Source organism: Triturus cristatus, chromosome 1_2 (assembly GCF_964204655.1).
Source record: "Triturus cristatus chromosome 1_2, aTriCri1.1, whole genome shotgun sequence".
Lineage (NCBI taxonomy): Eukaryota > Metazoa > Chordata > Amphibia > Caudata > Salamandridae > Triturus > Triturus cristatus.
The window spans coordinates 124,069,294-124,213,472 of record NC_140580.1 but is presented as its reverse complement, the minus strand read 5'-3'; positions in this window follow the sequence as shown (position 1 = coordinate 124,213,472).

Here is a 144,179-nt window from a genome sequence, read left to right as displayed (position 1 = left end):
TTAGTGTGTTTAGAGTCATTTTAATGCCTGAAATTGGTCGAAATAGAAGCTTCTGAGTAGATGAAAAAGTCTGTAAAAATTGCAATTTTGGTCACATTGAGGCTTTAAAATGTATTTATTCAACATGAGGCACAATCCAAATGACATTTTGAATCAATTTTTCGACAGTCCCAAAAATCAAATTTCTGATGAAAAACGATGATCCATGACCTGTCGAATTTTCTCTAGATGGTCAGAAATGGTAATTTTTTAATGTTTAATTTATTGACTGTAAATGACTATCGCATGTGAATTAGAACTCTTAGAACTAAAATTAGTGTGTTTAGAGTCATTTTAATGCCTGAAATTGGTTGAAATAGAATCTTCTGAGTAGGAGAAAAAGTCTGTAAAAATGGCAATTTTGGTCACATTGAGGCTTTAAAAAGTAGTTATTCAACATGAGGCACAATCCAAATGACATTTTGAATCAATTTTTCGACAGTCCAAAAAAGCAAATTTCTGATGAAAAACGATGACGTGACCTGTCGAATTTTCTCCAGATGGTCAGAAATGGTAATTTTTTAATGTTTAATTTTTTGTCTGCAAATGAATATTGCATGTGAATTAGAACTCTTAGAACTAAAATTAGTGTGTTTAGAGTCATTTTAATGCCTGAAATTGGTCGAAATAGAATCTTCTGAGTAGGAGAAAAAGTCTGTAAAAATGGCAATTTTGGTCACATTGAGGCTTTAAAAAGTAGTTATTCAACATGAGGCACAATCTAAATGACATTTTGAATCAATTTTTCGACAGTCCAAAAAATCAATTTTCTGATGAAAAACGATGACCCGTGACCTGACGAGCTTTCTCCAGATGGTCAGAAATGGTAATTTTTTAATGTTTAATTTTTTGTCTGCAAATGACTATTGCATGTGAATTCGAACTCTTAGAACTAAAATTAGTGGGTTTAGAGTCATTTTAATGCCTGAAATTGGTTGAAATAGAAGCTTCTGAGTAGGAGAAAAAGTCTGTAAAAATGGCAATTTTGGTCACATTGAGGCTTTAAAATGTATTTATTCAACATGAGGCACAATCCAAATGAAATTTTGAATCAATTTTTCGACAGTCCAAAAAAATGAATTTTCTGATAAAATACGATGACCCGTGACCTGTCGAATTTTCTCCAGATGGTCAGAAATGGTAATTTTTTAATGTTTAACCTATTGACTGTAAATGACTATCGCATGTGAATTAGAACTCTTAGAACTAAAATTAGTGTGTTTAGAGTCATTTTAATGCCTGAAATTGGTCGAAATAGAAGCTTCTGAGTAGGAGAAAAAGTCTGTAAAATGGCAATTTTGGTCACATTGAGGCTTTAAAATGTATTTATTCAACATGAGGCACAATCCAAATGAAATTTTGAATCAATTTTTCGACAGTCCAAAAAATCAATTTTCTGATGAAAAACGATGACGTGACCTGTCGAATTTTCTCCAGATGGTCAGAAATGGTAATTTTTTAATGTTTAATTTTTTGTCTGCAAATGAATATTGCATGTGAATTCGAACTCTTAGAACTAAAATTAGTGGGTTTAGAGTCATTTTAATGCCTGAAATTGGTCGAAATAGAAGCTTCTGAGTAGGAGAAAAAGTCTGTAAAAATGGCAATTTTGGTCACATTGAGGCTTTAAAAAGTAGTTATTCAACAGGAGGGACAATCCAAATGACACGTTGGATCAATTTTTCGACAGTCCAAAAAAATCAATTTTCTGATGAAAAACGATGACCCGTGACCTGTCGAATTTTCTCCAGATGGTCAGAAATGGTAATTTTTTAATGTTTAATTTATTGACTGTAAATGACTATCGCATGTGAATTAGAACTCTTAGAACTAAAATTAGTGTGTTTAGAGTCATTTTAATGCCTGAAATTGGTCGAAATAGAAGCTTCTGAGTAGCAGAAAAAGTCTGTAAAAATGGCAATTTTGGTCACATTGTGGCTTTAACAAGTATTTATTCAACATGAGGCACAATCCAAATGAAATTTTGAATCAATTTTTCGACAGTCCAAAAAATCAATTTTCTGATGAAAAACAATGACCCGTGACCTGTCGAATTTTCCCCAGATGGTCAGAAATGGTAATTTTTTAATGTTTAACCTATTGACTGTAAATGACTATTGCATGTGAATTAGAACTCTTAGAACTAAAATTAGTGTGTTTAGTGTCATTTTAATGCCTGAAATTGGTCGAAATAGAAGCTTCTGAGTAGGAGAAAAAGTCTGTAAAAATGGCAAATTTGGTCACATTGAGGCTTTAAAAAGTAGTTATTCAACATGAGGCACAATCTAAATGACATTTTGAATCAATTTTTCGACAGTCCAAAAAATCAATTTTCTGATGAAAAACGATGACCCGTGACCTGACGAGCTTTCTCCAGATGGTCAGAAATGGTCATTTTTTAATGTTTAATTTTTTGTCTGCAAATGACTCTTGCATGTGAATTCGAACTCTTAGATCTAAAATTAGTGGGTTTAGAGTCATTTTAATGCCTGAAATTGGTCGAAATAGAAGCTTCTGAGTAGGAGAAAAAGTCTGTAAAAATTGCAATTTTGGTCACATTGAGGCTTTAAAAAGTAGTTATTCAACAGGAGGGACAATCCAAATGACACGTTGGATCAATTTTTCGACAGTCCAAAAAAATCAATTTTCTGATGAAAAACGATGACCCGTGACCTGTCGAATTTTCTCCAGATGGTCAGAAATGGTAATTTTTTAATGTTTAATTTATTGACTGTAAATGACTATCGCATGTGAATTAGAACTCTTAGAACTAAAATTAGTGTGTTTAGAGTCATTTTAATGCCTGAAATTGGTCGAAATAGAAGCTTCTGAGTAGCAGAAAAAGTCTGTAAAAATGGCAATTTTGGTCACATTGAGGCTTTAAAAAGTATTTATTCAACATGAGGCACAATCCAAATGAAATTTTGAATCAATTTTTCGACAGTCCAAAAAATCAATTTTCTGATGAAAAACAATGACCCGTGACCTGTCGAATTTTCTCCAGATGGTCAGAAATGGTAATTTTTTAATGTTTAACCTATTGACTGTAAATGACTATTGCATGTGAATTAGAACTCTTAGAACTAAAATTAGTGTGTTTAGTGTCATTTTAATGCCTGAAATTGGTCGAAATAGAAGCTTCTGAGTAGGAGAAAAAGTCTGTAAAAATGGCAAATTTGGTCACATTGAGGCTTTAAAAAGTAGTTATTCAACATGAGGCACAATCTAAATGACATTTTGAATCAATTTTTCGACAGTCCAAAAAATCAATTTTCTGATGAAAAACGATGACCCTTGACCTGACGAGCTTTCTCCAGATGGTCAGAAATGGTCATTTTTTAATGTTTAATTTTTTGTCTGCAAATGACTATTGCATGTGAATTCGAACTCTTAGAACTAAAATTAGTGGGTTTAGAGTCATTTTAATGCCTGAAATTGGTCGAAATAGAAGCTTCTGAGTAGGAGAAAAAGTCTGTAAAAATGGCAATTTTGGTCACATTGAGGCTTTAAAAAGTAGTTATTCAACAGGAGGGACAATCCAAATGACACGTTGGATCAATTTTTCGACAGTCCAAAAAAATCAATTTTCTGTAGAAAAACGATGACCCGTGACCTGTCGAATTTTCTCCAGATGGTCAGAAATGGTAATTTTTTAATGTTTAATTTTTTGTCTGCAAATGGCTATCGCATGTGAATTAGAACTCTTAGAACTAAAATTAGTGTGTTTAGAGTCATTTTAATGCCTGAAATTGGTCGAAATAGAAGCTTCTGAGTAGATGAAAAAGTCTGTAAAAATTGCAATTTTGGTCACATTGAGGCTTTAAAATGTATTTATTCAACATGAGGCACAATCCAAATGACATTTTGAATCAATTTTTCGACAGTCCCAAAAATCAAATTTCTGATGAAAAACGATGATCCATGACCTGTCGAATTTTCTCTAGATGGTCAGAAATGGTAATTTTTTAATGTTTAATTTATTGACTGTAAATGACTATCGCATGTGAATTAGAACTCTTAGAACTAAAATTAGTGTGTTTAGAGTCATTTTAATGCCTGAAATTGGTTGAAATAGAATCTTCTGAGTAGGAGAAAAAGTCTGTAAAAATGGCAATTTTGGTCACATTGAGGCTTTAAAAAGTAGTTATTCAACATGAGGCACAATCCAAATGACATTTTGAATCAATTTTTCGACAGTCCAAAAAAGCAAATTTCTGATGAAAAACGATGACGTGACCTGTCGAATTTTCTCCAGATGGTCAGAAATGGTAATTTTTTAATGTTTAATTTTTTGTCTGCAAATGAATATTGCATGTGAATTAGAACTCTTAGAACTAAAATTAGTGTGTTTAGAGTCATTTTAATGCCTGAAATTGGTCGAAATAGAATCTTCTGAGTAGGAGAAAAAGTCTGTAAAAATGGCAATTTTGGTCACATTGAGGCTTTAAAAAGTAGTTATTCAACATGAGGCACAATCTAAATGACATTTTGAATCAATTTTTCGACAGTCCAAAAAATCAATTTTCTGATGAAAAACGATGACCCGTGACCTGACGAGCTTTCTCCAGATGGTCAGAAATGGTAATTTTTTAATGTTAAATTTTTTGTCTGCAAATGACTATTGCATGTGAATTCGAACTCTTAGAACTAAAATTAGTGGGTTTAGAGTCATTTAATGCCTGAAATTGGTTGAAATAGAAGCTTCTGAGTAGGAGAAAAAGTCTGTAAAAATGGCAATTTTGGTCACATTGAGGCTTTAAAATGTATTTATTCAACATGAGGCACAATCCAAATGAAATTTTGAATCAATTTTTCGACAGTCCAAAAAAATGAATTTTCTGATAAAATACGATGACCCGTGACCTGTCGAATTTTCTCCAGATGGTCAGAAATGGTAATTTTTTAATGTTTAACCTATTGACTGTAAATGACTATCGCATGTGAATTAGAACTCTTAGAACTAAAATTAGTGTGTTTAGAGTCATTTTAATGCCTGAAATTGGTCGAAATAGAAGCTTCTGAGTAGGAGAAAAAGTCTGTAAAATGGCAATTTTGGTCACATTGAGGCTTTAAAATGTATTTATTCAACATGAGGCACAATCCAAATGAAATTTTGAATCAATTTTTCGACAGTCCAAAAAATCAATTTTCTGATGAAAAACGATGACGTGACCTGTCGAATTTTCTCCAGATGGTCAGAAATGGTAATTTTTTAATGTTTAATTTTTTGTCTGCAAATGAATATTGCATGTGAATTCGAACTCTTAGAACTAAAATTAGTGGGTTTAGAGTCATTTTAATGCCTGAAATTGGTCGAAATAGAAGCTTCTGAGTAGGAGAAAAAGTCTGTAAAAATGGCAATTTTGGTCACATTGAGGCTTTAAAAAGTAGTTATTCAACAGGAGGGACAATCCAAATGACACGTTGGATCAATTTTTCGACAGTCCAAAAAAATCAATTTTCTGATGAAAAACGATGACCCGTGACCTGTCGAATTTTCTCCAGATGGTCAGAAATGGTAATTTTTTAATGTTTAATTTATTGACTGTAAATGACTATCGCATGTGAATTAGAACTCTTAGAACTAAAATTAGTGTGTTTAGAGTCATTTTAATGCCTGAAATTGGTCGAAATAGAAGCTTCTGAGTAGCAGAAAAAGTCTGTAAAAATGGCAATTTTGGTCACATTGAGGCTTTAAAAAGTATTTATTCAACATGAGGCACAATCCAAATGAAATTTTGAATCAATTTTTCGACAGTCCAAAAAATCAATTTTCTGATGAAAAACAATGACCCGTGACCTGTCGAATTTTCTCCAGATGGTCAGAAATGGTAATTTTTTAATGTTTAACCTATTGACTGTAAATGACTATTGCATGTGAATTAGAACTCTTAGAACTAAAATTAGTGTGTTTAGTGTCATTTTAATGCCTGAAATTGGTCGAAATAGAAGCTTCTGAGTAGGAGAAAAAGTCTGTAAAAATGGCAAATTTGGTCACATTGAGGCTTTAAAAAGTAGTTATTCAACATGAGGCACAATCTAAATGACATTTTGAATCAATTTTTCGACAGTCCAAAAAATCAATTTTCTGATGAAAAACGATGACCCTTGACCTGACGAGCTTTCTCCAGATGGTCAGAAATGGTCATTTTTTAATGTTTAATTTTTTGTCTGCAAATGACTATTGCATGTGAATTCGAACTCTTAGAACTAAAATTAGTGGGTTTAGAGTCATTTTAATGCCTGAAATTGGTCGAAATAGAAGCTTCTGAGTAGGAGAAAAAGTCTGTAAAAATGGCAATTTTGGTCACATTGAGGCTTTAAAAAGTAGTTATTCAACAGGAGGGACAATCCAAATGACACGTTGGATCAATTTTTCGACAGTCCAAAAAAATCAATTTTCTGATGAAAAACGATGACCCGTGACCTGTCGAATTTTCTCCAGATGGTCAGAAATGGTAATTTTTTAATGTTTAATTTTTTGTCTGCAAATGGCTATCGCATGTGAATTAGAACTCTTAGAACTAAAATTAGTGTGTTTAGAGTCATTTTAATGCCTGAAATTGGTCGAAATAGAAGCTTCTGAGTAGATGAAAAAGTCTGTAAAAATTGCAATTTTGGTCACATTGAGGCTTTAAAATGTATTTATTCAACATGAGGCACAATCCAAATGACATTTTGAATCAATTTTTCGACAGTCCCAAAATCAAATTTCTGATGAAAAACGATGATCCATGACCTGTCGAATTTTCTCTAGATGGTCAGAAATGGTAATTTTTTAATGTTTAATTTATTGACTGTAAATGACTATCGCATGTGAATTAGAACTCTTAGAACTAAAATTAGTGTGTTTAGAGTCATTTTAATGCCTGAAATTGGTTGAAATAGAATCTTCTGAGTAGGAGAAAAAGTCTGTAAAAATGGCAATTTTGGTCACATTGAGGCTTTAAAAAGTAGTTATTCAACATGAGGCACAATCCAAATGACATTTTGAATCAATTTTTCGACAGTCCAAAAAAGCAAATTTCTGATGAAAAACGATGACGTGACCTGTCGAATTTTCTCCAGATGGTCAGAAATGGTAATTTTTTAATGTTTAATTTTTTGTCTGCAAATGAATATTGCATGTGAATTAGAACTCTTAGAACTAAAATTAGTGTGTTTAGAGTCATTTTAATGCCTGAAATTGGTCGAAATAGAATCTTCTGAGTAGGAGAAAAAGTCTGTAAAAATGGCAATTTTGGTCACATTGAGGCTTTAAAAAGTAGTTATTCAACATGAGGCACAATCTAAATGACATTTTGAATCAATTTTTCGACAGTCCAAAAAATCAATTTTCTGATGAAAAACGATGACCCGTGACCTGACGAGCTTTCTCCAGATGGTCAGAAATGGTAATTTTTTAATGTTTAATTTTTTGTCTGCAAATGACTATTGCATGTGAATTCGAACTCTTAGAACTAAAATTAGTGGGTTTAGAGTCATTTTAATGCCTGAAATTGGTTGAAATAGAAGCTTCTGAGTAGGAGAAAAAGTCTGTAAAAATGGCAATTTTGGTCACATTGAGGCTTTAAAATGTATTTATTCAACATGAGGCACAATCCAAATGAAATTTTGAATCAATTTTTCGACAGTCCAAAAAAATGAATTTTCTGATAAAATACGATGACCCGTGACCTGTCGAATTTTCTCCAGATGGTCAGAAATGGTAATTTTTTAATGTTTAACCTATTGACTGTAAATGACTATCGCATGTGAATTAGAACTCTTAGAACTAAAATTAGTGTGTTTAGAGTCATTTTAATGCCTGAAATTGGTCGAAATAGAAGCTTCTGAGTAGGAGAAAAAGTCTGTAAAATGGCAATTTTGGTCACATTGAGGCTTTAAAATGTATTTATTCAACATGAGGCACAATCCAAATGAAATTTTGAATCAATTTTTCGACAGTCCAAAAAATCAATTTTCTGATGAAAAACGATGACGTGACCTGTCGAATTTTCTCCAGATGGTCAGAAATGGTAATTTTTTAATGTTTAATTTTTTGTCTGCAAATGAATATTGCATGTGAATTCGAACTCTTAGAACTAAAATTAGTGGGTTTAGAGTCATTTTAATGCCTGAAATTGGTCGAAATAGAAGCTTCTGAGTAGGAGAAAAAGTCTGTAAAAATGGCAATTTTGGTCACATTGAGGCTTTAAAAAGTAGTTATTCAACAGGAGGGACAATCCAAATGACACGTTGGATCAATTTTTCGACAGTCCAAAAAAATCAATTTTCTGATGAAAAACGATGACCCGTGACCTGTCGAATTTTCTCCAGATGGTCAGAAATGGTAATTTTTTAATGTTTAATTTATTGACTGTAAATGACTATCGCATGTGAATTAGAACTCTTAGAACTAAAATTAGTGTGTTTAGAGTCATTTTAATGCCTGAAATTGGTCGAAATAGAAGCTTCTGAGTAGCAGAAAAAGTCTGTAAAAATGGCAATTTTGGTCACATTGTGGCTTTAACAAGTATTTATTCAACATGAGGCACAATCCAAATGAAATTTTGAATCAATTTTTCGACAGTCCAAAAAATCAATTTTCTGATGAAAAACAATGACCCGTGACCTGTCGAATTTTCCCCAGATGGTCAGAAATGGTAATTTTTTAATGTTTAACCTATTGACTGTAAATGACTATTGCATGTGAATTAGAACTCTTAGAACTAAAATTAGTGTGTTTAGTGTCATTTTAATGCCTGAAATTGGTCGAAATAGAAGCTTCTGAGTAGGAGAAAAAGTCTGCAAAAATGGCAAATTTGGTCACATTGAGGCTTTAAAAAGTAGTTATTCAACATGAGGCACAATCTAAATGACATTTTGAATCAATTTTTCGACAGTCCAAAAAATCAATTTTCTGATGAAAAACGATGACCCGTGACCTGACGAGCTTTCTCCAGATGGTCAGAAATGGTCATTTTTTAATGTTTAATTTTTTGTCTGCAAATGACTCTTGCATGTGAATTCGAACTCTTAGATCTAAAATTAGTGGGTTTAGAGTCATTTTAATGCCTGAAATTGGTCGAAATAGAAGCTTCTGAGTAGGAGAAAAAGTCTGTAAAAATGGCAATTTTGGTCACATTGAGGCTTTAAAAAGTAGTTATTCAACAGGAGGGACAATCCAAATGACACGTTGGATCAATTTTTCGACAGTCCAAAAAAATCAATTTTCTGATGAAAAACGATGACCCGTGACCTGTCGAATTTTCTCCAGATGGTCAGAAATGGTAATTTTTTAATGTTTAATTTATTGACTGTAAATGACTATCGCATGTGAATTAGAACTCTTAGAACTAAAATTAGTGTGTTTAGAGTCATTTTAATGCCTGAAATTGGTCGAAATAGAAGCTTCTGAGTAGCAGAAAAAGTCTGTAAAAATGGCAATTTTGGTCACATTGAGGCTTTAAAAAGTATTTATTCAACATGAGGCACAATCCAAATGAAATTTTGAATCAATTTTTCGACAGTCCAAAAAATCAATTTTCTGATGAAAAACAATGACCCGTGACCTGTCGAATTTTCTCCAGATGGTCAGAAATGGTAATTTTTTAATGTTTAACCTATTGACTGTAAATGACTATTGCATGTGAATTAGAACTCTTAGAACTAAAATTAGTGTGTTTAGTGTCATTTTAATGCCTGAAATTGGTCGAAATAGAAGCTTCTGAGTAGGAGAAAAAGTCTGTAAAAATGGCAAATTTGGTCACATTGAGGCTTTAAAAAGTAGTTATTCAACATGAGGCACAATCTAAATGACATTTTGAATCAATTTTTCGACAGTCCAAAAAATCAATTTTCTGATGAAAAACGATGACCCGTGACCTGACGAGCTTTCTCCAGATGGTCAGAAATGGTCATTTTTTAATGTTTAATTTTTTGTCTGCAAATGACTATTGCATGTGAATTCGAACTCTTAGAACTAAAATTAGTGGGTTTAGAGTCATTTTAATGCCTGAAATTGGTCGAAATAGAAGCTTCTGAGTAGGAGAAAAAGTCTGTAAAAATGGCAATTTTGGTCACATTGAGGCTTTAAAAAGTAGTTATTCAACATGAGGCACAATCTAAATGACATTTTGAATCAATTTTTCGACAGTCCAAAAAATCAATTTTCTGATGAAAAACGATGACCCGTGACCTGACGAGCTTTCTCCAGATGGTCAGAAATGGTAATTTTTTAATGTTTAATTTTTTGTCTGCAAATGACTATTGCATGTGAATTCGAACTCTTAGAACTAAAATTAGTGGGTTTAGAGTCATTTTAATGCCTGAAATTGGTTGAAATAGAAGCTTCTGAGTAGGAGAAAAAGTCTGTAAAAATGGCAATTTTGGTCACATTGAGGCTTTAAAATGTATTTATTCAACATGAGGCACAATCCAAATGAAATTTTGAATCAATTTTTTCGACAGTCCAAAAAAATGAATTTTCTGATGAAATACGATGACCCGTGACCTGTCGAATTTTCTCCAGATGGTCAGAAATGGTAATTTTTTAATGTTTAATTTATTGACTGTAAATGACTATCGCATGTGAATTAGAACTTTAGAACTAAAATTAGTGTGTTTAGAGTCATTTTAATGCCTGAAATTGGTCGAAATAGAAGCTTCTGAGTAGCAGAAAAAGTCTGTAAAAATGGCAATTTTGGTCACATTGAGGCTTTAAAATGTATTTATTCAACATGAGGCACAATCCAAATGAAATTTTGAATCAATTTTTCGACAGTCCAAAAAATCAATTTTCTGATGAAAAACAATGACCCGTGACCTGTCGAATTTTCTCCAGATGGTCAGAATTGGTAATTTTTTAATGTTTAAGTTTTTTGTCTGCAAATGGCTATCGCATGTGAATTAGAACTCTTAGAACTAAAATTAGTGTGTTTAGAGTCATTTTAATGCCTGAAATTGGTCGAAATAGAAGCTTCTGAGTAGATGAAAAAGTCTGTAAAAATGGCAATTTTGGTCACATTGAGGCTTTAAAATGTATTTATTCAACATGAGGCACAATCCAAATGACATTTTGAATCAATTTTTCGACAGTCCAAAAAATCAAATTTCTGATGAAAAACGATGATCCGTGACCTGTCGAATTTTCTCTAGATGGTCAGAAATGGTAATTTTTTAATGTTTAATTTATTGACTGTAAATGACTATCGCATGTGAATTAGAACTCTTAGAACTAAAATTAGTGTGTTTAGAGTCATTTTAATGCCTGAAATTGTTCTAAATAGAAGCTTCTGAGTAGGAGAAAAAGTCTGTAAAAATGGCAATTTTGGTCACATTGAGGCTTTAAAATGTATTTATTCAACATGAGGCACAATCCAAATGAAATTTTGAATCAATTTTTCGACAGTCCAAAAAATCAAATTTTCTGATGAAAAACGATGACCCGTGACCTGTCGAATTTTCTCCAGATGGTCAGAAATCGTAATTTTTTAATGTTAATTTTTTGACTGCAAATGACTATTGCATGTGAATTAGAACTCTTAGAATTAAAATTAGTGTGTTTAGAGTCATTTTAATGCCTGAAATTGGTTGAAATAGAATCTTCTGAGTAGGAGAAAAAGTCTGTAAAAATGGCAATTTTGGTCACATTGAGGCTTTAAAAAGTAGTTATTCAACATGAGGCACAATCCAAATGACATTTTGAATCAATTTTTCGACAGTCCAATAAAAATCAAATTTCTGATGAAAAACGATGACGTGACCTGTCGAATTTTCTCCAGATGGTCAGAAATGGTAATTTTTTAATGTTTAATTTTTTGTCTGCAAATGAATATTGCATGTGAATTAGAACTCTTAGAACTAAAATTAGTGTGTTTAGAGTCATTTTAATGCCTGAAATTGGTCGAAATAGAATCTTCTGAGTAGGAGAAAAAGTCTGTAAAAATGGCAATTTTGGTCACATTGAGGCTTTAAAAAGTAGTTATTCAACATGAGGCACAATCTAAATGACATTTTGAATCAATTTTTCGACAGTCCAAAAAATCAATTTTCTGATGAAAAACGATGACCCGTGACCTGACGAGCTTTCTCCAGATGGTCAGAAATGGTAATTTTTTAATGTTTAATTTTTTGTCTGCAAATGACTATTGCATGTGAATTCGAACTCTTAGAACTAAAATTAGTGGGTTTAGAGTCATTTTAATGCCTGAAATTGGTCGAAATAGAAGCTTCTGAGTAGGAGAAAAAGTCTGTAAAAATGGCAATTTTGGTCACATTGAGGCTTTAAAAAGTATTTATTCAACATGAGGCACAATCCAAATGAAATTTTGAATCAATTTTTCGACAGTCCAAAAAATCAATTTTCTGATGAAAAACAATGACCCGTGACCTGTCGAATTTTCTCCAGATGGTCAGAAATGGTAATTTTTTAATGTTTAACCTATTGACTGTAAATGACTATTGCATGTGAATTAGAACTCTTAGAACTAAAATTAGTGTGTTTAGTGTCATTTTAATGCCTGAAATTGGTCGAAATAGAAGCTTCTGAGTAGGAGAAAAAGTCTGTAAAAATGGCAAATTTGGTCACATTGAGGCTTTAAAAAGTAGTTATTCAACATGAGGCACAATCTAAATGACATTTTGAATCAATTTTTCGACAGTCCAAAAAATCAATTTTCTGATGAAAAACGATGACCCTTGACCTGACGAGCTTTCTCCAGATGGTCAGAAATGGTCATTTTTTAATGTTTAATTTTTTGTCTGCAAATGACTATTGCATGTGAATTCGAACTCTTAGAACTAAAATTAGTGGGTTTAGAGTCATTTTAATGCCTGAAATTGGTCGAAATAGAAGCTTCTGAGTAGGAGAAAAAGTCTGTAAAAATGGCAATTTTGGTCACATTGAGGCTTTAAAAAGTAGTTATTCAACAGGAGGGACAATCCAAATGACACGTTGGATCAATTTTTCGACAGTCCAAAAAAATCAATTTTCTGTAGAAAAACGATGACCCGTGACCTGTCGAATTTTCTCCAGATGGTCAGAAATGGTAATTTTTTAATGTTTAATTTTTTGTCTGCAAATGGCTATCGCATGTGAATTAGAACTCTTAGAACTAAAATTAGTGTGTTTAGAGTCATTTTAATGCCTGAAATTGGTCGAAATAGAAGCTTCTGAGTAGATGAAAAAGTCTGTAAAAATTGCAATTTTGGTCACATTGAGGCTTTAAAATGTATTTATTCAACATGAGGCACAATCCAAATGACATTTTGAATCAATTTTTCGACAGTCCCAAAAATCAAATTTCTGATGAAAAACGATGATCCATGACCTGTCGAATTTTCTCTAGATGGTCAGAAATGGTAATTTTTTAATGTTTAATTTATTGACTGTAAATGACTATCGCATGTGAATTAGAACTCTTAGAACTAAAATTAGTGTGTTTAGAGTCATTTTAATGCCTGAAATTGGTTGAAATAGAATCTTCTGAGTAGGAGAAAAAGTCTGTAAAAATGGCAATTTTGGTCACATTGAGGCTTTAAAAAGTAGTTATTCAACATGAGGCACAATCCAAATGACATTTTGAATCAATTTTTCGACAGTCCAAAAAAGCAAATTTCTGATGAAAAACGATGACGTGACCTGTCGAATTTTCTCCAGATGGTCAGAAATGGTAATTTTTTAATGTTTAATTTTTTGTCTGCAAATGAATATTGCATGTGAATTAGAACTCTTAGAACTAAAATTAGTGTGTTTAGAGTCATTTTAATGCCTGAAATTGGTCGAAATAGAATCTTCTGAGTAGGAGAAAAAGTCTGTAAAAATGGCAATTTTGGTCACATTGAGGCTTTAAAAAGTAGTTATTCAACATGAGGCACAATCTAAATGACATTTTGAATCAATTTTTCGACAGTCCAAAAAATCAATTTTCTGATGAAAAACGATGACCCGTGACCTGACGAGCTTTCTCCAGATGGTCAGAAATGGTAATTTTTTAATGTTAAATTTTTTGTCTGCAAATGACTATTGCATGTGAATTCGAACTCTTAGAACTAAAATTAGTGGGTTTAGAGTCATTTAATGCCTGAAATTGGTTGAAATAGAAGCTTCTGAGTAGGAGAAAAAGTCTGTAAAAATGGCAATTTTGGTCACATTGAGGCTTTAAAATGTATTTATTCAACATGAGGCACAATCCAAATGAAATTTTGAATCAATTTTTCGACAGTCCAAAAAAATGAATTTTCTGATAAAATACGATGACCCGTGACCTGTCGAATTTTCTCCAGATGGTCAGAAATGGTAATTTTTTAATGTTTAACCTATTGACTGTAAATGACTATCGCATGTGAATTAGAACTCTTAGAACTAAAATTAGTGTGTTTAGAGTCATTTTAATGCCTGAAATTGGTCGAAATAGAAGCTTCTGAGTAGGAGAAAAAGTCTGTAAAATGGCAATTTTGGTCACATTGAGGCTTTAAAATGTATTTATTCAACATGAGGCACAATCCAAATGAAATTTTGAATCAATTTTTCGACAGTCCAAAAAATCAATTTTCTGATGAAAAACGATGACGTGACCTGTCGAATTTTCTCCAGATGGTCAGAAATGGTAATTTTTTAATGTTTAATTTTTTGTCTGCAAATGAATATTGCATGTGAATTCGAACTCTTAGAACTAAAATTAGTGGGTTTAGAGTCATTTTAATGCCTGAAATTGGTCGAAATAGAAGCTTCTGAGTAGGAGAAAAAGTCTGTAAAAATGGCAATTTTGGTCACATTGAGGCTTTAAAAAGTAGTTATTCAACAGGAGGGACAATCCAAATGACACGTTGGATCAATTTTTCGACAGTCCAAAAAAATCAATTTTCTGATGAAAAACGATGACCCGTGACCTGTCGAATTTTCTCCAGATGGTCAGAAATGGTAATTTTTTAATGTTTAATTTATTGACTGTAAATGACTATCGCATGTGAATTAGAACTCTTAGAACTAAAATTAGTGTGTTTAGAGTCATTTTAATGCCTGAAATTGGTCGAAATAGAAGCTTCTGAGTAGCAGAAAAAGTCTGTAAAAATGGCAATTTTGGTCACATTGAGGCTTTAAAAAGTATTTATTCAACATGAGGCACAATCCAAATGAAATTTTGAATCAATTTTTCGACAGTCCAAAAAATCAATTTTCTGATGAAAAACAATGACCCGTGACCTGTCGAATTTTCTCCAGATGGTCAGAAATGGTAATTTTTTAATGTTTAACCTATTGACTGTAAATGACTATTGCATGTGAATTAGAACTCTTAGAACTAAAATTAGTGTGTTTAGTGTCATTTTAATGCCTGAAATTGGTCGAAATAGAAGCTTCTGAGTAGGAGAAAAAGTCTGTAAAAATGGCAAATTTGGTCACATTGAGGCTTTAAAAAGTAGTTATTCAACATGAGGCACAATCTAAATGACATTTTGAATCAATTTTTCGACAGTCCAAAAAATCAATTTTCTGATGAAAAACGATGACCCTTGACCTGACGAGCTTTCTCCAGATGGTCAGAAATGGTCATTTTTTAATGTTTAATTTTTTGTCTGCAAATGACTATTGCATGTGAATTCGAACTCTTAGAACTAAAATTAGTGGGTTTAGAGTCATTTTAATGCCTGAAATTGGTCGAAATAGAAGCTTCTGAGTAGGAGAAAAAGTCTGTAAAAATGGCAATTTTGGTCACATTGAGGCTTTAAAAAGTAGTTATTCAACAGGAGGGACAATCCAAATGACACGTTGGATCAATTTTTCGACAGTCCAAAAAAATCAATTTTCTGATGAAAAACGATGACCCGTGACCTGTCGAATTTTCTCCAGATGGTCAGAAATGGTAATTTTTTAATGTTTAATTTTTTGTCTGCAAATGGCTATCGCATGTGAATTAGAACTCTTAGAACTAAAATTAGTGTGTTTAGAGTCATTTTAATGCCTGAAATTGGTCGAAATAGAAGCTTCTGAGTAGATGAAAAAGTCTGTAAAAATTGCAATTTTGGTCACATTGAGGCTTTAAAATGTATTTATTCAACATGAGGCACAATCCAAATGACATTTTGAATCAATTTTTCGACAGTCCCAAAATCAAATTTCTGATGAAAAACGATGATCCATGACCTGTCGAATTTTCTCTAGATGGTCAGAAATGGTAATTTTTTAATGTTTAATTTATTGACTGTAAATGACTATCGCATGTGAATTAGAACTCTTAGAACTAAAATTAGTGTGTTTAGAGTCATTTTAATGCCTGAAATTGGTTGAAATAGAATCTTCTGAGTAGGAGAAAAAGTCTGTAAAAATGGCAATTTTGGTCACATTGAGGCTTTAAAAAGTAGTTATTCAACATGAGGCACAATCCAAATGACATTTTGAATCAATTTTTCGACAGTCCAAAAAAGCAAATTTCTGATGAAAAACGATGACGTGACCTGTCGAATTTTCTCCAGATGGTCAGAAATGGTAATTTTTTAATGTTTAATTTTTTGTCTGCAAATGAATATTGCATGTGAATTAGAACTCTTAGAACTAAAATTAGTGTGTTTAGAGTCATTTTAATGCCTGAAATTGGTCGAAATAGAATCTTCTGAGTAGGAGAAAAAGTCTGTAAAAATGGCAATTTTGGTCACATTGAGGCTTTAAAAAGTAGTTATTCAACATGAGGCACAATCTAAATGACATTTTGAATCAATTTTTCGACAGTCCAAAAAATCAATTTTCTGATGAAAAACGATGACCCGTGACCTGACGAGCTTTCTCCAGATGGTCAGAAATGGTAATTTTTTAATGTTTAATTTTTTGTCTGCAAATGACTATTGCATGTGAATTCGAACTCTTAGAACTAAAATTAGTGGGTTTAGAGTCATTTTAATGCCTGAAATTGGTTGAAATAGAAGCTTCTGAGTAGGAGAAAAAGTCTGTAAAAATGGCAATTTTGGTCACATTGAGGCTTTAAAATGTATTTATTCAACATGAGGCACAATCCAAATGAAATTTTGAATCAATTTTTCGACAGTCCAAAAAAATGAATTTTCTGATAAAATACGATGACCCGTGACCTGTCGAATTTTCTCCAGATGGTCAGAAATGGTAATTTTTTAATGTTTAACCTATTGACTGTAAATGACTATCGCATGTGAATTAGAACTCTTAGAACTAAAATTAGTGTGTTTAGAGTCATTTTAATGCCTGAAATTGGTCGAAATAGAAGCTTCTGAGTAGGAGAAAAAGTCTGTAAAATGGCAATTTTGGTCACATTGAGGCTTTAAAATGTATTTATTCAACATGAGGCACAATCCAAATGAAATTTTGAATCAATTTTTCGACAGTCCAAAAAATCAATTTTCTGATGAAAAACGATGACGTGACCTGTCGAATTTTCTCCAGATGGTCAGAAATGGTAATTTTTTAATGTTTAATTTTTTGTCTGCAAATGAATATTGCATGTGAATTCGAACTCTTAGAACTAAAATTAGTGGGTTTAGAGTCATTTTAATGCCTGAAATTGGTCGAAATAGAAGCTTCTGAGTAGGAGAAAAAGTCTGTAAAAATGGCAATTTTGGTCACATTGAGGCTTTAAAAAGTAGTTATTCAACAGGAGGGACAATCCAAATGACACGTTGGATCAATTTTTCGACAGTCCAAAAAAATCAATTTTCTGATGAAAAACGATGACCCGTGACCTGTCGAATTTTCTCCAGATGGTCAGAAATGGTAATTTTTTAATGTTTAATTTATTGACTGTAAATGACTATCGCATGTGAATTAGAACTCTTAGAACTAAAATTAGTGTGTTTAGAGTCATTTTAATGCCTGAAATTGGTCGAAATAGAAGCTTCTGAGTAGCAGAAAAAGTCTGTAAAAATGGCAATTTTGGTCACATTGTGGCTTTAACAAGTATTTATTCAACATGAGGCACAATCCAAATGAAATTTTGAATCAATTTTTCGACAGTCCAAAAAATCAATTTTCTGATGAAAAACAATGACCCGTGACCTGTCGAATTTTCCCCAGATGGTCAGAAATGGTAATTTTTTAATGTTTAACCTATTGACTGTAAATGACTATTGCATGTGAATTAGAACTCTTAGAACTAAAATTAGTGTGTTTAGTGTCATTTTAATGCCTGAAATTGGTCGAAATAGAAGCTTCTGAGTAGGAGAAAAAGTCTGCAAAAATGGCAAATTTGGTCACATTGAGGCTTTAAAAAGTAGTTATTCAACATGAGGCACAATCTAAATGACATTTTGAATCAATTTTTCGACAGTCCAAAAAATCAATTTTCTGATGAAAAACGATGACCCGTGACCTGACGAGCTTTCTCCAGATGGTCAGAAATGGTCATTTTTTAATGTTTAATTTTTTGTCTGCAAATGACTCTTGCATGTGAATTCGAACTCTTAGATCTAAAATTAGTGGGTTTAGAGTCATTTTAATGCCTGAAATTGGTCGAAATAGAAGCTTCTGAGTAGGAGAAAAAGTCTGTAAAAATGGCAATTTTGGTCACATTGAGGCTTTAAAAAGTAGTTATTCAACAGGAGGGACAATCCAAATGACACGTTGGATCAATTTTTCGACAGTCCAAAAAAATCAATTTTCTGATGAAAAACGATGACCCGTGACCTGTCGAATTTTCTCCAGATGGTCAGAAATGGTAATTTTTTAATGTTTAATTTATTGACTGTAAATGACTATCGCATGTGAATTAGAACTCTTAGAACTAAAATTAGTGTGTTTAGAGTCATTTTAATGCCTGAAATTGGTCGAAATAGAAGCTTCTGAGTAGCAGAAAAAGTCTGTAAAAATGGCAATTTTGGTCACATTGAGGCTTTAAAAAGTATTTATTCAACATGAGGCACAATCCAAATGAAATTTTGAATCAATTTTTCGACAGTCCAAAAAATCAATTTTCTGATGAAAAACAATGACCCGTGACCTGTCGAATTTTCTCCAGATGGTCAGAAATGGTAATTTTTTAATGTTTAACCTATTGACTGTAAATGACTATTGCATGTGAATTAGAACTCTTAGAACTAAAATTAGTGTGTTTAGTGTCATTTTAATGCCTGAAATTGGTCGAAATAGAAGCTTCTGAGTAGGAGAAAAAGTCTGTAAAAATGGCAAATTTGGTCACATTGAGGCTTTAAAAAGTAGTTATTCAACATGAGGCACAATCTAAATGACATTTTGAATCAATTTTTCGACAGTCCAAAAAATCAATTTTCTGATGAAAAACGATGACCCGTGACCTGACGAGCTTTCTCCAGATGGTCAGAAATGGTCATTTTTTAATGTTTAATTTTTTGTCTGCAAATGACTATTGCATGTGAATTCGAACTCTTAGAACTAAAATTAGTGGGTTTAGAGTCATTTTAATGCCTGAAATTGGTCGAAATAGAAGCTTCTGAGTAGGAGAAAAAGTCTGTAAAAATGGCAATTTTGGTCACATTGAGGCTTTAAAAAGTAGTTATTCAACATGAGGCACAATCTAAATGACATTTTGAATCAATTTTTCGACAGTCCAAAAAATCAATTTTCTGATGAAAAACGATGACCCGTGACCTGACGAGCTTTCTCCAGATGGTCAGAAATGGTAATTTTTTAATGTTTAATTTTTTGTCTGCAAATGACTATTGCATGTGAATTCGAACTCTTAGAACTAAAATTAGTGGGTTTAGAGTCATTTTAATGCCTGAAATTGGTTGAAATAGAAGCTTCTGAGTAGGAGAAAAAGTCTGTAAAAATGGCAATTTTGGTCACATTGAGGCTTTAAAATGTATTTATTCAACATGAGGCACAATCCAAATGAAATTTTGAATCAATTTTTTCGACAGTCCAAAAAAATGAATTTTCTGATGAAATACGATGACCCGTGACCTGTCGAATTTTCTCCAGATGGTCAGAAATGGTAATTTTTTAATGTTTAATTTATTGACTGTAAATGACTATCGCATGTGAATTAGAACTTTAGAACTAAAATTAGTGTGTTTAGAGTCATTTTAATGCCTGAAATTGGTCGAAATAGAAGCTTCTGAGTAGCAGAAAAAGTCTGTAAAAATGGCAATTTTGGTCACATTGAGGCTTTAAAATGTATTTATTCAACATGAGGCACAATCCAAATGAAATTTTGAATCAATTTTTCGACAGTCCAAAAAATCAATTTTCTGATGAAAAACAATGACCCGTGACCTGTCGAATTTTCTCCAGATGGTCAGAATTGGTAATTTTTTAATGTTTAAGTTTTTTGTCTGCAAATGGCTATCGCATGTGAATTAGAACTCTTAGAACTAAAATTAGTGTGTTTAGAGTCATTTTAATGCCTGAAATTGGTCGAAATAGAAGCTTCTGAGTAGATGAAAAAGTCTGTAAAAATGGCAATTTTGGTCACATTGAGGCTTTAAAATGTATTTATTCAACATGAGGCACAATCCAAATGACATTTTGAATCAATTTTTCGACAGTCCAAAAAATCAAATTTCTGATGAAAAACGATGATCCGTGACCTGTCGAATTTTCTCTAGATGGTCAGAAATGGTAATTTTTTAATGTTTAATTTATTGACTGTAAATGACTATCGCATGTGAATTAGAACTCTTAGAACTAAAATTAGTGTGTTTAGAGTCATTTTAATGCCTGAAATTGTTCTAAATAGAAGCTTCTGAGTAGGAGAAAAAGTCTGTAAAAATGGCAATTTTGGTCACATTGAGGCTTTAAAATGTATTTATTCAACATGAGGCACAATCCAAATGAAATTTTGAATCAATTTTTCGACAGTCCAAAAAATCAAATTTTCTGATGAAAAACGATGACCCGTGACCTGTCGAATTTTCTCCAGATGGTCAGAAATCGTAATTTTTTAATGTTAATTTTTTGACTGCAAATGACTATTGCATGTGAATTAGAACTCTTAGAATTAAAATTAGTGTGTTTAGAGTCATTTTAATGCCTGAAATTGGTTGAAATAGAATCTTCTGAGTAGGAGAAAAAGTCTGTAAAAATGGCAATTTTGGTCACATTGAGGCTTTAAAAAGTAGTTATTCAACATGAGGCACAATCCAAATGACATTTTGAATCAATTTTTCGACAGTCCAATAAAAATCAAATTTCTGATGAAAAACGATGACGTGACCTGTCGAATTTTCTCCAGATGGTCAGAAATGGTAATTTTTTAATGTTTAATTTTTTGTCTGCAAATGAATATTGCATGTGAATTAGAACTCTTAGAACTAAAATTAGTGTGTTTAGAGTCATTTTAATGCCTGAAATTGGTCGAAATAGAATCTTCTGAGTAGGAGAAAAAGTCTGTAAAAATGGCAATTTTGGTCACATTGAGGCTTTAAAAAGTAGTTATTCAACATGAGGCACAATCTAAATGACATTTTGAATCAATTTTTCGACAGTCCAAAAAATCAATTTTCTGATGAAAAACGATGACCCGTGACCTGACGAGCTTTCTCCAGATGGTCAGAAATGGTAATTTTTTAATGTTTAATTTTTTGTCTGCAAATGACTATTGCATGTGAATTCGAACTCTTAGAACTAAAATTAGTGGGTTTAGAGTCATTTTAATGCCTGAAATTGGTCGAAATAGAAGCTTCTGAGTAGGAGAAAAAGTCTGTAAAAATGGCAATTTTGGTCACATTGAGGCTTTAAAATGTATTTATTCAACATGAGGCACAATCCAAATGAAATTTTGAATCAATTTTTCGACAGTCCAAAAAAATGAATTTTCTGATGAAATACGATGACCCGTGACCTGTCGAATTTTCTCCAGATGGTCAGAAATGGTAATTTTTTAATGTTTAACCTATTGACTGTAAATGACTATCGCATGTGAATTAGAACTCTTAGAACTGAAATTAGTGTGTTTAGAGTCATTTTAATGCCTGAAATTGGTCGAAATAGAAGCTTCTGAGTAGGAGAAAAAGTCTGTAAAATGGCAATTTTGGTCACATTGAGGCTTTAAAAAGTAGTTATTCAACATGAGGCACAATCTAAATGACATTTTGAATCAATTTTTCGACAGTCCAAAAAATCAATTTTCTGATGAAAAACGATGACCCGTGACCTGACGAGCTTTCTCCAGATGGTCAGAAATGGTAATTTTTTAATGTTTAATTTTTTGTCTGCAAATGACTATTGCATGTGAATTCGAACTCTTAGAACTAAAATTAGTGGGTTTAGAGTCATTTTAATGCCTGAAATTGGTCGAAATAGAAGCTTCTGAGTAGGAGAAAAAGTCTGTAAAAATGGCAATTTTGGTCACATTGAGGCTTCAAAATGTATTTATTCAACATGAGGCACAATCCAAATGAAATTTTGAATCAATTTTTCGACAGTCCAAAAAAATGAATTTTCTGATGAAATACGATGACCCGTGACCTGTCGAATTTTCTCCAGATGGTCAGAAATGGTAATTTTTTAATGTTTAACCTATTGACTGTAAATGACTATCGCATGTGAATTAGAACTCTTAGAACTGAAATTAGTGTGTTTAGAGTCATTTTAATGCCTGAAATTGGTCGAAATAGAAGCTTCTGAGTAGGAGAAAAAGTCTGTAAAATGGCAATTTTGGTCACATTGAGGCTTTAAAATGTATTTATTCAACATGAGGCACAATCCAAATGAAATTTTGAATCAATTTTTCGACAGTCCAAAAAATCAATTTTCTGATGAAAAACGATGACGTGACCTGTCGAATTTTCTCCAGATGGTCAGAAATGGTAATTTTTTAATGTTTAATTTTTTGTCTGCAAATGAATATTGCATGTGAATTAGAACTCTTAGAACTAAAATTAGTGTGTTTAGAGTCATTTTAATGCCTGAAATTGGTCGAAGTAGAAGCTTCTGAGTAGGAGAAAAAGTTTGTAAAAATGGCAATTTTGGTCACATTGAGGCTTTAAAAAGTAGTTATTCAACAGGAGGGACAATCCAAATGACATTTTGGATCAATTTCTCGACAGTCCAAAAAAATCAATTTTCTGATGAAAAACGATGACCCGTGACCTGTCGAATTTTCTCCAGATGGTCAGAAATGGTAATTTTTTAATGTTTAATTTATTGACTGTAAATGACTATCGCATGTGAATTAGAACTCTTAGAACTAAAATTAGTGTGTTTAGAGTCATTTTAATGCCTGAAATTGTTCGAAATAGAAGCTTCTGAGTAGGAGAAAAAGTCTATCAAAATGGCAATTTTGGTCACATTGAGGCTTTAAAATGTATTTATTCAACATGAGGCACAATCCAAATGAAATTTTGAATCAATTTTTCGACAGTCCAAAAAATCAATTTTCTGATGAAAAACGATGACGTGACCTGTCGAATTTTCTCCAGATGGTTAGAAATTGTAATTTTTTAATGTTTAATTTTTTGTCTGCAAATGAATATTGCATGTGAATTAGAACTCTTAGAACTAAAATTAGTGTGTTTAGAGTCATTTTAATGCCTGAAATTGGTCGAAATAGAAGCTTCTGAGTAGGAGAAAAAGTCTGTAAAAATGGCAATTTTGGTCACATTGAGGCTTTAAAAAGTAGTTATTCAACAGGAGGGACAATCCAAATGACATTTTGGATCAATTTTTTGACAGTCCAAAAAAATCAATTTTCTGATGAAAAACGATGACCCGTGACCTGTCGAATTTTCTCCAGATGGTCAGAAATGGTAATTTTTTAATGTTTAATTTTTTGTCTGCAAATGACTATTGCATGTGAATTCGAACTCTTAGAACTAAAATTAGTGGGTTTAGAGTCATTTTAATGCCTGAAATTGGTCGAAATAGAAGCTTCTGAGTAGGAGAAAAAGTCTGTAAAAATGGCAATTTTGGTCACATTGAGGCTTTAAAATGTATTTATTCAACATGAGGCACAATCCAAATGAAATTTTGAATCAATTTTTCGACAGTCCAAAAAAATGAATTTTCTGATGAAATACGATGACCCGTGACCTGTCGAATTTTCTCCAGATGGTCAGAAATGGTAATTTTTTAATGTTTAACCTATTGACTGTAAATGACTATCGCATGTGAATTAGAACTCTTAGAACTGAAATTAGTGTGTTTAGAGTCATTTTAATGCCTGAAATTGGTCGAAATAGAAGCTTCTGAGTAGGAGAAAAAGTCTGTAAAATGGCAATTTTGGTCACATTGAGGCTTTAAAAAGTAGTTATTCAACATGAGGCACAATCTAAATGACATTTTGAATCAATTTTTCGACAGTCCAAAAAATCAATTTTCTGATGAAAAACGATGACCCGTGACCTGACGAGCTTTCTCCAGATGGTCAGAAATGGTAATTTTTTAATGTTTAATTTTTTGTCTGCAAATGACTATTGCATGTGAATTCGAACTCTTAGAACTAAAATTAGTGGGTTTAGAGTCATTTTAATGCCTGAAATTGGTCGAAATAGAAGCTTCTGAGTAGGAGAAAAAGTCTGTAAAAATGGCAATTTTGGTCACATTGAGGCTTCAAAATGTATTTATTCAACATGAGGCACAATCCAAATGAAATTTTGAATCAATTTTTCGACAGTCCAAAAAAATGAATTTTCTGATGAAATACGATGACCCGTGACCTGTCGAATTTTCTCCAGATGGTCAGAAATGGTAATTTTTTAATGTTTAACCTATTGACTGTAAATGACTATCGCATGTGAATTAGAACTCTTAGAACTGAAATTAGTGTGTTTAGAGTCATTTTAATGCCTGAAATTGGTCGAAATAGAAGCTTCTGAGTAGGAGAAAAAGTCTGTAAAATGGCAATTTTGGTCACATTGAGGCTTTAAAATGTATTTATTCAACATGAGGCACAATCCAAATGAAATTTTGAATCAATTTTTCGACAGTCCAAAAAATCAATTTTCTGATGAAAAACGATGACGTGACCTGTCGAATTTTCTCCAGATGGTCAGAAATGGTAATTTTTTAATGTTTAATTTTTTGTCTGCAAATGAATATTGCATGTGAATTAGAACTCTTAGAACTAAAATTAGTGTGTTTAGAGTCATTTTAATGCCTGAAATTGGTCGAAGTAGAAGCTTCTGAGTAGTTGAAAAAGTTTGTAAAAATGGCAATTTTGGTCACATTGAGGCTTTAAAAAGTAGTTATTCAACAGGAGGGACAATCCAAATGACATTTTGGATCAATTTCTCGACAGTCCAAAAAAATCAATTTTCTGATGAAAAACGATGACCCGTGACCTGTCGAATTTTCTCCAGATGGTCAGAAATGGTAATTTTTTAATGTTTAATTTATTGACTGTAAATGACTATCGCATGTGAATTAGAACTCTTAGAACTAAAATTAGTGTGTTTAGAGTCATTTTAATGCCTGAAATTGTTCGAAATAGAAGCTTCTGAGTAGGAGAAAAAGTCTATCAAAATGGCAATTTTGGTCACATTGAGGCTTTAAAATGTATTTATTCAACATGAGGCACAATCCAAATGAAATTTTGAATCAATTTTTCGACAGTCCAAAAAATCAATTTTCTGATGAAAAACGATGACGTGACCTGTCGAATTTTCTCCAGATGGTTAGAAATTGTAATTTTTTAATGTTTAATTTTTTGTCTGCAAATGAATATTGCATGTGAATTAGAACTCTTAGAACTAAAATTAGTGTGTTTAGAGTCATTTTAATGCCTGAAATTGGTCGAAATAGAAGCTTCTGAGTAGGAGAAAAAGTCTGTAAAAATGGCAATTTTGGTCACATTGAGGCTTTAAAAAGTAGTTATTCAACAGGAGGGACAATCCAAATGACATTTTGGATCAATTTTTTGACAGTCCAAAAAAATCAATTTTCTGATGAAAAACGATGACCCGTGACCTGTCGAATTTTCTCCAGATGGTCAGAAATGGTAATTTTTTAATGTTTAATTTATTGACTGTAAATGACTATCGCATGTGAATTAGAACTCTTAGAACTAAAATTAGTGTGTTTAGAGTCATTTTAATGCCTGAAATTGGTCGAAATAGAAGCTTCTGAGTAGGAGAAAAAGTCTGTAAAACTGGCAATTTTGGTCACATTGAGGCTTTAAAATGTATTTATTCAACATGAGGCACAATCCAAATGAAATTTTGAATCAATTTTTCGACAGTCCAAAAAATACATTTTCTGATGAAAAACGATGACCCGTGACCTGTCGAATTTTCTCCAGATGGTCAGAAATGGTAATTTTTTAATGTTTAACCTATTGACTGTAAATGATTATCGCATGTGAATTAGAACTCTTAGAACTGAAATTAGTGTGTTTAGAGTCATTTTAATGCCTGAAATTGGTCGAAATAGAAGCTTCTGAGTAGGAGAAAAAGTTTGTAAAAATGGCAATTTTGGTCACATTGAGGCTTTAAAAAGTAGTTATTCAACAGGAGGGACAATCCAAATGACATTTTGGATCAATTTCTCGACAGTCCAAAAAAATCAATTTTCTGATGAAAAACGATGACCCGTGACCTGTCGAATTTTCTCCAGATGGTCAGAAATGGTAATTTTTTAATGTTTAATTTATTGACTGTAAATGACTATCGCATGTGAATTAGAACTCTTAGAACTAAAATTAGTGTGTTTAGAGTCATTTTAATGCCTGAAATTGTTCGAAATAGAAGCTTCTGAGTAGGAGAAAAAGTCTATAAAAATGGCAATTTTGGTCACATTGAGGCTTTAAAATGTATTTATTCAACATGAGGCACAATCCAAATGAAATTTTGAATCAATTTTTCGACAGTCCAAAAAATCAATTTTCTGATGAAAAACGATGACGTGACCTGTCGAATTTTCTCCAGATGGTTAGAAATGGTAATTTTTTAATGTTTAATTTTTTGTCTGCAAATGAATATTGCATGTGAATTAGAACTCTTAGAACTAAAATTAGTGTGTTTAGAGTCATTTTAATGCCTGAAATTGGTCGAAATAGAAGCTTCTGAGTAGGAGAAAAAGTCTGTAAAAATGGCAATTTTGGTCACATTGAGGCTTTAAAAAGTAGTTACTCAACAGGAGGGACAATCCAAATGACATTTTGGATCAATTTTTTGACAGTCCAAAAAAATCAATTTTCTGATGAAAAACGATGACCCGTGACCTGTCGAATTTTCTCCAGATGGTCAGAAATGGTAATTTTTTAATGTTTAATTTATTGACTGTAAATGACTATCGCATGTGAATTAGAACTCTTAGAACTAAAATTAGTGTGTTTAGAGTCATTTTAATGCCTGAAATTGGTCGAAATAGAAGCTTCTGAGTAGGAGAAAAAGTCTGTAAAACTGGCAATTTTGGTCACATTGAGGCTTTAAAATGTATTTATTCAACATGAGGCACAATCCAAATGAAATTTTGAATCAATTTTTCGACAGTCCAAAAAATACATTTTCTGATGAAAAACGATGACCCGTGACCTGTCGAATTTTCTCCAGATGGTCAGAAATGGTAATTTTTTAATGTTTAACCTATTGACTGTAAATGATTATCGCATGTGAATTAGAACTCTTAGAACTAAAATTAGTGTGTTTAGAGTCATTTTAATGCCTGAAATTGGTCGAAATAGAAGCTTCTGAGTAGGAGAAAAAGTCTGTAAAAATGGCAATTTTGGTCACATTGAGGCTTCAAAAAGTAGTTATTCAACATGAGGCACAATCCAAATGACATTTTGAATCAATTTTTCGACAGTCCAAAAAATCAAATTTCTGATGAAAAACGATGACCCGTGACCTGTCGAATTTTCTCCAGATGGTCAGAAATGGTAATTTTTTAATGTTTAATTTTTTGTCTGCAAATGAATATTGCATGTGAATTAGAACTCTTAGAACTAAAATTAGTGTGTTTAGTGTCATTTTAATGCCTGAAATTGGTCGAAATAGAAGCTTCTGAGTAGGAGAAAAAGTCTGTAAAAATGGCAAATTTGGTCACATTGAGGCTTTAAAAAGTAGTTATTCAACATGAGGCACAATCTAAATGACATTTTGAATCAATTTTTCGACAGTCCAAAAAATCAATTTTCTGATGAAAAACGATGACCCGTGACCTGACGAGCTTTCTCCAGATGGTCTGAAATGGTCATTTTTTAATGTTTAATTTTTTGTCTGCAAATGACTATTGCATGTGAATTCGAACTCTTAGAACTAAAATTAGTGGGTTTAGAGTCATTTTAATGCCTGAAATTGGTCGAAATAGAAGCTTCTGAGTAGGAGAAAAAGTCTGTAAAAATGGCAATTTTGGTCACATTGAGGCTTTAAAAAGTAGTTATTCAACAGGAGGGACAATCCAAATGACACGTTGGATCAATTTTTCGACAGTCCAAAAAAAATCAATTTTCTGATGAAAAACGATGACCCGTGACCTGTCGAATTTTCTCCAGATGGTCAGAAATGGTAATTTTTTAATGTTTAATTTATTGACTGTAAATGACTATCGCATGTGAATTAGAACTCTTAGAACTAAAATTAGTGTGTTTAGAGTCATTTTAATGCCTGAAATTGGTCGAAATAGAAGCTTCTGAGTAGCAGAAAAAGTCTGTAAAAATGGCAATTTTGGTCACATTGAGGCTTTAAAAAGTATTTATTCAACATGAGGCACAATCCAAATGAAATTTTGAATCAATTTTTCGACAGTCCAAAAAATCAATTTTCTGATGAAAAACAATGACCCGTGACCTGTCGAATTTTCTCCAGATGGTCAGAAATGGTAATTTTTTAATGTTTAACCTATTGACTGTAAATGACTATTGCATGTGAATTAGAACTCTTAGAACTAAAATTAGTGTGTTTAGTGTCATTTTAATGCCTGAAATTGGTCGAAATAGAAGCTTCTGAGTAGGAGAAAAAGTCTGTAAAAATGGCAAATTTGGTCACATTGAGGCTTTAAAAAGTAGTTATTCAACATGAGGCACAATCTAAATGACATTTTGAATCAATTTTTCGACAGTCCAAAAAATCAATTTTCTGATGAAAAACGATGACCCGTGACCTGACGAGCTTTCTCCAGATGGTCAGAAATGGTCATTTTTTAATGTTTAATTTTTTGTCTGCAAATGACTATTGCATGTGAATTCGAACTCTTAGAACTAAAATTAGTGGGTTTAGAGTAATTTTAATGCCTGAAATTGGTCGAAATAGAAGCTTCTGAGTAGGAGAAAAAGTCTGTAAAAATGGCAATTTTGGTCACATTGAGGCTTTAAAAAGTAGTTATTCAACAGGAGGGACAATCCAAATGACACGTTGGATCAATTTTTCGACAGTCCAAAAAAATCAATTTTCTGATGAAAAACGATGACCCGTGACCTGTCGAATTTTCTCCAGATGGTCAGAAATGGTAATTTTTTAATGTTTAATTTATTGACTGTAAATGACTATCGCATGTGAATTAGAACTCTTAGAACTAAAATTAGTGTGTTTAGAGTCATTTTAATGCCTGAAATTGGTCGAAATAGAAGCTTCTGAGTAGCAGAAAAAGTCTGTAAAAATGGCAATTTTGGTCACATTGAGGCTTTAAAAAGTATTTATTCAACATGAGGCACAATCCAAATGAAATTTTGAATCAATTTTTCGACAGTCCAAAAAATCAATTTTCTGATGAAAAACAATGACCCGTGACCTGTCGAATTTTCTCCAGATGGTCAGAAATGGTAATTTTTTAATGTTTAACCTATTGACTGTAAATGACTATTGCATGTGAATTAGAACTCTTAGAACTAAAATTAGTGTGTTTAGTGTCATTTTAATGCCTGAAATTGGTCGAAATAGAAGCTTCTGAGTAGGAGAAAAAGTCTGTAAAAATGGCAAATTTGGTCACATTGAGGCTTTAAAAAGTAGTTATTCAACATGAGGCACAATCTAAATGACATTTTGAATCAATTTTTCGACAGTCCAAAAAATCAATTTTCTGATGAAAAACGATGACCCGTGACCTGACGAGCTTTCTCCAGATGGTCAGAAATGGTCATTTTTTAATGTTTAATTTTTTGTCTGCAAATGACTATTGCATGTGAATTCGAACTCTTAGAACTAAAATTAGTGGGTTTAGAGTCATTTTAATGCCTGAAATTGGTCGAAATAGAAGCTTCTGAGTAGGAGAAAAAGTCTGTAAAAATGGCAATTTTGGTCACATTGAGGCTTTAAAAAGTAGTTATTCAACAGGAGGGACAATCCAAATGACACGTTGGATCAATTTTTCGACAGTCCAAAAAAATCAATTTTCTGATGAAAAACGATGACCCGTGACCTGTCGAATTTTCTCCAGATGGTCAGAAATAGTAATTTTTTAATGTTTATTTTTTTGTCTGCAAATGGCTATCGCATGTGAATTAGAACTCTTAGAACTAAAATTAGTGTGTTTAGAGTCATTTTAATGCCTGAAATTGGTCGAAATAGAAGCTTCTGAGTAGATGAAAAAGTCTGTAAAAATGGCAATTTTGGTCACATTGAGGCTTTAAAATGTATTTATTCAACATGAGGCACAATCCAAATGACATTTTGAATCAATTTTTCGACAGTCCCAAAAATCAAATTTCTGATGAAAAACGATGATCCGTGACCTGTCGAATTTTCTGTAGATGGTCAGAAATGGTAATTTTTTAATGTTTAATTTATTGACTGTAAATGACTATCGCATGTGAATTAGAACTCTTAGAACTAAAATTAGTGTGTTTAGAGTCATTTTAATGCCTGAAATTGGTTGAAATAGAATCTTCTGAGTAGATGAAAAAGTCTGTAAAAATGGCAATTTTGGTCACATTAAGGCTTTAAAAAGTAGTTATTCAACATGAGGCACAATCCAAATGACATTTTGAATCAATTTTTCGACAGTCCAAAAAAGCAAATTTCTAATGAAAAACGATGACGTGACCTGTCGAATTTTCTCCAGATGGTCACAAATGGTAATTTTTTAATGTTTAATTTTTTGTCTGCAAATGAATATTGCATGTGAATTAGAACTCTTAGAACTAAAATTAGTGTGTTTAGAGTCATTTTAATGCCTGAAATTGGTCGAAATAGAAGCTTCTGAGTAGGAGAAAAAGTCTGTAAAATGGCAATTTTGGTCACATTGAGGCTTTAAAAAGTAGTTATTCAACATGAGGCACAATCTAAATGACATTTTGAATCAATTTTTCGACTGTCCAAAAAATCAATTTTCTGATGAAAAACGATGACCCGTGACCTGACGAGCTTTCTCCAGATGGTCAGAAATGGTAATTTTTTAATGTTTAATTTTTTGTCTGCAAATGACTATTGCATGTGAATTCGAACTCTTAGAACTAAAATTAGTGGGTTTAGAGTCATTTTAATGCCTGAAATTGGTTGAAATAGAAGCTTCTGAGTAGGAGAAAAAGTCTGTAAAAATGGCAATTTTGGTCACATTGAGGCTTTAAAATGTATTTATTCAACATGAGGCACAATCCAAATGAAATTTTGAATCAATTTTTTCGACAGTCCAAAAAAATGAATTTTCTGATGAAATACGATGACCCGTGACCTGTCGAATTTTCTCCAGATGGTCAGAAATGGTAATTTTTTAATGTTTAACCTATTGACTGTAAATGACTATCGCATGTGAATTAGAACTCTTAGAACTAAAATTAGTGTGTTTAGAGTCATTTTAATGCCTGAAATTGGTCGAAATAGAAGCTTCTGAGTAGGAGAAAAAGTCTGTAAAATGGCAATTTTGGTCACATTGAAGCTTTAAAATGTATTTATTCAACATGAGGCACAATCCAAATGAAATTTTGAATCAATTTTTCGACAGTCCAAAAAATCAATTTTCTGATGAAAAACGATGACGTGACCTGTCGAATTTTCTCCAGATGGTCAGAAATGGTAATTTTTTAATGTTTAATTTTTTGTCTGCAAATGAATATTGCATGTGAATTAGAACTCTTAGAACTAAAATTAGTGTGTTTAGAGTCATTTTAATGCCTGAAATTGGTCGAAATAGAAGCTTCTGAGTAGGAGAAAAAGTCTGTAAAAATGGCAATTTTGGTCACATTGAGGCTTTAAAATGTATTTATTCAACATGAGGCACAATCCAAATGAAATTTTGAATCAATTTTTCGACAGTCCAAAAAATACATTTTCTGATGAAAAACGATGACCCGTGACCTGTCGAATTTTCTCCAGATGGTCAGAAATGGTAATTTTTAATGTTTAACCTATTGACTGTAAATGATTATCGCATGTGAATTAGAACTCTTAGAACTAAAATGAGTGTGTTTAGAGTCATTTTAATGCCTGAAATTGGTCGAAATAGAAGCTTCTGAGTAGGAGAAAAAGTCTGTAAAAATGGCAATTTTGGTCACATTGAGGCTTCAAAAAGTAGTTATTCAACATGAGGCACAATCCAAATGACATTTTGAATCAATTTTTCGACAGTCCAAAAAATCAAATTTCTGATGAAAAACGATGACCCGTGACCTGTCGAATTTTCTCCAGATGGTCAGAAATGGTAATTTTTTAATGTTTAATTTTTTGTCTGCAAATGAATATTGCATGTGAATTAGAACTCTTAGAACTAAAATTAGTGTGTTTAGTGTCATTTTAATGCCTGAAATTGGTCGAAATAGAAGCTTCTGAGTAGGAGAAAAAGTCTGTAAAAATGGCAAATTTGGTCACATTGAGGCTTTAAAAAGTAGTTATTCAACATGAGGCACAATCTAAATGACATTTTGAATCAATTTTTCGACAGTCCAAAAAATCAATTTTCTGATGAAAAACGATGACGTGACCTGTCGAATTTTCTCCAGATGGTCAGAAATGGTAATTTTTTAATGTTTAATTTTTTGTCTGCAAATGAATATTGCATGTGAATTAGAACTCTTAGAACTAAAATTAGTGTGTTTAGAGTCATTTTAATGCCTGAAATTGGTCGAAGTAGAAGCTTCTGAGTAGGAGAAAAAGTTTGTAAAAATGGCAATTTTGGTCACATTGAGGCTTTAAAAAGTAGTTATTCAACAGGAGGGACAATCCAAATGACATTTTCGATCAATTTCTCGACAGTCCAAAAAAATCAATTTTCTGATGAAAAACGATGACCCGTGACCTGTCGAATTTTCTCCAGATGGTCAGAAATGGTAATTTTTTAATGTTTAATTTATTGACTGTAAATGACTATCGCATGTGAATTAGAACTCTTAGAACTAAAATTAGTGTGTTTAGAGTCATTTTAATGCCTGAAATTGTTCGAAATAGAAGCTTCTGAGTAGGAGAAAAAGTCTATAAAAATGGCAATTTTGGTCACATTGAGGCTTTAAAATGTATTTATTCAACATGAGGCACAATCCAAATGAAATTTTGAATCAATTTTTCGACAGTCCAAAAAATCAATTTTCTGATGAAAAACGATGACGTGACCTGTCGAATTTTCTCCAGATGGTTAGAAATTGTAATTTTTTAATGTTTAATTTTTTGTCTGCAAATGAATATTGCATGTGAATTAGAACTCTTAGAACTAAAATTAGTGTGTTTAGAGTCATTTTAATGCCTGAAATTGGTCGAAATAGAAGCTTCTGAGTAGGAGAAAAAGTCTGTAAAAATGGCAATTTTGGTCACATTGAGGCTTTAAAAAGTAGTTATTCAACAGGAGGGACAATCCAAATGACATTTTGGATCAATTTTTTGACAGTCCAAAAAAATCAATTTTCTGATGAAAAACGATGACCCGTGACCTGTCGAATTTTCTCCAGATGGTCAGAAATGGTAATTTTTTAATGTTTAATTTATTGACTGTAAATGACTATCGCATGTGAATTAGAACTCTTAGAACTAAAATTAGTGTGTTTAGAGTCATTTTAATGCCTGAAATTGGTCGAAATAGAAGCTTCTGAGTAGCAGAAAAAGTCTGTAAAAATGGCAATTTTGGTCACATTGAGGCTTTAAAAAGTATTTATTCAACATGAGGCACAATCCAAATGAAATTTTGAATCAATTTTTCGACAGTCCAAAAAATCAATTTTCTGATGAAAAACAATGACCCGTGACCTGTCGAATTTTCTCCAGATGGTCAGAAATGGTAATTTTTTTATGTTTAACCTATTGACTGTAAATGACTATTGCATGTGAATTAGAACTCTTAGAACTAAAATTAGTGTGTTTAGTGTCATTTTAATGCCTGAAATTGGTCGAAATAGAAGCTTCTGAGTAGGAGAAAAAGTCTGTAAAAATGGCAAATTTGGTCACATTGAGGCTTTAAAAAGTAGTTATTCAACATGAGGCACAATCTAAATGACATTTTGAATCAATTTTTTGACAGTCCAAAAAATCAATTTTCTGATGAAAAACGATGACCCGTGACCTGACGAGCTTTCTCCAGATGGTCAGAAATGGTCATTTTTTAATGTTTAATTTTTTGTCTGCAAATGACTATTGCATGTGAATTCGAACTCTTAGAACTAAAATTAGTGGGTTTAGAGTCATTTTAATGCCTGAAATTGGTCGAAATAGAAGCTTCTGAGTAGGAGAAAAAGTCTGTAAAAATGGCAATTTTGGTCACATTGAGGCTTTAAAAAGTAGTTATTCAACAGGAGGGACAATCCAAATGACACGTTGGATCAATTTTTCGACAGTCCAAAAAAATCAATTTTCTGATGAAAAACGATGACCCGTGACCTGTCGAATTTTCTCCAGATGGTCAGAAATGGTAATTTTTTAATGTTTAATTTTTTGTCTGCAAATGGCTATCGCATGTGAATTAGAACTCTTAGAACTAAAATTAGTGTGTTTAGAGTCATTTTAATGCCTGAAATTGGTCGAAATAGAAGCTTCTGAGTAGGAGAAAAAGTCTGTAAAAATGGCAATTTTGGTCACATTGAGGCTTTAAAAAGTAGTTATTCAACATGAGGCACAATCCAAATGACATTTTGAATCAATTTTTCGACAGTCCAAAAAAGCAAATTTCTGATGAAAAACGATGACGTGACCTGTCGAATTTTCTCCAGATGGTCAGAAATGGTAATTTTTTAATGTTTAATTTTTTGTCTGCAAATGAATATTGCATGTGAATTAGAACTCTTAGAACTAAAATTAGTGTGTTTAGAGTCATTTTAATGCCTGAAATTGGTCGAAATAGAATCTTCTGAGTAGGAGAAAAAGTCTGTAAAAATGGCAATTTTGGTCACATTGAGGCTTTAAAAAGTAGTTATTCAACATGAGGCACAATCTAAATGACATTTTGAATCAATTTTTCGACAGTCCAAAAAATCAATTTTCTGATGAAAAACGATGACCCGTGACCTGACGAGCTTTCTCCAGATGGTCAGAAATGGTAATTTTTTAATGTTTAATTTTTTGTCTGCAAATGACTATTGCATGTGAATTCGAACTCTTTAAACTAAAATTAGTGGGTTTAGAGTCATTTTAATGCCTGAAATTGGTTGAAATAGAAGCTTCTGAGTAGGAGAAAAAGTCTGTAAAAATGGCAATTTTGGTCACATTGAGGCTTTAAAATGTATTTATTCAACATGAGGCACAATCCAAATGAAATTTTGAATCAATTTTTCGACAGTCCAAAAAAATGAATTTTCTGATGAAATACGATGACCCGTGACCTGTCGAATTTTCTCCAGATGGTCAGAAATGGTAATTTTTTTAATGTTTAACCTATTGACTGTAAATGACTATCGCATGTGAATTAGAACTCTTAGAACTAAAATTAGTGTGTTTAGAGTCATTTTAATGCCTGAAATTGGTCGAAATAGAAGCTTCTGAGTAAGAGAAAAAGTCTGTAAAATGGCAATTTTGGTCACATTGAGGCTTTAAAATGTATTTATTCAACATGAGGCACAATCCAAATGAAATTTTGAATCAATTTTTCGACAGTCCAAAAAATCAATTTTCTGATGAAAAACGATGACGTGACCTGTCGAATTTTCTCCAGATGGTCAGAAATGGTAATTTTTTAATGTTTAATTTTTTGTCTGCAAATGAATATTGCATGTGAATTCGAACTCTTAGAACTAAAATTAGTGGGTTTAGTGTCATTTTAATGCCTGAAATTGGTCGAAATAGAAGCTTCTGAGTAGGAGAAAAAGTCTGTAAAAATGGCAATTTTGGTCACATTGAGGCTTTAAAAAGTAGTTATTCAACAGGAGGGACAATCCAAATGACACGTTGGATCAATTTTTCGACAGTCCAAAAAAATCAATTTTCTGATGAAAAACGATGACCCGTGACCTGTCGAATTTTCTCCAGATGGTCAGAAATGGTAATTTTTTAATGTTTAATTTATTGACTGTAAATGACTATCGCATGTGAATTAGAACTCTTAGAACTAAAATTAGTGTGTTTAGAGTCATTTTAATGCCTGAAATTGGTCGAAATAGAAGCTTCTGAGTAGCAGAAAAAGTCTGTAAAAATGGCAATTTTGGTCACATTGAGGCTTTAAAAAGTATTTATTCAACATGAGGCACAATCCAAATGAAATTTTGAATCAATTTTTCGACAGTCCAAAAAATCAATTTTCTGATGAAAAACAATGACCCGTGACCTGTCGAATTTTCTCCAGATGGTCAGAAATGGTAATTTTTTAATGTTTAACCTATTGACTGTAAATGACTATTTCATGTGAATTAGAACTCTTAGAACTAAAATTAGTGTGTTTAGTGTCATTTTAATGCCTGAAATTGCTCGAAATAGAAGCTTCTGAGTAGGAGAAAAAGTCTGTAAAAATGGCAAATTTGGTCACATTGAGGCTTTAAAAAGTAGTTATTCAACATGAGGCACAATCTAAATGACATTTTGAATCAATTTTTCGACAGTCCAAAAAATCAATTTTCTGATGAAAAACGATGACCCGTGACCTGACGAGCTTTCTCCAGATGGTCAGAAATGGTAATTTTTAATGTTTAATTTTTTGTCTGCAAATGACTATTGCATGTGAATTCGAACTCTTAGAACTAAAATTAGTGGGTTTAGAGTCATTTTAATGCCTGAAATTGGTCGAAATAGAAGCTTCTGAGTAGGAGAAAAAGTCTGTAAAAATGGCAATTTTGGTCACATTGAGGCTTTAAAAAGTAGTTATTCAACAGGAGGGACAATCCAAATGACACGTTGGATCAATTTTTCGACAGTCCAAAAAAATCTATTTTCTGATGAAAAACGATGACCCGTGACCTGTCGAATTTTCTCCAGATGGTCAGAAATGGTAATTTTTTAATGTTTAATTTATTGACTGTAAATGACTATCGCATGTGAATTAGAACTCTTAGAACTAAAATTAGTGTGTTTAGAGTCATTTTAATGCCTGAAATTGGTCGAAATAGAAGCTTCTGAGTAGTAGAAAAAGTCTGTAAAAATGGCAATTTTGGTCACATTGAGGCTTTAAAAAGTATTTATTCAACATGAGGCACAATCCAAATGAAATTTTGAATCAATTTTTCGACAGTCCAAAAAATCAATTTTCTGATGAAAAACAATGACCCGTGACCTGTCGAATTTTCTCCAGATGGTCAGAAATGGTAATTTTTTAATGTTTAACCTATTGACTGTAAATGACTATTGCATGTGAATTAGAACTCTTAGAACTAAAATTAGTGTGTTTAGTGTCATTTTAATGCCTGAAATTGGTCGAAATAGAAGCTTCTGAGTAGGAGAAAAAGTCTGTAAAAATGGCAAATTTGGTCACATTGAGGCTTTAAAAAGTAGTTATTCAACATGAGGCACAATCTAAATGACATTTTGAATCAATTTTTCGACAGTCCAAAAAATCAATTTTCTGATGAAAAACGATGACCCGTGACCTGACGAGCTTTCTCCAGATGGTCAGAAATGGTCATTTTTTAATGTTTAATTTTTTGTCTGCAAATGACTATTGCATGTGAATTCGAACTCTTAGAACTAAAATTAGTGGGTTTAGAGTCATTTTAATGCCTGAAATTGGTCGAAATAGAAGCTTCTGAGTAGGAGAAAAAGTCTGTAAAAATGGCAATTTTGGTCACATTGAGGCTTTAAAAAGTAGTTATTCAACAGGAGGGACAATCCAAATGACACGTTGGATCAATTTTTCGACAGTCCAAAAAAATCAATTTTCTGATGAAAAACGATGACCCGTGACCTGTCGAATTTTCTCCAGATGGTCAGAAATGGTAATTTTTTAATGTTTATTTTTTTGTCTGCAAATGGCTATCGCATGTGAATTAGAACTCTTAGAACTAAAATTAGTGTGTTTAGAGTCATTTTAATGCCTGAAATTGGTCGAAATAGAAGCTTCTGAGTAGATGAAAAAGTCTGTAAAAATGGCAATTTTGGTCACATTGAGGCTTTAAAATGTTTTTATTCAACATGAGGCACAATCCAAATGACATTTTGAATCAATTTTTCGACAGTCCCAAAAATCAAATTTCTGATGAAAAACGATGATCCGTGACCTGTCGAATTTTCTCTAGATGGTCAGAAATGGTAATTTTTTAATGTTTAATTTATTGACTGTAAATGACTATCGCATGTGAATTAGAACTCTTAGAACTAAAATTAGTGTGTTTAGAGTCATTTTAATGCCTGAAATTGGTTGAAATAGAATCTTCTGAGTAGATGAAAAAGTCTGTAAAAATGGCAATTTTGGTCACATTAAGGCTTTAAAAAGTAGTTATTCAACATGAGGCACAATCCAAATGACATTTTGAATCAATTTTTCGACAGTCCAAAAAAGCAAATTTCTGATGAAAAACGATGACGTGACCTGTCGAATTTTCTCCAGATGGTCACAAATGGTAATTTTTTAATGTTAAATTTTTTGTCTGCAAATGAATATTGCATGTGAATTAGAACTCTTAGAACTAAAATTAGTGTGTTTAGAGTCATTTTAATGCCTGAAATTGGTCGAAATAGAATCTTCTGAGTAGGAGAAAATGTCTGTAAAAATGGCAATTTTGGTCACATTGAGGCTTTAAAAAGTAGTTATTCAACATGAGGCACAATCTAAATGACATTTTGAATCAATTTTTCGACAGTCCAAAAAATCAATTTTCTGATGAAAAACGATGACCCGTGACCTGACGAGCTTTCTCCAGATGGTCAGAAATGGTAATTTTTTTAATGTTTAATTTTTTGTCTGCAAATGACTATTGCATGTGAATTCGAACTCTTAGAACTAAAATTAGTGGGTTTAGAGTCATTTTAATGCCTGAAATTGGTTGAAATAGAAGCTTCTGAGTAGGAGAAAAAGTCTGTAAAAATGGCAATTTTGGTCACATTGAGGCTTTAAAATGTATTTATTCAACATGAGGCACAATCCAAATGAAATTTTGAATCAATTTTTTCGACAGTCCAAAAAAATTAATTTTCTGATGAAATACGATGACCCGTGACCTGTCGAATTTTCTCCAGATGGTCAGAAATGGTAATTTTTTAATGTTTAACCTATTGACTGTAAATGACTATCGCATGTGAATTAGAACTCTTAGAACTAAAATTAGTGTGTTTAGAGTCATTTTAATGCCTGAAATTGGTCGAAATAGAAGCTTCTGAGTAGGAGAAAAAGTCTGTAAAATGGCAATTTTGGTCACATTGAGGCTTTAAAATGTATTTATTCAACATGAGGCACAATCCAAATGAACTTTTGAATCAATTTTTCGACAGTCCAAAAAATCAATTTTCTGATGAAAAACGATGACGTGACCTGTCGAATTTTCTCCAGATGGTCAGAAATGGTAATTTTTTAATGTTTAATTTTTTGTCTGCAAATGAATATTGCATGTGAATTAGAACTCTTAGAACTAAAATTAGTGTGTTTAGAGTCATTTTAATGCCTGAATTTGGTCGAAATAGAAGCTTCTGAGTAGGAGAAAAAGTCTGTAAAAATGGCAATTTTGGTCACATTGAGGCTTTAAAATGTATTTATTCAACATGAGGCACAATCCAAATGAAATTCTGAATCAATTTTTCGACAGTCCAAAAAATACATTTTCTGATGAAAAACGATGACCCGTGACCTGTCGAATTTTCTCCAGATGGTCAGAAATGGTAATTTTTTAATGTTTAACCTATTGACTGTAAATGATTATCGCATGTGAATTAGAACTCTTAGAACTAAAATTAGTGTGTTTAGAGTCATTTTAATGCCTGAAATTGGTCGAAATAGAAGCTTCTGAGTAGGAGAAAAAGTCTGTAAAAATGGCAATTTTGGTCACATTGAGGCTTCAAAAAGTAGTTATTCAACATGAGGCACAATCCAAATGACATTTTGAATCAATTTTTCGACAGTCCAAAAAATCAAATTTCTGATGAAAAACGATGACCCGTGACCTGTCGAATTTTCTCCAGATGGTCAGAAATGGTAATTTTTTAATGTTTAATTTTTTGTCTGCAAATGAATATTGCATGTGAATTAGAACTCTTAGAACTAAAATTAGTGGGTTTAGAGTCATTTTAATGCCTGAAATTGGTCGAAATAGAAGCTTCTGAGTAGGAGAAAAAGTCTGTAAAAATGGCAATTTTGGTCACATTGAGGCTTTAAAAAGTAGTTATTCAACAGGAGGGACAATCCAAATGACACGTTGGATCAATTTTTCGACAGTCCAAAAAAATCAATTTTCTGATGAAAAACGATGACCCGTGACCTGTCGAATTTTCTCCAGATGGTCAGAAATGGTAATTTTTTTATGTTTAATTTTATGTCTGCAAATGGCTATCGCATGTGAATTAGAACTCTTAGAACTAAAATTAGTGTGTTTAGAGTCATTTTAATGCCTGAAATTGGTCGAAATAGAAGCTTCTGAGTAGATGAAAAAGTCTGTAAAAATGGCAATTTTGGTCACATTGAGGCTTTAAAATGTATTTATTCAACATGAGGCACAATCCAAATGACATTTTGAATCAATTTTTCGACAGTCCCAAAAATCAAATTTCTGATGAAAAACGATGATCCGTGACCTCTCGAATTTTCTCTAGATGGTCAGAAATGGTAATTTTTTAATGTTTAATTTATTGACTGTAAATGACTATCGCATGTGAATTAGAACTCTTAGAACTAAAATTAGTGTGTTTAGAGTCATTTTAATGCCTGAAATTGGTTGAAATAGAATCTTCTGAGTAGGAGAAAAAGTCTGTAAAAATGGCAATTTTGGTCACATTGAGGCTTTAAAAAGTAGTTATTCAACATGAGGCACAATCCAAATGACATTTTGAATCAATTTTTCGACAGTCCAAAAAAGCAAATTTCTGATGAAAAACGATGACGTGACCTGTCGAATTTTCTCCAGATGGTCAGAAATGGTAATTTTTTAATGTTTAATTTTTTGTCTGCAAATGAATATTGCATGTGAATTAGAACTCTTAGAACTAAAATTAGTGTGTTTAGAGTCATTTTATTGCCTGAAATTGGTCGAAATAGAAGCTTCTGAGTAGGAGAAAAAGTCTGTAAAAATGGCAATTTTGGTCACATTGAGGCTTTAAAAAGTAGTTATTCAACAGGAGGGACAATCCAAATGACATTTTGGATCAATTTTTTGACAGTCCAAAAAAATCAATTTTCTGATGAAAAACGATGACCCGTCAATTTTTCGACATCCCAAAAAAATCAATTTTCTGATGAAAAACGATGACCCGTGACCTGTCGAATTTTCTCCAGATGGTCAGAAATGGTAATTTTTTAATGTTTAATTTATTGACTGTAAATGACTATCGCATGTGAATTAGAACTTTAGAACTAAAATTAGTGTGTTTGGAGTCATTTTAATGCCTGAAATTGGTCGAAATAGAAGCTTCTGAGTAGCAGAAAAAGTCTGTAAAAATGGCAATTTTGGTCACATTGAGGCTTTAAAATGTATTTATTCAACATGAGGCACAATCCAAATGAAATTTTGAATCAATTTTTCGACAGTCCAAAAAATACATTTTCTGATGAAAAACGATGTTCCGTGACCTGTCGAATTTTCTCCAGATGGTCAGAAATGGGTTTTAATGTTTAACCTATTGACTGTAAATGATTATCGCATGTGAATTAGAACTCTTAGAACTAAAATTAGTGTGTTTAGAGTCATTTTAATGCCTGAAATTGGTCGAAATAGAAGCTTCTGAGTAGGAGAAAAAGTCTGTAAAAATGGCAATTTTGGTCACATTGAGGCTTCAAAAAGTAGTTATTCAACATGAGGCACAATCCAAATGACATTTTGAATCAATTTTTCGACAGTCCAAAAAATCAAATTTCTGATGAAAAACGATGACCCGTGACCTGTCGAATTTTCTCCAGATGGTCAGAAATGGTAATTTTTTAATGTTTAATTTTTTGTCTGCAAATGAATATTGCATGTGAATTAGAACTCTTAGAACTAAAATTAGTGTGTTTAGTGTCATTTTAATGCCTGAAATTGGTCGAAATAGAAGCTTCTGAGTAGGAGAAAAAGTCTGTAAAAATGGCAAATTTGGTCACATTGAGGCTTTAAAAAGTAGTTATTCAACATGAGGCACAATCTAAATGACATTTTGAATCAATTTTTCGACAGTCCAAAAAATCAATTTTCTGATGAAAAACGATGACCCGTGACCTGACGAGCTTTCTCCAGATGGTCAGAAATGGTCATTTTTTAATGTTTAATTTTTTGTCTGCAAATGACTATTGCATGTGAATTCGAACTCTTAGAACTAAAATTAGTGGGTTTAGAGTCATTTTAATGCCTGAAATTGGTCGAAATAGAAGCTTCTGAGTAGGAGAAAAAGTCTGTAAAAATGGCAATTTTGGTCACATTGAGGCTTTAAAAAGTAGTTATTTAACAGGAGGGACAATCCAAATGACACGTTGGATCAATTTTTCGACAGTCCAAAAAAATCAATTTTCTGATGAAAAACGATGACCCGTGACCTGTCGAATTTTCTCCACATGGTCAGAAATGGTAATTTTTTAATGTTTAATTTATTGACTGTAAATGACTATCGCATGTGAATTAGAACTCTTAGAACTAAAATTAGTGTGTTTAGAGTCATTTTAATGCCTGAAATTGGTCGAAATAGAAGCTTCTGAGTAGCAGAAAAAGTCTGTAAAAATGGCAATTTTGGTCACATTGAGGCTTTAAAAAGTATTTATTCAACATGAGGCACAATCCAAATGAAATTTTGAATCAATTTTTCGACAGTCCAAAAAATCAATTTTCTGATGAAAAACAATGACCCGTGACCTGTCGAATTTTCTCCAGATGGTCAGAAATGGTAATTTTTTAATGTTTAACCTATTGACTGTAAATGACTATTGCATGTGAATTAGAACTCTTAGAACTAAAATTAGTGTGTTTAGTGTCATTTTAATGCCTGAAATTGGTCGAAATAGAAGCTTCTGAGTAGGAGAAAAAGTCTGTAAAAATGGCAAATTTGGTCACATTGAGGCTTTAAAAAGTAGTTATTCAACATGAGGCACAATCTAAATGACATTTTGAATCAATTTTTCGACAGTCCAAAAAATCAATTTTCTGATGAAAAACGATGACCCGTGACCTGACGAGCTTTCTCCAGATGGTCAGAAATGGTCATTTTTTAATGTTTAATTTTTTGTCTGCAAATGACTATTGCATGTGAATTCGAACTCTTAGAACTAAAATTAGTGGGTTTAGAGTCATTTTAATGCCTGAAATTGGTCGAAATAGAAGCTTCTGAGTAGGAGGAAAAGTCTGTAAAAATGGCAATTTTGGTCACATTGAGGCTTTAAAAAGTACTTATTCAACAGGAGGGACAATCCAAATGACACGTTGGATCAATTTTTCGACAGTCCAAAAAAATCAATTTTCTGATGAAAAACGATGACCCGTGACCTGTCGAATTTTCTCCAGATGGTCAGAAATGGTAATTTTTTAATGTTTAATTTTTTGTCTGCAAATGGCTATCGCATGTGAATTAGAACTCTTAGAACTAAAATTAGTGTGTTTAGAGTCATTTTAATGCCTGAAATTGGTCGAAATAGAAGCTTCTGAGTAGATGAAAAAGTCTGTAAAAATGGCAATTTTGGTCACATTGAGGCTTTAAAATGTATTTATTCAACATGAGGCACAATCCAAATGACATTTTGAATCAATTTTTCGACAGTCCCAAAAATCAAATTTCTGATGAAAAACGATGATCCGTGACCTGTCGAATTTTCTCTAGATGGTCAGAAATGGTAATTTTTTAATGTTTATTTATTGACTGTAAATGACTATCGCATGTGAATTAGAACTCTTAGAACTAAAATTAGTGTGTTTAGAGTCATTTTAATGCCTGAAATTGGTTGAAATAGAATCTTCTGAGTAGGAGAAAAAGTCTGTAAAAATGGCAATTTTGGTCACATTGAGGCTTTAAAAAGTAGTTATTCAACATGAGGCACAATCCAAATGACATTTTGAATCAATTTTTCGACAGTCCAAAAAAGCAAATTTTTGATGAAAAACGATGACGTGACCTGTCGAATTTTCTCCAGATGGTCAGAAATGGTAATTTTTTAATGTTTAATTTTTTGTCTGCAAATGAATATTGCATGTGAATTAGAACTCTTAGAACTAAAATTAGTGTGTTTAGAGTCATTTTAATGCCTGAAATTGGTCGAAATAGAATCTTCTGAGTAGGAGAAAAAGTCTGTAAAAATGGCAATTTTGGTCACATTGAGGCTTTAAAAAGTAGTTATTCAACATGAGGCACAATCTAAATGACATTTTGAATCAATTTTTCGACAGTCCAAAAAATCAATTTTCTGATGAAAAACGATGACCCGTGACCTGACGAGCTTTCTCCAGATGGTCAGAAATGGTAATTTTTTAATGTTTAATTTTTTGTCTGCAAATGACTATTGCATGTGAATTCGAACTCTTAGAACTAAAATTAGTGGGTTTAGAGTCATTTTAATGCCTGAAATTGGTTGAAATAGAAGCTTCTGAGTAGGAGAAAAAGTCTGTAAAAATGGCAATTTTGGTCACATTGAGGCTTTAAAATGTATTTATTCCACAAGGTGCACAATCCAAATGAAATTTTGAATCAATTTTTTCGACAGTCCAAAAAAATGAATTTTCTGATGAAATACGATGACCCGTGACCTGTCGAATTTTCTCCAGATTGTCAGAAATGGTAATTTTTTAATGTTTAATTTATTGACTGTAAAAGACTATCGCATGTGAATTAGAACTCTTAGAACTAAAATTAGTGTGTTTAGAGTCATTTTAATGCCTGAAATTGTTCGAAATAGAAGCTTCTGAGTAGGAGAAAAAGTCTATAAAAATGGCAATTTTGGTCACATTGAGGCTTTAAAATGTATTTATTCAACATGAGGCACAATCCAAATGAAATTTTGAATCAATTTTTCGACAGTCCAAAAAATCAATTTTCTGATGAAAAACGATGACGTGACCTGTCGAATTTTCTCCAGATGGTTAGAAATGGCAATTTTTTAATGTTTAATTTTTTGTCTGCAAATGAATATTGCATGTGAATTAGAACTCTTAGAACTAAAATTAGTGTGTTTAGAGTCATTTTAATGCCTGAAATTGGTCGAAATAGAAGCTTCTGAGTAGGAGAATAAGTCTGTAAAAATGGCAATTTTGGTCACATTGAGGCTTTAAAAAGTAGTTATTCAACAGGAGGGACAATCCAAATGACATTTTGGATACATTTTTCGACAGTCCAAAAAAATCAATTTTCTGATGAAAAACGATGACCCGTGACCTGTCGAATTTTCTCCAGATGGTCAGAAATGGTAATTTTTTAATGTTTAATTTATTGACTGTAAATGACTATCGCATGTGAATTAGAACTTTTAGAACTAAAATTAGTGTGTTTAGAGTCATTTTAATGCCTGAAATTGGTCGAAATAGAAGCTTCTGAGTGGGAGAAAAAGTCTGTAAAAATGGCAATTTTGGTCACATTGAGGCTTTAAAATGTATTTATTCAACATGAGGCGCAATCCAAATGAAATTTTGAATCAATTTTTCGACAGTCCAAAAAATACATTTTCGGATGAAAAACGATGACCCGTGACCTGTCGAATTTTCTCCAGATGGTCAGAAATGGTAATTTTTTAATGTTTAACCTATTGACTGTAAATGACTATCGCATGTGAATTAGAACTCTTAGAACTAAAATTAGTGTGTTTAGAGTCATTTTAATGCCTGAAATTGGTCGAAATAGAAGCTTCTGAGTAGGAGAAAAAGTCTGTAAAAATGGCAATTTTGGTCACATTGAGGCTTCAAAAAGTAGTTATTCAACATGAGGCACAATCCAAATGACATTTTGAATCAATTTTTCGACAGTCCAAAAAATCAAATTTCTGATGAAAAACGATGACCCGTGACCTGTCGAATTTTCTCCAGATGGTCAGAAATGGTAATTTTTTAATGTTTAATTTTTTGTCTGCAAATGAATATTGCATGTGAATTAGAACTCTTAGAACTAAAATTAGTGTGTTTAGTGTCATTTTAATGCCTGAAATTGGTCGAAATAGAAGCTTCTGAGTAGGAGAAAAAGTCTGTAAAAATGGCAAATTTGGTCACATTGAGGCTTTAAAAAGTAGTTATTCAACATGAGGCACAATCTAAATGACATTTTGAATCAATTTTTCGACAGTCCAAAAAATCAATTTTCTGATGAAAAACGATGACCCGTGACCTGACGAGCTTTCTCCAGATGGTCAGAAATGGTCATTTTTTAATGTTTAATTTTTTGTCTGCAAATGACTATTGCATGTGAATTCGAAATCTTAGAACTAAAATTAGTGGGTTTAGAGTCATTTTAATGCCTGAAATTGGTCGAAATAGAAGCTTCTGAGTAGGAGAAAAAGTCTGTAAAAATGGCAATTTTGGTCACATTGAGGCTTTAAAAAGTAGTTATTCAACAGGAGGGACAATCCAAATGACACGTTGGATCAATTTTTCGACAGTCCAAAAAAATCAATTTTCTGATGAAAAACGATGACCCGTGACCTGTCGAATTTTCTCCAGATGGTCAGAAATGGTAATTTTTTAATGTTTAATTTTTTGTCTGCAAATGACTATTGCATGTGAATTCGAACTCTTAGAACTAAAATTAGTGGGTTTAGAGTCATTTTAATGCCTGAAATTGGTCGAAATAGAAGCTTCTGAGTAGGAGAAAAAGTCTGTAAAAATGGCAATTTTGGTCACATTGAGGCTTTAAAAAGTAGTTATTCAACATGAGGCACAATCCAAATGACATTTTGGATCAATTTTTCGACAGTCCAAAAAAATCAATTTTCTGATGAAAAACGATGACCCGTCAATTTTTCGACAGTCCAAAAAAATCAATTTTCTGATGAAAAACGATGACCCGTGACCTGTCGAATTTTCTCCAGATGGTCAGAAATGGTAATTTTTTAATGTTTAATTTATTGACTGTAAATGACTATCGCATGTGAATTAGAACTTTAGAACTAAAATTAGTGTGTTTAGAGTCATTTTAATGCCTGAAATTGGTCGAAATAGAAGCTTCTGAGTAGCAGAAAAAGTCTGTAAAAATGGCAATTTTGGTCACATTGAGGCTTTAAAATGTATTTATTCAACATGAGGCACAATCCAAATGAAATTTTGAATCAATTTTTCGACAGTCCAAAAAATCAATTTTCTGATGAAAAACGATGACCCGTGACCAGACGAGCTTTCTCCAGATGGTCAGAAATGGTCATTTTTTAATGTTTAATTTTTTGTCTGCAAATGACTATTGCATGTGAATTCGAACTCTTAGAACTAAAATTAGTGGGTTTAGAGTCATTTTAATGCCTGAAATTGGTCGAAATAGAAGCTTCTGAGTAGGAGAAAAAGTCTGTAAAAATGGCAATTTTGGTCACATTGAGGCTTTAAAAAGTAGTTATTCAACAGGAGGGACAATCCAAATGACACGTTGGATCAATTTTTCGACAGTCCAAAAAAATCAATTTTCTGATGAAAAACGATGACCCGTGACCTGTCGAATTTTCTCTAGATGGTCAGAAATGGTAATTTTTTAATGTTTAATTTATTGACTGTAAATGACTATCGCATGTGAATTAGAACTCTTAGAACTAAAATTAGTGTGTTTAGAGTCATTTTAATGCCTGAAATTGGTCGAAATAGAAGCTTCTGAGTAGCAGAAAAAGTCTGTAAAAATGGCAATTTTGGTCACATTGAGGCTTTAAAATGTAGTTATTCAACATGAGGCACAATCTAAATGACATTTTGAATCAATTTTTCGACAGTCCAAAAAATCAATTTTCTGATGAAAAACGATGACCCGTGACCTGACGAGCTTTCTCCAGATCGTCAGAAATGGTAATTTTTTAATGTTTAATTTTTTGTCTGCAAATGACTATTGCATGTGAATTCGAACTCTTAGAACTAAAATTAGTGGGTTTAGAGTCATTTTAATGCCTGAAATTGGTCGAAATAGAAGCTTCTGAGTAGGAGAAAAAGTCTGTAAAAATGGCAATTTTGGTCACATTGAGGCTTTAAAAAGTAGTTATTCAACATGAGGCACAATCCAAATGACATTTTGGATCAATTTTTCGACAGTCCAAAAAAATCAATTTTCTGATGAAAAACGATGACCCGTCAATTTTTCGACAGTCCAAAAAAATCAATTTTCTGATGAAAAACGATGACCCGTGACCTGTCGAATTTTCTCCAGATGGTCAGAAATGGTAATTTTTTAATGTTTAATTTATTGACTGTAAATGACTATCGCATGTGAATTAGAACTTTAGAACTAAAATTAGTGTGTTTAGAGTCATTTTAATGCCTGAAATTGGTCGAAATAGAAGCTTCTGAGTAGCAGAAAAAGTCTGTAAAAATGGCAATTTTGGTCACATTGAGGCTTTAAAATGTATTTATTCAACATGAGGCACAATCCAAATGAAATTTTGAATCAATTTTTCGACAGTCCAAAAAATCAATTTTCTGATGAAAAACAATGACCCGTGACCTGTCGAATTTTCTCCAGATGGTCAGAAATGGTAATTTTTTAATGTTTAACCTATTGACTGTAAATGACTATTGCATGTGAATTAGAACTCTTAGAACTAAAATTAGTGGGTTTAGAGTCATTTTAATGCCTGAAATTGGTCGAAATAGAAGCTTCTGAGTAGGAGAAAAAGTCTGTAAAAATGGCAATTTTGGTCACATTGAGGCTTTAAAAAGTAGTTATTCAACAGGAGGGACAATCCAAATGACACGTTGGATCAATTTTTCGACAGTCCAAAAAAATCAATTTTCTGATGAAAAACGATGTTTTCTCCAGATGGTCAGAAATGGTAATTTTTTAATGTTTAATTTTTTGTCTGCAAATGGCTATCGCATGTGAATTAGAACTCTTAGAACTAAAATTAGTGTGTTTAGAGTCATTTTAATGCCTGAAATTGGTCGAAATAGAAGCTTCTGAGTAGATGAAAAAGTCTGTAAAAATGGCAATTTTGGTCACATTGAGGCTTTAAAATGTATTTATTCAACATGAGGAACAATCCAAATGACATTTTGAATCAATTTTTCGACAGTCCAAAAAATCAAATTTCTGATGAAAAACGATGATCCGTGACCTGTCGAATTTTCTCTAGATGGTCAGAAATGGTAATTTTTTAATGTTTAATTTATTGACTGTAAATGACTATCGCATGTGAATTAGAACTCTTAGAACTAAAATTAGTGTGTTTAGAGTCATTTTAATGCCTGAAATTGTTCTAAATAGAAGCTTCTGAGTAGGAGAAAAAGTCTGTAAAAATGGCAATTTTGGTCACATTGAGGCTTTAAAATGTATTTATTCAACATGAGGCACAATCCAAATGAAATTTTGAATCAATTTTTCGACAGTCCAAAAAATCAAATTTTCTGATGAAAAACGATGACCCGTGACCTGTCGAATTTTCTCCAGATGGTCAGAAATGGTAATTTTTTAATGTTTAACCTATTGACTGTAAATGATTATCACATGTGAATTAGAACTCTTAGAACTAAAATTAGTGTGTTTAGAGTCATTTTAATGCCTGAAATTGGTCGAAATAGAAGCTTCTGAGTAGGAGAAAAAGTCTGTAAAAATGGCAATTTTGGTCACATTGAGGCTTCAAAAAGTAGTTATTCAACATGAGGCACAATCCAAATGACATTTTGAATCAATTTTTCGACAGTCCAAAAAATCAAATTTCTGATGAAAAACGATGACCCGTGACCTGTCGAATTTTCTCCAGATGGTCAGAAATGGTAATTTTTTTAATGTTTAATTTTTTGTCTGCAAATGAATATTGCATGTGAATTAGAACTCTTAGAACTAAAATTAGTGTGTTTAGTGTCATTTTAATGCCTGAAATTGGTCGAAATAGAAGCTTCTGAGTAGGAGAAAAAGTCTGTAAAAATGGCAAATTTGGTCACATTGAGGCTTTAAAAAGTAGTTATTCAACATGAGGCACAATCTAAATGACATTTTGAATCAATTTTTCGACAGTCCAAAAAATCAATTTTCTGATGAAAAACGATGACCCGTGACCTGACGAGCTTTCTCCAGATGGTCAGAAATGGTCATTTTTTAATGTTTAATTTTTTGTCTGCAAATGACTATTGCATGTGAATTCGAACTCTTAGAACTAAAATTAGTGGGTTTAGAGTCATTTTAATGCCTGAAATTGGTTGAAATAGAAGCTTCTGAGTAGGAGAAAAAGTCTGTAAAAATGGCAATTTTGGTCACATTGAGGCTTTAAAATGTATTTATTCAACATGAGGCACAATCCAAATGAAATTTTGAATCAATTTTTTCGACAGTCCAAAAAAATGAATTTTCTGATGAAATACGATGACCCGTGACCTGTCGAATTTTCTCCAGATGGTCAGAAATGGTAATTTTTTAATGTTTAATTTATTGACTGTAAATGACTATCGCATGTGAATTAGAACTCTTAGAACTAAAATTAGTGTGTTTAGAGTCATTTTAATGCCTGAAATTGTTCGAAATAGAAGCTTCTGAGTAGGAGAAAAAGTCTATAAAAATGGCAATTTTGGTCACATTGAGGCTTTAAAATGTATTTATTCAACATGAGGCACAATCCAAATGAAATTTTGAATCAATTTTTTGACAGTCCAAAAAATCAATTTTCTGATGAAAAACGATGACGTGACCTGTCGAATTTTCTCCAGATGGTTAGAAATGGTAATTTTTTAATGTTTAATTTTTTGTCTGCAAATGAATATTGCATGTGAATTAGAACTCTTAGAACTAAAATTAGTGTGTTTAGAGTCATTTTAATGCCTGAAATTGGTCGAAATAGAAGCTTCTGAGTAGGAGAATAAGTCTGTAAAAATGGCAATTTTGGTCACATTGAGGCTTTAAAAAGTAGTTATTCAACAGGAGGGACAATCCAAATGACATTTTGGATCAATTTTTTGACAGTCCAAAAAAATCAATTTTCTGATGAAAAACGATGACCCGTGACCTGTCGAATTTTCTCCAGATGGTCAGAAATGGTAATTTTTTAATGTTTAATTTATTGACTGTAAATGACTATCGCATGTGAATTAGAACGCTTAGAACTAAAATTAGTGTGTTTAGAGTCATTTTAATGCCTGAAATTGTTCGAAATAGAAGCTTCTGAGTAGGAGAAAAAGTCTGTAAAAATGGCAATTTTGGTCACATTGAGGCTTTAAAAAGTAGTTATTCAACAGGAGGGACAATCCAAATGACATTTTGGATACATTTTTCGACAGTCCAAAAAAATCAATTTTCTGATGAAAAACGATGACCCGTGACCTGTCGAATTTTCTCCAGATGGTCAGAAATGGTAATTTTTTAATGTTTAATTTATTGACTGTAAATGACTATCGCATGTGAATTAGAACTTTTAGAACTAAAATTAGTGTGTTTAGAGTCATTTTAATGCCTGAAATTGGTCGAAATAGAAGCTTCTGAGTGGGAGAAAAAGTCTGTAAAAATGGCAATTTTGGTCACATTGAGGCTTTAAAATGTATTTATTCAACATGAGGCGCAATCCAAATGAAATTTTGAATCAATTTTTCGACAGTCCAAAAAATACATTTTCTGATGAAAAACGATGACCCGTGACCTGTCGAATTTTCTCCAGATGGTCAGAAATGGTAATTTTTTAATGTTTAACCTATTGACTGTATATGACTATCGCATGTGAATTAGAACTCTTAGAACTAAAATTAGTGTGTTTAGAGTCATTTTAATGCCTGAAATTGGTCGAAATAGAAGCTTCTGAGTAGGAGAAAAAGTCTGTAAAAATGGCAATTTTGGTCACATTGAGGCTTCAAAAAGTAGTTATTCAACATGAGGCACAATCCAAATGACATTTTGAATCAATTTTTCGACAGTCCAAAAAATCAAATTTCTGATGAAAAACGATGACCCGTGACCTGTCGAATTTTCTCCAGATGGTCAGAAATGGTAATTTTTTAATGTTTAATTTTTTGTCTGCAAATGAATATTGCATGTGAATTAGAACTCTTAGAACTAAAATTAGTGTGTTTAGTGTCATTTTAATGCCTGAAATTGGTCGAAATAGAAGCTTCTGAGTAGGAGAAAAAGTCTGTAAAAATGGCAAATTTGGTCACATTGAGGCTTTAAAAAGTAGTTATTCAACATGAGGCACAATCTAAATGACATTTTGAATCAATTTTTCGACAGTCCAAAAAATCAATTTTCTGATGAAAAACGATGACCCGTGACCTGACGAGCTTTCTCCAGATGGTCAGAAATGGTCATTTTTTAATGTTTAATTTTTTGTCTGCAAATGACTATTGCATGTGAATTCGAAATCTTAGAACTAAAATTAGTGGGTTTAGAGTCATTTTAATGCCTGAAATTGGTCGAAATAGAAGCTTCTGAGTAGGAGAAAAAGTCTGTAAAAATGGCAATTTTGGTCACATTGAGGCTTTAAAAAGTAGTTATTCAACAGGAGGGACAATCCAAATGACACGTTGGATCAATTTTTCGACAGTCCAAAAAAATCAATTTTCTGATGAAAAACGATGACCCGTGACCTGTCGAATTTTCTCCAGATGGTCAGAAATGGTAATTTTTTAATGTTTAATTTATTGACTGTAAATGACTTTCGCATGTGAATTAGAACTCTTAGAACTAAAATTAGTGTGTTTAGAATCATTTTAATGCCTGAAATTGGTCGAAATAGAAGCTTCTGAGTAGCAGAAAAAGTCTGTAAAAATGGCAATTTTGGTCACATTGAGGCTTTAAAATGTAGTTATTCAACATGAGGCACAATCTAAATGACATTTTGAATCAATTTTTCGACAGTCCAAAAAATCAATTTTCTGATGAAAAACGATGACCCGTGACCTGACGAGCTTTCTCCAGATCGTCAGAAATGGTAATTTTTTAATGTTTAATTTTTTGTCTGCAAATGACTATTGCATGTGAATTCGAACTCTTAGAACTAAAATTAGTGGGTTTAGAGTCATTTTAATGCCTGAAATTGGTCGAAATAGAAGCTTCTGAGTAGGAGAAAAAGTCTGTAAAAATGGCAATTTTGGTCACATTGAGGCTTTAAAAAGTAGTTATTCAACATGAGGCACAATCCAAATGACATTTTGGATCAATTTTTCGACAGTCCAAAAAAATAAATTTTCTGATGAAAAACGATGACCCGTCAATTTTTCGACAGTCCAAAAAAATCAATTTTCTGATGAAAAACGATGACCCGTGACCTGTCGAATTTTCTCCAGATGGTCAGAAATGGTAATTTTTTAATGTTTAATTTATTGACTGTAAATGACTATCGCATGTGAATTAGAACTTTAGAACTAAAATTAGTGTGTTTGGAGTCATTTTAATGCCTGAAATTGGTCGAAATAGAAGCTTCTGAGTAGCAGAAAAAGTCTGTAAAAATGGCAATTTTGGTCACATTGAGGCTTTAAAATGTATTTATTCAACATGAGGCACAATCCAAATGAAATTTTGAATCAATTTTTCGACAGTCCAAAAAATCAATTTTCTGATGAAAAACAATGACCCGTGACCTGTCGAATTTTCTCCAGATGGTCAGAAATGGTAATTTTTTAATGTTTAACCTATTGACTGTAAATGACTATTGCATGTGAATTAGAACTCTTAGAACTAAAATTAGTGGGTTTAGAGTCATTTTAATGCCTGAAATTGGTCGAAATAGAAGCTTCTGAGTAGGAGAAAAAGTCTGTAAAAATGGCAATTTTGGTCACATTGAGGCTTTAAAAAGTAGTTATTCAACAGGAGGGACAATCCAAATGACACGTTGGATCAATTTTTCGACAGTCCAAAAAAATCAATTTTCTGATGAAAAACGATGTTTTCTCCAGATGGTCAGAAATGGTAATTTTTTAATGTTTAATTTTTTGTCTGCAAATGGCTATCGCATGTGAATTAGAACTCTTAGAACTAAAATTAGTGTGTTTAGAGTCATTTTAATGCCTGAAATTGGTCGAAATAGAAGCTTCTGAGTAGATGAAAAAGTCTGTAAAAATGGCAATTTTGGTCACATTGAGGCTTTAAAATGTATTTATTCAACATGAGGAACAATCCAAATGACATTTTGAATCAATTTTTCGACAGTCCAAAAAATCAAATTTCTGATGAAAAACGATGATCCGTGACCTGTCGAATTTTCTCTAGATGGTCAGAAATGGTAATTTTTTAATGTTTAATTTATTGACTGTAAATGACTATCGCATGTGAATTAGAACTCTTAGAACTAAAATTAGTGTGTTTAGAGTCATTTTAATGCCTGAAATTGTTCTAAATAGAAGCTTCTGAGTAGGAGAAAAAGTCTGTAAAAATGGCAATTTTGGTCACATTGAGGCTTTAAAATGTATTTATTCAACATGAGGCACAATCCAAATGAAATTTTGAATCAATTTTTCGACAGTCCAAAAAATCAAATTTTCTGATGAAAAACGATGACCCGTGACCTGTCGAATTTTCTCCAGATGGTCAGAAATGGTAATTTTTTAATGTTTAACCTATTGACTGTAAATGATTATCGCATGTGAATTAGAACTCTTAGAACTAAAATTAGTGTGTTTAGAGTCATTTTAATGCCTGAAATTGGTCGAAATAGAAGCTTCTGAGTAGGAGAAAAAGTCTGTAAAAATGGCAATTTTGGTCACATTGAGGCTTCAAAAAGTAGTTATTCAACATGAGGCACAATCCAAATGACATTTTGAATCAATTTTTCGACAGTCCAAAAAATCAAATTTCTGATGAAAAACGATGACCCGTGACCTGTCGAATTTTCTCCAGATGGTCAGAAATGGTAATTTTTTTAATGTTTAATTTTTTGTCTGCAAATGAATATTGCATGTGAATTAGAACTCTTAGAACTAAAATTAGTGTGTTTAGTGTCATTTTAATGCCTGAAATTGGTCGAAATAGAAGCTTCTGAGTAGGAGAAAAAGTCTGTAAAAATGGCAAATTTGGTCACATTGAGGCTTTAAAAAGTAGTTATTCAACATGAGGCACAATCTAAATGACATTTTGAATCAATTTTTCGACAGTCCAAAAAATCAATTTTCTGATGAAAAACGATGACCCGTGACCTGACGAGCTTTCTCCAGATGGTCAGAAATGGTCATTTTTTAATGTTTAATTTTTTGTCTGCAAATGACTATTGCATGTGAATTCGAACTCTTAGAACTAAAATTAGTGGGTTTAGAGTCATTTTAATGCCTGAAATTGGTCGAAATAGAAGCTTCTGAGTAGGAGAAAAAGTCTGTAAAAATGGCAATTTTGGTCACATTGAGGCTTTAAAAAGTAGTTATTCAACAGGAGGGACAATCCAAATGACACGTTGGATCAATTTTTCGACAGTCCAAAAAAATCAATTTTCTGATGAAAAACGATGACCCGTGACCTGTCGAATTTTCTCCAGATGGTCAGAAATGGTAATTTTTTAATGTTTATTTTTTTGTCTGCAAATGGCTATCGCATGTGAATTAGAACTCTTAGAACTAAAATTAGTGTGTTTAGAGTCATTTTAAAGCCTGAAATTGGTTGAAATAGAATCTTCTGAGTAGATGAAAAAGTCTGTAAAAATGGCAATTTTGGTCACATTGAGGCTTTAAAAAGTAGTTATTCAACATGAGGCACAATCCAAATGACATTTTGAATCAATTTTTCGACAGTCCAAAAAAGCAAATTTCTGATGAAAAACGATGACGTGACCTGTCGAATTTTCTCCAGATGGTCAGAAATGGTAATTTTTTTAATGTTTAATTTTTTGTCTGCAAATGAATATTGCATGTGAATTAGAACTCTTAGAACTAAAATTAGTGTGTTTAGAGTCATTTTAATGCCTGAAATTGGTCGAAATAGAATCTTCTGAGTAGGAGAAAAAGTCTGTAAAAATGGCAATTTTGGTCACATTGAGGCTTTAAAAAGTAGTTATTCAACATGAGGCACAATCTAAATGACATTTTGAATCAATTTTTCGACAGTCCAAAAAATCAATTTTCTGATGAAAAACGATGACCCGTGACCTGACGAGCTTTCTCCAGATGGTCAGAAATGGTAATTTTTTAATGTTTAATTTTTTGTCTGCAAATGACTATTGCATGTGAATTCGAACTCTTAGAACTAAAATTAGTGGGTTTAGAGTCATTTTAATGCCTGAAATTGGTCGAAATAGAAGCTTCTGAGTAGGAGAAAAAGTCTGTAAAAATGGCAATTTTGGTCACATTGAGGCTTTAAAAAGCAGTTATTCAACAGGAGGGACAATCCAAATGACACGTTGGATCAATTTTTCGACAGTCCAAAAAAATCAATTTTCTGATGAAAAACGATGACCCGTGACCTGTCGAATTTTCTCCAGATGGTCAGAAATGGTAATTTTTTAATGTTTAATTTATTGACTGTAAATGACTATCGCATGTGAATTAGAACTCTTAGAACTAAAATTAGTGTGTTTAGAGTCATTTTAATGCCTGAAATTGGTCGAAATAGAAGCTTCTGAGTAGCAGAAAAAGTCTGTAAAAATGGCAATTTTGGTCACATTGAGGCTTTAAAATGTAGTTATTCAACATGAGGCACAATCTAAATGACATTTTGAATCAATTTTTCGACAGTCCAAAAAATCAATTTTCTGATGAAAAACGATGACCCGTGACCTGACGAGCTTTCTCCAGATCGTCAGAAATGGTAATTTTTTAATGTTTAATTTTTTGTCTGCAAATGACTATTGCATGTGAATTCGAACTCTTAGAACTAAAATTAGTGGGTTTAGAGTCATTTTAATGCCTGAAATTGGTCGAAATAGAAGCTTCTGAGTAGGAGAAAAAGTCTGTAAAAATGGCAATTTTGGTCACATTGAGGCTTTAAAAAGTAGTTATTCAACATGAGGCACAATCCAAATGACATTTTGGATCAATTTTTCGACAGTCCAAAAAAATCAATTTTCTGATGAAAAACGATGACCCGTCAATTTTTCGACATCCCAAAAAAATCAATTTTCTGATGAAAAACGATGACCCGTGACCTGTCGAATTTTCTCCAGATGGTCAGAAATGGTAATTTTTTAATGTTTAATTTATTGACTGTAAATGACTATCGCATGTGAATTAGAACTTTAGAACTAAAATTAGTGTGTTTGGAGTCATTTTAATGCCTGAAATTGGTCGAAATAGAAGCTTCTGAGTAGCAGAAAAAGTCTGTAAAAATGGCAATTTTGGTCACATTGAGGCTTTAAAATGTATTTATTCAACATGAGGCACAATCCAAATGAAATTTTGAATCAATTTTTCGACAGTCCAAAAAATCAATTTTCTGATGAAAAACAATGACCCGTGACCTGTCGAATTTTCTCCAGATGGTCAGAAATGGTAATTTTTTAATGTTTAACCTATTGACTGTAAATGACTATTGCATGTGAATTAGAACTCTTAGAACTAAAATTAGTGGGTTTAGAGTCATTTTAATGCCTGAAATTGGTCGAAATAGAAGCTTCTGAGTAGGAGAAAAAGTCTGTAAAAATGGCAATTTTGGTCACATTGAGGCTTTAAAAAGTAGTTATTCAACAGGAGGGACAATCCAAATGACACGTTGGATCAATTTTTCGACAGTCCAAAAAAATCAATTTTCTGATGAAAAACGATGTTTTCTCCAGATGGTCAGAAATGGTAATTTTTTAATGTTTAATTTTTTGTCTGCAAATGGCTATCGCATGTGAATTAGAACTCTTAGAACTAAAATTAGTGTGTTTAGAGTCATTTTAATGCCTGAAATTGGTCGAAATAGAAGCTTCTGAGTAGATGAAAAAGTCTGTAAAAATGGCAATTTTGGTCACATTGAGGCTTTAAAATGTATTTATTCAACATGAGGAACAATCCAAATGACATTTTGAATCAATTTTTCGACAGTCCAAAAAACCAAATTTCTGATGAAAAACGATGATCCGTGACCTGTCGAATTTTCTCTAGATGGTCAGAAATGGTAATTTTTTAATGTTTAATTTTTTGTCTGCAAATGGCTATCGCATGTGAATTAGAACTCTTAGAACTAAAATTAGTGTGTTTAGAGTCATTTTAATGCCTGAAATTGGTCGAAATAGAAGCTTCTGAGTAGATGAAAAAGTCTGTAAAAATGGCAATTTTGGTCACATTGAGGCTTTAAAATGTATTTATTCAACATGAGGAACAATCCAAATGACATTTTGAATCAATTTTTCGACAGTCCAAAAAATCAAATTTCTGATGAAAAACGATGATCCGTGACCTGTCGAATTTTCTCTAGATGGTCAGAAATGGTAATTTTTTAATGTTTAATTTATTGACTGTAAATGACTATCGCATGTGAATTAGAACTCTTAGAACTAAAATTAGTGTGTTTAGAGTCATTTTAATGCCTGAAATTGTTCTAAATAGAAGCTTCTGAGTAGGAGAAAAAGTCTGTAAAAATGGCAATTTTGGTCACATTGAGGCTTTAAAATGTATTTATTCAACATGAGGCACAATCCAAATGAAATTTTGAATCAATTTTTCGACAGTCCAAAAAATCAAATTTTCTGATGAAAAACGATGACCCGTGACCTGTCGAATTTTCTCCAGATGGTCAGAAATGGTAATTTTTTAATGTTTAACCTATTGACTGTAAATGATTATCGCATGTGAATTAGAACTCTTAGAACTAAAATTAGTGTGTTTAGAGTCATTTTAATGCCTGAAATTGGTCGAAATAGAAGCTTCTGAGTAGGAGAAAAAGTCTGTAAAAATGGCAATTTTGGTCACATTGAGGCTTCAAAAAGTAGTTATTCAACATGAGGCACAATCCAAATGACATTTTGAATCAATTTTTCGACAGTCCAAAAAATCAAATTTCTGATGAAAAACGATGACCCGTGACCTGTCGAATTTTCTCCAGATGGTCAGAAATGGTAATTTTTTTAATGTTTAATTTTTTGTCTGCAAATGAATATTGCATGTGAATTAGAACTCTTAGAACTAAAATTAGTGTGTTTAGTGTCATTTTAATGCCTGAAATTGGTCGAAATAGAAGCTTCTGAGTAGGAGAAAAAGTCTGTAAAAATGGCAAATTTGGTCACATTGAGGCTTTAAAAAGTAGTTATTCAACATGAGGCACAATCTAAATGACATTTTGAATCAATTTTTCGACAGTCCAAAAAATCAATTTTCTGATGAAAAACGATGACCCGTGACCTGACGAGCTTTCTCCAGATGGTCAGAAATGGTCATTTTTTAATGTTTAATTTTTTGTCTGCAAATGACTATTGCATGTGAATTCGAACTCTTAGAACTAAAATTAGTGGGTTTAGAGTCATTTTAATGCCTGAAATTGGTCGAAATAGAAGCTTCTGAGTAGGAGAAAAAGTCTGTAAAAATGGCAATTTTGGTCACATTGAGGCTTTAAAAAGTAGTTATTCAACAGGAGGGACAATCCAAATGACACGTTGGATCAATTTTTCGACAGTCCAAAAAAATCAATTTTCTGATGAAAAACGATGACCCGTGACCTGTCGAATTTTCTCCAGATGGTCAGAAATGGTAATTTTTTAATGTTTATTTTTTTGTCTGCAAATGGCTATCGCATGTGAATTAGAACTCTTAGAACTAAAATTAGTGTGTTTAGAGTCATTTTAAAGCCTGAAATTGGTTGAAATAGAATCTTCTGAGTAGATGAAAAAGTCTGTAAAAATGGCAATTTTGGTCACATTGAGGCTTTAAAAAGTAGTTATTCAACATGAGGCACAATCCAAATGACATTTTGAATCAATTTTTCGACAGTCCAAAAAAGCAAATTTCTGATGAAAAACGATGACGTGACCTGTCGAATTTTCTCCAGATGGTCAGAAATGGTAATTTTTTAATGTTTAATTTTTTGTCTGCAAATGAATATTGCATGTGAATTAGAACTCTTAGAACTAAAATTAGTGTGTTTAGAGTCATTTTAATGCCTGAAATTGGTCGAAATAGAATCTTCTGAGTAGGAGAAAAAGTCTGTAAAAATGGCAATTTTGGTCACATTGAGGCTTTAAAAAGTAGTTATTCAACATGAGGCACAATCTAAATGACATTTTGAATCAATTTTTCGACAGTCCAAAAAATCAATTTTCTGATGAAAAACGATGACCCGTGACCTGACGAGCTTTCTCCAGATGGTCAGAAATGGTAATTTTTTAATGTTTAATTTTTTGTCTGCAAATGACTATTGCATGTGAATTCGAACTCTTAGAACTAAAATTAGTGGGTTTAGAGTCATTTTAATGCCTGAAATTGGTCGAAATAGAAGCTTCTGAGTAGGAGAAAAAGTCTGTAAAAATGGCAATTTTGGTCACATTGAGGCTTTAAAAAGCAGTTATTCAACAGGAGGGACAATCCAAATGACACGTTGGATCAATTTTTCGACAGTCCAAAAAAATCAATTTTCTGATGAAAAACGATGACCCGTGACCTGTCGAATTTTCTCCAGATGGTCAGAAATGGTAATTTTTTAATGTTTAATTTATTGACTGTAAATGACTATCGCATGTGAATTAGAACTCTTAGAACTAAAATTAGTGTGTTTAGAGTCATTTTAATGCCTGAAATTGGTCGAAATAGAAGCTTCTGAGTAGCAGAAAAAGTCTGTAAAAATGGCAATTTTGGTCACATTGAGGCTTTAAAATGTAGTTATTCAACATGAGGCACAATCTAAATGACATTTTGAATCAATTTTTCGACAGTCCAAAAAATCAATTTTCTGATGAAAAACGATGACCCGTGACCTGACGAGCTTTCTCCAGATCGTCAGAAATGGTAATTTTTTAATGTTTAATTTTTTGTCTGCAAATGACTATTGCATGTGAATTCGAACTCTTAGAACTAAAATTAGTGGGTTTAGAGTCATTTTAATGCCTGAAATTGGTCGAAATAGAAGCTTCTGAGTAGGAGAAAAAGTCTGTAAAAATGGCAATTTTGGTCACATTGAGGCTTTAAAAAGTAGTTATTCAACATGAGGCACAATCCAAATGACATTTTGGATCAATTTTTCGACAGTCCAAAAAAATCAATTTTCTGATGAAAAACGATGACCCGTCAATTTTTCGACATCCCAAAAAAATCAATTTTCTGATGAAAAACGATGACCCGTGACCTGTCGAATTTTCTCCAGATGGTCAGAAATGGTAATTTTTTAATGTTTAATTTATTGACTGTAAATGACTATCGCATGTGAATTAGAACTTTAGAACTAAAATTAGTGTGTTTGGAGTCATTTTAATGCCTGAAATTGGTCGAAATAGAAGCTTCTGAGTAGCAGAAAAAGTCTGTAAAAATGGCAATTTTGGTCACATTGAGGCTTTAAAATGTATTTATTCAACATGAGGCACAATCCAAATGAAATTTTGAATCAATTTTTCGACAGTCCAAAAAATCAATTTTCTGATGAAAAACAATGACCCGTGACCTGTCGAATTTTCTCCAGATGGTCAGAAATGGTAATTTTTTAATGTTTAACCTATTGACTGTAAATGACTATTGCATGTGAATTAGAACTCTTAGAACTAAAATTAGTGGGTTTAGAGTCATTTTAATGCCTGAAATTGGTCGAAATAGAAGCTTCTGAGTAGGAGAAAAAGTCTGTAAAAATGGCAATTTTGGTCACATTGAGGCTTTAAAAAGTAGTTATTCAACAGGAGGGACAATCCAAATGACACGTTGGATCAATTTTTCGACAGTCCAAAAAAATCAATTTTCTGATGAAAAACGATGTTTTCTCCAGATGGTCAGAAATGGTAATTTTTTAATGTTTAATTTTTTGTCTGCAAATGGCTATCGCATGTGAATTAGAACTCTTAGAACTAAAATTAGTGTGTTTAGAGTCATTTTAATGCCTGAAATTGGTCGAAATAGAAGCTTCTGAGTAGATGAAAAAGTCTGTAAAAATGGCAATTTTGGTCACATTGAGGCTTTAAAATGTATTTATTCAACATGAGGAACAATCCAAATGACATTTTGAATCAATTTTTCGACAGTCCAAAAAATCAAATTTCTGATGAAAAACGATGATCCGTGACCTGTCGAATTTTCTCTAGATGGTCAGAAATGGTAATTTTTTAATGTTTAATTTATTGACTGTAAATGACTATCGCATGTGAATTAGAACTCTTAGAACTAAAATTAGTGTGTTTAGAGTCATTTTAATGCCTGAAATTGTTCTAAATAGAAGCTTCTGAGTAGGAGAAAAAGTCTGTAAAAATGGCAATTTTGGTCACATTGAGGCTTTAAAATGTATTTATTCAACATGAGGCACAATCCAAATGAAATTTTGAATCAATTTTTCGACAGTCCAAAAAATCAAATTTTCTGATGAAAAACGATGACCCGTGACCTGTCGAATTTTCTCCAGATGGTCAGAAATGGTAATTTTTTAATGTTTAACCTATTGACTGTAAATGATTATCGCATGTGAATTAGAACTCTTAGAACTAAAATTAGTGTGTTTAGAGTCATTTTAATGCCTGAAATTGGTCGAAATAGAAGCTTCTGAGTAGGAGAAAAAGTCTGTAAAAATGGCAATTTTGGTCACATTGAGGCTTCAAAAAGTAGTTATTCAACATGAGGCACAATCCAAATGACATTTTGAATCAATTTTTCGACAGTCCAAAAAATCAAATTTCTGATGAAAAACGATGACCCGTGACCTGTCGAATTTTCTCCAGATGGTCAGAAATGGTAATTTTTTTAATGTTTAATTTTTTGTCTGCAAATGAATATTGCATGTGAATTAGAACTCTTAGAACTAAAATTAGTGTGTTTAGTGTCATTTTAATGCCTGAAATTGGTCGAAATAGAAGCTTCTGAGTAGGAGAAAAAGTCTGTAAAAATGGCAAATTTGGTCACATTGAGGCTTTAAAAAGTAGTTATTCAACATGAGGCACAATCTAAATGACATTTTGAATCAATTTTTCGACAGTCCAAAAAATCAATTTTCTGATGAAAAACGATGACCCGTGACCTGACGAGCTTTCTCCAGATGGTCAGAAATGGTCATTTTTTAATGTTTAATTTTTTGTCTGCAAATGACTATTGCATGTGAATTCGAACTCTTAGAACTAAAATTAGTGGGTTTAGAGTCATTTTAATGCCTGAAATTGGTCGAAATAGAAGCTTCTGAGTAGGAGAAAAAGTCTGTAAAAATGGCAATTTTGGTCACATTGAGGCTTTAAAAAGTAGTTATTCAACAGGAGGGACAATCCAAATGACACGTTGGATCAATTTTTCGACAGTCCAAAAAAATCAATTTTCTGATGAAAAACGATGACCCGTGACCTGTCGAATTTTCTCCAGATGGTCAGAAATGGTAATTTTTTAATGTTTATTTTTTTGTCTGCAAATGGCTATCGCATGTGAATTAGAACTCTTAGAACTAAAATTAGTGTGTTTAGAGTCATTTTAAAGCCTGAAATTGGTTGAAATAGAATCTTCTGAGTAGATGAAAAAGTCTGTAAAAATGGCAATTTTGGTCACATTGAGGCTTTAAAAAGTAGTTATTCAACATGAGGCACAATCCAAATGACATTTTGAATCAATTTTTCGACAGTCCAAAAAAGCAAATTTCTGATGAAAAACGATGACGTGACCTGTCGAATTTTCTCCAGATGGTCAGAAATGGTAATTTTTTAATGTTTAATTTTTTGTCTGCAAATGAATATTGCATGTGAATTAGAACTCTTAGAACTAAAATTAGTGTGTTTAGAGTCATTTTAATGCCTGAAATTGGTCGAAATAGAATCTTCTGAGTAGGAGAAAAAGTCTGTAAAAATGGCAATTTTGGTCACATTGAGGCTTTAAAAAGTAGTTATTCAACATGAGGCACAATCTAAATGACATTTTGAATCAATTTTTCGACAGTCCAAAAAATCAATTTTCTGATGAAAAACGATGACCCGTGACCTGACGAGCTTTCTCCAGATGGTCAGAAATGGTAATTTTTTAATGTTTAATTTTTTGTCTGCAAATGACTATTGCATGTGAATTCGAACTCTTAGAACTAAAATTAGTGGGTTTAGAGTCATTTTAATGCCTGAAATTGGTTGAAATAGAAGCTTCTGAGTAGGAGAAAAAGTCTGTAAAAATGGCAATTTTGGTCACATTGAGGCTTTAAAATGTATTTATTCAACATGAGGCACAATCCAAATGAAATTTTGAATCAATTTTTTCGACAGTCCAAAAAAATGAATTTTCTGATGAAATACGATGACCCGTGACCTGTCGAATTTTCTCCAGATGGTCAGAAATGGTAATTTTTTAATGTTTAACCTATTGACTGTAAATGACTATCGCATGTGAATTAGAACTCTTAGAACTAAAATTAGTGTGTTTAGAGTCATTTTAATGCCTGAAATTGGTCGAAATAGAAGCTTCTGAGTAGGAGAAAAAGTCTGTAAAAATGGCAATTTTGGTCACATTGAGGCTTTAAAATGTATTTATTCAACATGAGGCACAATCCAAATGAAATTTTGAATCAATTTTTCGACAGTCCAAAAAATACATTTTCTGATGAAAAACGATGACCCGTGACCTGTCGAATTTTCTCCAGATGGTAAGAAATGGTAATTTTTTAATGTTTAACCTATTGACTGTAAATGATTATCGCATGTGAATTAGAACTCTTAGAACTAAAATTAGTGTGTTTAGAGTCATTTTAATGCCTGAAATTTGTCGAAATAGAAGCTTCTGAGTAGGAGAAAAAGTCTGTAAAAATGGCAATTTTGGTCACATTGAGGCTTCAAAAAGTAGTTATTCAACATGAGGCACAATCCAAATGACATTTTGAATCAATTTTTCGACAGTCCAAAAAATCAAATTTCTGATGAAAAACGATGACCCGTGACCTGTCGAATTTTCTCCAGATGGTCAGAAATGGTAATTTTTTAATGTTTAATTTTTTGTCTGCAAATGAATATTGCATGTGAATTAGAACTCTTAGAACTAAAATTAGTGTGTTTAGTGTCATTTTAATGCCTGAAATTGGTCGAAATAGAAGCTTCTGAGTAGGAGAAAAAGTCTGTAAAAATGGCAAATTTGGTCACATTGAGGCTTTAAAAAGTAGTTATTCAACATGAGGCACAATCTAAAGACATTTTGAATCAATTTTTCGACAGTCCAAAAAATCAATTTTCTGATGAAAAACGATGACCCGTGACCTGACGAGCTTTCTCCAGATGGTCAGAAATGGTCATTTTTTAATGTTTAATTTTTTGTCTGCAAATGACTATTGCATGTGAATTCGAACTCTTAGAACTAAAATTAGTGTGTTTAGAGTCATTTTAATGCCTGAAATTGTTCGAAATAGAAGCTTCTGAGTAGGAGAAAAAGTCTATAAAAATGGCAATTTTGGTCACATTGAGGCTTTAAAATGTATTTATTCAACATGAGGCACAATCCAAATGAAATTTTGAATCAATTTTTCGACAGTCCAAAAAATCAATTTTCTGATGAAAAACGATGACGTGACCTGTCGAATTTTCTCCAGATGGTTAGAAATGGTAATTTTTTAATGTTTAATTTTTTGTCTGCAAATGAATATTGCATGTGAATTAGAACTCTTAGAACTAAAATTAGTGTGTTTAGAGTCATTTTAATGCCTGAAATTGGTCGAAATAGAAGCTTCTGAGTAGGAGAATAAGTCTGTAAAAATGGCAATTTTGGTCACATTGAGGCTTTAAAAAGTAGTTATTCAACAGGAGGGACAATCCAAATGACATTTTGGATCAATTTTTTGACAGTCCAAAAAAATCAATTTTCTGATGAAAAACGATGACCCGTGACCTGTCGAATTTTCTCCAGATGGTCAGAAATGGTAATTTTTTAATGTTAAATTTATTGACTGTAAATGACTATCGCATGTGAATTAGAACTTTTAGAACTAAAATTAGTGTGTTTAGAGTCATTTTAATGCCTGAAATTGGTCGAAATAGAAGCTTCTGAGTGGGAGAAAAAGTCTGTAAAAATGGCAATTTTGGTCACATTGAGGCTTTAAAATGTATTTATTCAACATGAGGCACAATCCAAATGACATTTTGAATCAATTTTTCGACAGTCCAAAAAATCAATTTTCTGATGAAACACGATGACCCGTGACCTGACGAGCTTTCTCCAGATGGTCAGAAATGGTCATTTTTTAATGTTTAATTTTTTGTCTGCAAATGACTATTGCATGTGAATTCGAACTCTTAGAACTAAAATTAGTGGGTTTAGAGTCATGTTAATGCCTGAAATTGGTCGAAATAGAAGCTTCTGAGTAGGAGAAAAAGTCTGTAAAAATGGCAATTTTGGTCACATTGAGGCTTTAAAAAGTAGTTATTCAACATGAGGCACAATCTAAATGACATTTTGAATCAATTTTTCGACAGTCCAAAAAATCAATTTTCTGATGAAAAACGATGACCCGTGACCTGACGAGCTTTCTCCAGATGGTCAGAAATGGTAATTTTTTAATGTTTAATTTTTTGTCTGCAAATGACTATTGCATGTGAATTCGAACTCTTAGAACTAAAATTAGTGGGTTTAGAGTCATTTTAATGCCTGAAATTGGTTGAAATAGAAGCTTCTGAGTAGGAGAAAAAGTCTGTAAAAATGGCAATTTTGGTCACATTGAGGCTTTAAAATGTATTTATTCAACATGAGGCACAATCCAAATGAAATTTTGAATCAATTTTTTCGACAGTCCAAAAAAATGAATTTTCTGATGAAATACGATGACCCGTGACCTGTCGAATTTTCTCCAGATGGTCAGAAATGGTAATTTTTTAATGTTTAATTTATTGACTGTAAATGACTATCGCATGTGAATTAGAACTCTTAGAACTAAAATTAGTGTGTTTAGAGTCATTTTAATGCCTGAAATTGTTCGAAATAGAAGCTTCTGAGTAGGAGAAAAAGTCTATAAAAATGGAAATTTGGTCACATTGAGGCTTTAAAATGTATTTATTCAACATGAGGCACAATCCAAATGAAATTTTGAATCAATTTTTCGACAGTCCAAAAAATCAATTTTCTGATGAAAAACGATGACGTGACCTGTCGAATTTTCTCCAGATGGTTAGAAATGGTAATTTTTTAATGTTTAATTTTTTGTCTGCAAATGAATATTGCATGTGAATTAGAACTCTTAGAACTAAAATTAGTGTGTTTAGAGTCATTTTAATGCCTGAAATTGGTCGAAATAGAAGCTTCTGAGTGGGAGAAAAAGTCTGTAAAAATGGCAATTTTGGTCACATTGAGGCTTTAAAATGTATTTATTCAACATGAGGCACAATCCAAATGAAATTTTGAATCAATTTTTCGACAGTCCAAAAAATACATTTTCTGATGAAAAACGATGACCCGTGACCTGTCGAATTTTCTCCAGATGGTCAGAAATGGTAATTTTTTAATGTTTAACCTATTGACTGTAAATGACTATCGCATGTGAATTAGAACTCTTAGAACTAAAATTAGTGTGTTTAGAGTCATTTTAATGCCTGAAATTGGTCGAAATAGAAGCTTCTGAGTAGGAGAAAAAGTCTGTAAAAATGGCAATTTTGGTCACATTGAGGCTTCAAAAAGTAGTTATTCAACATGAGGCACAATCCAAATGACATTTTGAATCAATTTTTCGACAGTCCAAAAAATCAAATTTCTGATGAAAAACGATGACCCGTGACCTGTCGAATTTTCTCCAGATGGTCAGAAATGGTAATTTTTTAATGTTTAATTTTTTATCTGCAAATGAATATTGCATGTGAATTAGAACTCTTAGAACTAAAATTAGTGTGTTTAGTGTCATTTTAATGCCTGAAATTGGTTGAAATAGAAGCTTCTGAGTAGGAGAAAAAGTCTGTAAAAATGGCAAATTTGGTCACATTGAGGCTTTAAAAAGTAGTTATTCAACATGAGGCACAATCTAAATGACATTTTGAATCAATTTTTCGACAGTCCAAAAAATCAATTTTCTGATGAAAAACGATGACCCGTGACCTGACGAGCTTTCTCCAGATGGTCAGAAATGGTCATTTTTTAATGTTTAATTTTTTGTCTGCAAATGACTATTGCATGTGAATTCGAAATCTTAGAACTAAAATTAGTGGGTTTAGAGTCATTTTAATGCCTGAAATTGGTCGAAATAGAAGCTTCTGAGTAGGAGAAAAAGTCTGTAAAAATGGCAATTTTGGTCACATTGAGGCTTTAAAAAGTAGTTATTCAACAGGAGGGACAATCCAAATGACACGTTGGATCAATTTTTCGACAGTCCAAAAAAATCAATTTTCTGATGAAAAACGATGACCCGTGACCTGTCGAATTTTCTCCAGATGGTCAGAAATGGTAATTTTTTAATGTTTAATTTATTGACTGTAAATGACTATCGCATGTGAATTAGAACTCTTAGAACTAAAATTAGTGTGTTTAGAGTCATTTTAATGCCTGAAATTGGTCGAAATAGAAGCTTCTGAGTAGCAGAAAAAGTCTGTAAAAATGGCAATTTTGGTCACATTGAGGCTTTAAAATGTAGTTATTCAACATGAGGCACAATCTAAATGACATTTTGAATCAATTTTTCGACAGTCCAAAAAATCAATTTTCTGATGAAAAACGATGACCCGTGACCTGACGAGCTTTCTCCAGATCGTCAGAAATGGTAATTTTTTAATGTTTAATTTTTTGTCTGCAAATGACTATTGCATGTGAATTCGAACTCTTAGAACTAAAATTAGTGGGTTTAGAGTCATTTTAATGCCTGAAATTGGTCGAAATAGAAGCTTCTGAGTAGGAGAAAAAGTCTGTAAAAATGGCAATTTTGGTCACATTGAGGCTTTAAAAAGTAGTTATTCAACATGAGGCACAATCCAAATGACATTTTGGATCAATTTTTCGACAGTCCAAAAAAATCAATTTTCTGATGAAAAACGATGACCCGTCAATTTTTCGACAGTCCAAAAAAATCAATTTTCTGATGAAAAACGATGACCCGTGACCTGTCGAATTTTCTCCAGATGGTCAGAAATGGTAATTTTTTAATGTTTAATTTATTGACTGTAAATGACTATCGCATGTGAATTAGAACTTTAGAACTAAAATTAGTGTGTTTAGAGTCATTTTAATGCCTGAAATTGGTCGAAATAGAAGCTTCTGAGTAGCAGAAAAAGTCTGTAAAAATGGCAATTTTGGTCACATTGAGGCTTTAAAATGTATTTATTCAACATGAGGCACAATCCAAATGAAATTTTGAATCAATTTTTCGACAGTCCAAAAAATCAATTTTCTGATGAAAAACGATGACCCGTGACCAGACGAGCTTTCTCCAGATGGTCAGAAATGGTCATTTTTTAATGTTTAATTTTTTGTCTGCAAATGACTATTGCATGTGAATTCGAACTCTTAGAACTAAAATTAGTGGGTTTAGAGTCATTTTAATGCCTGAAATTGGTCGAAATAGAAGCTTCTGAGTAGGAGAAAAAGTCTGTAAAAATGGCAATTTTGGTCACATTGAGGCTTTAAAAAGTAGTTATTCAACAGGAGGGACAATCCAAATGACACGTTGGATCAATTTTTCGACAGTCCAAAAAAATCAATTTTCTGATGAAAAACGATGACCCGTGACCTGTCGAATTTTCTCCAGATGGTCAGAAATGGTAATTTTTTAATGTTTAATTTATTGACTGTAAATGACTATCGCATGTGAATTAGAACTCTTAGAACTAAAATTAGTGTTTAGAGTCATTTTAATGCCTGAAATTGGTCGAAATAGAAGCTTCTGAGTAGCAGAAAAAGTCTGTAAAAATTGCAATTTTGGTCACATTGAGGCTTTAAAATGTAGTTATTCAACATGAGGCACAATCTAAATGACATTTTGAATCAATTTTTCGACAGTCCAAAAAATCAATTTTCTGATGAAAAACGATGACCCGTGACCTGACGAGCTTTCTCCAGATCGTCAGAAATGGTAATTTTTTAATGTTTAATTTTTTGTCTGCAAATGACTATTGCATGTGAATTCGAACTCTTAGAACTAAAATTAGTGTGTTTAGAGTCATTTTAATGCCTGAAATTGGTCGAAATAGAAGCTTCTGAGTAGGAGAAAAAGTCTGTAAAAATGGCAATTTTGGTCACATTGAGGCTTTAAAATGTATTTATTCAACATGAGGCACAATCCAAATGAAATTTTGAATCAATTTTTCGACAGTCCAAAAAATCAAATTTTCTGATGAAAAACGATGACCCGTGACCTGTCGAATTTTCTCCAGATGGTCAGAAATGGTAATTTTTTAATGTTTAATTTATTGACTGTAAATGACTATCGCATGTGAATTAGAACTTTAGAACTAAAATTAGTGTGTTTAGAGTCATTTTAATGCCTGAAATTGGTCGAAATAGAAGCTTCTGAGTAGCAGAAAAAGTCTGTAAAAATGGCAATTTTGGTCACATTGAGGCTTTAAAATGTATTTATTCAACATGAGGCACAATCCAAATGAAATTTTGAATCAATTTTTCGACAGTCCAAAAAATCAATTTTCTGATGAAAAACAATGACCCGTGACCTGTCGAATTTTCTCCAGATGGTCAGAAATGGTAATTTTTTAATGTTTAAACTATTGACTGTAAATGACTATTGCATGTGAATTAGAACTCTTAGAACTAAAATTAGTGGGTTTAGAGTCATTTTAATGCCTGAAATTGGTCGAAATAGAAGCTTCTGAGTAGGAGAAAAAGTCTGTAAAAATGGCAATTTTGGTCACATTGAGGCTTTAAAAAGTAGTTATTCAACAGGAGGGACAATCCAAATGACACGTTGGATCAATTTTTCGACAGTCCAAAAAAATCAATTTTCTGATGAAAAACGATGTTTTCTCCAGATGGTCAGAAATGGTAATTTTTTAATGTTTAATTTTTTGTCTGCAAATGAATATTGCATGTGAATTAGAACTCTTAGAACTAAAATTAGTGTGTTTAGTGTCATTTTAATGCCTGAAATTGGTCGAAATAGAAGCTTCTGAGTAGGAGAAAAAGTCTGTAAAAATGGCAAATTTGGTCACATTGAGGCTTTAAAAAGTAGTTATTCAACATGAGGCACAATCTAAATGACATTTTGAATCAATTTTTCGACAGTCCAAAAAATCAATTTTCTGATGAAAAACGATGACCCGTGACCTGACGAGCTTTCTCCAGATGGTCAGAAATGGTCATTTTTTAATGTTTAATTTTTTGTCTGCAAATGACTATTGCATGTGAATTCGAACTCTTAGAACTAAAATTAGTGGGTTTAGAGTCATTTTAATGCCTGAAATTGGTTGAAATAGAAGCTTCTGAGTAGGAGAAAAAGTCTGTAAAAATGGCAATTTTGGTCACATTGAGGCTTTAAAATGTATTTATTCAACATGAGGCACAATCCAAATGAAATTTTGAATCAATTTTTTCGACAGTCCAAAAAAATGAATTTTCTGATGAAATACGATGACCCGTGACCTGTCGAATTTTCTCCAGATGGTCAGAAATGGTAATTTTTTAATGTTTAATTTATTGACTGTAAATGACTATCGCATGTGAATTAGAACTCTTAGAACTAAAATTAGTGTGTTTAGAGTCATTTTAATGCCTGAAATTGTTCGAAATAGAAGCTTCTGAGTAGGAGAAAAAGTCTATAAAAATGGCAATTTTGGTCACATTGAGGCTTTAAAATGTATTTATTCAACATGAGGCACAATCCAAATGAAATTTTGAATCAATTTTTCGACAGTCCAAAAAATCAATTTTCTGATGAAAAACGATGACGTGACCTGTCGAATTTTCTCCAGATGGTTAGAAATGGTAATTTTTTAATGTTTAATTTTTTGTCTGCAAATGAATATTGCATGTGAATTAGAACTCTTAGAACTAAAATTAGTGTGTTTAGAGTCATTTTAATGCCTGAAATTGGTCGAAATAGAAGCTTCTGAGTGGGAGAAAAAGTCTGTAAAAATGGCAATTTTGGTCACATTGAGGCTTTAAAATGTATTTATTCAACATGAGGCACAATCCAAATGAAATTTTGAATCAATTTTTCGACAGTCCAAAAAATACATTTTCTGATGAAAAACGATGACCCGTGACCTGTCGAATTTTCTCCAGATGGTCAGAAATGGTAATTTTTTAATGTTTAACCTATTGACTGTAAATGACTATCGCATGTGAATTAGAACTCTTAGAACTAAAATTAGTGTGTTTAGAGTCATTTTAATGCCTGAAATTGGTCGAAATAGAAGCTTCTGAGTGGGAGAAAAAGTCTGTAAAAATGGCAATTTTGGTCACATTGAGGCATCAAAAAGTAGTTATTCAACATGAGGCACAATCCAAATGACATTTTGAATCAATTTTTCGACAGTCCAAAAAATCAAATTTCTGATGAAAAACGATGACCCGTGACCTGTCGAATTTTCTCCAGATGGTCAGAAATGGTAATTTTTTAATGTTTAATTTTTTGTCTGCAAATGAATATTGCATGTGAATTAGAACTCTTAGAACTAAAATTAGTGTGTTTAGTGTCATTTTAATGCCTGAAATTGGTTGAAATAGAAGCTTCTGAGTAGGAGAAAAAGTCTGTAAAAATGGCAAATTTGGTCACATTGAGGCTTTAAAAAGTAGTTATTCAACATGAGGCACAATCTAAATGACATTTTGAATCAATTTTTCGACAGTCCAAAAAATCAATTTTCTGATGAAAAACGATGACCCGTGACCTGACGAGCTTTCTCCAGATGGTCAGAAATGGTCATTTTTTAATGTTTAATTTTTTGTCTGCAAATGACTATTGCATGTGAATTCGAAATCTTAGAACTAAAATTAGTGGGTTTAGAGTCATTTTAATGCCTGAAATTGGTCGAAATAGAAGCTTCTGAGTAGGAGAAAAAGTCTGTAAAAATGGCAATTTTGGTCACATTGAGGCTTTAAAAAGTAGTTATTCAACAGGAGGGACAATCCAAATGACACGTTGGATCAATTTTTCGACAGTCCAAAAAAATCAATTTTCTGATGAAAAACGATGACCCGTGACCTGTCGAATTTTCTCCAGATGGTCAGAAATGGTAATTTTTTAATGTTTAATTTATTGACTGTAAATGACTATCGCATGTGAATTAGAACTCTTAGAACTAAAATTAGTGTGTTTAGAGTCATTTTAATGCCTGAAATTGGTCGAAATAGAAGCTTCTGAGTAGCAGAAAAAGTCTGTAAAAATGGCAATTTTGGTCACATTGAGGCTTTAAAATGTAGTTATTCAACATGAGGCAAAATCTAAATGACATTTTGAATCAATTTTTCGACAGTCCAAAAAATCAATTTTCTGATGAAAAACGATGACCCGTGACCTGACGAGCTTTCTCCAGATCGTCAGAAATGGTAATTTTTTAATGTTTAATTTTTTGTCTGCAAATGACTATTGCATGTGAATTCGAACTCTTAGAACTAAAATTAGTGGGTTTAGAGTCATTTTAATGCCTGAAATTGGTCGAAATAGAAGCTTCTGAGTAGGAGAAAAAGTCTGTAAAAATGGCAATTTTGGTCACATTGAGGCTTTAAAAAGTAGTTATTCAACATGAGGCACAATCCAAATGACATTTTGGATCAATTTTTCGACAGTCCAAAAAAATCAATTTTCTGATGAAAAACGATGACCCGTCAATTTTTCGACAGTCCAAAAAAATCAATTTTCTGATGAAAAACGATGACCCGTGACCTGTCGAATTTTCTCCAGATGGTCAGAAATGGTAATTTTTTAATGTTTAATTTATTGACTGTAAATGACTATCGCATGTGAATTAGAACTTTAGAACTAAAATTAGTGTGTTTAGAGTCATTTTAATGCCTGAAATTGGTCGAAATAGAAGCTTCTGAGTAGCAGAAAAAGTCTGTAAAAATGGCAATTTTGGTCACATTGAGGCTTTAAAATGTATTTATTCAACATGAGGCACAATCCAAATGAAATTTTGAATCAATTTTTCGACAGTCCAAAAAATCAATTTTCTGATGAAAAACGATGACCCGTGACCAGACGAGCTTTCTCCAGATGGTCAGAAATGGTCATTTTTTAATGTTTAATTTTTTGTCTGCAAATGACTATTGCATGTGAATTCGAACTCTTAGAACTAAAATTAGTGGGTTTAGAGTCATTTTAATGCCTGAAATTGGTCGAAATAGAAGCTTCTGAGTAGGAGAAAAAGTCTGTAAAAATGGCAATTTTGGTCACATTGAGGCTTTAAAAAGTAGTTATTCAACAGGAGGGACAATCCAAATGACACGTTGGATCAATTTTTCGACAGTCCAAAAAAATCAATTTTCTGATGAAAAACGATGACCCGTGACCTGTCGAATTTTCTCCAGATGGTCAGAAATGGTAATTTTTTAATGTTTAATTTATTGACTGTAAATGACTATCGCATGTGAATTAGAACTCTTAGAACTAAAATTAGTGTTTAGAGTCATTTTAATGCCTGAAATTGGTCGAAATAGAAGCTTCTGAGTAGCAGAAAAAGTCTGTAAAAATTGCAATTTTGGTCACATTGAGGCTTTAAAATGTAGTTATTCAACATGAGGCACAATCTAAATGACATTTTGAATCAATTTTTCGACAGTCCAAAAAATCAATTTTCTGATGAAAAACGATGACCCGTGACCTGACGAGCTTTCTCCAGATCGTCAGAAATGGTAATTTTTTAATGTTTAATTTTTTGTCTGCAAATGACTATTGCATGTGAATTCGAACTCTTAGAACTAAAATTAGTGTGTTTAGAGTCATTTTAATGCCTGAAATTGGTCGAAATAGAAGCTTCTGAGTAGGAGAAAAAGTCTGTAAAAATGGCAATTTTGGTCACATTGAGGCTTTAAAATGTATTTATTCAACATGAGGCACAATCCAAATGAAATTTTGAATCAATTTTTCGACAGTCCAAAAAATCAAATTTTCTGATGAAAAACGATGACCCGTGACCTGTCGAATTTTCTCCAGATGGTCAGAAATGGTAATTTTTTAATGTTTAACCTATTGACTGTAAATGACTATTGCATGTGAATTAGAACTCTTAGAACTAAAATTAGTGGGTTTAGAGTCATTTTAATGCCTGAAATTGGTCGAAATAGAAGCTTCTGAGTAGGAGAAAAAGTCTGTAAAAATGGCAATTTTGGTCACATTGAGGCTTTAAAAAGTAGTTATTCAACAGGAGGGACAATCCAAATGACACGTTGGATCAATTTTTCGACAGTCCAAAAAAATCAATTTTCTGATGAAAAACGATGTTTTCTCCAGATGGTCAGAAATGGTAATTTTTTAATGTTTAATTTTTTGTCTGCAAATGGCTATCGCATGTGAATTAGAACTCTTAGAACTAAAATTAGTGTGTTTAGAGTCATTTTAATGCCTGAAATTGGTCGAAATAGAAGCTTCTGAGTAGATGAAAAAGTCTGTAAAAATGGCAATTTTGGTCACATTGAGGCTTTAAAATGTATTTATTCAACATGAGGAACAATCCAAATGACATTTTGAATCAATTTTTCGACAGTCCAAAAAATCAAATTTCTGATGAAAAACGATGATCCGTGACCTGTCGAATTTTCTCTAGATGGTCAGAAATGGTAATTTTTTAATGTTTAATTTATTGACTGTAAATGACTATCGCATGTGAATTAGAACTCTTAGAACTAAAATTAGTGTGTTTAGAGTCATTTTAATGCCTGAAATTGTTCTAAATAGAAGCTTCTGAGTAGGAGAAAAAGTCTGTAAAAATGGCAATTTTGGTCACATTGAGGCTTTAAAATGTATTTATTCAACATGAGGCACAATCCAAATGAAATTTTGAATCAATTTTTCGACAGTCCAAAAAATCAAATTTTCTGATGAAAAACGATGACCCGTGACCTGTCGAATTTTCTCCAGATGGTCAGAAATGGTAATTTTTTAATGTTTAACCTATTGACTGTAAATGATTATCGCATGTGAATTAGAACTCTTAGAACTAAAATTAGTGTGTTTAGAGTCATTTTAATGCCTGAAATTGGTCGAAATAGAAGCTTCTGAGTAGGAGAAAAAGTCTGTAAAAATGGCAATTTTGGTCACATTGAGGCTTCAAAAAGTAGTTATTCAACATGAGGCACAATCCAAATGACATTTTGAATCAATTTTTCGACAGTCCAAAAAATCAAATTTCTGATGAAAAACGATGACCCGTGACCTGTCGAATTTTCTCCAGATGGTCAGAAATGGTAATTTTTTTAATGTTTAATTTTTTGTCTGCAAATGAATATTGCATGTGAATTAGAACTCTTAGAACTAAAATTAGTGTGTTTAGTGTCATTTTAATGCCTGAAATTGGTCGAAATAGAAGCTTCTGAGTAGGAGAAAAAGTCTGTAAAAATGGCAAATTTGGTCACATTGAGGCTTTAAAAAGTAGTTATTCAACATGAGGCACAATCTAAATGACATTTTGAATCAATTTTTCGACAGTCCAAAAAATCAATTTTCTGATGAAAAACGATGACCCGTGACCTGACGAGCTTTCTCCAGATGGTCAGAAATGGTCATTTTTTAATGTTTAATTTTTTGTCTGCAAATGACTATTGCATGTGAATTCGAACTCTTAGAACTAAAATTAGTGGGTTTAGAGTCATTTTAATGCCTGAAATTGGTCGAAATAGAAGCTTCTGAGTAGGAGAAAAAGTCTGTAAAAATGGCAATTTTGGTCACATTGAGGCTTTAAAAAGTAGTTATTCAACAGGAGGGACAATCCAAATGACACGTTGGATCAATTTTTCGACAGTCCAAAAAAATCAATTTTCTGATGAAAAACGATGACCCGTGACCTGTCGAATTTTCTCCAGATGGTCAGAAATGGTAATTTTTTAATGTTTATTTTTTTGTCTGCAAATGGCTATCGCATGTGAATTAGAACTCTTAGAACTAAAATTAGTGTGTTTAGAGTCATTTTAAAGCCTGAAATTGGTTGAAATAGAATCTTCTGAGTAGATGAAAAAGTCTGTAAAAATGGCAATTTTGGTCACATTGAGGCTTTAAAAAGTAGTTATTCAACATGAGGCACAATCCAAATGACATTTTGAATCAATTTTTCGACAGTCCAAAAAAGCAAATTTCTGATGAAAAACGATGACGTGACCTGTCGAATTTTCTCCAGATGGTCAGAAATGGTAATTTTTTAATGTTTAATTTTTTGTCTGCAAATGAATATTGCATGTGAATTAGAACTCTTAGAACTAAAATTAGTGTGTTTAGAGTCATTTTAATGCCTGAAATTGGTCGAAATAGAATCTTCTGAGTAGGAGAAAAAGTCTGTAAAAATGGCAATTTTGGTCACATTGAGGCTTTAAAAAGTAGTTATTCAACATGAGGCACAATCTAAATGACATTTTGAATCAATTTTTCGACAGTCCAAAAAATCAATTTTCTGATGAAAAACGATGACCCGTGACCTGACGAGCTTTCTCCAGATGGTCAGAAATGGTAATTTTTTAATGTTTAATTTTTTGTCTGCAAATGACTATTGCATGTGAATTCGAACTCTTAGAACTAAAATTAGTGGGTTTAGAGTCATTTTAATGCCTGAAATTGGTTGAAATAGAAGCTTCTGAGTAGGAGAAAAAGTCTGTAAAAATGGCAATTTTGGTCACATTGAGGCTTTAAAATGTATTTATTCAACATGAGGCACAATCCAAATGAAATTTTGAATCAATTTTTTCGACAGTCCAAAAAAATGAATTTTCTGATGAAATACGATGACCCGTGACCTGTCGAATTTTCTCCAGATGGTCAGAAATGGTAATTTTTTAATGTTTAACCTATTGACTGTAAATGACTATCGCATGTGAATTAGAACTCTTAGAACTAAAATTAGTGTGTTTAGAGTCATTTTAATGCCTGAAATTGGTCGAAATAGAAGCTTCTGAGTAGGAGAAAAAGTCTGTAAAAATGGCAATTTTGGTCACATTGAGGCTTTAAAATGTATTTATTCAACATGAGGCACAATCCAAATGAAATTTTGAATCAATTTTTCGACAGTCCAAAAAATACATTTTCTGATGAAAAACGATGACCCGTGACCTGTCGAATTTTCTCCAGATGGTAAGAAATGGTAATTTTTTAATGTTTAACCTATTGACTGTAAATGATTATCGCATGTGAATTAGAACTCTTAGAACTAAAATTAGTGTGTTTAGAGTCATTTTAATGCCTGAAATTTGTCGAAATAGAAGCTTCTGAGTAGGAGAAAAAGTCTGTAAAAATGGCAATTTTGGTCACATTGAGGCTTCAAAAAGTAGTTATTCAACATGAGGCACAATCCAAATGACATTTTGAATCAATTTTTCGACAGTCCAAAAAATCAAATTTCTGATGAAAAACGATGACCCGTGACCTGTCGAATTTTCTCCAGATGGTCAGAAATGGTAATTTTTTAATGTTTAATTTTTTGTCTGCAAATGAATATTGCATGTGAATTAGAACTCTTAGAACTAAAATTAGTGTGTTTAGTGTCATTTTAATGCCTGAAATTGGTCGAAATAGAAGCTTCTGAGTAGGAGAAAAAGTCTGTAAAAATGGCAAATTTGGTCACATTGAGGCTTTAAAAAGTAGTTATTCAACATGAGGCACAATCTAAAGACATTTTGAATCAATTTTTCGACAGTCCAAAAAATCAATTTTCTGATGAAAAACGATGACCCGTGACCTGACGAGCTTTCTCCAGATGGTCAGAAATGGTCATTTTTTAATGTTTAATTTTTTGTCTGCAAATGACTATTGCATGTGAATTCGAACTCTTAGAACTAAAATTAGTGTGTTTAGAGTCATTTTAATGCCTGAAATTGTTCGAAATAGAAGCTTCTGAGTAGGAGAAAAAGTCTATAAAAATGGCAATTTTGGTCACATTGAGGCTTTAAAATGTATTTATTCAACATGAGGCACAATCCAAATGAAATTTTGAATCAATTTTTCGACAGTCCAAAAAATCAATTTTCTGATGAAAAACGATGACGTGACCTGTCGAATTTTCTCCAGATGGTTAGAAATGGTAATTTTTTAATGTTTAATTTTTTGTCTGCAAATGAATATTGCATGTGAATTAGAACTCTTAGAACTAAAATTAGTGTGTTTAGAGTCATTTTAATGCCTGAAATTGGTCGAAATAGAAGCTTCTGAGTAGGAGAATAAGTCTGTAAAAATGGCAATTTTGGTCACATTGAGGCTTTAAAAAGTAGTTATTCAACAGGAGGGACAATCCAAATGACATTTTGGATCAATTTTTTGACAGTCCAAAAAAATCAATTTTCTGATGAAAAACGATGACCCGTGACCTGTCGAATTTTCTCCAGATGGTCAGAAATGGTAATTTTTTAATGTTAAATTTATTGACTGTAAATGACTATCGCATGTGAATTAGAACTTTTAGAACTAAAATTAGTGTGTTTAGAGTCATTTTAATGCCTGAAATTGGTCGAAATAGAAGCTTCTGAGTGGGAGAAAAAGTCTGTAAAAATGGCAATTTTGGTCACATTGAGGCTTTAAAATGTATTTATTCAACATGAGGCACAATCCAAATGACATTTTGAATCAATTTTTCGACAGTCCAAAAAATCAATTTTCTGATGAAACACGATGACCCGTGACCTGACGAGCTTTCTCCAGATGGTCAGAAATGGTCATTTTTTAATGTTTAATTTTTTGTCTGCAAATGACTATTGCATGTGAATTCGAACTCTTAGAACTAAAATTAGTGGGTTTAGAGTCATGTTAATGCCTGAAATTGGTCGAAATAGAAGCTTCTGAGTAGGAGAAAAAGTCTGTAAAAATGGCAATTTTGGTCACATTGAGGCTTTAAAAAGTAGTTATTCAACATGAGGCACAATCTAAATGACATTTTGAATCAATTTTTCGACAGTCCAAAAAATCAATTTTCTGATGAAAAACGATGACCCGTGACCTGACGAGCTTTCTCCAGATGGTCAGAAATGGTAATTTTTTAATGTTTAATTTTTTGTCTGCAAATGACTATTGCATGTGAATTCGAACTCTTAGAACTAAAATTAGTGGGTTTAGAGTCATTTTAATGCCTGAAATTGGTTGAAATAGAAGCTTCTGAGTAGGAGAAAAAGTCTGTAAAAATGGCAATTTTGGTCACATTGAGGCTTTAAAATGTATTTATTCAACATGAGGCACAATCCAAATGAAATTTTGAATCAATTTTTTCGACAGTCCAAAAAAATGAATTTTCTGATGAAATACGATGACCCGTGACCTGTCGAATTTTCTCCAGATGGTCAGAAATGGTAATTTTTTAATGTTTAATTTATTGACTGTAAATGACTATCGCATGTGAATTAGAACTCTTAGAACTAAAATTAGTGTGTTTAGAGTCATTTTAATGCCTGAAATTGTTCGAAATAGAAGCTTCTGAGTAGGAGAAAAAGTCTATAAAAATGGAAATTTGGTCACATTGAGGCTTTAAAATGTATTTATTCAACATGAGGCACAATCCAAATGAAATTTTGAATCAATTTTTCGACAGTCCAAAAAATCAATTTTCTGATGAAAAACGATGACGTGACCTGTCGAATTTTCTCCAGATGGTTAGAAATGGTAATTTTTTAATGTTTAATTTTTTGTCTGCAAATGAATATTGCATGTGAATTAGAACTCTTAGAACTAAAATTAGTGTGTTTAGAGTCATTTTAATGCCTGAAATTGGTCGAAATAGAAGCTTCTGAGTGGGAGAAAAAGTCTGTAAAAATGGCAATTTTGGTCACATTGAGGCTTTAAAATGTATTTATTCAACATGAGGCACAATCCAAATGAAATTTTGAATCAATTTTTCGACAGTCCAAAAAATACATTTTCTGATGAAAAACGATGACCCGTGACCTGTCGAATTTTCTCCAGATGGTCAGAAATGGTAATTTTTTAATGTTTAACCTATTGACTGTAAATGACTATCGCATGTGAATTAGAACTCTTAGAACTAAAATTAGTGTGTTTAGAGTCATTTTAATGCCTGAAATTGGTCGAAATAGAAGCTTCTGAGTAGGAGAAAAAGTCTGTAAAAATGGCAATTTTGGTCACATTGAGGCTTCAAAAAGTAGTTATTCAACATGAGGCACAATCCAAATGACATTTTGAATCAATTTTTCGACAGTCCAAAAAATCAAATTTCTGATGAAAAACGATGACCCGTGACCTGTCGAATTTTCTCCAGATGGTCAGAAATGGTAATTTTTTAATGTTTAATTTTTTGTCTGCAAATGAATATTGCATGTGAATTAGAACTCTTAGAACTAAAATTAGTGTGTTTAGTGTCATTTTAATGCCTGAAATTGGTTGAAATAGAAGCTTCTGAGTAGGAGAAAAAGTCTGTAAAAATGGCAAATTTGGTCACATTGAGGCTTTAAAAAGTAGTTATTCAACATGAGGCACAATCTAAATGACATTTTGAATCAATTTTTCGACAGTCCAAAAAATCAATTTTCTGATGAAAAACGATGACCCGTGACCTGACGAGCTTTCTCCAGATGGTCAGAAATGGTCATTTTTTAATGTTTAATTTTTTGTCTGCAAATGACTATTGCATGTGAATTCGAAATCTTAGAACTAAAATTAGTGGGTTTAGAGTCATTTTAATGCCTGAAATTGGTCGAAATAGAAGCTTCTGAGTAGGAGAAAAAGTCTGTAAAAATGGCAATTTTGGTCACATTGAGGCTTTAAAAAGTAGTTATTCAACAGGAGGGACAATCCAAATGACACGTTGGATCAATTTTTCGACAGTCCAAAAAAATCAATTTTCTGATGAAAAACGATGACCCGTGACCTGTCGAATTTTCTCCAGATGGTCAGAAATGGTAATTTTTTAATGTTTAATTTATTGACTGTAAATGACTATCGCATGTGAATTAGAACTCTTAGAACTAAAATTAGTGTGTTTAGAGTCATTTTAATGCCTGAAATTGGTCGAAATAGAAGCTTCTGAGTAGCAGAAAAAGTCTGTAAAAATGGCAATTTTGGTCACATTGAGGCTTTAAAATGTAGTTATTCAACATGAGGCACAATCTAAATGACATTTTGAATCAATTTTTCGACAGTCCAAAAAATCAATTTTCTGATGAAAAACGATGACCCGTGACCTGACGAGCTTTCTCCAGATCGTCAGAAATGGTAATTTTTTAATGTTTAATTTTTTGTCTGCAAATGACTATTGCATGTGAATTCGAACTCTTAGAACTAAAATTAGTGGGTTTAGAGTCATTTTAATGCCTGAAATTGGTCGAAATAGAAGCTTCTGAGTAGGAGAAAAAGTCTGTAAAAATGGCAATTTTGGTCACATTGAGGCTTTAAAAAGTAGTTATTCAACATGAGGCACAATCCAAATGACATTTTGGATCAATTTTTCGACAGTCCAAAAAAATCAATTTTCTGATGAAAAACGATGACCCGTCAATTTTTCGACAGTCCAAAAAAATCAATTTTCTGATGAAAAACGATGACCCGTGACCTGTCGAATTTTCTCCAGATGGTCAGAAATGGTAATTTTTTAATGTTTAATTTATTGACTGTAAATGACTATCGCATGTGAATTAGAACTTTAGAACTAAAATTAGTGTGTTTAGAGTCATTTTAATGCCTGAAATTGGTCGAAATAGAAGCTTCTGAGTAGCAGAAAAAGTCTGTAAAAATGGCAATTTTGGTCACATTGAGGCTTTAAAATGTATTTATTCAACATGAGGCACAATCCAAATGAAATTTTGAATCAATTTTTCGACAGTCCAAAAAATCAATTTTCTGATGAAAAACGATGACCCGTGACCTGTCGAATTTTCTCCAGATGGTCAGAAATGGTAATTTTTTAATGTTTAATTTATTGACTGTAAATGACTATCGCATGTGAATTAGAACTCTTAGAACTAAAATTAGTGTGTTTAGAGTCATTTTAATGCCTGAAATTGTTCGAAATAGAAGCTTCTGAGTAGGAGAAAAAGTCTATAAAAATGGAAATTTGGTCACATTGAGGCTTTAAAATGTATTTATTCAACATGAGGCACAATCCAAATGAAATTTTGAATCAATTTTTCGACAGTCCAAAAAATCAATTTTCTGATGAAAAACAATGACCCGTGACCTGTCGAATTTTCTCCAGATGGTCAGAAATGGTAATTTTTTAATGTTTAAACTATTGACTGTAAATGACTATTGCATGTGAATTAGAACTCTTAGAACTAAAATTAGTGGGTTTAGAGTCATTTTAATGCCTGAAATTGGTCGAAATAGAAGCTTCTGAGTAGGAGAAAAAGTCTGTAAAAATGGCAATTTTGGTCACATTGAGGCTTTAAAAAGTAGTTATTCAACAGGAGGGACAATCCAAATGACACGTTGGATCAATTTTTCGACAGTCCAAAAAAATCAATTTTCTGATGAAAAACGATGTTTTCTCCAGATGGTCAGAAATGGTAATTTTTTAATGTTTAATTTTTTGTCTGCAAATGGCTATCGCATGTGAATTAGAACTCTTAGAACTAAAATTAGTGTGTTTAGAGTCATTTTAATGCCTGAAATTGGTCGAAATAGAAGCTTCTGAGTAGATGAAAAAGTCTGTAAAAATGGCAATTTTGGTCACATTGAGGCTTTAAAATGTATTTATTCAACATGAGGAACAATCCAAATGACATTTTGAATCAATTTTTCGACAGTCCAAAAAATCAAATTTCTGATGAAAAACGATGATCCGTGACCTGTCGAATTTTCTCTAGATGGTCAGAAATGGTAATTTTTTAATGTTTAATTTATTGACTGTAAATGACTATCGCATGTGAATTAGAACTCTTAGAACTAAAATTAGTGTGTTTAGAGTCATTTTAATGCCTGAAATTGTTCTAAATAGAAGCTTCTGAGTAGGAGAAAAAGTCTGTAAAAATGGCAATTTTGGTCACATTGAGGCTTTAAAATGTATTTATTCAACATGAGGCACAATCCAAATGAAATTTTGAATCAATTTTTCGACAGCCCAAAAAATCAAATTTTCTGATGAAAAACGATGACCCGTGACCTGTCGAATTTTCTCCAGATGGTCAGAAATGGTAATTTTTTAATGTTTAACCTATTGACTGTAAATGATTATCGCATGTGAATTAGAACTCTTAGAACTAAAATTAGTGTGTTTAGAGTCATTTTAATGCCTGAAATTGGTCGAAATAGAAGCTTCTGAGTAGGAGAAAAAGTCTGTAAAAATGGCAATTTTGGTCACATTGAGGCTTCAAAAAGTAGTTATTCAACATGAGGCACAATCCAAATGACATTTTGAATCAATTTTTCGACAGTCCAAAAAATCAAATTTCTGATGAAAAACGATGACCCGTGACCTGTCGAATTTTCTCCAGATGGTCAGAAATGGTAATTTTTTAATGTTTAATTTTTTGTCTGCAAATGAATATTGCATGTGAATTAGAACTCTTAGAACTAAAATTAGTGTGTTTAGTGTCATTTTAATGCCTGAAATTGGTCGAAATAGAAGCTTCTGAGTAGGAGAAAAAGTCTGTAAAAATGGCAAATTTGGTCACATTGAGGCTTTAAAAAGTAGTTATTCAACATGAGGCACAATCTAAATGACATTTTGAATCAATTTTTCGACAGTCCAAAAAATCAATTTTCTGATGAAAAACGATGACCCGTGACCTGACGAGCTTTCTCCAGATGGTCAGAAATGGTCATTTTTTAATGTTTAATTTTTTGTCTGCAAATGACTATTGCATGTGAATTCGAACTCTTAGAACTAAAATTAGTGGGTTTAGAGTCATTTTAATGCCTGAAATTGGTTGAAATAGAAGCTTCTGAGTAGGAGAAAAAGTCTGTAAAAATGGCAATTTTGGTCACATTGAGGCTTTAAAATGTATTTATTCAACATGAGGCACAATCCAAATGAAATTTTGAATCAATTTTTTCGACAGTCCAAAAAAATGAATTTTCTGATGAAATACGATGACCCGTGACCTGTCGAATTTTCTCCAGATGGTCAGAAATGGTAATTTTTTAATGTTTAATTTATTGACTGTAAATGACTATCGCATGTGAATTAGAACTCTTAGAACTAAAATTAGTGTGTTTAGAGTCATTTTAATGCCTGAAATTGTTCGAAATAGAAGCTTCTGAGTAGGAGAAAAAGTCTATAAAAATGGCAATTTTGGTCACATTGAGGCTTTAAAATGTATTTATTCAACATGAGGCACAATCCAAATGAAATTTTGAATCAATTTTTCGACAGTCCAAAAAATCAATTTTCTGATGAAAAACGATGACGTGACCTGTCGAATTTTCTCCAGATGGTTAGAAATGGTAATTTTTTAATGTTTAATTTTTTGTCTGCAAATGAATATTGCATGTGAATTAGAACTCTTAGAACTAAAATTAGTGTGTTTAGAGTCATTTTAATGCCTGAAATTGGTCGAAATAGAAGCTTCTGAGTGGGAGAAAAAGTCTGTAAAAATGGCAATTTTGGTCACATTGAGGCTTTAAAATGTATTTATTCAACATGAGGCACAATCCAAATGAAATTTTGAATCAATTTTTCGACAGTCCAAAAAATACATTTTCTGATGAAAAACGATGACCCGTGACCTGTCGAATTTTCTCCAGATGGTCAGAAATGGTAATTTTTTAATGTTTAACCTATTGACTGTAAATGACTATCGCATGTGAATTAGAACTCTTAGAACTAAAATTAGTGTGTTTAGAGTCATTTTAATGCCTGAAATTGGTCGAAATAGAAGCTTCTGAGTGGGAGAAAAAGTCTGTAAAAATGGCAATTTTGGTCACATTGAGGCATCAAAAAGTAGTTATTCAACATGAGGCACAATCCAAATGACATTTTGAATCAATTTTTCGACAGTCCAAAAAATCAAATTTCTGATGAAAAACGATGACCCGTGACCTGTCGAATTTTCTCCAGATGGTCAGAAATGGTAATTTTTTAATGTTTAATTTTTTGTCTGCAAATGAATATTGCATGTGAATTAGAACTCTTAGAACTAAAATTAGTGTGTTTAGTGTCATTTTAATGCCTGAAATTGGTTGAAATAGAAGCTTCTGAGTAGGAGAAAAAGTCTGTAAAAATGGCAAATTTGGTCACATTGAGGCTTTAAAAAGTAGTTATTCAACATGAGGCACAATCTAAATGACATTTTGAATCAATTTTTCGACAGTCCAAAAAATCAATTTTCTGATGAAAAACGATGACCCGTGACCTGACGAGCTTTCTCCAGATGGTCAGAAATGGTCATTTTTTAATGTTTAATTTTTTGTCTGCAAATGACTATTGCATGTGAATTCGAAATCTTAGAACTAAAATTAGTGGGTTTAGAGTCATTTTAATGCCTGAAATTGGTCGAAATAGAAGCTTCTGAGTAGGAGAAAAAGTCTGTAAAAATGGCAATTTTGGTCACATTGAGGCTTTAAAAAGTAGTTATTCAACAGGAGGGACAATCCAAATGACACGTTGGATCAATTTTTCGACAGTCCAAAAAAATCAATTTTCTGATGAAAAACGATGACCCGTGACCTGTCGAATTTTCTCCAGATGGTCAGAAATGGTAATTTTTTAATGTTTAATTTATTGACTGTAAATGACTATCGCATGTGAATTAGAACTCTTAGAACTAAAATTAGTGTGTTTAGAGTCATTTTAATGCCTGAAATTGGTCGAAATAGAAGCTTCTGAGTAGCAGAAAAAGTCTGTAAAAATGGCAATTTTGGTCACATTGAGGCTTTAAAATGTAGTTATTCAACATGAGGCAAAATCTAAATGACATTTTGAATCAATTTTTCGACAGTCCAAAAAATCAATTTTCTGATGAAAAACGATGACCCGTGACCTGACGAGCTTTCTCCAGATCGTCAGAAATGGTAATTTTTTAATGTTTAATTTTTTGTCTGCAAATGACTATTGCATGTGAATTCGAACTCTTAGAACTAAAATTAGTGGGTTTAGAGTCATTTTAATGCCTGAAATTGGTCGAAATAGAAGCTTCTGAGTAGGAGAAAAAGTCTGTAAAAATGGCAATTTTGGTCACATTGAGGCTTTAAAAAGTAGTTATTCAACATGAGGCACAATCCAAATGACATTTTGGATCAATTTTTCGACAGTCCAAAAAAATCACTTTTCTGATGAAAAACGATGACCCGTCAATTTTTCGACAGTCCAAAAAAATCAATTTTCTGATGAAAAACGATGACCCGTGACCTGTCGAATTTTCTCCAGATGGTCAGAAATGGTAATTTTTTAATGTTTAATTTATTGACTGTAAATGACTATCGCATGTGAATTAGAACTTTAGAACTAAAATTAGTGTGTTTAGAGTCATTTTAATGCCTGAAATTGGTCGAAATAGAAGCTTCTGAGTAGCAGAAAAAGTCTGTAAAAATGGCAATTTTGGTCACATTGAGGCTTTAAAATGTATTTATTCAACATGAGGCACAATCCAAATGAAATTTTGAATCAATTTTTCGACAGTCCAAAAAATCAATTTTCTGATGAAAAACGATGACCCGTGACCAGACGAGCTTTCTCCAGATGGTCAGAAATGGTCATTTTTTAATGTTTAATTTTTTGTCTGCAAATGACTATTGCATGTGAATTCGAACTCTTAGAACTAAAATTAGTGGGTTTAGAGTCATTTTAATGCCTGAAATTGGTCGAAATAGAAGCTTCTGAGTAGGAGAAAAAGTCTGTAAAAATGGCAATTTTGGTCACATTGAGGCTTTAAAAAGTAGTTATTCAACAGGAGGGACAATCCAAATGACACGTTGGATCAATTTTTCGACAGTCCAAAAAAATCAATTTTCTGATGAAAAACGATGACCCGTGACCTGTCGAATTTTCTCCAGATGGTCAGAAATGGTAATTTTTTAATGTTTAATTTATTGACTGTAAATGACTATCGCATGTGAATTAGAACTCTTAGAACTAAAATTAGTGTTTAGAGTCATTTTAATGCCTGAAATTGGTCGAAATAGAAGCTTCTGAGTAGCAGAAAAAGTCTGTAAAAATTGCAATTTTGGTCACATTGAGGCTTTAAAATGTAGTTATTCAACATGAGGCACAATCTAAATGACATTTTGAATCAATTTTTCGACAGTCCAAAAAATCAATTTTCTGATGAAAAACGATGACCCGTGACCTGACGAGCTTTCTCCAGATCGTCAGAAATGGTAATTTTTTAATGTTTAATTTTTTGTCTGCAAATGACTATTGCATGTGAATTCGAACTCTTAGAACTAAAATTAGTGTGTTTAGAGTCATTTTAATGCCTGAAATTGGTCGAAATAGAAGCTTCTGAGTAGGAGAAAAAGTCTGTAAAAATGGCAATTTTGGTCACATTGAGGCTTTAAAATGTATTTATTCAACATGAGGCACAATCCAAATGAAATTTTGAATCAATTTTTCGACAGTCCAAAAAATCAAATTTTCTGATGAAAAACGATGACCCGTGACCTGTCGAATTTTCTCCAGATGGTCAGAAATGGTAATTTTTTAATGTTTAATTTATTGACTGTAAATGACTATCGCATGTGAATTAGAACTTTAGAACTAAAATTAGTGTGTTTAGAGTCATTTTAATGCCTGAAATTGGTCGAAATAGAAGCTTCTGAGTAGCAGAAAAAGTCTGTAAAAATGGCAATTTTGGTCACATTGAGGCTTTAAAATGTATTTATTCAACATGAGGCACAATCCAAATGAAATTTTGAATCAATTTTTCGACAGTCCAAAAAATCAATTTTCTGATGAAAAACAATGACCCGTGACCTGTCGAATTTTCTCCAGATGGTCAGAAATGGTAATTTTTTAATGTTTAAACTATTGACTGTAAATGACTATTGCATGTGAATTAGAACTCTTAGAACTAAAATTAGTGGGTTTAGAGTCATTTTAATGCCTGAAATTGGTCGAAATAGAAGCTTCTGAGTAGGAGAAAAAGTCTGTAAAAATGGCAATTTTGGTCACATTGAGGCTTTAAAAAGTAGTTATTCAACAGGAGGGACAATCCAAATGACACGTTGGATCAATTTTTCGACAGTCCAAAAAAATCAATTTTCTGATGAAAAACGATGTTTTCTCCAGATGGTCAGAAATGGTAATTTTTTAATGTTTAATTTTTTGTCTGCAAATGGCTATCGCATGTGAATTAGAACTCTTAGAACTAAAATTAGTGTGTTTAGAGTCATTTTAATGCCTGAAATTGGTCGAAATAGAAGCTTCTGAGTAGATGAAAAAGTCTGTAAAAATGGCAATTTTGGTCACATTGAGGCTTTAAAATGTATTTATTCAACATGAGGAACAATCCAAATGACATTTTGAATCAATTTTTCGACAGTCCAAAAAATCAAATTTCTGATGAAAAACGATGATCCGTGACCTGTCGAATTTTCTCTAGATGGTCAGAAATGGTAATTTTTTAATGTTTAATTTATTGACTGTAAATGACTATCGCATGTGAATTAGAACTCTTAGAACTAAAATTAGTGTGTTTAGAGTCATTTTAATGCCTGAAATTGTTCTAAATAGAAGCTTCTGAGTAGGAGAAAAAGTCTGTAAAAATGGCAATTTTGGTCACATTGAGGCTTTAAAATGTATTTATTCAACATGAGGCACAATCCAAATGAAATTTTGAATCAATTTTTCGACAGCCCAAAAAATCAAATTTTCTGATGAAAAACGATGACCCGTGACCTGTCGAATTTTCTCCAGATGGTCAGAAATGGTAATTTTTTAATGTTTAACCTATTGACTGTAAATGATTATCGCATGTGAATTAGAACTCTTAGAACTAAAATTAGTGTGTTTAGAGTCATTTTAATGCCTGAAATTGGTCGAAATAGAAGCTTCTGAGTAGGAGAAAAAGTCTGTAAAAATGGCAATTTTGGTCACATTGAGGCTTCAAAAAGTAGTTATTCAACATGAGGCACAATCCAAATGACATTTTGAATCAATTTTTCGACAGTCCAAAAAATCAAATTTCTGATGAAAAACGATGACCCGTGACCTGTCGAATTTTCTCCAGATGGTCAGAAATGGTAATTTTTTAATGTTTAATTTTTTGTCTGCAAATGAATATTGCATGTGAATTAGAACTCTTAGAACTAAAATTAGTGTGTTTAGTGTCATTTTAATGCCTGAAATTGGTCGAAATAGAAGCTTCTGAGTAGGAGAAAAAGTCTGTAAAAATGGCAAATTTGGTCACATTGAGGCTTTAAAAAGTAGTTATTCAACATGAGGCACAATCTAAATGACATTTTGAATCAATTTTTCGACAGTCCAAAAAATCAATTTTCTGATGAAAAACGATGACCCGTGACCTGACGAGCTTTCTCCAGATGGTCAGAAATGGTCATTTTTTAATGTTTAATTTTTTGTCTGCAAATGACTATTGCATGTGAATTCGAACTCTTAGAACTAAAATTAGTGGGTTTAGAGTCATTTTAATGCCTGAAATTGGTTGAAATAGAAGCTTCTGAGTAGGAGAAAAAGTCTGTAAAAATGGCAATTTTGGTCACATTGAGGCTTTAAAATGTATTTATTCAACATGAGGCACAATCCAAATGAAATTTTGAATCAATTTTTTCGACAGTCCAAAAAAATGAATTTTCTGATGAAATACGATGACCCGTGACCTGTCGAATTTTCTCCAGATGGTCAGAAATGGTAATTTTTTAATGTTTAATTTATTGACTGTAAATGACTATCGCATGTGAATTAGAACTCTTAGAACTAAAATTAGTGTGTTTAGAGTCATTTTAATGCCTGAAATTGTTCGAAATAGAAGCTTCTGAGTAGGAGAAAAAGTCTATAAAAATGGCAATTTTGGTCACATTGAGGCTTTAAAATGTATTTATTCAACATGAGGCACAATCCAAATGAAATTTTGAATCAATTTTTCGACAGTCCAAAAAATCAATTTTCTGATGAAAAACGATGACGTGACCTGTCGAATTTTCTCCAGATGGTTAGAAATGGTAATTTTTTAATGTTTAATTTTTTGTCTGCAAATGAATATTGCATGTGAATTAGAACTCTTAGAACTAAAATTAGTGTGTTTAGAGTCATTTTAATGCCTGAAATTGGTCGAAATAGAAGCTTCTGAGTGGGAGAAAAAGTCTGTAAAAATGGCAATTTTGGTCACATTGAGGCTTTAAAATGTATTTATTCAACATGAGGCACAATCCAAATGAAATTTTGAATCAATTTTTCGACAGTCCAAAAAATACATTTTCTGATGAAAAACGATGACCCGTGACCTGTCGAATTTTCTCCAGATGGTCAGAAATGGTAATTTTTTAATGTTTAACCTATTGACTGTAAATGACTATCGCATGTGAATTAGAACTCTTAGAACTAAAATTAGTGTGTTTAGAGTCATTTTAATGCCTGAAATTGGTCGAAATAGAAGCTTCTGAGTGGGAGAAAAAGTCTGTAAAAATGGCAATTTTGGTCACATTGAGGCATCAAAAAGTAGTTATTCAACATGAGGCACAATCCAAATGACATTTTGAATCAATTTTTCGACAGTCCAAAAAATCAAATTTCTGATGAAAAACGATGACCCGTGACCTGTCGAATTTTCTCCAGATGGTCAGAAATGGTAATTTTTTAATGTTTAATTTTTTGTCTGCAAATGAATATTGCATGTGAATTAGAACTCTTAGAACTAAAATTAGTGTGTTTAGTGTCATTTTAATGCCTGAAATTGGTTGAAATAGAAGCTTCTGAGTAGGAGAAAAAGTCTGTAAAAATGGCAAATTTGGTCACATTGAGGCTTTAAAAAGTAGTTATTCAACATGAGGCACAATCTAAATGACATTTTGAATCAATTTTTCGACAGTCCAAAAAATCAATTTTCTGATGAAAAACGATGACCCGTGACCTGACGAGCTTTCTCCAGATGGTCAGAAATGGTCATTTTTTAATGTTTAATTTTTTGTCTGCAAATGACTATTGCATGTGAATTCGAAATCTTAGAACTAAAATTAGTGGGTTTAGAGTCATTTTAATGCCTGAAATTGGTCGAAATAGAAGCTTCTGAGTAGGAGAAAAAGTCTGTAAAAATGGCAATTTTGGTCACATTGAGGCTTTAAAAAGTAGTTATTCAACAGGAGGGACAATCCAAATGACACGTTGGATCAATTTTTCGACAGTCCAAAAAAATCAATTTTCTGATGAAAAACGATGACCCGTGACCTGTCGAATTTTCTCCAGATGGTCAGAAATGGTAATTTTTTAATGTTTAATTTATTGACTGTAAATGACTATCGCATGTGAATTAGAACTCTTAGAACTAAAATTAGTGTGTTTAGAGTCATTTTAATGCCTGAAATTGGTCGAAATAGAAGCTTCTGAGTAGCAGAAAAAGTCTGTAAAAATGGCAATTTTGGTCACATTGAGGCTTTAAAATGTAGTTATTCAACATGAGGCAAAATCTAAATGACATTTTGAATCAATTTTTCGACAGTCCAAAAAATCAATTTTCTGATGAAAAACGATGACCCGTGACCTGACGAGCTTTCTCCAGATCGTCAGAAATGGTAATTTTTTAATGTTTAATTTTTTGTCTGCAAATGACTATTGCATGTGAATTCGAACTCTTAGAACTAAAATTAGTGGGTTTAGAGTCATTTTAATGCCTGAAATTGGTCGAAATAGAAGCTTCTGAGTAGGAGAAAAAGTCTGTAAAAATGGCAATTTTGGTCACATTGAGGCTTTAAAAAGTAGTTATTCAACATGAGGCACAATCCAAATGACATTTTGGATCAATTTTTCGACAGTCCAAAAAAATCAATTTTCTGATGAAAAACGATGACCCGTCAATTTTTCGACAGTCCAAAAAAATCAATTTTCTGATGAAAAACGATGACCCGTGACCTGTCGAATTTTCTCCAGATGGTCAGAAATGGTAATTTTTTAATGTTTAATTTATTGACTGTAAATGACTATCGCATGTGAATTAGAACTTTAGAACTAAAATTAGTGTGTTTAGAGTCATTTTAATGCCTGAAATTGGTCGAAATAGAAGCTTCTGAGTAGCAGAAAAAGTCTGTAAAAATGGCAATTTTGGTCACATTGAGGCTTTAAAATGTATTTATTCAACATGAGGCACAATCCAAATGAAATTTTGAATCAATTTTTCGACAGTCCAAAAAATCAATTTTCTGATGAAAAACGATGACCCGTGACCAGACGAGCTTTCTCCAGATGGTCAGAAATGGTCATTTTTTAATGTTTAATTTTTTGTCTGCAAATGACTATTGCATGTGAATTCGAACTCTTAGAACTAAAATTAGTGGGTTTAGAGTCATTTTAATGCCTGAAATTGGTCGAAATAGAAGCTTCTGAGTAGGAGAAAAAGTCTGTAAAAATGGCAATTTTGGTCACATTGAGGCTTTAAAAAGTAGTTATTCAACAGGAGGGACAATCCAAATGACACGTTGGATCAATTTTTCGACAGTCCAAAAAAATCAATTTTCTGATGAAAAACGATGACCCGTGACCTGTCGAATTTTCTCCAGATGGTCAGAAATGGTAATTTTTTAATGTTTAATTTATTGACTGTAAATGACTATCGCATGTGAATTAGAACTCTTAGAACTAAAATTAGTGTTTAGAGTCATTTTAATGCCTGAAATTGGTCGAAATAGAAGCTTCAGAGTAGCAGAAAAAGTCTGTAAAAATGGCAATTTTGGTCACATTGAGGCTTTAAAATGTAGTTATTCAACATGAGGCACAATCTAAATGACATTTTGAATCAATTTTTCGACAGTCCAAAAAAGTCAATTTTCTGATGAAAAACGATGACCCGTGACCTGACGAGCTTTCTCCAGATCGTCAGAAATGGTAATTTTTTAATGTTTAATTTTTTGTCTGCAAATGACTATTGCATGTGAATTCGAACTCTTAGAACTAAACGTAGTGGGTTTAGAGTCATTTTAATGCCTGAAATTGGTCGAAATAGAAGCTTCTGAGTAGGAGAAAAAGTCTGTAAAAATGGCAATTTTGGTCACATTGAGGCTTTAAAAAGTAGTTATTCAACATGAGGCACAATCCAAATGACATTTTGGATCAATTTTTCGACAGTCCAAAAAAATCAATTTTCTGATGAAAAACGATGACCCGTCAATTTTTCGACAGTCCAAAAAAATCAATTTTCTGATGAAAAACGATGACCCGTGACCTGTCGAATTTTCTCCAGATGGTCAGAAATGGTAATTTTTTAATGTTTAATTTATTGACTGTAAATGACTATCGCATGTGAATTAGAACTTTAGAACTAAAATTAGTGTGTTTAGAGTCATTTTAATGCCTGAAATTGGTCGAATTAGAAGCTTCTGAGTAGCAGAAAAAGTCTGTAAAAATGGCAATTTTGGTCACATTGAGGCTTTAAAATGTATTTATTCAACATGAGGCACAATCCAAATGAAATTTTGAATCAATTTTTCGACAGTCCAAAAAATCAATTTTCTGATGAAAAACAATGACCCGTGACCTGTCGAATTTTCTCCAGATGGTCAGAAATGGTAATTTTTTAATGTTTAAACTATTGACTGTAAATGACTATTGCATGTGAATTAGAACTCTTAGAACTAAAATTAGTGGGTTTAGAGTCATTTTAATGCCTGAAATTGGTCGAAATAGAAGCTTCTGAGTAGGAGAAAAAGTCTGTAAAAATGGCAATTTTGGTCACATTGAGGCTTTAAAAAGTAGTTATTCAACAGGAGGGACAATCCAAATGACACGTTGGATCAATTTTTCGACAGTCCAAAAAAATCAATTTTCTGATGAAAAACGATGTTTTCTCCAGATGGTCAGAAATGGTAATTTTTTAATGTTTAATTTTTTGTCTGCAAATGGCTATCGCATGTGAATTAGAACTCTTAGAACTAAAATTAGTGTGTTTAGAGTCATTTTAATGCCTGAAATTGGTCGAAATAGAAGCTTCTGAGTAGATGAAAAAGTCTGTAAAAATGGCAATTTTGGTCACATTGAGGCTTTAAAATGTATTTATTCAACATGAGGAACAATCCAAATGACATTTTGAATCAATTTTTCGACAGTCCAAAAAATCAAATTTCTGATGAAAAACGATGATCCGTGACCTGTCGAATTTTCTCTAGATGGTCAGAAATGGTAATTTTTTAATGTTTAATTTATTGACTGTAAATGACTATCGCATGTGAATTAGAACTCTTAGAACTAAAATTAGTGTGTTTAGAGTCATTTTAATGCCTGAAATTGTTCTAAATAGAAGCTTCTGAGTAGGAGAAAAAGTCTGTAAAAATGGCAATTTTGGTCACATTGAGGCTTTAAAATGTATTTATTCAACATGAGGCACAATCCAAATGAAATTTTGAATCAATTTTTCGACAGCCCAAAAAATCAAATTTTCTGATGAAAAACGATGACCCGTGACCTGTCGAATTTTCTCCAGATGGTCAGAAATGGTAATTTTTTAATGTTTAACCTATTGACTGTAAATGATTATCGCATGTGAATTAGAACTCTTAGAACTAAAATTAGTGTGTTTAGAGTCATTTTAATGCCTGAAATTGGTCGAAATAGAAGCTTCTGAGTAGGAGAAAAAGTCTGTAAAAATGGCAATTTTGGTCACATTGAGGCTTTAAAAAGTAGTTATTCAACATGAGGCACAATCCAAATGACATTTTGAATCAATTTTTCGACAGTCCAAAAAATCAAATTTCTGATGAAAAACGATGACCCGTGACCTGTCGAATTTTCTCCAGATGGTCAGAAATGGTAATTTTTTAATGTTTAATTTTTTGTCTGCAAATGAATATTGCATGTGAATTAGAACTCTTAGAACTAAAATTAGTGTGTTTAGTGTCATTTTAATGCCTGAAATTGGTCGAAATAGAAGCTTCTGAGTAGGAGAAAAAGTCTGTAAAAATGGCAAATTTGGTCACATTGAGGCTTTAAAAAGTAGTTATTCAACATGAGGCACAATCTAAATGACATTTTGAATCAATTTTTCGACAGTCCAAAAAATCAATTTTCTGATGAAAAACGATGACCCGTGACCTGACGAGCTTTCTCCAGATGGTCAGAAATGGTCATTTTTTAATGTTTAATTTTTTGTCTGCAAATGACTATTGCATGTGAATTCGAACTCTTAGAACTAAAATTAGTGGGTTTAGAGTCATTTTAATGCCTGAAATTGGTCGAAATAGAAGCTTCTGAGTAGGAGAAAAAGTCTGTAAAAATGGCAATTTTGGTCACATTGAGGCTTTAAAAAGTAGTTATTCAACAGGAGGGACAATCCAAATGACACGTTGGATCAATTTTTCGACAGTCCAAAAAAATCAATTTTCTGATGAAAAACGATGACCCGTGACCTGTCGAATTTTCTCCAGATGGTCAGAAATGGTAATTTTTTAATGTTTAATTTATTGACTGTAAATGACTATCGCATGTGAATTAGAACTCTTAGAACTAAAATTAGTGTGTTTAGAGTCATTTTAATGCCTGAAATTGGTCGAAATAGAAGCTTCTGAGTAGCAGAAAAAGTCTGTAAAAATGGCAATTTTGGTCACATTGAGGCTTTAAAAAGTATTTATTCAACATGAGGCACAATCCAAATGAAATTTTGAATCAATTTTTCGACAGTCCAAAAAATCAATTTTCTGATGAAAAACAATGACCCGTGACCTGTCGAATTTTCTCCAGATGGTCAGAAATGGTAATTTTTTAATGTTTAACCTATTGACTGTAAATGACTATTGCATGTGAATTAGAACTCTTAGAACTAAAATTAGTGTGTTTAGTGTCATTTTAATGCATGAAATTGGTCGAAATAGAAGCTTCTGAGTAGGAGAAAAAGTCTGTAAAAATGGCAAATTTGGTCACATTGAGGCTTTAAAAAGTATTTATTCAACATGAGGCACAATCCAAATGACATTTTGAATCAATTTTTCGACAGTCCCAAAAATCAAATTTCTGATGAAAAACGATGATCCGTGACCTGTCGAATTTTCTCTAGATGGTCAGAAATGGTAATTTTTTAATGTTTAACCTATTGACTGTAAATGATTATCGCATGTGAATTAGAACTCTTAGAACTAAAATTAGTGTGTTTAGAGTCATTTTAATGCCTGAAATTGGTCGAAATAGAAGCTTCTGAGTAGATGAAAAAGTCTGTAAAAATGGCAATTTTGGTCACATTGAGGCTTTAAAATGTATTTATTCAACAAGAGGCACAATCCAAATGACATTTTGAATCAATTTTTCGACAGTCCAAAACAGCAAATTTCTGATGAAAAACGATGACGTGACCTGTCGAATTTTCTCCGGATGGTCAGAAATGGTAATTTTTTAATGTTTAATTTTTTGTCTGCAAATGAATATTGCATGTGAATTAGAACTCTTAGAACTAAAATTAGTGTGTTTAGAGTCATTTTAATGCCTGAAATTGGTCGAAATAGAATCTTCTGAGTAGGAGAAAAAGTCTGTAAAAATGGCAATTTTGGTCACATTGAGGCTTTAAAAAGTAGTTATTCAACATGAGGCACAATCTAAATGACATTTTGAATCAATTTTTCGACAGTCCAAAAAATCAATTTTCTGATGAAAAACGATGACCCGTGACCTGACGAGCTTTCTCCAGATGGTCAGAAATGGTAATTTTTTAATGTTTAATTTTTTGTCTGCAAATGACTATTGCATGTGAATTCGAACTCTTAGAACTAAAATTAGTGGGTTTAGAGTCATTTTAATGCCTGAAATTGGTTGAAATAGAAGCTTCTGAGTAGGAGAAAAAGTCTGTAAAAATGGCAATTTTGGTCACATTGAGGCTTTAAAATGTATTTATTCAACATGAGGCACAATCCAAATGAAATTTTGAATCAATTTTTTCGACAGTCCAAAAAAATGAATTTTCTGATGAAATACGATGACCCGTGACCTGTCGAATTTTCTCCAGATGGTCAGAAATGGTAATTTTTTAATGTTTAACCTATTGACTGTAAATGACTATCGCATGTGAATTAGAACTCTTAGAACTAAAATTAGTGTGTTTAGAGTCATTTTAATGCCTGAAATTGGTCGAAATAGAAGCTTCTGAGTAGGAGAAAAAGTCTGTAAAATGGCAATTTTGGTCACATTGAGGCTTTAAAATGTATTTATTCAACATGAGGCACAATCCAAATGAAATTTTGAATCAATTTTTCGACAGTCCAAAAAATCAATTTTCTGATGAAAAACGATGACGTGACCTGTCGAATTTTCTCCAGATGGTCAGAAATGGTAATTTTTTAATGTTTAATTTTTTGTCTGCAAATGAATATTGCATGTGAATTAGAACTCTTAGAACTAAAATTAGTGTGTTTAGAGTCATTTTAATGCCTGAAATTGGTCGAAATAGAAGCTTCTGAGTAGGAGAAAAAGTCTGTAAAAATGGCAATTTTGGTCACATTGAGGCTTTAAAATGTATTTATTCAACATGAGGCACAATCCAAATGAAATTTTGAATCAATTTTTCGACAGTCCAAAAAATATATTTTCTGATGAAAAACGATGACCCGTGACCTGTCGAATTTTCTCCAGATGGTCAGAAATGGTAATTTTTTAATGTTTAACCTATTGACTGTAAATGATTATCGCATGTGAATTAGAACTCTTAGAACTAAAATTAGTGTGTTTAGAGTCATTTTAATGCCTGAAATTGGTCGAAATAGAAGCTTCTGAGTAGGAGAAAAAGTCTGTAAAAATGGCAATTTTGGTCACATTGAGGCTTCAAAAAGTAGTTATTCAACATGAGGCACAATCCAAATGACATTTTGAATCAATTTTTCGACAGTCCAAAAAATCAAATTTCTGATGAAAAACGATGACCCGTGACCTGTCGAATTTTCTCCAGATGGTCAGAAATGGTAATTTTTTAATGTTTAATTTTTTGTCTGCAAATGAATATTGCATGTGAATTAGAAGTCTTAGAACTAAAATTAGTGTGTTTAGTGTCATTTTAATGCCTGAAATTGGTCGAAATAGAAGCTTCTGAGTAGGAGAAAAAGTCTGTAAAAATGGCAAATTTGGTCACATTGAGGCTTTAAAAAGTAGTTATTCAACATGAGGCACAATCTAAATGACATTTTGAATCAATTTTTCGACAGTCCAAAAAATCAATTTTCTGATGAAAAACGATGACCCGTGACCTGACGAGCTTTCTCCAGATGGTCAGAAATGGTCATTTTTTAATGTTTAATTTTTTGTCTGCGAATGACTATTGCATGTGAATTCGAACTCTTAGAACTAAAATCAGTGGGTTTAGAGTCATTTTAATGCCTGAAATTGGTCGAAATAGAAGCTTCTGAGTAGGAGAAAAAGTCTGTAAAAATGGCAATTTTGGTCACATTGAGGCTTTAAAAAGTAGTTATTCAACAGGAGGGACAATCCAAATGACACGTTGGATCAATTTTTCGACAGTCCAAAAAAATCAATTTTCTGATGAAAAACGATGACCCGTGACCTGTCGAATTTTCTCCAGATGGTCAGAAATGGTAATTTTTTAATGTTTATTTTTTTGTCTGCAAATGGCTATCGCATGTGAATTAGAACTCTTAGAACTAAAATTAGTGTGTTTAGAGTCATTTTAATGCCTGAAATTGGTCGAAATAGAAGCTTCTGAGTAGATGAAAAAGTCTGTAAAAATGGCAATTTTGGTCACATTGAGGCTTTAAAATGTATTTATTCAACATGAGGCACAATCCAAATGACATTTTGAATCAATTTTTCGACAGTCCCAAAAATCAAATTTCTGATGAAAAACGATGATCCGTGACCTGTCGAATTTTCTCTAGATGGTCAGAAATGGTAATTTTTTAATGTTTAATTTATTGACTGTAAATGACTATCGCATGTGAATTAGAACTCTTAGAACTAAAATTAGTGTGTTTAGAGTCATTTTAATGCCTGAAATTGGTTGAAATAGAATCTTCTGAGTAGATGAAAAAGTCTGTAAAATTGGCAATTTTGGTCACATTGAGGCTTTAAAAAGTAGTTATTCAACATGAGGCACAATTCAAATGACATTTTGAATCAATTTTTCGACAGTCCAAAAAAGCAAATTTCTGATGAAAAACGATGACGTGACCTGTCGAATTTTCTCCAGATGGTCAGAAATGGTAATTTTTTAATGTTTAATTTTTTGTCTGCAAATGAATATTGCATGTGAATTAGAACTCTTAGAACTAAAATTAGTGTGTTTAGAGTCATTTTAATGCCTGAAATTGGTCGAAATAGAATCTTCTGAGTAGGAGAAAAAGTCTGTAAAAATGGCAATTTTGGTCACATTGAGGCTTTAAAAAGTAGTTATTCAACATGAGGCACAATGTAAATGACATTTTGAATCAATTTTTCGACAGTCCAAAAAATCTATTTTCTGATGAAAAACGATGACCCGTGACCTGACGAGCTTTCTCCAGATGGTCAGAAATGGTAATTTTTTAATGTTTAATTTTTTGTCTGCAAATGACTATTGCATGTGAATTCGAACTCTTAGAACTAAAATTAGTGGGTTTAGAGTCATTTTAATGCCTGAAATTGGTTGAAATAGAAGCTTCTGAGTAGGAGAAAAAGTCTGTAAAAATGGCAATTTTGGTCACATTGAGGCTTTAAAATGTATTTATTCAACATGAGGCACAATCCAAATGAAATTTTGAATCAATTTTTTCGACAGTCCAAAAAAATGAATTTTCTGATGAAATACGATGACCCCGTGACCTGTCGAATTTTCTCCAGATGGTCAGAAATGGTAATTTTTTAATGTTTAACCTATTGACTGTAAATGACTATCGCATGTGAATTAGAACTCTTAGAACTAAAATTAGTGTGTTTAGAGTCATTTTAATGCCTGAAATTGGTCGAAATAGAAGCTTCTGAGTAGGAGAAAAAGTCTGTAAAATGGCAATTTTGGTCACATTGAGGCTTTAAAATGTATTTATTCAACATGAGGCACAATCCAAATGAAATTTTGAATCAATTTTTCGACAGTCCAAAAAATCAATTTTCTGATGAAAAACGATGACGTGACCTGTCGAATTTTCTCCAGATGGTCAGAAATGGTAATTTTTTAATGTTTAATTTTTTGTCTGCAAATGAATATTGCATGTGAATTAGAACTCTTAGAACTAAAATTAGTGTGTTTAGAGTCATTTTAATGCCTGAAATTGGTCGAAATAGAAGCTTCTGAGTAGGAGAAAAAGTCTGTAAAAATGGCAATTTTGGTCACATTGAGGCTTTAAAATGTATTTATTCAACATGAGGCACAATCCAAATGAAATTTTGAATCAATTTTTCGACAGTCCAAAAAATACATTTTCTGATGAAAAACGATGACCCGTGACCTGTCGAATTTTCTCCAGATGGTCAGAAATGGTAATTTTTTAATGTTTAACCTATTGACTGTAAATGATTATCGCATGTGAATTAGAACTCTTAGAACTAAAATTAGTGTGTTTAGAGTCATTTTAATGCCTGAAATTGGTCGAAATAGAAGCTTCAGAGTAGGAGAAAAAGTCTGTAAAAATGGCAATTTTGGTCACATTGAGGCTTCAAAAAGTAGTTATTCAACATGAGGCACAATCCAAATGACATTTTGAATCAATTTTTCGACAGTCCAAAAAATCAAATTTCTGATGAAAAACGATGACCCGTGACCTGTCGAATTTTCTCCAGATGGTCAGAAATGGTAATTTTTTAATGTTTAATTTTTTGTCTGCAAATGAATATTGCATGTAAATTAGAACTCTTAGAACTAAAATTAGTGTGTTTAGTGTCATTTTAATGCCTGAAATTGGTCGAAATAGAAGCTTCTGAGTAGGAGAAAAAGTCTGTAAAAATGGCAAATTTGGTCACATTGAGGCTTTAAAAAGTAGTTATTCAACATGAGGCACAATCTAAATGACATTTTGAATCAATTTTTCGACAGTCCAAAAAATCAATTTTCTGATGAAAAACGATGACCCGTGACCTGACGAGCTTTCTCCAGATGGTCAGAAATGGTCATTTTTTAATGTTTAATTTTTTGTCTGCAAATGACTATTGCATGTGAATTCGAACTCTTAGAACTAAAATTAGTGGGTTTAGAGTCATTTTAATGCCTGAAATTGGTCGAAATAGAAGCTTCTGAGTAGGAGAAAAAGTCTGTAAAAATGGCAATTTTGGTCACATTGAGGCTTTAAAAAGTAGTTATTCAACAGGAGGGACAATCCAAATGACACGTTGGATCAATTTTTCGACAGTCCAAAAAAATCAATTTTCTGATGAAAAACGATGACCCGTGACCTGTTGAATTTTCTCCAGATGGTCAGAAATGGTAATTTTTTAATGTTTAATTTATTGACTGTAAATGACTATCGCATGTGAATTAGAACTCTTAGAACTAAAATTAGTGTGTTTAGAGTCATTTTAATGCCTGAAATTGGTCGAAATAGAAGCTTCTGAGTAGCAGAAAAAGTCTGTAAAAATGGCAATTTTGGTCACATTGAGGCTTTAAAAAGTATTTATTCAACATGAGGCACAATCCAAATGAAATTTTGAATCAATTTTTCGACAGTCCAAAAAATCAATTTTCTGATGAAAAACAATGACCCGTGACCTGTCGAATTTTCTCCAGATGGTCAGAAATGGTAATTTTTTAATGTTTATTTTTTTGTCTGCAAATGGCTATCGCATGTGAATTAGAACTCTAGAACTAAAATTAGTGTGTTTAGAGTCATTTTAATGCCTGAAATTGGTCGAAATAGAAGCTTCTGAGTAGATGAAAAAGTCTGTAAAAATGGCAATTTTGGTCACATTGAGGCTTTAAAATGTATTTATTCAACATGAGGCACAATCCAAATGACATTTTGAATCAATTTTTCGACAGTCCCAAAAATCAAATTTCTGATGAAAAACGATGATCCGTGACCTGTCGAATTTTCTCTAGATGGTCAGAAATGGTAATTTTTTAATGTTTAATTTATTGACTGTAAATGACTATCGCATGTGAATTAGAACTCTTAGAACTAAAATTAGTGTGTTTAGAGTCATTTTAATGCCTGAAATTGGTTGAAATAGAATCTTCTGAGTAGATGAAAAAGTCTGTAAAATTGGCAATTTTGGTCACATTGAGGCTTTAAAAAGTAGTTATTCAACATGAGGCACAATCCAAATGACATTTTGAATCAATTTTTCGACAGTCCAAAAAAGCAAATTTCTGATGAAAAACGATGACGTGACCTGTCGAATTTTCTCCAGATGGTCAGAAATGGTAATTTTTTAATGTTTAATTTTTTGTCTGCAAATGAATATTGCATGTGAATTAGAACTCTTAGAACTAAAATTAGTGTGTTTAGAGTCATTTTAATGCCTGAAATTGGTCGAAATAGAATCTTCTGAGTAGGAGAAAAAGTCTGTAAAAATGGCAATTTTGGTCACATTGAGGCTTTAAAAAGTAGTTATTCAACATGAGGCACAATGTAAATGACATTTTGAATCAATTTTTCGACAGTCCAAAAAATCAATTTTCTGATGAAAAACGATGACCCGTGACCTGACGAGCTTTCTCCAGATGGTCAGAAATGGTAATTTTTTAATGTTTAATTTTTTGTCTGCAAATGACTATTGCATGTGAATTCGAACTCTTAGAACTAAAATTAGTGGGTTTAGAGTCATTTTAATGCCTGAAATTGGTTGAAATAGAAGCTTCTGAGTAGGAGAAAAAGTCTGTAAAAATGGCAATTTTGGTCACATTGAGGCTTTAAAATGTATTTATTCAACATGAGGCACAATCCAAATGAAATTTTGAATCAATTTTTTCGACAGTCCAAAAAAATGAATTTTCTGATGAAATACGATGACCCCGTGACCTGTCGAATTTTCTCCAGATGGTCAGAAATGGTAATTTTTTAATGTTTAACCTATTGACTGTAAATGACTATCGCATGTGAATTAGAACTCTTAGAACTAAAATTAGTGTGTTTAGAGTCATTTTAATGCCTGAAATTGGTCGAAATAGAAGCTTCTGAGTAGGAGAAAAAGTCTGTAAAATGGCAATTTTGGTCACATTGAGGCTTTAAAATGTATTTATTCAACATGAGGCACAATCCAAATGAAATTTTGAATCAATTTTTCGACAGTCCAAAAAATCAATTTTCTGATGAAAAACGATGACGTGACCTGTCGAATTTTCTCCAGATGGTCAGAAATGGTAATTTTTTAATGTTTAATTTTTTGTCTGCAAATGAATATTGCATGTGAATTAGAACTCTTAGAACTAAAATTAGTGTGTTTAGAGTCATTTTAATGCCTGAAATTGGTCGAAATAGAAGCTTCTGAGTAGGAGAAAAAGTCTGTAAAAATGGCAATTTTGGTCACATTGAGGCTTTAAAATGTATTTATTCAACATGAGGCACAATCCAAATGAAATTTTGAATCAATTTTTCGACAGTCCAAAAAATACATTTTCTGATGAAAAACGATGACCCGTGACCTGTCGAATTTTCTCCAGATGGTCAGAAATGGTAATTTTTTAATGTTTAACCTATTGACTGTAAATGATTATCGCATGTGAATTAGAACTCTTAGAACTAAAATTAGTGTGTTTAGAGTCATTTTAATGCCTGAAATTGGTCGAAATAGAGGCTTCAGAGTAGGAGAAAAAGTCTGTAAAAATGGCAATTTTGGTCACATTGAGGCTTCAAAAAGTAGTTATTCAACATGAGGCACAATCCAAATGACATTTTGAATCAATTTTTCGACAGTCCAAAAAATCAAATTTCTGATGAAAAACGATGACCCGTGACCTGTCGAATTTTCTCCAGATGGTCAGAAATGGTAATTTTTTAATGTTTAATTTTTTGTCTGCAAATGAATATTGCATGTAAATTAGAACTCTTAGAACTAAAATTAGTGTGTTTAGTGTCATTTTAATGCCTGAAATTGGTCGAAATAGAAGCTTCTGAGTAGGAGAAAAAGTCTGTAAAAATGGCAAATTTGGTCACATTGAGGCTTTAAAAAGTAGTTATTCAACATGAGGCACAATCTAAATGACATTTTGAATCAATTTTTCGACAGTCCAAAAAATCAATTTTCTGATGAAAAACGATGATCCGTGACCTGTCGAATTTTCTCTAGATGGTCAGAAATGGTAATTTTTTAATGTTTAACCTATTGACTGTAAATGATTATCGCATGTGAATTAGAACTCTTAGAACTAAAATTAGTGTGTTTAGAGTCATTTTAATGCCTGAAATTGGTCGAAATAGAAGCTTCTGAGTAGATGAAAAAGTCTGTAAAAATGGCAATTTTGGTCACATTGAGGCTTTAAAATGTATTTATTCAACAAGAGGCACAATCCAAATGACATTTTGAATCAATTTTTCGACAGTCCAAAAAAGCAAATTTCTGATGAAAAACGATGACGTGACCTGTCGAATTTTCTCCGGATGGTTAGAAATGGTAATTTTTTAATGTTTAATTTTTTGTCTGCAAATGAATATTGCATGTGAATTAGAACTCTTAGAACTAAAATTAGTGTGTTTAGAGTCATTTTAATGCCTGAAATTGGTCGAAATAGAATCTTCTGAGTAGGAGAAAAAGTCTGTAAAAATGGCAATTTTGGTCACATTGAGGCTTTAAAAAGTAGTTATTCAACATGAGGCACAATCTAAATGACATTTTGAATCAATTTTTCGACAGTCCAAAAAATCAATTTTCTGATGAAAAACGATGACCCGTGACCTGACGAGCTTTCTCCAGATGGTCAGAAATGGTAATTTTTTAATGTTTAATTTTTTGTCTGCAAATGACTATTGCATGTGAATTCGAACTCTTAGAACTAAAATTAGTGGGTTTAGAGTCATTTTAATGCCTGAAATTGGTTGAAATAGAAGCTTCTGAGTAGGAGAAAAAGTCTGTAAAAATGGCAATTTTGGTCACATTGAGGCTTTAAAATGTATTTATTCAACATGAGGCACAATCCAAATGAAATTTTGAATCAATTTTTTCGACAGTCCAAAAAAATGAATTTTCTGATGAAATACGATGACCCGTGACCTGTCGAATTTTCTCCAGATGGTCAGAAATGGTAATTTTTTAATGTTTAACCTATTGACTGTAAATGACTATCGCATGTGAATTAGAACTCTTAGAACTAAAATTAGTGTGTTTAGAGTCATTTTAATGCCTGAAATTGGTCGAAATAGAAGCTTCTGAGTAGGAGAAAAAGTCTGTAAAATGGCAATTTTGGTCACATTGAGGCTTTAAAATGTATTTATTCAACATGAGGCACAATCCAAATGAAATTTTGAATCAATTTTTCGACAGTCCAAAAAATCAATTTTCTGATGAAAAACGATGACGTGACCTGTCGAATTTTCTCCAGATGGTCAGAAATGGTAATTTTTTAATGTTTAATTTTTTGTCTGCAAATGAATATTGCATGTGAATTAGAACTCTTAGAACTAAAATTAGTGTGTTTAGAGTCATTTTAATGCCTGAAATTGGTCGAAATAGAAGCTTCTGAGTAGGAGAAAAAGTCTGTAAAAATGGCAATTTTGGTCACATTGAGGCTTTAAAATGTATTTATTCAACATGAGGCACAATCCAAATGAAATTTTGAATCAATTTTTCGACAGTCCAAAAAATACATTTTCTGATGAAAAACGATGACCCGTGACCTGTCGAATTTTCTCCAGATGGTCAGAAATGGTAATTTTTTAATGTTTAACCTATTGACTGTAAATGATTATCGCATGTGAATTAGAACTCTTAGAACTAAAATTAGTGTGTTTAGAGTCATTTTAATGCCTGAAATTGGTCGAAATAGATGCTTCTGAGTAGGAGAAAAAGTCTGTAAAAATGGCAATTTTGGTCACATTGAGGCTTCAAAAAGTAGTTATTCAACATGAGGCACAATCCAAATGACATTTTGAATCAATTTTTCGACAGTCCAAAAAATCAAATTTCTGATGAAAAACGATGACCCGTGACCTGTCGAATTTTCTCCAGATGGTCAGAAATGGTAATTTTTTAATGTTTAATTTTTTGTCTGCAAATGAATATTGCATGTGAATTAGAAGTCTTAGAACTAAAATTAGTGTGTTTAGTGTCATTTTAATGCCTGAAATTGGTCGAAATAGAAGCTTCTGAGTAGGAGAAAAAGTCTGTAAAAATGGCAAATTTGGTCACATTGAGGCTTTAAAAAGTAGTTATTCAACATGAGGCACAATCTAAATGACATTTTGAATCAATTTTTCGACAGTCCAAAAAATCAATTTTCTGATGAAAAACGATGACCCGTGACCTGACGAGCTTTCTCCAGATGGTCAGAAATGGTCATTTTTTAATGTTTAATTTTTTGTCTGCGAATGACTATTGCATGTGAATTCGAACTCTTAGAACTAAAATCAGTGGGTTTAGAGTCATTTTAATGCCTGAAATTGGTCGAAATAGAAGCTTCTGAGTAGGAGAAAAAGTCTGTAAAAATGGCAATTTTGGTCACATTGAGGCTTTAAAAAGTAGTTATTCAACAGGAGGGACAATCCAAATGACACGTTGGATCAATTTTTCGACAGTCCAAAAAAATCAATTTTCTGATGAAAAACGATGACCCGTGACCTGTCGAATTTTCTCCAGATGGTCAGAAATGGTAATTTTTTAATGTTTATTTTTTTGTCTGCAAATTTCTATCGCATGTGAATTAGAACTCTTAGAACTAAAATTAGTGTGTTTAGAGTCATTTTAATGCCTGAAATTGGTCGAAATAGAAGCTTCTGAGTAGATGAAAAAGTCTGTAAAAATGGCAATTTTGGTCACATTGAGGCTTTAAAATGTATTTATTCAACATGAGGCACAATCCAAATGACATTTTGAATCAATTTTTCGACAGTCCCAAAAATCAAATTTCTGATGAAAAACGATGATCCGTGACCTGTCGAATTTTCTCTAGATGGTCAGAAATGGTAATTTTTTAATGTTTAATTTATTGACTGTAAATGACTATCGCATGTGAATTAGAACTCTTAGAACTAAAATTAGTGTGTTTAGAGTCATTTTAATGCCTGAAATTGGTTGAAATAGAATCTTCTGAGTAGATGAAAAAGTCTGTAAAATTGGCAATTTTGGTCACATTGAGGCTTTAAAAAGTAGTTATTCAACATGAGGCACAATTCAAATGACATTTTGAATCAATTTTTCGACAGTCCAAAAAAGCAAATTTCTGATGAAAAACGATGACGTGACCTGTCGAATTTTCTCCAGATGGTCAGAAATGGTAATTTTTTAATGTTTAATTTTTTGTCTGCAAATGAATATTGCATGTGAATTAGAGCTCTTAGAACTAAAATTAGTGTGTTTAGAGTCATTTTAATGCCTGAAATTGGTCGAAATAGAATCTTCTGAGTAGGAGAAAAAGTCTGTAAAAATGGCAATTTTGGTCACATTGAGGCTTTAAAAAGTAGTTATTCAACATGAGGCACAATGTAAATGACATTTTGAATCAATTTTTCGACAGTCCAAAAAATCTATTTTCTGATGAAAAACGATGACCCGTGACCTGACGAGCTTTCTCCAGATGGTCAGAAATGGTAATTTTTTAATGTTTAATTTTTTGTCTGCAAATGACTATTGCATGTGAATTCGAACTCTTAGAACTAAAATTAGTGGGTTTAGAGTCATTTTAATGCCTGAAATTGGTTGAAATAGAAGCTTCTGAGTAGGAGAAAAAGTCTGTAAAAATGGCAATTTTGGTCACATTGAGGCTTTAAAATGTATTTATTCAACATGAGGCACAATCCAAATGAAATTTTGAATCAATTTTTTCGACAGTCCAAAAAAATGAATTTTCTGATGAAATACGATGACCCCGTGACCTGTCGAATTTTCTCCAGATGGTCAGAAATGGTAATTTTTTAATGTTTAACCTATTGACTGTAAATGACTATCGCATGTGAATTAGAACTCTTAGAACTAAAATTAGTGTGTTTAGAGTCATTTTAATGCCTGAAATTGGTCGAAATAGAAGCTTCTGAGTAGGAGAAAAAGTCTGTAAAATGGCAATTTTGGTCACATTGAGGCTTTAAAATGTATTTATTCAACATGAGGCACAATCCAAATGAAATTTTGAATCAATTTTTCGACAGTCCAAAAAATCAATTTTCTGATGAAAAACGATGACGTGACCTGTCGAATTTTCTCCAGATGGTCAGAAATGGTAATTTTTTAATGTTTAATTTTTTGTCTGCAAATGAATATTGCATGTGAATTAGAACTCTTAGAACTAAAATTAGTGTGTTTAGAGTCATTTTAATGCCTGAAATTGGTCGAAATAGAAGCTTCTGAGTAGGAGAAAAAGTCTGTAAAAATGGCAATTTTGGTCACATTGAGGCTTTAAAATGTATTTATTCAACATGAGGCACAATCCAAATGAAATTTTGAATCAATTTTTCGACAGTCCAAAAAATACATTTTCTGATGAAAAACGATGACCCGTGACCTGTCGAATTTTCTCCAGATGGTCAGAAATGGTAATTTTTTAATGTTTAACCTATTGACTGTAAATGATTATCGCATGTGAATTAGAACTCTTAGAACTAAAATTAGTGTGTTTAGAGTCATTTTAATGCCTGAAATTGGTCGAAATAGAAGCTTCAGAGTAGGAGAAAAAGTCTGTAAAAATGGCAATTTTGGTCACATTGAGGCTTCAAAAAGTAGTTATTCAACATGAGGCACAATCCAAATGACATTTTGAATCAATTTTTCGACAGTCCAAAAAATCAAATTTCTGATGAAAAACGATGACCCGTGACCTGTCGAATTTTCTCCAGATGGTCAGAAATGGTAATTTTTTAATGTTTAATTTTTTGTCTGCAAATGAATATTGCATGTAAATTAGAACTCTTAGAACTAAAATTAGTGTGTTTAGTGTCATTTTAATGCCTGAAATTGGTCGAAATAGAAGCTTCTGAGTAGGAGAAAAAGTCTGTAAAAATGGCAAATTTGGTCACATTGAGGCTTTAAAAAGTAGTTATTCAACATGAGGCACAATCTAAATGACATTTTGAATCAATTTTTCGACAGTCCAAAAAATCAATTTTCTGATGAAAAACGATGACCCGTGACCTGACGAGCTTTCTCCAGATGGTCAGAAATGGTCATTTTTTAATGTTTAATTTTTTGTCTGCAAATGACTATTGCATGTGAATTCGAACTCTTAGAACTAAAATTAGTGGGTTTAGAGTCATTTTAATGCCTGAAATTGGTCGAAATAGAAGCTTCTGAGTAGGAGAAAAAGTCTGTAAAAATGGCAATTTTGGTCACATTGAGGCTTTAAAAAGTAGTTATTCAACAGGAGGGACAATCCAAATGACACGTTGGATCAATTTTTCGACAGTCCAAAAAAATCAATTTTCTGATGAAAAACGATGACCCGTGACCTGTTGAATTTTCTCCAGATGGTCAGAAATGGTAATTTTTTAATGTTTAATTTATTGACTGTAAATGACTATCGCATGTGAATTAGAACTCTTAGAACTAAAATTAGTGTGTTTAGAGTCATTTTAATGCCTGAAATTGGTCGAAATAGAAGCTTCTGAGTAGCAGAAAAAGTCTGTAAAAATGGCAATTTTGGTCACATTGAGGCTTTAAAAAGTATTTATTCAACATGAGGCACAATCCAAATGAAATTTTGAATCAATTTTTCGACAGTCCAAAAAATCAATTTTCTGATGAAAAACAATGACCCGTGACCTGTCGAATTTTCTCCAGATGGTCAGAAATGGTAATTTTTTAATGTTTATTTTTTTGTCTGCAAATGGCTATCGCATGTGAATTAGAACTCTAGAACTAAAATTAGTGTGTTTAGAGTCATTTTAATGCCTGAAATTGGTCGAAATAGAAGCTTCTGAGTAGATGAAAAAGTCTGTAAAAATGGCAATTTTGGTCACATTGAGGCTTTAAAATGTATTTATTCAACATGAGGCACAATCCAAATGACATTTTGAATCAATTTTTCGACAGTCCCAAAAATCAAATTTCTGATGAAAAACGATGATCCGTGACCTGTCGAATTTTCTCTAGATGGTCAGAAATGGTAATTTTTTAATGTTTAAATTATTGACTGTAAATGACTATCGCATGTGAATTAGAACTCTTAGAACTAAAATTAGTGTGTTTAGAGTCATTTTAATGCCTGAAATTGGTTGAAATAGAATCTTCTGAGTAGATGAAAAAGTCTGTAAAATTGGCAATTTTGGTCACATTGAGGCTTTAAAAAGTAGTTATTCAACATGAGGCACAATCCAAATGACATTTTGAATCAATTTTTCGACAGTCCAAAAAAGCAAATTTCTGATGAAAAACGATGACGTGACCTGTCGAATTTTCTCCAGATGGTCAGAAATGGTAATTTTTTAATGTTTAATTTTTTGTCTGCAAATGAATATTGCATGTGAATTAGAACTCTTAGAACTAAAATTAGTGTGTTTAGAGTCATTTTAATGCCTGAAATTGGTCGAAATAGAATCTTCTGAGTAGGAGAAAAAGTCTGTAAAAATGGCAATTTTGGTCACATTGAGGCTTTAAAAAGTAGTTATTCAACATGAGGCACAATGTAAATGACATTTTGAATCAATTTTTCGACAGTCCAAAAAATCAATTTTCTGATGAAAAACGATGACCCGTGACCTGACGAGCTTTCTCCAGATGGTCAGAAATGGTAATTTTTTAATGTTTAATTTTTTGTCTGCAAATGACTATTGCATGTGAATTCGAACTCTTAGAACTAAAATTAGTGGGTTTAGAGTCATTTTAATGCCTGAAATTGGTTGAAATAGAAGCTTCTGAGTAGGAGAAAAAGTCTGTAAAAATGGCAATTTTGGTCACATTGAGGCTTTAAAATGTATTTATTCAACATGAGGCACAATCCAAATGAAATTTTGAATCAATTTTTTCGACAGTCCAAAAAAATGAATTTTCTGATGAAATACGATGACCCCGTGACCTGTCGAATTTTCTCCAGATGGTCAGAAATGGTAATTTTTTAATGTTTAACCTATTGACTGTAAATGACTATCGCATGTGAATTAGAACTCTTAGAACTAAAATTAGTGTGTTTAGAGTCATTTTAATGCCTGAAATTGGTCGAAATAGAAGCTTCTGAGTAGGAGAAAAAGTCTGTAAAATGGCAATTTTGGTCACATTGAGGCTTTAAAATGTATTTATTCAACATGAGGCACAATCCAAATGAAATTTTGAATCAATTTTTCGACAGTCCAAAAAATCAATTTTCTGATGAAAAACGATGACGTGACCTGTCGAATTTTCTCCAGATGGTCAGAAATGGTAATTTTTTAATGTTTAATTTTTTGTCTGCAAATGAATATTGCATGTGAATTAGAACTCTTAGAACTAAAATTAGTGTGTTTAGAGTCATTTTAATGCCTGAAATTGGTCGAAATAGAAGCTTCAGAGTAGGAGAAAAAGTCTGTAAAAATGGCAATTTTGGTCACATTGAGGCTTCAAAAAGTAGTTATTCAACATGAGGCACAATCCAAATGACATTTTGAATCAATTTTTCGACAGTCCAAAAAATCAAATTTCTGATGAAAAACGATGACCCGTGACCTGTCGAATTTTCTCCAGATGGTCAGAAATGGTAATTTTTTAATGTTTAATTTTTTGTCTGCAAATGAATATTGCATGTAAATTAGAACTCTTAGAACTAAAATTAGTGTGTTTAGTGTCATTTTAATGCCTGAAATTGGTCGAAATAGAAGCTTCTGAGTAGGAGAAAAAGTCTGTAAAAATGGCAAATTTGGTCACATTGAGGCTTTAAAAAGTAGTTATTCAACATGAGGCACAATCTAAATGACATTTTGAATCAATTTTTCGACAGTCCAAAAAATCAATTTTCTGATGAAAAACGATGACCCGTGACCTGACGAGCTTTCTCCAGATGGTCAGAAATGGTCATTTTTTAATGTTTAATTTTTTGTCTGCAAATGACTATTGCATGTGAATTCGAACTCTTAGAACTAAAATTAGTGGGTTTAGAGTCATTTTAATGCCTGAAATTGGTCGAAATAGAAGCTTCTGAGTAGGAGAAAAAGTCTGTAAAAATGGCAATTTTGGTCACATTGAGGCTTTAAAAAGTAGTTATTCAACAGGAGGGACAATCCAAATGACACGTTGGATCAATTTTTCGACAGTCCAAAAAAATCAATTTTCTGATGAAAAACGATGACCCGTGACCTGTCGAATTTTCTCCAGATGGTCAGAAATGGTAATTTTTTAATGTTTAATTTATTGACTGTAAATGACTATCGCATGTGAATTAGAACTCTTAGAACTAAAATTAGTGTGTTTAGAGTCATTTTAATGCCTGAAATTGGTCGAAATAGAAGCTTCTGAGTAGCAGAAAAAGTCTGTAAAAATGGCAATTTTGGTCACATTGAGGCTTTAAAAAGTATTTATTCAACATGAGGCACAATCCAAATGAAATTTTGAATCAATTTTTCGACAGTCCAAAAAATCAATTTTCTGATGAAAAACAATGACCCGTGACCTGTCGAATTTTCTCCAGATGGTCAGAAATGGTAATTTTTTAATGTTTAACCTATTGACTGAAAATGACTATTGCATGTGAATTAGAACTCTTAGAACTAAAATTAGTGTGTTTAGTGTCATTTTAATGCCTGAAATTGGTCGAAATAGAAGCTTCTGAGTAGGAGAAAAAGTCTGTAAAAATGGCAAATTTGGTCACATTGAGGCTTTAAAAAGTAGTTATTCAACATGAGGCACAATCTAAATGACATTTTGAATCAATTTTTCGACAGTCCAAAAAATCAATTTTCTGATGAAAAACGATGACCCGTGACCTGACGAGCTTTCTCCAGATGGTCAGAAATGGTCATTTTTTAATGTTTAAGTTTTTTGTCTGCAAATGACTATTGCATGTGAATTCGAACTCTTAGAACTAAAATTAGTGGGTTTAGAGTCATTTTAATGCCTGAAATTGGTCGAAATAGAAGCTTCTGAGTAGGAGAAAAAGTCTGTAAAAATGGCAATTTTGGTCACATTGAGGCTTTAAAAAGTAGTTATTCAACAGGAGGGACAATCCAAATGACACGTTGGATCAATTTTTCGACAGTCCAAAAAAATCAATTTTCTGATGAAAAACGATGACCCGTGACCTGTCGAATTTTCTCCAGATGGTCAGAAATGGTAATTTTTTAATGTTTAATTTTATGTCTGCAAATGGCTATCGCATGTGAATTAGAACTCTTAGAACTAAAATTAGTGTGTTTAGAGTCATTTTAATGCCTGAAATTGGTCGAAATAGAAGCTTCTGAGTAGATGAAAAAGTCTGTAAAAATGGCAATTTTGGTCACATTGAGGCTTTAAAATGTATTTATTCAACATGAGGCACAATCCAAATGACATTTTGAATCAATTTTTCGACAGTCCCAAAAATCAAATTTCTGATGAAAAACGATGATCCGTGACCTGTCGAATTTTCTCTAGATGGTCAGAAATGGTAATTTTTTAATGTTTAATTTATTGACTGTAAATGACTATCGCATGTGAATTAGAACTCTTAGAACTAAAATTAGTGTGTTTAGAGTCATTTTAATGCCTGAAATTGGTTAAAATAGAATCTTCTGAGTAGGAGAAAAAGTCTGTAAAAATGGCAATTTTGGTCACATTGAGGCTTTAAAAAGTAGTTATTCAACATGAGGCACAATCCAAATGACATTTTGAATCAATTTTTCGACAGTCCAAAAAAGCAAATTTCTGATCAAAAACGATGACGTGACCTGTCGAATTTTCTCCAGATGGTCAGAAATGGTAATTTTTTAATGTTTAATTTTTTGTCTGCAAATGACTATTGCATGTGAATTCGAACTCTTAGAACTAAAATTAGTGGGTTTAGAGTCATTTTAATGCCTGAAATTGGTTGAAATAGAAGCTTCTGAAGAGGAGAAAAAGTCTGTAAAAATGGCAATTTTGGTCACATTGAGGCTTTAAAATGTATTTATTCAACATGAAGCACAATCCAAATGAAATTTTGAATCAATTTTTCGACAGTCCAAAAAAATGAATTTTCTGATGAAATACGATGACCCGTGACCTGTCGAATTTTCTCCAGATGGTCAGAAATGGTAATTTTTTAATGTTTAACCTATTGACTGTAAATGACTATCGCATGTGAATTAGAACTCTTAGAACTAAAATTAGTGTGTTTAGAGTCATTTTAATGCCTGAAATTGGTCGAAATAGAAGCTTCTGAGTAGGAGAAAAAGTCTGTAAAATGGCAATTTTGGTCACATTGAGGCTTTAAAATGTATTTATTCAACATGAGGCACAATTCAAATGAAATTTTGAATCAATTTTTCGACAGTCCAAAAAATCAATTTTCTGATGAAAAACGATGACGTGACCTGTCGAATTTTCTCCAGATGGTCAGAAATGGTAATTTTTTAATGTTTAATTTTTTGTCTGCAAATGAATATTGCATGTGAATTAGAACTCTTAGAACTAAAATTAGTGTGTTTAGAGTCATTTTAATGCCTGAAATTGGTCGAAATAGAAGCTTCTGAGTAGGAGAAAAAGTCTGTAAAAATGGCAATTTTGGTCACATTGAGGCTTTAAAAAGTAGTTATTCAACAGGAGGGACAATCCAAATGACATTTTGGATCAATTTTTTGACAGTCCAAAAAAATCAATTTTCTGATGAAAAACGATGACCCGTGACCTGTCGAATTTTCTCCAGATGGTCAGAAATGGTAATTTTTTAATGTTTAATTTATTGACTGTAAATGACTATCGCATGTGAATTAGAACTCTTAGAACTAAAATTAGTGTGTTTAGAGTCATTTTAATGCCTGAAATTGGTCGAAATAGAAGCTTCTGAGTAGGAGAAAAAGTCTGTAAAACTGGCAATTTTGGTCACATTGAGGCTTTAAAATGTATTTATTCAACATGAGGCACAATCCAAATGAAATTTTGAATCAATTTTTCGACAGTCCAAAAAATACATTTTCTGATGAAAAACGATGACCCGTGACCTGTCGAATTTTCTCCAGATGGTCAGAAATGGTAATTTTTTAATGTTTAACCTATTGACTGTAAATGATTATCGCATGTGAATTAGAACTCTTAGAACTAAAATTAGTGTGTTTAGAGTCATTTTAATGCCTGAAATTGGTCGAAATAGAAGCTTCTGAGTAGGAGAAAAAGTCTGTAAAAATGGCAATTTTGGTCACATTGAGGCTTCAAAAAGTAGTTATTCAACATGAGGCACAATCCAAATGACATTTTGAATCAATTTTTCGACAGTCCAAAAAATCAAATTTCTGATGAAAAACGATGACCCGTGACCTGTCGAATTTTCTCCAGATGGTCAGAAATGGTAATTTTTTAATGTTTAATTTTTTGTCTGCAAATGAATATTGCATGTGAATTAGAACTCTTAGAACTAAAATTAGTGTGTTTAGTGTCATTTTAATGCCTGAAATTGGTCGAAATAGAAGCTTCTGAGTAGGAGAAAAAGTCTGTAAAAATGGCAAATTTGGTCACATTGAGGCTTTAAAAAGTAGTTATTCAACATGAGGCACAATCTAAATGACATTTTGAATCAATTTTTCGACAGTCCAAAAAATCAATTTTCTGATGAAAAACGATGACCCGTGACCTGACGAGCTTTCTCCAGATGGTCAGAAATGGTCATTTTTTAATGTTTAATTTTTTGTCTGCAAATGACTATTGCATGTGAATTCGAACTCTTAGAACTAAAATTAGTGGGTTTAGAGTCATTTTAATGCCTGAAATTGGTCGAAATAGAAGCTTCTGAGTAGGAGAAAAAGTCTGTAAAAATGGCAATTTTGGTCACATTGAGGCTTTAAAAAGTAGTTATTCAACAGGAGGGACAATCCAAATGACACGTTGGATCAATTTTTCGACAGTCCAAAAAAATCAATTTTCTGATGAAAAACGATGACCCGTGACCTGTCGAATTTTCTCCAGATGGTCAGAAATGGTAATTTTTTAATGTTTAATTTATTGACTGTAAATGACTATCGCATGTGAATTAGAACTCTTAGAACTAAAATTAGTGTGTTTAGAGTCATTTTAATGCCTGAAATTGGTCGAAATAGAAGCTTCTGAGTAGCAGAAAAAGTCTGTAAAAATGGCAATTTTGGTCACATTGAGGCTTTAAAAAGTATTTATTCAACATGAGGCACAATCCAAATGAAATTTTGAATCAATTTTTCGACAGTCCAAAAAATCAATTTTCTGATGAAAAACAATGACCCGTGACCTGTTGAATTTTCTCCAGATGGTCAGAAATGGTAATTTTTTAATGTTTAACCTATTGACTGTAAATGACTATTGCATGTGAATTAGAACTCTTAGAACTAAAATTAGTGTGTTTAGTGTCATTTTAATGCCTGAAATTGGTCGAAATAGAAGCTTCTGAGTAGGAGAAAAAGTCTGTAAAAATGGCAAATTTGGTCACATTGAGGCTTTAAAAAGTAGTTATTCAACATGAGGCACAATCTAAATGACATTTTGAATCAATTTTTCGACAGTCCAAAAAACCAATTTTCTGATGAAAAACGATGACCCGTGACCTGACGAGCTTTCTCCAGATGGTCAGAAATGGTCATTTTTTAATGTTTAATTTTTTGTCTGCAAATGACTATTGCATGTGAATTCGAACTCTTAGAACTAAAATTAGTGGGTTTAGAGTCATTTTAATGCCTGAAATTGGTCGAAATAGAATCTTCTGAGTAGGAGAAAAAGTCTGTAAAAATGGCAATTTTGGTCACATTGAGGCTTTAAAAAGTAGTTATTCAACAGGAGGGACAATCCAAATGACACGTTGGATCAATTTTTCGACAGTCCAAAAAAATCAATTTTCTGATGAAAAACGATGTTTTCTCCAGATGGTCAGAAATGGTAATTTTTTAATGTTTAATTTTTTGTCTGCAAATGGCTATCGCATGTGAATTAGAACTCTTAGAACTAAAATTAGTGTGTTTAGAGTCATTTTAATGCCTGAAATTGGTCGAAATAGAAGCTTCTGAGTAGATGAAAAAGTCTGTAAAAATGGCAATTTTGGTCACATTGAGGCTTTAAAATGTATTTATTCAACATGAGGAACAATCCAAATGACATTTTGAATCAATTTTTCGACAGTCCAAAAAATCAAATTTCTGATGAAAAACGATGATCCGTGACCTGTCGAATTTTCTCTAGATGGTCAGAAATGGTAATTTTTTAATGTTTAATTTATTGACTGTAAATGACTATCGCATGTGAATTAGAACTCTTAGAACTAAAATTAGTGTGTTTAGAGTCATTTTAATGCCTGAAATTGTTCTAAATAGAAGCTTCTGAGTAGGAGAAAAAGTCTGTAAAAATGGCAATTTTGGTCACATTGAGGCTTTAAAATGTATTTATTCAACATGAGGCACAATCCAAATGAAATTTTGAATCAATTTTTCGACAGCCCAAAAAATCAAATTTTCTGATGAAAAACGATGACCCGTGACCTGTCGAATTTTCTCCAGATGGTCAGAAATGGTAATTTTTTAATGTTTAACCTATTGACTGTAAATGATTATCGCATGTGAATTAGAACTCTTAGAACTAAAATTAGTGTGTTTAGAGTCATTTTAATGCCTGAAATTGGTCGAAATAGAAGCTTCTGAGTAGGAGAAAAAGTCTGTAAAAATGGCAATTTTGGTCACATTGAGGCTTCAAAAAGTAGTTATTCAACATGAGGCACAATCCAAATGACATTTTGAATCAATTTTTCGACAGTCCAAAAAATCAAATTTCTGATGAAAAACGATGACCCGTGACCTGTCGAATTTTCTCCAGATGGTCAGAAATGGTAATTTTTTAATGTTTAATTTTTTGTCTGCAAATGAATATTGCATGTGAATTAGAACTCTTAGAACTAAAATTAGTGTGTTTAGTGTCATTTTAATGCCTGAAATTGGTCGAAATAGAAGCTTCTGAGTAGGAGAAAAAGTCTGTAAAAATGGCAAATTTGGTCACATTGAGGCTTTAAAAAGTAGTTATTCAACATGAGGCACAATCTAAATGACATTTTGAATCAATTTTTCGACAGTCCAAAAAATCAATTTTCTGATGAAAAACGATGACCCGTGACCTGACGAGCTTTCTCCAGATGGTCAGAAATGGTCATTTTTTAATGTTTAATTTTTTGTCTGCAAATGACTATTGCATGTGAATTCGAACTCTTAGAACTAAAATTAGTGGGTTTAGAGTCATTTTAATGCCTGAAATTGGTTGAAATAGAAGCTTCTGAGTAGGAGAAAAAGTCTGTAAAAATGGCAATTTTGGTCACATTGAGGCTTTAAAATGTATTTATTCAACATGAGGCACAATCCAAATGAAATTTTGAATCAATTTTTTCGACAGTCCAAAAAAATGAATTTTCTGATGAAATACGATGACCCGTGACCTGTCGAATTTTCTCCAGATGGTCAGAAATGGTAATTTTTTAATGTTTAATTTATTGACTGTAAATGACTATCGCATGTGAATTAGAACTCTTAGAACTAAAATTAGTGTGTTTAGAGTCATTTTAATGCCTGAAATTGTTCGAAATAGAAGCTTCTGAGTAGGAGAAAAAGTCTATAAAAATGGCAATTTTGGTCACATTGAGGCTTTAAAATGTATTTATTCAACATGAGGCACAATCCAAATGAAATTTTGAATCAATTTTTCGACAGTCCAAAAAATCAATTTTCTGATGAAAAACGATGACGTGACCTGTCGAATTTTCTCCAGATGGTTAGAAATGGTAATTTTTTAATGTTTAATTTTTTGTCTGCAAATGAATATTGCATGTGAATTAGAACTCTTAGAACTAAAATTAGTGTGTTTAGAGTCATTTTAATGCCTGAAATTGGTCGAAATAGAAGCTTCTGAGTGGGAGAAAAAGTCTGTAAAAATGGCAATTTTGGTCACATTGAGGCTTTAAAATGTATTTATTCAACATGAGGCACAATCCAAATGAAATTTTGAATCAATTTTTCGACAGTCCAAAAAATACATTTTCTGATGAAAAACGATGACCCGTGACCTGTCGAATTTTCTCCAGATGGTCAGAAATGGTAATTTTTTAATGTTTAACCTATTGACTGTAAATGACTATCGCATGTGAATTAGAACTCTTAGAACTAAAATTAGTGTGTTTAGAGTCATTTTAATGCCTGAAATTGGTCGAAATAGAAGCTTCTGAGTGGGAGAAAAAGTCTGTAAAAATGGCAATTTTGGTCACATTGAGGCATCAAAAAGTAGTTATTCAACATGAGGCACAATCCAAATGACATTTTGAATCAATTTTTCGACAGTCCAAAAAATCAAATTTCTGATGAAAAACGATGACCCGTGACCTGTCGAATTTTCTCCAGATGGTCAGAAATGGTAATTTTTTAATGTTTAATTTTTTGTCTGCAAATGAATATTGCATGTGAATTAGAACTCTTAGAACTAAAATTAGTGTGTTTAGTGTCATTTTAATGCCTGAAATTGGTTGAAATAGAAGCTTCTGAGTAGGAGAAAAAGTCTGTAAAAATGGCAAATTTGGTCACATTGAGGCTTTAAAAAGTAGTTATTCAACATGAGGCACAATCTAAATGACATTTTGAATCAATTTTTCGACAGTCCAAAAAATCAATTTTCTGATGAAAAACGATGACCCGTGACCTGACGAGCTTTCTCCAGATGGTCAGAAATGGTCATTTTTTAATGTTTAATTTTTTGTCTGCAAATGACTATTGCATGTGAATTCGAAATCTTAGAACTAAAATTAGTGGGTTTAGAGTCATTTTAATGCCTGAAATTGGTCGAAATAGAAGCTTCTGAGTAGGAGAAAAAGTCTGTAAAAATGGCAATTTTGGTCACATTGAGGCTTTAAAAAGTAGTTATTCAACAGGAGGGACAATCCAAATGACACGTTGGATCAATTTTTCGACAGTCCAAAAAAATCAATTTTCTGATGAAAAACGATGACCCGTGACCTGTCGAATTTTCTCCAGATGGTCAGAAATGGTAATTTTTTAATGTTTAATTTATTGACTGTAAATGACTATCGCATGTGAATTAGAACTCTTAGAACTAAAATTAGTGTGTTTAGAGTCATTTTAATGCCTGAAATTGGTCGAAATAGAAGCTTCTGAGTAGCAGAAAAAGTCTGTAAAAATGGCAATTTTGGTCACATTGAGGCTTTAAAATGTAGTTATTCAACATGAGGCAAAATCTAAATGACATTTTGAATCAATTTTTCGACAGTCCAAAAAATCAATTTTCTGATGAAAAACGATGACCCGTGACCTGACGAGCTTTCTCCAGATCGTCAGAAATGGTAATTTTTTAATGTTTAATTTTTTGTCTGCAAATGACTATTGCATGTGAATTCGAACTCTTAGAACTAAAATTAGTGGGTTTAGAGTCATTTTAATGCCTGAAATTGGTCGAAATAGAAGCTTCTGAGTAGGAGAAAAAGTCTGTAAAAATGGCAATTTTGGTCACATTGAGGCTTTAAAAAGTAGTTATTCAACATGAGGCACAATCCAAATGACATTTTGGATCAATTTTTCGACAGTCCAAAAAAATCAATTTTCTGATGAAAAACGATGACCCGTCAATTTTTCGACAGTCCAAAAAAATCAATTTTCTGATGAAAAACGATGACCCGTGACCTGTCGAATTTTCTCCAGATGGTCAGAAATGGTAATTTTTTAATGTTTAATTTATTGACTGTAAATGACTATCGCATGTGAATTAGAACTTTAGAACTAAAATTAGTGTGTTTAGAGTCATTTTAATGCCTGAAATTGGTCGAAATAGAAGCTTCTGAGTAGCAGAAAAAGTCTGTAAAAATGGCAATTTTGGTCACATTGAGGCTTTAAAATGTATTTATTCAACATGAGGCACAATCCAAATGAAATTTTGAATCAATTTTTCGACAGTCCAAAAAATCAATTTTCTGATGAAAAACGATGACCCGTGACCAGACGAGCTTTCTCCAGATGGTCAGAAATGGTCATTTTTTAATGTTTAATTTTTTGTCTGCAAATGACTATTGCATGTGAATTCGAACTCTTAGAACTAAAATTAGTGGGTTTAGAGTCATTTTAATGCCTGAAATTGGTCGAAATAGAAGCTTCTGAGTAGGAGAAAAAGTCTGTAAAAATGGCAATTTTGGTCACATTGAGGCTTTAAAAAGTAGTTATTCAACAGGAGGGACAATCCAAATGACACGTTGGATCAATTTTTCGACAGTCCAAAAAAATCAATTTTCTGATGAAAAACGATGACCCGTGACCTGTCGAATTTTCTCCAGATGGTCAGAAATGGTAATTTTTTAATGTTTAATTTATTGACTGTAAATGACTATCGCATGTGAATTAGAACTCTTAGAACTAAAATTAGTGTTTAGAGTCATTTTAATGCCTGAAATTGGTCGAAATAGAAGCTTCAGAGTAGCAGAAAAAGTCTGTAAAAATGGCAATTTTGGTCACATTGAGGCTTTAAAATGTAGTTATTCAACATGAGGCACAATCTAAATGACATTTTGAATCAATTTTTCGACAGTCCAAAAAAGTCAATTTTCTGATGAAAAACGATGACCCGTGACCTGACGAGCTTTCTCCAGATCGTCAGAAATGGTAATTTTTTAATGTTTAATTTTTTGTCTGCAAATGACTATTGCATGTGAATTCGAACTCTTAGAACTAAACGTAGTGGGTTTAGAGTCATTTTAATGCCTGAAATTGGTCGAAATAGAAGCTTCTGAGTAGGAGAAAAAGTCTGTAAAAATGGCAATTTTGGTCACATTGAGGCTTTAAAAAGTAGTTATTCAACATGAGGCACAATCCAAATGACATTTTGGATCAATTTTTCGACAGTCCAAAAAAATCAATTTTCTGATGAAAAACGATGACCCGTCAATTTTTCGACAGTCCAAAAAAATCAATTTTCTGATGAAAAACGATGACCCGTGACCTGTCGAATTTTCTCCAGATGGTCAGAAATGGTAATTTTTTAATGTTTAATTTATTGACTGTAAATGACTATCGCATGTGAATTAGAACTTTAGAACTAAAATTAGTGTGTTTAGAGTCATTTTAATGCCTGAAATTGGTCGAATTAGAAGCTTCTGAGTAGCAGAAAAAGTCTGTAAAAATGGCAATTTTGGTCACATTGAGGCTTTAAAATGTATTTATTCAACATGAGGCACAATCCAAATGAAATTTTGAATCAATTTTTCGACAGTCCAAAAAATCAATTTTCTGATGAAAAACAATGACCCGTGACCTGTCGAATTTTCTCCAGATGGTCAGAAATGGTAATTTTTTAATGTTTAAACTATTGACTGTAAATGACTATTGCATGTGAATTAGAACTCTTAGAACTAAAATTAGTGGGTTTAGAGTCATTTTAATGCCTGAAATTGGTCGAAATAGAAGCTTCTGAGTAGGAGAAAAAGTCTGTAAAAATGGCAATTTTGGTCACATTGAGGCTTTAAAAAGTAGTTATTCAACAGGAGGGACAATCCAAATGACACGTTGGATCAATTTTTCGACAGTCCAAAAAAATCAATTTTCTGATGAAAAACGATGTTTTCTCCAGATGGTCAGAAATGGTAATTTTTTAATGTTTAATTTTTTGTCTGCAAATGGCTATCGCATGTGAATTAGAACTCTTAGAACTAAAATTAGTGTGTTTAGAGTCATTTTAATGCCTGAAATTGGTCGAAATAGAAGCTTCTGAGTAGATGAAAAAGTCTGTAAAAATGGCAATTTTGGTCACATTGAGGCTTTAAAATGTATTTATTCAACATGAGGAACAATCCAAATGACATTTTGAATCAATTTTTCGACAGTCCAAAAAATCAAATTTCTGATGAAAAACGATGATCCGTGACCTGTCGAATTTTCTCTAGATGGTCAGAAATGGTAATTTTTTAATGTTTAATTTATTGACTGTAAATGACTATCGCATGTGAATTAGAACTCTTAGAACTAAAATTAGTGTGTTTAGAGTCATTTTAATGCCTGAAATTGTTCTAAATAGAAGCTTCTGAGTAGGAGAAAAAGTCTGTAAAAATGGCAATTTTGGTCACATTGAGGCTTTAAAATGTATTTATTCAACATGAGGCACAATCCAAATGAAATTTTGAATCAATTTTTCGACAGCCCAAAAAATCAAATTTTCTGATGAAAAACGATGACCCGTGACCTGTCGAATTTTCTCCAGATGGTCAGAAATGGTAATTTTTTAATGTTTAACCTATTGACTGTAAATGATTATCGCATGTGAATTAGAACTCTTAGAACTAAAATTAGTGTGTTTAGAGTCATTTTAATGCCTGAAATTGGTCGAAATAGAAGCTTCTGAGTAGGAGAAAAAGTCTGTAAAAATGGCAATTTTGGTCACATTGAGGCTTTAAAAAGTAGTTATTCAACATGAGGCACAATCCAAATGACATTTTGAATCAATTTTTCGACAGTCCAAAAAATCAAATTTCTGATGAAAAACGATGACCCGTGACCTGTCGAATTTTCTCCAGATGGTCAGAAATGGTAATTTTTTAATGTTTAATTTTTTGTCTGCAAATGAATATTGCATGTGAATTAGAACTCTTAGAACTAAAATTAGTGTGTTTAGTGTCATTTTAATGCCTGAAATTGGTCGAAATAGAAGCTTCTGAGTAGGAGAAAAAGTCTGTAAAAATGGCAAATTTGGTCACATTGAGGCTTTAAAAAGTAGTTATTCAACATGAGGCACAATCTAAATGACATTTTGAATCAATTTTTCGACAGTCCAAAAAATCAATTTTCTGATGAAAAACGATGACCCGTGACCTGACGAGCTTTCTCCAGATGGTCAGAAATGGTCATTTTTTAATGTTTAATTTTTTGTCTGCAAATGACTATTGCATGTGAATTCGAACTCTTAGAACTAAAATTAGTGGGTTTAGAGTCATTTTAATGCCTGAAATTGGTCGAAATAGAAGCTTCTGAGTAGGAGAAAAAGTCTGTAAAAATGGCAATTTTGGTCACATTGAGGCTTTAAAAAGTAGTTATTCAACAGGAGGGACAATCCAAATGACACGTTGGATCAATTTTTCGACAGTCCAAAAAAATCAATTTTCTGATGAAAAACGATGACCCGTGACCTGTCGAATTTTCTCCAGATGGTCAGAAATGGTAATTTTTTAATGTTTAATTTATTGACTGTAAATGACTATCGCATGTGAATTAGAACTCTTAGAACTAAAATTAGTGTGTTTAGAGTCATTTTAATGCCTGAAATTGGTCGAAATAGAAGCTTCTGAGTAGCAGAAAAAGTCTGTAAAAATGGCAATTTTGGTCACATTGAGGCTTTAAAAAGTATTTATTCAACATGAGGCACAATCCAAATGAAATTTTGAATCAATTTTTCGACAGTCCAAAAAATCAATTTTCTGATGAAAAACAATGACCCGTGACCTGTCGAATTTTCTCCAGATGGTCAGAAATGGTAATTTTTTAATGTTTAACCTATTGACTGTAAATGACTATTGCATGTGAATTAGAACTCTTAGAACTAAAATTAGTGTGTTTAGTGTCATTTTAATGCATGAAATTGGTCGAAATAGAAGCTTCTGAGTAGGAGAAAAAGTCTGTAAAAATGGCAAATTTGGTCACATTGAGGCTTTAAAAAGTATTTATTCAACATGAGGCACAATCCAAATGACATTTTGAATCAATTTTTCGACAGTCCCAAAAATCAAATTTCTGATGAAAAACGATGATCCGTGACCTGTCGAATTTTCTCTAGATGGTCAGAAATGGTAATTTTTTAATGTTTAACCTATTGACTGTAAATGATTATCGCATGTGAATTAGAACTCTTAGAACTAAAATTAGTGTGTTTAGAGTCATTTTAATGCCTGAAATTGGTCGAAATAGAAGCTTCTGAGTAGATGAAAAAGTCTGTAAAAATGGCAATTTTGGTCACATTGAGGCTTTAAAATGTATTTATTCAACAAGAGGCACAATCCAAATGACATTTTGAATCAATTTTTCGACAGTCCAAAACAGCAAATTTCTGATGAAAAACGATGACGTGACCTGTCGAATTTTCTCCGGATGGTCAGAAATGGTAATTTTTTAATGTTTAATTTTTTGTCTGCAAATGAATATTGCATGTGAATTAGAACTCTTAGAACTAAAATTAGTGTGTTTAGAGTCATTTTAATGCCTGAAATTGGTCGAAATAGAATCTTCTGAGTAGGAGAAAAAGTCTGTAAAAATGGCAATTTTGGTCACATTGAGGCTTTAAAAAGTAGTTATTCAACATGAGGCACAATCTAAATGACATTTTGAATCAATTTTTCGACAGTCCAAAAAATCAATTTTCTGATGAAAAACGATGACCCGTGACCTGACGAGCTTTCTCCAGATGGTCAGAAATGGTAATTTTTTAATGTTTAATTTTTTGTCTGCAAATGACTATTGCATGTGAATTCGAACTCTTAGAACTAAAATTAGTGGGTTTAGAGTCATTTTAATGCCTGAAATTGGTTGAAATAGAAGCTTCTGAGTAGGAGAAAAAGTCTGTAAAAATGGCAATTTTGGTCACATTGAGGCTTTAAAATGTATTTATTCAACATGAGGCACAATCCAAATGAAATTTTGAATCAATTTTTTCGACAGTCCAAAAAAATGAATTTTCTGATGAAATACGATGACCCGTGACCTGTCGAATTTTCTCCAGATGGTCAGAAATGGTAATTTTTTAATGTTTAACCTATTGACTGTAAATGACTATCGCATGTGAATTAGAACTCTTAGAACTAAAATTAGTGTGTTTAGAGTCATTTTAATGCCTGAAATTGGTCGAAATAGAAGCTTCTGAGTAGGAGAAAAAGTCTGTAAAATGGCAATTTTGGTCACATTGAGGCTTTAAAATGTATTTATTCAACATGAGGCACAATCCAAATGAAATTTTGAATCAATTTTTCGACAGTCCAAAAAATCAATTTTCTGATGAAAAACGATGACGTGACCTGTCGAATTTTCTCCAGATGGTCAGAAATGGTAATTTTTTAATGTTTAATTTTTTGTCTGCAAATGAATATTGCATGTGAATTAGAACTCTTAGAACTAAAATTAGTGTGTTTAGAGTCATTTTAATGCCTGAAATTGGTCGAAATAGAAGCTTCTGAGTAGGAGAAAAAGTCTGTAAAAATGGCAATTTTGGTCACATTGAGGCTTTAAAATGTATTTATTCAACATGAGGCACAATCCAAATGAAATTTTGAATCAATTTTTCGACAGTCCAAAAAATATATTTTCTGATGAAAAACGATGACCCGTGACCTGTCGAATTTTCTCCAGATGGTCAGAAATGGTAATTTTTTAATGTTTAACCTATTGACTGTAAATGATTATCGCATGTGAATTAGAACTCTTAGAACTAAAATTAGTGTGTTTAGAGTCATTTTAATGCCTGAAATTGGTCGAAATAGAAGCTTCTGAGTAGGAGAAAAAGTCTGTAAAAATGGCAATTTTGGTCACATTGAGGCTTCAAAAAGTAGTTATTCAACATGAGGCACAATCCAAATGACATTTTGAATCAATTTTTCGACAGTCCAAAAAATCAAATTTCTGATGAAAAACGATGACCCGTGACCTGTCGAATTTTCTCCAGATGGTCAGAAATGGTAATTTTTTAATGTTTAATTTTTTGTCTGCAAATGAATATTGCATGTGAATTAGAAGTCTTAGAACTAAAATTAGTGTGTTTAGTGTCATTTTAATGCCTGAAATTGGTCGAAATAGAAGCTTCTGAGTAGGAGAAAAAGTCTGTAAAAATGGCAAATTTGGTCACATTGAGGCTTTAAAAAGTAGTTATTCAACATGAGGCACAATCTAAATGACATTTTGAATCAATTTTTCGACAGTCCAAAAAATCAATTTTCTGATGAAAAACGATGACCCGTGACCTGACGAGCTTTCTCCAGATGGTCAGAAATGGTCATTTTTTAATGTTTAATTTTTTGTCTGCGAATGACTATTGCATGTGAATTCGAACTCTTAGAACTAAAATCAGTGGGTTTAGAGTCATTTTAATGCCTGAAATTGGTCGAAATAGAAGCTTCTGAGTAGGAGAAAAAGTCTGTAAAAATGGCAATTTTGGTCACATTGAGGCTTTAAAAAGTAGTTATTCAACAGGAGGGACAATCCAAATGACACGTTGGATCAATTTTTCGACAGTCCAAAAAAATCAATTTTCTGATGAAAAACGATGACCCGTGACCTGTCGAATTTTCTCCAGATGGTCAGAAATGGTAATTTTTTAATGTTTATTTTTTTGTCTGCAAATGGCTATCGCATGTGAATTAGAACTCTTAGAACTAAAATTAGTGTGTTTAGAGTCATTTTAATGCCTGAAATTGGTCGAAATAGAAGCTTCTGAGTAGATGAAAAAGTCTGTAAAAATGGCAATTTTGGTCACATTGAGGCTTTAAAATGTATTTATTCAACATGAGGCACAATCCAAATGACATTTTGAATCAATTTTTCGACAGTCCCAAAAATCAAATTTCTGATGAAAAACGATGATCCGTGACCTGTCGAATTTTCTCTAGATGGTCAGAAATGGTAATTTTTTAATGTTTAATTTATTGACTGTAAATGACTATCGCATGTGAATTAGAACTCTTAGAACTAAAATTAGTGTGTTTAGAGTCATTTTAATGCCTGAAATTGGTTGAAATAGAATCTTCTGAGTAGATGAAAAAGTCTGTAAAATTGGCAATTTTGGTCACATTGAGGCTTTAAAAAGTAGTTATTCAACATGAGGCACAATTCAAATGACATTTTGAATCAATTTTTCGACAGTCCAAAAAAGCAAATTTCTGATGAAAAACGATGACGTGACCTGTCGAATTTTCTCCAGATGGTCAGAAATGGTAATTTTTTAATGTTTAATTTTTTGTCTGCAAATGAATATTGCATGTGAATTAGAACTCTTAGAACTAAAATTAGTGTGTTTAGAGTCATTTTAATGCCTGAAATTGGTCGAAATAGAATCTTCTGAGTAGGAGAAAAAGTCTGTAAAAATGGCAATTTTGGTCACATTGAGGCTTTAAAAAGTAGTTATTCAACATGAGGCACAATGTAAATGACATTTTGAATCAATTTTTCGACAGTCCAAAAAATCTATTTTCTGATGAAAAACGATGACCCGTGACCTGACGAGCTTTCTCCAGATGGTCAGAAATGGTAATTTTTTAATGTTTAATTTTTTGTCTGCAAATGACTATTGCATGTGAATTCGAACTCTTAGAACTAAAATTAGTGGGTTTAGAGTCATTTTAATGCCTGAAATTGGTTGAAATAGAAGCTTCTGAGTAGGAGAAAAAGTCTGTAAAAATGGCAATTTTGGTCACATTGAGGCTTTAAAATGTATTTATTCAACATGAGGCACAATCCAAATGAAATTTTGAATCAATTTTTTCGACAGTCCAAAAAAATGAATTTTCTGATGAAATACGATGACCCCGTGACCTGTCGAATTTTCTCCAGATGGTCAGAAATGGTAATTTTTTAATGTTTAACCTATTGACTGTAAATGACTATCGCATGTGAATTAGAACTCTTAGAACTAAAATTAGTGTGTTTAGAGTCATTTTAATGCCTGAAATTGGTCGAAATAGAAGCTTCTGAGTAGGAGAAAAAGTCTGTAAAATGGCAATTTTGGTCACATTGAGGCTTTAAAATGTATTTATTCAACATGAGGCACAATCCAAATGAAATTTTGAATCAATTTTTCGACAGTCCAAAAAATCAATTTTCTGATGAAAAACGATGACGTGACCTGTCGAATTTTCTCCAGATGGTCAGAAATGGTAATTTTTTAATGTTTAATTTTTTGTCTGCAAATGAATATTGCATGTGAATTAGAACTCTTAGAACTAAAATTAGTGTGTTTAGAGTCATTTTAATGCCTGAAATTGGTCGAAATAGAAGCTTCTGAGTAGGAGAAAAAGTCTGTAAAAATGGCAATTTTGGTCACATTGAGGCTTTAAAATGTATTTATTCAACATGAGGCACAATCCAAATGAAATTTTGAATCAATTTTTCGACAGTCCAAAAAATACATTTTCTGATGAAAAACGATGACCCGTGACCTGTCGAATTTTCTCCAGATGGTCAGAAATGGTAATTTTTTAATGTTTAACCTATTGACTGTAAATGATTATCGCATGTGAATTAGAACTCTTAGAACTAAAATTAGTGTGTTTAGAGTCATTTTAATGCCTGAAATTGGTCGAAATAGAAGCTTCAGAGTAGGAGAAAAAGTCTGTAAAAATGGCAATTTTGGTCACATTGAGGCTTCAAAAAGTAGTTATTCAACATGAGGCACAATCCAAATGACATTTTGAATCAATTTTTCGACAGTCCAAAAAATCAAATTTCTGATGAAAAACGATGACCCGTGACCTGTCGAATTTTCTCCAGATGGTCAGAAATGGTAATTTTTTAATGTTTAATTTTTTGTCTGCAAATGAATATTGCATGTAAATTAGAACTCTTAGAACTAAAATTAGTGTGTTTAGTGTCATTTTAATGCCTGAAATTGGTCGAAATAGAAGCTTCTGAGTAGGAGAAAAAGTCTGTAAAAATGGCAAATTTGGTCACATTGAGGCTTTAAAAAGTAGTTATTCAACATGAGGCACAATCTAAATGACATTTTGAATCAATTTTTCGACAGTCCAAAAAATCAATTTTCTGATGAAAAACGATGACCCGTGACCTGACGAGCTTTCTCCAGATGGTCAGAAATGGTCATTTTTTAATGTTTAATTTTTTGTCTGCAAATGACTATTGCATGTGAATTCGAACTCTTAGAACTAAAATTAGTGGGTTTAGAGTCATTTTAATGCCTGAAATTGGTCGAAATAGAAGCTTCTGAGTAGGAGAAAAAGTCTGTAAAAATGGCAATTTTGGTCACATTGAGGCTTTAAAAAGTAGTTATTCAACAGGAGGGACAATCCAAATGACACGTTGGATCAATTTTTCGACAGTCCAAAAAAATCAATTTTCTGATGAAAAACGATGACCCGTGACCTGTTGAATTTTCTCCAGATGGTCAGAAATGGTAATTTTTTAATGTTTAATTTATTGACTGTAAATGACTATCGCATGTGAATTAGAACTCTTAGAACTAAAATTAGTGTGTTTAGAGTCATTTTAATGCCTGAAATTGGTCGAAATAGAAGCTTCTGAGTAGCAGAAAAAGTCTGTAAAAATGGCAATTTTGGTCACATTGAGGCTTTAAAAAGTATTTATTCAACATGAGGCACAATCCAAATGAAATTTTGAATCAATTTTTCGACAGTCCAAAAAATCAATTTTCTGATGAAAAACAATGACCCGTGACCTGTCGAATTTTCTCCAGATGGTCAGAAATGGTAATTTTTTAATGTTTATTTTTTTGTCTGCAAATGGCTATCGCATGTGAATTAGAACTCTAGAACTAAAATTAGTGTGTTTAGAGTCATTTTAATGCCTGAAATTGGTCGAAATAGAAGCTTCTGAGTAGATGAAAAAGTCTGTAAAAATGGCAATTTTGGTCACATTGAGGCTTTAAAATGTATTTATTCAACATGAGGCACAATCCAAATGACATTTTGAATCAATTTTTCGACAGTCCCAAAAATCAAATTTCTGATGAAAAACGATGATCCGTGACCTGTCGAATTTTCTCTAGATGGTCAGAAATGGTAATTTTTTAATGTTTAATTTATTGACTGTAAATGACTATCGCATGTGAATTAGAACTCTTAGAACTAAAATTAGTGTGTTTAGAGTCATTTTAATGCCTGAAATTGGTTGAAATAGAATCTTCTGAGTAGATGAAAAAGTCTGTAAAATTGGCAATTTTGGTCACATTGAGGCTTTAAAAAGTAGTTATTCAACATGAGGCACAATCCAAATGACATTTTGAATCAATTTTTCGACAGTCCAAAAAAGCAAATTTCTGATGAAAAACGATGACGTGACCTGTCGAATTTTCTCCAGATGGTCAGAAATGGTAATTTTTTAATGTTTAATTTTTTGTCTGCAAATGAATATTGCATGTGAATTAGAACTCTTAGAACTAAAATTAGTGTGTTTAGAGTCATTTTAATGCCTGAAATTGGTCGAAATAGAATCTTCTGAGTAGGAGAAAAAGTCTGTAAAAATGGCAATTTTGGTCACATTGAGGCTTTAAAAAGTAGTTATTCAACATGAGGCACAATGTAAATGACATTTTGAATCAATTTTTCGACAGTCCAAAAAATCAATTTTCTGATGAAAAACGATGACCCGTGACCTGACGAGCTTTCTCCAGATGGTCAGAAATGGTAATTTTTTAATGTTTAATTTTTTGTCTGCAAATGACTATTGCATGTGAATTCGAACTCTTAGAACTAAAATTAGTGGGTTTAGAGTCATTTTAATGCCTGAAATTGGTTGAAATAGAAGCTTCTGAGTAGGAGAAAAAGTCTGTAAAAATGGCAATTTTGGTCACATTGAGGCTTTAAAATGTATTTATTCAACATGAGGCACAATCCAAATGAAATTTTGAATCAATTTTTTCGACAGTCCAAAAAAATGAATTTTCTGATGAAATACGATGACCCCGTGACCTGTCGAATTTTCTCCAGATGGTCAGAAATGGTAATTTTTTAATGTTTAACCTATTGACTGTAAATGACTATCGCATGTGAATTAGAACTCTTAGAACTAAAATTAGTGTGTTTAGAGTCATTTTAATGCCTGAAATTGGTCGAAATAGAAGCTTCTGAGTAGGAGAAAAAGTCTGTAAAATGGCAATTTTGGTCACATTGAGGCTTTAAAATGTATTTATTCAACATGAGGCACAATCCAAATGAAATTTTGAATCAATTTTTCGACAGTCCAAAAAATCAATTTTCTGATGAAAAACGATGACGTGACCTGTCGAATTTTCTCCAGATGGTCAGAAATGGTAATTTTTTAATGTTTAATTTTTTGTCTGCAAATGAATATTGCATGTGAATTAGAACTCTTAGAACTAAAATTAGTGTGTTTAGAGTCATTTTAATGCCTGAAATTGGTCGAAATAGAAGCTTCTGAGTAGGAGAAAAAGTCTGTAAAAATGGCAATTTTGGTCACATTGAGGCTTTAAAATGTATTTATTCAACATGAGGCACAATCCAAATGAAATTTTGAATCAATTTTTCGACAGTCCAAAAAATACATTTTCTGATGAAAAACGATGACCCGTGACCTGTCGAATTTTCTCCAGATGGTCAGAAATGGTAATTTTTTAATGTTTAACCTATTGACTGTAAATGATTATCGCATGTGAATTAGAACTCTTAGAACTAAAATTAGTGTGTTTAGAGTCATTTTAATGCCTGAAATTGGTCGAAATAGAGGCTTCAGAGTAGGAGAAAAAGTCTGTAAAAATGGCAATTTTGGTCACATTGAGGCTTCAAAAAGTAGTTATTCAACATGAGGCACAATCCAAATGACATTTTGAATCAATTTTTCGACAGTCCAAAAAATCAAATTTCTGATGAAAAACGATGACCCGTGACCTGTCGAATTTTCTCCAGATGGTCAGAAATGGTAATTTTTTAATGTTTAATTTTTTGTCTGCAAATGAATATTGCATGTAAATTAGAACTCTTAGAACTAAAATTAGTGTGTTTAGTGTCATTTTAATGCCTGAAATTGGTCGAAATAGAAGCTTCTGAGTAGGAGAAAAAGTCTGTAAAAATGGCAAATTTGGTCACATTGAGGCTTTAAAAAGTAGTTATTCAACATGAGGCACAATCTAAATGACATTTTGAATCAATTTTTCGACAGTCCAAAAAATCAATTTTCTGATGAAAAACGATGATCCGTGACCTGTCGAATTTTCTCTAGATGGTCAGAAATGGTAATTTTTTAATGTTTAACCTATTGACTGTAAATGATTATCGCATGTGAATTAGAACTCTTAGAACTAAAATTAGTGTGTTTAGAGTCATTTTAATGCCTGAAATTGGTCGAAATAGAAGCTTCTGAGTAGATGAAAAAGTCTGTAAAAATGGCAATTTTGGTCACATTGAGGCTTTAAAATGTATTTATTCAACAAGAGGCACAATCCAAATGACATTTTGAATCAATTTTTCGACAGTCCAAAAAAGCAAATTTCTGATGAAAAACGATGACGTGACCTGTCGAATTTTCTCCGGATGGTTAGAAATGGTAATTTTTTAATGTTTAATTTTTTGTCTGCAAATGAATATTGCATGTGAATTAGAACTCTTAGAACTAAAATTAGTGTGTTTAGAGTCATTTTAATGCCTGAAATTGGTCGAAATAGAATCTTCTGAGTAGGAGAAAAAGTCTGTAAAAATGGCAATTTTGGTCACATTGAGGCTTTAAAAAGTAGTTATTCAACATGAGGCACAATCTAAATGACATTTTGAATCAATTTTTCGACAGTCCAAAAAATCAATTTTCTGATGAAAAACGATGACCCGTGACCTGACGAGCTTTCTCCAGATGGTCAGAAATGGTAATTTTTTAATGTTTAATTTTTTGTCTGCAAATGACTATTGCATGTGAATTCGAACTCTTAGAACTAAAATTAGTGGGTTTAGAGTCATTTTAATGCCTGAAATTGGTTGAAATAGAAGCTTCTGAGTAGGAGAAAAAGTCTGTAAAAATGGCAATTTTGGTCACATTGAGGCTTTAAAATGTATTTATTCAACATGAGGCACAATCCAAATGAAATTTTGAATCAATTTTTTCGACAGTCCAAAAAAATGAATTTTCTGATGAAATACGATGACCCGTGACCTGTCGAATTTTCTCCAGATGGTCAGAAATGGTAATTTTTTAATGTTTAACCTATTGACTGTAAATGACTATCGCATGTGAATTAGAACTCTTAGAACTAAAATTAGTGTGTTTAGAGTCATTTTAATGCCTGAAATTGGTCGAAATAGAAGCTTCTGAGTAGGAGAAAAAGTCTGTAAAATGGCAATTTTGGTCACATTGAGGCTTTAAAATGTATTTATTCAACATGAGGCACAATCCAAATGAAATTTTGAATCAATTTTTCGACAGTCCAAAAAATCAATTTTCTGATGAAAAACGATGACGTGACCTGTCGAATTTTCTCCAGATGGTCAGAAATGGTAATTTTTTAATGTTTAATTTTTTGTCTGCAAATGAATATTGCATGTGAATTAGAACTCTTAGAACTAAAATTAGTGTGTTTAGAGTCATTTTAATGCCTGAAATTGGTCGAAATAGAAGCTTCTGAGTAGGAGAAAAAGTCTGTAAAAATGGCAATTTTGGTCACATTGAGGCTTTAAAATGTATTTATTCAACATGAGGCACAATCCAAATGAAATTTTGAATCAATTTTTCGACAGTCCAAAAAATACATTTTCTGATGAAAAACGATGACCCGTGACCTGTCGAATTTTCTCCAGATGGTCAGAAATGGTAATTTTTTAATGTTTAACCTATTGACTGTAAATGATTATCGCATGTGAATTAGAACTCTTAGAACTAAAATTAGTGTGTTTAGAGTCATTTTAATGCCTGAAATTGGTCGAAATAGATGCTTCTGAGTAGGAGAAAAAGTCTGTAAAAATGGCAATTTTGGTCACATTGAGGCTTCAAAAAGTAGTTATTCAACATGAGGCACAATCCAAATGACATTTTGAATCAATTTTTCGACAGTCCAAAAAATCAAATTTCTGATGAAAAACGATGACCCGTGACCTGTCGAATTTTCTCCAGATGGTCAGAAATGGTAATTTTTTAATGTTTAATTTTTTGTCTGCAAATGAATATTGCATGTGAATTAGAAGTCTTAGAACTAAAATTAGTGTGTTTAGTGTCATTTTAATGCCTGAAATTGGTCGAAATAGAAGCTTCTGAGTAGGAGAAAAAGTCTGTAAAAATGGCAAATTTGGTCACATTGAGGCTTTAAAAAGTAGTTATTCAACATGAGGCACAATCTAAATGACATTTTGAATCAATTTTTCGACAGTCCAAAAAATCAATTTTCTGATGAAAAACGATGACCCGTGACCTGACGAGCTTTCTCCAGATGGTCAGAAATGGTCATTTTTTAATGTTTAATTTTTTGTCTGCGAATGACTATTGCATGTGAATTCGAACTCTTAGAACTAAAATCAGTGGGTTTAGAGTCATTTTAATGCCTGAAATTGGTCGAAATAGAAGCTTCTGAGTAGGAGAAAAAGTCTGTAAAAATGGCAATTTTGGTCACATTGAGGCTTTAAAAAGTAGTTATTCAACAGGAGGGACAATCCAAATGACACGTTGGATCAATTTTTCGACAGTCCAAAAAAATCAATTTTCTGATGAAAAACGATGACCCGTGACCTGTCGAATTTTCTCCAGATGGTCAGAAATGGTAATTTTTTAATGTTTATTTTTTTGTCTGCAAATGGCTATCGCATGTGAATTAGAACTCTTAGAACTAAAATTAGTGTGTTTAGAGTCATTTTAATGCCTGAAATTGGTCGAAATAGAAGCTTCTGAGTAGATGAAAAAGTCTGTAAAAATGGCAATTTTGGTCACATTGAGGCTTTAAAATGTATTTATTCAACATGAGGCACAATCCAAATGACATTTTGAATCAATTTTTCGACAGTCCCAAAAATCAAATTTCTGATGAAAAACGATGATCCGTGACCTGTCGAATTTTCTCTAGATGGTCAGAAATGGTAATTTTTTAATGTTTAATTTATTGACTGTAAATGACTATCGCATGTGAATTAGAACTCTTAGAACTAAAATTAGTGTGTTTAGAGTCATTTTAATGCCTGAAATTGGTTGAAATAGAATCTTCTGAGTAGATGAAAAAGTCTGTAAAATTGGCAATTTTGGTCACATTGAGGCTTTAAAAAGTAGTTATTCAACATGAGGCACAATTCAAATGACATTTTGAATCAATTTTTCGACAGTCCAAAAAAGCAAATTTCTGATGAAAAACGATGACGTGACCTGTCGAATTTTCTCCAGATGGTCAGAAATGGTAATTTTTTAATGTTTAATTTTTTGTCTGCAAATGAATATTGCATGTGAATTAGAACTCTTAGAACTAAAATTAGTGTGTTTAGAGTCATTTTAATGCCTGAAATTGGTCGAAATAGAATCTTCTGAGTAGGAGAAAAAGTCTGTAAAAATGGCAATTTTGGTCACATTGAGGCTTTAAAAAGTAGTTATTCAACATGAGGCACAATGTAAATGACATTTTGAATCAATTTTTCGACAGTCCAAAAAATCTATTTTCTGATGAAAAACGATGACCCGTGACCTGACGAGCTTTCTCCAGATGGTCAGAAATGGTAATTTTTTAATGTTTAATTTTTTGTCTGCAAATGACTATTGCATGTGAATTCGAACTCTTAGAACTAAAATTAGTGGGTTTAGAGTCATTTTAATGCCTGAAATTGGTTGAAATAGAAGCTTCTGAGTAGGAGAAAAAGTCTGTAAAAATGGCAATTTTGGTCACATTGAGGCTTTAAAATGTATTTATTCAACATGAGGCACAATCCAAATGAAATTTTGAATCAATTTTTTCGACAGTCCAAAAAAATGAATTTTCTGATGAAATACGATGACCCCGTGACCTGTCGAATTTTCTCCAGATGGTCAGAAATGGTAATTTTTTAATGTTTAACCTATTGACTGTAAATGACTATCGCATGTGAATTAGAACTCTTAGAACTAAAATTAGTGTGTTTAGAGTCATTTTAATGCCTGAAATTGGTCGAAATAGAAGCTTCTGAGTAGGAGAAAAAGTCTGTAAAATGGCAATTTTGGTCACATTGAGGCTTTAAAATGTATTTATTCAACATGAGGCACAATCCAAATGAAATTTTGAATCAATTTTTCGACAGTCCAAAAAATCAATTTTCTGATGAAAAACGATGACGTGACCTGTCGAATTTTCTCCAGATGGTCAGAAATGGTAATTTTTTAATGTTTAATTTTTTGTCTGCAAATGAATATTGCATGTGAATTAGAACTCTTAGAACTAAAATTAGTGTGTTTAGAGTCATTTTAATGCCTGAAATTGGTCGAAATAGAAGCTTCTGAGTAGGAGAAAAAGTCTGTAAAAATGGCAATTTTGGTCACATTGAGGCTTTAAAATGTATTTATTCAACATGAGGCACAATCCAAATGAAATTTTGAATCAATTTTTCGACAGTCCAAAAAATACATTTTCTGATGAAAAACGATGACCCGTGACCTGTCGAATTTTCTCCAGATGGTCAGAAATGGTAATTTTTTAATGTTTAACCTATTGACTGTAAATGATTATCGCATGTGAATTAGAACTCTTAGAACTAAAATTAGTGTGTTTAGAGTCATTTTAATGCCTGAAATTGGTCGAAATAGAAGCTTCAGAGTAGGAGAAAAAGTCTGTAAAAATGGCAATTTTGGTCACATTGAGGCTTCAAAAAGTAGTTATTCAACATGAGGCACAATCCAAATGACATTTTGAATCAATTTTTCGACAGTCCAAAAAATCAAATTTCTGATGAAAAACGATGACCCGTGACCTGTCGAATTTTCTCCAGATGGTCAGAAATGGTAATTTTTTAATGTTTAATTTTTTGTCTGCAAATGAATATTGCATGTAAATTAGAACTCTTAGAACTAAAATTAGTGTGTTTAGTGTCATTTTAATGCCTGAAATTGGTCGAAATAGAAGCTTCTGAGTAGGAGAAAAAGTCTGTAAAAATGGCAAATTTGGTCACATTGAGGCTTTAAAAAGTAGTTATTCAACATGAGGCACAATCTAAATGACATTTTGAATCAATTTTTCGACAGTCCAAAAAATCAATTTTCTGATGAAAAACGATGACCCGTGACCTGACGAGCTTTCTCCAGATGGTCAGAAATGGTCATTTTTTAATGTTTAATTTTTTGTCTGCAAATGACTATTGCATGTGAATTCGAACTCTTAGAACTAAAATTAGTGGGTTTAGAGTCATTTTAATGCCTGAAATTGGTCGAAATAGAAGCTTCTGAGTAGGAGAAAAAGTCTGTAAAAATGGCAATTTTGGTCACATTGAGGCTTTAAAAAGTAGTTATTCAACAGGAGGGACAATCCAAATGACACGTTGGATCAATTTTTCGACAGTCCAAAAAAATCAATTTTCTGATGAAAAACGATGACCCGTGACCTGTTGAATTTTCTCCAGATGGTCAGAAATGGTAATTTTTTAATGTTTAATTTATTGACTGTAAATGACTATCGCATGTGAATTAGAACTCTTAGAACTAAAATTAGTGTGTTTAGAGTCATTTTAATGCCTGAAATTGGTCGAAATAGAAGCTTCTGAGTAGCAGAAAAAGTCTGTAAAAATGGCAATTTTGGTCACATTGAGGCTTTAAAAAGTATTTATTCAACATGAGGCACAATCCAAATGAAATTTTGAATCAATTTTTCGACAGTCCAAAAAATCAATTTTCTGATGAAAAACAATGACCCGTGACCTGTCGAATTTTCTCCAGATGGTCAGAAATGGTAATTTTTTAATGTTTATTTTTTTGTCTGCAAATGGCTATCGCATGTGAATTAGAACTCTAGAACTAAAATTAGTGTGTTTAGAGTCATTTTAATGCCTGAAATTGGTCGAAATAGAAGCTTCTGAGTAGATGAAAAAGTCTGTAAAAATGGCAATTTTGGTCACATTGAGGCTTTAAAATGTATTTATTCAACATGAGGCACAATCCAAATGACATTTTGAATCAATTTTTCGACAGTCCCAAAAATCAAATTTCTGATGAAAAACGATGATCCGTGACCTGTCGAATTTTCTCTAGATGGTCAGAAATGGTAATTTTTTAATGTTTAAATTATTGACTGTAAATGACTATCGCATGTGAATTAGAACTCTTAGAACTAAAATTAGTGTGTTTAGAGTCATTTTAATGCCTGAAATTGGTTGAAATAGAATCTTCTGAGTAGATGAAAAAGTCTGTAAAATTGGCAATTTTGGTCACATTGAGGCTTTAAAAAGTAGTTATTCAACATGAGGCACAATCCAAATGACATTTTGAATCAATTTTTCGACAGTCCAAAAAAGCAAATTTCTGATGAAAAACGATGACGTGACCTGTCGAATTTTCTCCAGATGGTCAGAAATGGTAATTTTTTAATGTTTAATTTTTTGTCTGCAAATGAATATTGCATGTGAATTAGAACTCTTAGAACTAAAATTAGTGTGTTTAGAGTCATTTTAATGCCTGAAATTGGTCGAAATAGAATCTTCTGAGTAGGAGAAAAAGTCTGTAAAAATGGCAATTTTGGTCACATTGAGGCTTTAAAAAGTAGTTATTCAACATGAGGCACAATGTAAATGACATTTTGAATCAATTTTTCGACAGTCCAAAAAATCAATTTTCTGATGAAAAACGATGACCCGTGACCTGACGAGCTTTCTCCAGATGGTCAGAAATGGTAATTTTTTAATGTTTAATTTTTTGTCTGCAAATGACTATTGCATGTGAATTCGAACTCTTAGAACTAAAATTAGTGGGTTTAGAGTCATTTTAATGCCTGAAATTGGTTGAAATAGAAGCTTCTGAGTAGGAGAAAAAGTCTGTAAAAATGGCAATTTTGGTCACATTGAGGCTTTAAAATGTATTTATTCAACATGAGGCACAATCCAAATGAAATTTTGAATCAATTTTTTCGACAGTCCAAAAAAATGAATTTTCTGATGAAATACGATGACCCCGTGACCTGTCGAATTTTCTCCAGATGGTCAGAAATGGTAATTTTTTAATGTTTAACCTATTGACTGTAAATGACTATCGCATGTGAATTAGAACTCTTAGAACTAAAATTAGTGTGTTTAGAGTCATTTTAATGCCTGAAATTGGTCGAAATAGAAGCTTCTGAGTAGGAGAAAAAGTCTGTAAAATGGCAATTTTGGTCACATTGAGGCTTTAAAATGTATTTATTCAACATGAGGCACAATCCAAATGAAATTTTGAATCAATTTTTCGACAGTCCAAAAAATCAATTTTCTGATGAAAAACGATGACGTGACCTGTCGAATTTTCTCCAGATGGTCAGAAATGGTAATTTTTTAATGTTTAATTTTTTGTCTGCAAATGAATATTGCATGTGAATTAGAACTCTTAGAACTAAAATTAGTGTGTTTAGAGTCATTTTAATGCCTGAAATTGGTCGAAATAGAAGCTTCAGAGTAGGAGAAAAAGTCTGTAAAAATGGCAATTTTGGTCACATTGAGGCTTCAAAAAGTAGTTATTCAACATGAGGCACAATCCAAATGACATTTTGAATCAATTTTTCGACAGTCCAAAAAATCAAATTTCTGATGAAAAACGATGACCCGTGACCTGTCGAATTTTCTCCAGATGGTCAGAAATGGTAATTTTTTAATGTTTAATTTTTTGTCTGCAAATGAATATTGCATGTAAATTAGAACTCTTAGAACTAAAATTAGTGTGTTTAGTGTCATTTTAATGCCTGAAATTGGTCGAAATAGAAGCTTCTGAGTAGGAGAAAAAGTCTGTAAAAATGGCAAATTTGGTCACATTGAGGCTTTAAAAAGTAGTTATTCAACATGAGGCACAATCTAAATGACATTTTGAATCAATTTTTCGACAGTCCAAAAAATCAATTTTCTGATGAAAAACGATGACCCGTGACCTGACGAGCTTTCTCCAGATGGTCAGAAATGGTCATTTTTTAATGTTTAATTTTTTGTCTGCAAATGACTATTGCATGTGAATTCGAACTCTTAGAACTAAAATTAGTGGGTTTAGAGTCATTTTAATGCCTGAAATTGGTCGAAATAGAAGCTTCTGAGTAGGAGAAAAAGTCTGTAAAAATGGCAATTTTGGTCACATTGAGGCTTTAAAAAGTAGTTATTCAACAGGAGGGACAATCCAAATGACACGTTGGATCAATTTTTCGACAGTCCAAAAAAATCAATTTTCTGATGAAAAACGATGACCCGTGACCTGTCGAATTTTCTCCAGATGGTCAGAAATGGTAATTTTTTAATGTTTAATTTATTGACTGTAAATGACTATCGCATGTGAATTAGAACTCTTAGAACTAAAATTAGTGTGTTTAGAGTCATTTTAATGCCTGAAATTGGTCGAAATAGAAGCTTCTGAGTAGCAGAAAAAGTCTGTAAAAATGGCAATTTTGGTCACATTGAGGCTTTAAAAAGTATTTATTCAACATGAGGCACAATCCAAATGAAATTTTGAATCAATTTTTCGACAGTCCAAAAAATCAATTTTCTGATGAAAAACAATGACCCGTGACCTGTCGAATTTTCTCCAGATGGTCAGAAATGGTAATTTTTTAATGTTTAACCTATTGACTGAAAATGACTATTGCATGTGAATTAGAACTCTTAGAACTAAAATTAGTGTGTTTAGTGTCATTTTAATGCCTGAAATTGGTCGAAATAGAAGCTTCTGAGTAGGAGAAAAAGTCTGTAAAAATGGCAAATTTGGTCACATTGAGGCTTTAAAAAGTAGTTATTCAACATGAGGCACAATCTAAATGACATTTTGAATCAATTTTTCGACAGTCCAAAAAATCAATTTTCTGATGAAAAACGATGACCCGTGACCTGACGAGCTTTCTCCAGATGGTCAGAAATGGTCATTTTTTAATGTTTAAGTTTTTTGTCTGCAAATGACTATTGCATGTGAATTCGAACTCTTAGAACTAAAATTAGTGGGTTTAGAGTCATTTTAATGCCTGAAATTGGTCGAAATAGAAGCTTCTGAGTAGGAGAAAAAGTCTGTAAAAATGGCAATTTTGGTCACATTGAGGCTTTAAAAAGTAGTTATTCAACAGGAGGGACAATCCAAATGACACGTTGGATCAATTTTTCGACAGTCCAAAAAAATCAATTTTCTGATGAAAAACGATGACCCGTGACCTGTCGAATTTTCTCCAGATGGTCAGAAATGGTAATTTTTTAATGTTTAATTTTATGTCTGCAAATGGCTATCGCATGTGAATTAGAACTCTTAGAACTAAAATTAGTGTGTTTAGAGTCATTTTAATGCCTGAAATTGGTCGAAATAGAAGCTTCTGAGTAGATGAAAAAGTCTGTAAAAATGGCAATTTTGGTCACATTGAGGCTTTAAAATGTATTTATTCAACATGAGGCACAATCCAAATGACATTTTGAATCAATTTTTCGACAGTCCCAAAAATCAAATTTCTGATGAAAAACGATGATCCGTGACCTGTCGAATTTTCTCTAGATGGTCAGAAATGGTAATTTTTTAATGTTTAATTTATTGACTGTAAATGACTATCGCATGTGAATTAGAACTCTTAGAACTAAAATTAGTGTGTTTAGAGTCATTTTAATGCCTGAAATTGGTTAAAATAGAATCTTCTGAGTAGGAGAAAAAGTCTGTAAAAATGGCAATTTTGGTCACATTGAGGCTTTAAAAAGTAGTTATTCAACATGAGGCACAATCCAAATGACATTTTGAATCAATTTTTCGACAGTCCAAAAAAGCAAATTTCTGATCAAAAACGATGACGTGACCTGTCGAATTTTCTCCAGATGGTCAGAAATGGTAATTTTTTAATGTTTAATTTTTTG